General features: G+C 37.7%; 1 protein-coding gene across 2 annotated transcripts; it reads right to left on the bottom strand.

Moving 5' to 3' along the window:
- Positions 1-47,165: 47,165 nt before the first annotated feature.
- Positions 47,166-101,941, bottom strand: LOC120530671 (core histone macro-H2A.2). Of its 2 annotated transcripts, none has more exons than XM_039755099.1 (9): positions 101,712-101,941; positions 77,079-77,321; positions 73,516-73,622; positions 66,478-66,678; positions 61,874-61,984; positions 60,430-60,529; positions 60,257-60,346; positions 52,178-52,352; positions 47,166-47,840 (listed from the first exon to the last, which is right to left on the bottom strand). In XM_039755099.1, the coding sequence occupies exons 2-9, from the start codon at positions 77,248-77,250 to the stop codon at positions 47,675-47,677; spliced, it is 1,122 nt and encodes a 373-aa protein (XP_039611033.1). In that variant the 5' UTR covers positions 77,251-77,321; positions 101,712-101,941; the 3' UTR covers positions 47,166-47,674. The 2 variants fall into 2 exon arrangements, with proteins under 2 accessions (XP_039611033.1, XP_039611027.1); XM_039755093.1 differs by having other exon boundaries at positions 66,472-66,678; positions 101,712-101,940.
- Positions 101,942-144,179: the final 42,238 nt, after the last annotated feature.

Here is a 144,179-nt window from a genome sequence, read left to right as displayed (position 1 = left end):
ACAAACTATTGAAGAATAAATGTTTAACTGACTGAAAAAAAGACACTATAAAATCCTTACACCAGGAATCTGTTTCATTAGTTTATGAATTTATTCTGGGACTAGGTTTCTTTAACTGGAGTAACACGGGACAATGGGATGTATATGTGAACCAATTACTAAAAATTAGATTTCTTTCATTAGTACAAGTGAGATGAGGACATTCAGTCTGTCAAGCTTGTTTGGTCAGTTAGTAAATTCAGTTTTCCCAATATCTCATCCCATAAAGTGCTAAACAATTATGTCCTAAGTTGCCAGTAATTAAGTTTTAGTTGTGTAACACATTTGGCGCAATAAAACATGCAGCAGCCCTCAATCAAAGCAAGCATCACAAAAACACTGGCTTATTCTCTACAACCGAGAAGGTAAGCAAGGTGAATACAAACACCTTGTAAAGGGTCCTAACTCTCTACTTAGTAAATCAGCTGCACTGTTTAATAAAAGGTAGTTTTTACCTGCAGCTTGGAATATGTCCCACAATTAAAGCATGTGCCATGGAGTTGCAAAGCCTAATATCAGTCGTGTCATGTTGAATTATGACGCCCAGTCCTATTTAAGATTGCAGCACACTATACCTGACATCGAAACATCAAATCACTTTCTTAACTGCCTCAATCTAATCTACAGGCTCTAAAGAAGTGCTTTAAGAATAACTTAATTTCTTTATTTCTCTGACTTTGATGTTTGGTATTGTGTTTTGACTTTGATGATTGATTTAATGCTCTACAGAAATGTTGCGTATGCCGATTTCCCAGCTCACTTCGAGATGTATAAAAACTAAACTTGGCGTAAAGCCACGCACATTTTCACAAAGGTCTCAGACCATGCTTATGCACATTTCTGCTCAGTTTTGCAAATGGGCTCCACCCAGCGTCAAAGAAGTGCTACTGTTTCTCTTGTCGTTAACCTTTATTTTTTTTATTTGCATCCATGACGTGGGCTTTATCGAATAAACTTAAATGAATTGCATATCATTTACAAATTGAAGGCACTTGATTATAATCAATCTGTAATAATATAATGGTGCAAAGAAAGGCCAAACTATTCCAACTGCCATAGCTGCTTTAGCGTTGTTAGAAGACATCGCAAATGGAAAACTTAGAGTGGAACCTGTATTTAGAGATAATACTAATTTTTTATCCCATAATGATAACTGGCTTCTAAGTCAATTTAGATTTCCAAGAGCTATCCCCGGAGGAGTGTGCTGTTAGAATAGTAGGATGTATGCTTGATATCATTTTTATGATGAAATGCATTAAAGTATGTATATTATATTTTACAGGTAAATTGTTAACTTCATTTAAATAATGTATACTGTTAATAATTAAACATGTATCTATCTATCTATCTATATGGGGGCATGGAGGTGCAGCAGAACTTCTACTGCCTCACAGTAATGGGGTCACATCCCAGGTGTTCCCTGCTTGGTGGGTTTCCTTTGCATGCTTCGGTTTCCTTCCAAAAGCATGCAGATTAGGGAATCTGGTAATGCTAAATTGATGCTGCTAGTGTAAGTGTGTGATCATATTCAACCTGCGATGAGCTGGCACCGTGTCTAGGTATTGTTCTTTCCTTGTGCTCAATGCTTGCTGGGACTGGTGCAACCCTGGATGGATAGAAGGAATAATTAAACATGCATAACAAAGATTTTTCAATGTTCTTTAAAAGGTTTGAAGAATCTGTGTTCTGAGTTTACAGCCCGATTTACATTTATTACAGACACCTATTGTGTGGTGACAGCAGTACTGTCTCTATGAAATATACTACCCCTCTGTCCTTCCGTTTTGTTTCTCCCTGTCATTAATCACTACACAAAAAATGTCTTTGTGATATTAAAACTAGCTATAAACAAGTTTTAAGGAAAAATCTTCTTTATACATGTTTAATTTTTCCATCCAGGGTCACACCCATCCCAGCAAACATTGTGCGACAGGTACGAACAATCCCTGGACAGGGCACTAGCTCATCACAAAGTGAATATGAGCAACACACATACACTAGTAGCATCAGTTTAGCATCATCAAATCCCCTAACCTGCATGAGCAAGGAAACCCACCAGGAAAGCATACAAACTTTAGACAGGGAATATCCAAGATTTGACCCCCTTAATATGAAGCAGCAGCGCTATTTCTGTGTTAGCCTTGCCCCCACGTTTAATACATGCTTTAATTCATTTCATCAGGAAAATGATATCAAGTATACATCTTAGTATTCTAAAATGTTCAAAGAGCTGTAATATCGTGATTGTAATTTATTCTGTGTGGCAATCACTGCCTGTGTGTTCCTGTTGGCATAAGAGAAAACCCGTTTAAGAAGCACATAGCGATTAACTACTGGGTATGGGAACACATAGAATACTGTAGTTAGTTATGATGGGGCTCCAGAAACCCTAATAAATTAACATAGATAAGATGGAGTTTACAATGTCCTTCTTTAATGATATAATAAATGACAAGATTAAAGTCAAAATTTCAAGATTGATGTTGACATTTCAAGATTAAAGTTGACATTTTGACCTTTTTTCCTTCACTGTCTTCCTATTTTATTTTTCTTCTATGTGACCCTAATACGCTTCCGTATGACATTCAGACAGTGAGGTGTGACTCGCCTTTTCACATTGACTTTTTTTTTATTTCAGGCAGTGTACGATTTTCTGAACTTGAACTTTTGAGTGCCTCTGCTACGCTATACCACTCCATCAATTTCCTTTTGTTATTTATACCACTGCTTAAGCCACCAAATATTATGTTCTTTCTTTGCCTCCACTTCACTGAGCAGGACCTCCATTTCACATTCACTGAAATTCTTCTTGTTTCCACGTGCTTTTGCTATTGTCTTTTAACAAAATTCTGAATGAAAGGGGCTATTTAAATTGATTTGCATATTGAAACAGGCAAAATTCTGGGAGGAGTTGGGTTGGGGCTGTAGGGTTGTGGATGTGCATTCAAATACACTTTGATTGGGATTTATAAAGGGAGAGTGCATAGAACTTTATGTACAGTTTTATGCATCTGAATTTTTTTGTCTGTACATACATTTTTACAGTTTTGTCTGTCTGCCATGTTTTAGTGTAAATTCTATGCAAGGCATTATATATGAGGCTCCTGGACCCTGCCAGCATTTTGATCACAATTCTGCCTGTCTTTGTTCAGTTTTTATATATCCTAATTATCAAGGACTAACTGGATGAGGATTAGTAAAAATCTGTCACATTACCTACAAAGTTAGCAGATACAGTAGTAGTCTGAAAGAAGTTTCATTTTTATATTAGTCTCTTTTATCTGGAGTACCTTTATCTAGTGGTCAAATTTATTCTGAAACTATCTTGAACTGAAGCTAAGGCAATGAGACAATCTTAGTAATTTTTATTTTTCCATGTTCTAGTCCTATGGGAGTAGAAATAATTACTCTCTGCCTTTGATATCATCTCTCCTTGATCAAATCACTTGGTTGACCATTTTAACTTGATCTTCATAGAGCATATAATCTCATCAGCTTCAAGGAGGTGATGCATGGAAAGCATCCTTTATGAATATTTAGTCATGCCATGTTGATTAGCTGATATCTGTGACACTCTGTGTAGTGAGAAGTTTGTTACTTGTCTACACTCTGGGTGTATTGTAGTTTGGGAAAGACCCGGATCAGACTTGAAAAATGTCAAAAACGGAGACACAGACACAAAAATGGTATTTCCAAAAACAATAGTAGATTTGTTTTCAGCACAAAAACACAAAAAGCAATTACCAGATCAAAAATAGTGAATACTATTTACAGTGGTTTTTGCCAGTCCCAAAATGAAAATAATCAAAGACAAAAATGTACGTATATACACAAAAACTATAGACTTCCCAAATAAGAAGAAACTATACAGAACAAAGTCCAATGAATCCCAAAATTATTTACAAAGAAAAAAAAAAAAGTATATAGAAAAAGAAAGACAAAAAGTGCACCACAAACCTAGACTATATAAATACCCCCATCAAAAATAAAGTATAACTAGGATATATCTATTTATATACATAAAGAAAACATATTTACAAATAAGGCACAAGCTACTTTGCTTGGTATACTTGAAGAATCAGCTACACCAGTGGTTCTCAACCTGTGGGGCGGGCCCCTAGAGGAAGCAATAAAAAGGGGGACGCGAAGATGTGAAAAAAAGAAAACAAGAATCAAAAATATGAAAAAAAAATATCTGTTGAAACCAAAACAAATTAACTTAAACTACACTCTGATACTAGAACAATAAATATAGAGTTAGATAAATGTCGATAAAAGTTAAGTAGGTATAATAAAATATGCATCTACATTTTAAAAAAATGTTAGGGGGGGCGCATTAAAACTGTTATGAAAACTCGGGTTGCAAATACTTAAAGGTTGAGAAACGCTGAGCTACACCAAACACACTCATCCTACAACTGAGTCAAAAAAGTTGACCCTTGGATGCAGGAAGTGCTTTTTATATCAGGAATGAATTGTGTATCACGTCTCTCTTCCTCTTATAGTGGCTGACGCAGGGGGATTATATGTACGTGCTATGCCCAGCTCCCTTGAGGCCCGTAATAAATAACCCAGTGTCCTCACATGCACACTTGCAAGTACAAGTGCACCCTTGATGTGCCCCTACTGGACAAGCCAATGCTTGGTTTTAATGTAACTTTATTCTTTCATGAGTTATTTACAAGTTTCTCTTTGTTTACAGTCATTGACATGTCGCAGAGGTTAACACGTGAGGAGCGGATAGAAATTGTGTTGATGTCTGGTGAACACAGTAACCGGGTCATTGCATCAGATTTCAATGCAAGACACCCTACGAGACCACCCATCTCCCATGCTACAGTTAGCAAACTGCTTGCTAAGCTTCGTGAAACTGGTTCAGTGTTGGATTTGCCAAAATGTGGATGCATGAAAACTGTCACTAATGAGGAAACATCAGTGGCTGTCCTAGCTTCATTCAGCAAGAGCCCACAGTGTAGCACTCGCCGCATGTCACTGGAGAGTAGCATTAGTCGAACATCCCTTCGGCGGATATTAGCTACTCATAAATGGCACCCTTACAAACTCCAGCTACTGCAGCATCTCAACAAGGATGACCCAGATCGGCGCACTGAATTTGCAGAATGGGCAAAACAAAAATTGGAACAGGACCCTCAGTTTACGCAGAAGATTTTGTTCAGTGATAAGGCAAACTTTATGTGAATGGTGAAGTTAACAAACAAAACCACCGCTATTGGTCTGACACTAACCCACATTGGATAGATCCCTCCAAGACTGTTGGAACAAAAAAATTGATGGTATGGTGTGGTATATGGGGTACAAAGATAGTGGGGCCATTCTTCATCAATGGAAACCTCAAGGCCACTGGATATGCGAAATTGCTACATGATGATCGTTTCCCTCTTTATGCACTGAAGCTGGCACGTTCCTGAGTTTTCCAGCAAGATAGTGCACCACCACATTATGGGTGTCAGGTCCGAGCATTCCTAGATGAACAGTTTCCTGGAAAGTGGATTGGTCGTCGTAGGCCAGTTGAATGACCCCCAAGGTCTCCCGATCTGACCCCCTTAGACTTTTATCTTTGGGGTCATCTGAAGGCAATTGTCTATGCTGTGAAGATACGAGATGTGCAGCACCTGAAACTACGGATACTGGAATCCTGTGCTAGCATTTCTCCTGCGGTGTTGCTATCAGTGTGTGAAGAGTGGGAGAAGAGGGTTGCATTGACAATCCAACACAATGGGCAGCACATTGAACACATTTTATAAGTGGTCAGAAACTTGTAAATAACTCATGAAAGAATAAAGTTACGTTAAAACCAAGCACACCATTGTTTTTGTGACATTCCCAATAAGTTTGATGTGTCACATGACCCTCTTCCTATTGAAAAAACAAAGTTGGATCCAAAATGGCTGACTTCAAAATGGCCACCATGGACACCACCCATCTTGAAAAGTTTTCCCCCTCGCATATACTAATGTGCCACAAACAGGAAGTTAATATCACCAACCATTCCCATTTTATTAAGGTGTATTCATATATATATATACCCCGCTCTACATACTGTCAAATAACGCCGTGGCACAACACAAGAGGCTTTGCCTCTAGCGCTGACGTCCGAGGTTCGATTCCCGAGAGGGGGTGCAGTGAGTGTGTACTCCTGACGAGCCCAGAATTAGGGTGAAACACATGCTTCGTACTCTTTGCATTATTTGACAGTAAAACTATTTCAATATATATATATATATATATATATATATATATATATATATATATATATATATATATATATATATATATACATACTCGTATATTATATATATATATACACACACACATACATATATATCAGTGCTTCCCGATTCATTTTACACTCGCACCCCCTGTGACGGACGATCCCGATTTTGCATCCCCTTGTTTTGAGAAGAAGTATGAAAAAATATGAGGTTAACGCAGAAAAACAGATCACCAATTGAAGCTTTATGAATAATGGATAATTTATTCGCCATCAGTAATTGTTTTGGTAAAGCCATACTCAGTGTAATCCTCCTTCCATTTTCAAATTTTTTCGTGACTAGCCATGATTAAATGAATGGTAAAAAAGTAAGAGCGAAGCGACGGTGACTTATTGAGGCAGGCAGGCGAGAGCACAATAGCACGCGGGCTCGATGTAGTGCATGACAAGTCGATCTAAAATGCGCGATCAGATTTAAAAAAATATATCTTTTCAAGTTCTATTTGGATATAAAAAGGTTCTAATTAGTTGAGAGAAAAAATTTTGGTAGGAATGTAAGTTGAATTTAGTCTTTAAATTTCTATGGTGAAGAAAAATTTATGCAATGATTACTAAATTTAACTTACACTCCTACCAAGCATATTTCTGTCGACTAAATAAAAATTACTTATATTTAAAATTTAAATAGAACATGAACAGATATGATAGTTCATAATACCCACGCAGGACTAAGTGCACGTAAGAGCGGGAGTCATCCATTTTAACAAGCAGCGTATTGCACTGATAGAAATAGCCTGCCCATTTAATTATTTAGGAATGTATAGATAAATTAAGATTTTGTACAAATACTGTTTTTCATTTTTCTTCCTCGATGGATTCTGGCACCCCCAGCAACAGCTGCTCGCACCCCAAAAGGTATATATATATATATATATATATATATATATATATATATATATATATATATATATATATATATATACTGCTCAAAAGAATTAAAGGAACACTTTTAATCAGAGTATAGCATAAAGTCAATGAAACTTATGGGATATTAATCTGGTCAGTTCAGTAGCAGAGGGGGTTGTTAATCAGTTTCAGCTGCTATGGTGTTAATGAAATTAACAACAGATTCACTAGAGGGCAAAAATGAGATGACCCCCAAAACAGGAATGGTTTAACAGGTGGAGGCCACTGACATTTTTCCCTCCTCATCTTTTCAGACTGTTTCTTCACTAGTTTTGCATTTGGCTACAGTCAGTGTCACTACTGGTAGCATGAGGCGATACCTGGACCCTACAGAGGTTGCACAGGTAGTCCAACTTCTCCAGGATGGCACATCAATATGTGTCATTGCCAGAAGGTTTGCTGTGTCTCCCTGCACAGTCTCAAGGGCATGGAGGAGATTCTAGGAGACAAGCAGTTACTCTAGGAGAGCTGGAGAGGGCCATAGAAGGTCCAAAACCCATCAGCAGGACCAGTATCTGCTCCTTTGGGCAAGGAGGAACAGGATGAGCACTGCCAGAGCCCTACAAAATGACCTCCAGCAGGCCACTGGTGTGAATGTCTCTGACCAAACAACCAGAAAGACTTCATGAGGGTGACCCAAAGGCCCCATGTCCTCTAATGGGCCCTGAGCTCACTGCCCAGCAGCATGCAGCTCGATTGGCATTCGCCATAGAATACCAGAATTGGCAGATGCACCACTGGTGTCCTGTGCTTTTTACAGATGAGAGCAGGTTCACCCTGAGCACGTGACAGAAGTGAAAGGGTCTGGAGAAGCCATGGAGAACATTATGCTGCCTGTAACATCATTCAGCATGAGCAGTTTGGTGGTGGGTTAATGATTGTCTGGGGAGGCATATCCATGGAGGGTCACACAGACCGCTACAGGCTTGACAAAGGCACCTTGGCTGCCATTAGGTATCAGGATGAAATCCTTGGACCCATTGTCAGACCCTATGCTGGTACAGTGGCTCCTGGTGCACGACAATTCCTGGCCTCATGTGGTGAGAGTATGCAGGCAGTTCCTGGAGGATGAAGGAATTGATACCATTGACTGGCCACCACACTTTCCTGACCTAAATCCAATAGAACACCTCTGGGACATTATGTTTTGGTCCATCCAATGCCACCAGGTTGCACCTCAGACTGTCCAGGAGCTCAGTGATGCCCTGGTCCAGATCTGGGAGGAGATCCCCCACAACACCATCTGTCATCTCATTAGAAGCATGCACCGATGTTGTCAGGCATACAAGAACACAGGGGCCATACAAAGTGCTGCGTACAATTTTGAGTTGCTGCAATTAAATTTTGGCAAAATGGACCTGCCTGTGACATAATTTTTTCACTCTGATTTTTGGGGTGTCTTTGAATTCAGGGCTCTGTAGGTTGATCATTTTCATTTCCATCAAACGATGTGGCATCCTTTCGTTCCTAACACATTACCCAGTCTATATCAGTATAGATATCCAGGAGGATTTCTTTTTCCCATTGAGATCTGATGTGTTTTAAAGGGTTCCTTTAATTTTTGAGCAGTTTATATATATATATATATATATATATATATATATATATATGTAGATTATATATATATATATAGATTATATATAGATTATATATATATATATATATGTGGATGTATGTGTGTGTGTATTGTGACAGAATTAGGGTTTTCTCGCACCCTTGTACCCTCGGACCACACGTCAGACACCAGATAAAAGTCCAAATAATTATTATAATAATTATGTGCACAATACTCTCCACAATACTCAATAACAATAATCAATAAACCAATCCTCCACTCCCAGACACTTAGCCACCCTGCCTCCCAACTCAGCTCGCCGTCTGGGAGTTCCCACAGTCCTTTTATATCCCCCGACCCGGAAGTGTTCCCAATCCAACAGTCCATAAGTCCTTATTCCTTCTGGGTCAGGGTAAACAATGCTTTTTCTCACCCCGGAAGCCCGTCGCTCTTCCTATGATGAACTTCCGGGTCAAAGGGCACAAAGAACTCTTCGGTCCTCCCTGCAGCTCCCTCTCGTGGCCCCCATGGCATCCAGCAGGGCGGTGCATAAAAACTCCATTGTCCATGATGCCCTGCTGGTCTTCTGGGGACCTCCATGCTGCAAGGAGGGCTCCACCTGGCGGCTTGGGGGTATTGGTCTGGGATAAACAGCTGGCCATTCTCCACAGTATATATATATATATACATGACCCGGCCGGGACGCCAGGAGGGACCGGAAGAGGGTCAGAGCCCTGCCTGGATCACGTGGGGTTTGCCTTCCGGGTTGCTTTGGGGGCCATGGGTCAAGGGCATGGAAGCCCTTCCCTGTAGGGGCCCGTGGTCACCGCCAGGAGGAGCCCCGTTGTCTTGGAGACTTGTTGCCCCAGCACTTCCGCCACACCAGGAAGTGCTGGGGGGAAGACCTTTGGTGTTACCCGGAGGGCTGTCAGGAGGACAGCCGGCACTTCCGCCACGCTGAGGCGTGTCCAACAGAGGAATGCCGGGAACACCTGCTGCTCATCCGGGCACTCTATAAAAGGGGCCGTCCTTCATACATTCTAGGCTGGAGTCGGGTGGAAGTAGGACAAGGCAGGAGCAGAGAGGATGAAGGCGGCCCGAAGCAAGGCATCGTGAGGCCAGGACTTTGGGAAGGGGTTTGTGCACTTGTGTGGGTCTGTGTGACCAAAGGACTGGGGTCTTTGTGACCAAACAATTGTATATAGTGTAAATAAACGTGTGGTGGTTTGTGCAAAACAAGATGTCTGCCTGTCTGTGCCCGGGTGCTGTTGACAATATATATATATATATATATATATAGTAGCAGTTGGGGGCAATATCGTTCCCTTGAACCCTCAGGTACCACGCCAGACACCAGGTAAAAGTGCTACAATAATTATTTTTATTATTATAATTATGTGCACCAAGCAGCCTCCACTCTACACTACTCATAAATAAACACAATACTCCAATAATAAATCACAACAATAACCAATCCTTCATGATGAGCAGTGCATGGTTGTCTCCACACACTGAGGAGAGGCAAGACACATGACAGCCCGCATGGAGTTTGCTAAAAGACACCTGAAGGACTCTGAGATGGTGAAAAATAAGATTCTCTGGTCTGATGAGACCAAGATAGAACTTTTTGGCCTTAATTCTAAGCGGTATGTGTGGAGACAACCAGGCACTGCTCATCACTTGTCCAATACAGTCCCCACAGTGAAGCATGGCGGTGGCAGCATCATGCTGTGGGGTATTTTCAGCTGCAGGGACAGGACGACTGGTTGCAATCGAGGGAAAGATGAATGTGGCCAAGTACAGGGATATCCTGGACAAAAGCCTTCTCCAGAGTGCTAAGGACCTCAGACTGGGCCGAAAATTTACCTTCCAACAAGACAATGACCCTAAGCACACAGCTAAAATAACGAAGGAGTGGCTTCATAACAACTCTGTGACTGTTCTCGAATGGCCCAGCCAGAGCCCTGACTTAAACCCAATTGAGCATCTCTGGAGAGACCTAAAATGGCTGTCCACCAACGCGTTTACCATCCAACCTGACAGAACTGGAAAGGATCTGCAAGGAGGAATGGCAGAGGATCCCCAAATCCAGGTGTGAAAAACTTGTTGCATCTTTCCCAAGAAGACTCATGGCTGTATTAGCTCAAATGGGTGCTTCTACTAAATACTGAGCAAAGGGTCTGAATACTTAGGACCATGTGATATTTCAGTTTTTCTTTTTTAATAAATCTGCAACAATTTTAAAAATTATTTTTTTTGTCTGTTAATATGGGATGCTGTGTGTACATTAATAAGGAAAAAAAATTAATTTAAATGATTTTAGCAAATGGCTGCAATATAAAAAAGAGTGAAAAATTGAAGGGGGTCTAATGCATGCATTGTAACTAAAATAAACGCGTCTCGATGCTAACTTTCTTAGTGACAGGTGGCTATGGAGGTACTTGACGTTTTGACCAGACAAACATGATGTCCAGCAGGCCCGTCCTAGATGTGTGTCACACAGTGCCATCCTCCTCAAGCCAAAGTTAAAATGTTTGTGGTAGTGCAAGCTTGAATTTCTACAGTTTAAAAAGGTAACTGCTTTAACTATGCTTCATATAAGATGTCTTTACGCTATTTCTAAGACGTTTTCCTTTACATTTGCATTGCATTTGTCAATTATATCTTTTGTATTTTATTATGACACTCTGTACTGATATTTTCATTTTTTTCACATTCTGGTTTTTCAAATGGACCTGGAGAAAATCTCTGCTATCCTTGGATAGAAACAATCTGATAAACAATCTATATATAAAAGTCAATGTGTGTATGTATGTATGTTCCAGCATCACTTCCGAATGGCTGGAGCGATTTTCATGACACTTGGTACACATGTTTCTCATTGGTCAACTAAAAATACTGTAGGGCAGGGGTGCCCAATGCGTCGATTGCGATCGACCAGCAAATCGCAAAGATAGTGCAGGTAGATCGCGTTGCATTCAAAAAAACATTTTTTTTAAATGTTATTCTATCAAATATATTCCTTCCTGTAGCATTTGCCACTTGATTGACATACAGGGCAGCCAGTCTGAGATCTGTGTGGAACTGGAAGAGGATTTTTTTTCTCACAATGTCACAATCAAAGTGTGTTTGTCTGATCTGTCAATCTATCATTGCTATTCCAAAGAAGGAAAATGTGGAAAGGCACTTTCGATCTGTTCATAAAAACTACGAAACTGACTTCCTTTAGAAAAGCGATCTGAGAAAGAGAAAGGAGAGGGAACTAAAATCGCAGTTAATCGGACAGCCGTCATTTGTCACTTGGCTGAATTCAAAAGCTCCTTGACTGCATTATTTAGCTCTACTTATTTATGCAAGTAAGCTTTTTCCCACATGAACATTATTAAATCCAACAACAACAACAACAACAACAACAACAACAACATTTATTTATATAGCACATTTTCATACAAAAAGTAGCTCAAAGCGCTTTACTTAATGAAGAATAGAAAAATAAAAGACACAGTAAGAAAATAAAATAAGTCAACATTAATTAACATAGAATAAGAGTAAGGTCCAATGGCCAGGGTGGACAGAAAAAAAAACTCCAGACGGCTGGAGAAAAAAATAAAACCTGTAGGGATTCCAGACCATTAGACTGCCCAGTCCCCTGTGCTGTAGTGACCATAAATGCATTGAATTGTTATTGTGCCATAAAGGTTATTCAGTTATGCAAGTTATGCAAGTTATGACAACATATATTTTATGTATAAAGTATACTCAGTGTGTATATATATATACACTATATACACTATATATGTGTGTCGGTCAAAGTTTCATACAGACTTTCTGCCAGTACTATCCCATATGTAGCATGTGCACAGGCTAATGCTGCTCTTGTGGACTGTGTGAGCAATGCACAGCCTGCAGGTAAGTTTTCTGAAACTGTACAACTACTGGGATAAAAAGTGAAAACCACTCAAGTGTTTTAGTCACTGATGACACCATAAGGATGCGTTCATGGATTTATACAAACTAATGTCTTGATGACACTGCCTATAACATCCGCTTTATCCAAAAACTATCTGAGAAACTGCAGAAGTGAACCTTGCACTGCTGACCATTAACAATCAAAGTGCAAGAGCTTCAATGTTCAGCAATATACTGATGCCTTTGCCACAAACCACAACAATACAAGAGTTATAGAATACTAGCTGAAATACCGGCGTTGCCCAGGAGGAAAATAAAGTTGTTGTTTTTTAATTTTTTAAGAAAAATATAATTAAAAAAACACAACTTTAAAAATAAAAATAAATTAACAAACAATGAAGACTCACTAATGTGTTTGTCTTGCCATTTTGTATGTAAGTTATCATCTAGTTGACCTCAGAACCAGCCACCTCTATTTACAGTAATTTCAAAAGCACCAGGGGATTGGTGGTGCCTAAACATAAAGAATGCTGACAGTCACCTCCAGTTCGCCCTCTGCTGGTCATTCTGAGTGTCAACTGGATGATAACACGCATACATGGCCGTAAGATCACCCCCCACCCTACCCAGAAGGGGGTGGTTTAGGGTTGATTTCACCCTACAGTATTTTAAGTTGACCAATGAGAAACATGTGTACCAAGTGTCATGAAAATCAGTCCAGCCGTTCGGAAGTGATGCTGAAACATACATACATATACATACACACACACACACACATACATTAACTTAATGAAACAGGACAAACTTTAAAAATCAATTGACGTTTGCACTGTATCTGATCGTGTTCAACTCTGATGGGAAAGCGTTCCCCACGTGGGGAGAAAAGCACATGCCCGTGATGTCTCTGGCAAAGGCAGCTACCCTGTCAAACACACACAGCTCTGATCTCTCTCTCAAAAATGTCAAACATTACTCCTTAACAATCTGTAGATGATAATGTCTGTTGAACAAGCAGGTATCGCTAACTAAGCGGAGGCAGGGTGCACTGCAACACATGGTAAGACGTAGACTAACTCGAACAGGGGTTGGTGAGGGAATGAGGAAGGCCCTGACCCCAGGCTCTCGACCCACAGCCACTCTGTTGGATTTGCATAAATACATCGGTACTGCAAGCGAACTATGGTACTTAGCGCAATGAGAGAAGTCACAAAATTAACCGGAAAGTTCATGCAAATTATAGAAAACACAGAATCATTTCCATGGTGAAGAGAAATGCCTGCACAACAGCCAACCAAGTGAACAACACTCTTCAGGGGGTAGGCGTATTGATATCCAAGTCTACCATAAAGAGAAGACTGCATGAAAGTAAATACAGAGGGTGCACTGCAAGGTGCAAGCCACTCTACCAGAAAGATGGCAAGAAAAAAGTATGGAGAAGGCGTGGAACAGCTCATTATCCAAAGCATACCACATCATCTGTAAAACACGGTGGAGGCAGTGTGGTGGCTTGGGCGTGCATGGCTGCCAGTGGCACTGGGACACTAGTGTTTATTGATGATGTGACAGAGGACAGAAGTAGCCGAATGAATTCTGAGGTGTTCAGAGGCATACTGTCTGCTCAAATCCAGCTAAATTCAGTCAAATTGATTGGGCGGCATTTCATGATACAGATGGACAATGACCCAAAACATACAGCCAAAGCAACCCAGGAGTTTATTAAAGCAAAGAAGTAAAAAATTCTTCAATGGCCAAGTCAGTCACCTGATCTTAACCCAATTGAGCATGCATTTCACTTGCTGAAGACTAAACTTCGGACAGAAAGGCCCACAAACAACAACAACAACTGAAAGCCGCTGCAGTAAAGGCTGACAGAGCATTAAAAAGGAGGAAACCCAGCATCTGGTGATGTCCATGAGTTCAAGACTTCAGGCTGTCATTGCCAGCAAAGGGTTTTCAACCAAGTATTAGAAATTAACATTTTATTTCCAGTTATTTAATTTGTCCAATTACTTTTGAGCCCCTGAAAAAATGCTTTAGTTGCCTCACATTTTTATGCAATCTTTTTGTTCAACCCACTGAATTAAAGTTGAAAGTCTGCATTTCAAATGTATCTGAGTTGTTTCATTTCAAATTCATTGTGGTAATGTACAGAACCAAAATTAGAAAAAGAGTTTTCTCTGTCCAAATATTTATGGACCTAACTGTGTATATATATATATATATATATATATATATATATATATATATATATATATATATATATATATATATATATATATATATATATATATATATATATATATATATATATATATATATATATATATATATATATATATATATATATACATATACACTCACCTAAAGGATTATTAGGAACACCATACTAATACAGTGTTTGTCCCCTTTAGCCTTCAGAACTGCCTTAATTCTACGTGGCATTGATTCAACAAGGTGCTGAAAGCATTCTTTAGAAATGTTGGCCCATATTGATAGGATAGCATCTTGCAGTTGATGGAGTTTTGTGGGATGCACATCCAGGGCACGAAGCTCCCGTTCCACCACATCCCAAAGATGCTCTATTGGGTTGAGATCTGGTGACTGTGGGGGCCATTTTAGTACAGAGAACTCATTGTCATGATCAAGAAACCAATTTGAAATGATTCGAGCTTTGTGACATGGTGCATTATCCTGCTGGAAGTAGCCATCAGAGGATGGGTACATGGTGTTTATGAAGGGATGGACATGGTCAGAAACAATGCTCAGGTAGCCCGTGGCATTTAAACAATGCCCAATTGGCACTAAGGGGCCTAAAGTGTGCCAAGAAAACATCCCCCACACCATTACACCACCACCACCAGCCTGCACAGTGGTAACAAGGCATGATGGATCCATGTTCTCATTCTGTTTACGCCAAATTGTGACTCTACCATTTGAATGTCTCAACAGAAATTGAGACTCATCAGACAAGGCAGCATTTTTCCAGTCTTCAACTGTCCAATTTTGGTGAGCTCGTGCAAATTGTAGCCTCTTTTTCCTATTTGTAGTGGAGATGAGTGGTACCGGTGGGGTCTTCTGCTGTTGTAGCCCATCCGCCTCAAGGTTGTGCGTGTTGTGGCTTCACCAATGCTTTGCTGCATACCTCGGTTGTAACGAGTGGTTATTTCAGTCAAAGTTGCTCTTCTATCAGCTTGAATCAGTCGGCCCATTCTCCTCTGACCTCTAGCATCAGCAAGGCATTTTCGCCCACAGGACTGCCGCATACTGGATGTTTTTCCCTTTTCACACCATTCTTTGTAAACCTTAGAAATGGTTGTGCGTGAAAATCCCAGTAACTGAGCAGATTGTGAGATACTCAGACCGGCCTGTCTGGCACCAACAACCATGCCACGCTCAAAATTGCTTAAATCACCTTTCTTTCCCATTCTGACATTCAGTTTGGAGTTCAGGAGATTGTCTTGACCAGGATCACACCCCTAAATGCAACTGTCATGTGATTGGTTGATTAGATAATTGCATTAATGAGAAATTGAACAGGTGTTCCTAATAATCCTTTAGGTGAGTGTATATATATATATATATATATATATATATATATATATATATATATATATATATAATTTAATGTAGGTAGATCATTTTGACCTGGCCATTTTAAAAGTAGCTTGCAAGCCGAAAAAGTGTGGGCACCCCTGCTGTGAATTCAGGGTGGGGGGTGATCTTGCAGTCTTGTATGCGTGTTATCATCCTGTTGACACTCCAAATGACCACCAGAGGGCGAATTGCAGGTGACTGCCACCATTCTTTATGTTTGAGCACCACCGTGCCCCTGTTGCTTTTGAAATTAAATAGAGTTGGCCGGGTTGACATCCCAATTATTTTTGGGACTCATTCTGTCTTTGTGACTTGAACAGCCATATATATATTATATATAAACATCTACATGTGGAAGTGTGTGTTTTTGTCCGGCCCGGAAGTGAGTGGTAGAGTCAGGGTAAGAGTGCCAGCTCCGAGGATACGCAAGCAAGGCCAGCACACAGGCAAAACGAAACCTCCGAAGAAAGACAGTCGCTTAGCTGATAATACACAAACGATGCGAGGACGTCGGCAACACGAATCCTCCTAGGAGAGATAGATAGTTCTGACGATTTCAATACTTTCAAGGATCCCGTGCTGTTGTTAGTGTGTGTGTGTCTATCTATCTATCTATCTATCTATCTATCTATCTATCTATCTATCTATCTATCTATCTATCTATCTATCTATCTATCTATCAAAGCCAAATACCACTGACTCACTCATCACGAAATCTCCCAAACCATAAAGACTTGGGACTTGAAATTTGGAATGTATGTTACCCTTGGACCATATTTACTCGCTAAGAAATGGTTTTAAAATTTTGTGGCCCAAGCGCATTCTGTCTGTATGCCTGTCTGCTTTTCATGAGAGAATTACTTAATGGGTTTAAATCTGGTTGTTTCTATAATTTGCTTGAACTTTCCGGTTAATTTTTTGACTTCTCTCATCACGCTAAGTACCATAGTTCGCTTGCAGTACCGATCAGATCAGATCAGATACAGTGCAAACGTCAATTGATTTTTAAAGTTTGTCCTGTTTCATTAAGTTAATGTATGTGTGTGTGTGTGTGTGTATGTATATGTATGTATGTTTCAGCATCACTTCCGAACGGCTGGACTGATTTTCATGACACTTGGTACACATGTTTCTCATTGGTCGACTTAAAATACTGTAGGGTGAAATCAACCCTAAACCACCTCCTTCTGGGTAGGGTGGGGGGTGATCTTACGGCCATGTATGCGTGTTATCATCCAGTTGACACTCAGAATGACCAGCAGAGGGCGAACTGGAGGTGACTGCCAGCATTCTTTATGTTTAGGCACCACCAATCCCCTGGTGCTTTTGAAATTACTGTAAATAGAGGTGGCTGGTTCTGAGGTCAACTAGATGATAACTTACATACAAGACGGTAAGACAAACACATTAGTGAGTCTTCATTGTTTGTTAATTTATTTTTATTTTTAAAGTTGTGTTTTTTTAATTATGTTTTTCTTAAAAAATTAAAAAACAACAACTTTATTTTCCTCCTGGGCAACGCCGGTATTTCAGCTAGTATTCTATAACTCTTGTATTGTTGTGGTTTGTGGCAAAGGCATCAGTATATTGCTGAACATTGAAGCTCTTGCACTTTGATTGTTAATGGTCAGCAGTGCAAGGTTCACTTCTGCAGTTTCTCAGATAGTTTTTGGATAAAGCGGATGTTATAGGCAGTGTCATCAAGACATTAGTTTGTACAAATCCATGAACGCATTCTTATGGTGTCATCAGTGACTAAAACACTTGAGTGGCTTTCACTTTTTATCCCAGTAGTTGTACAGTTTCAGAAAACTTACCTGCAGGCTGTGCATTGCTCACACAGTCCACAAGAGCAGCATTAGCCTGTGCACATGCTACATATGGGATAGTACTGGCAGAAAGTCTGTATGAAACTTTGACCGACACACACATTTTTTTCAGTGCTGCAATGATAGAGTGTTACTTTAATAGTTGACAGAATAGAGTCTCCTTCCAAACAATGACATGGAGTAAAGTGTAAAAATTCCTCATCCATGACCCTATTGTGCAAGCAGTGCACAGCCACAGAAATTTGTTAAGATTTGCATAGTATTGGGAACAAGGTGTGGCTCACTAGTAGAGACATTCACCTGAGGGTACTGGACCATAAGCTTAATCTCTTATAACAATGCAAGATGCAGAGTAAATTAATTCAAAATTTTGGTTTTAGTTGACTACAATACTGTAATGCCCTTGTAACTATACTACCTAAGAAAGACATTAGTCAGTTGTAGCAAGTTCAGAATGCAATAGCAAGAATCCACCCAGAAAAAGAATATTTGGGCACATCTCATCAGGTTTAGCATCATTAAATTGATCACCTGTGTCCTTTAGAATTAATATATATATATATATATATTATATTTTAAGGGTTGTCTGTCTGTCATGCAAAAACGTACACAACCCTGACGTTTGCAGCTTAATCTTGGAGTCAATCTATAACTTCTTTCAAGACAAACTTGATTTGACAAGACTTGGACATCCAGCTCACAGCAAAATTTGGCCTCAACTCTTTCTCTCAGTCACAGAAGATGCGGTAGTGCATATCCCCTGCCAAGAAGTACACATAGCTCACACAAAACTGCAAGAATGTCACATGTCTGGTCACATACACAGAAAGGATGCATGCACATGCTAATGACTTCATGAAACACATTGCACAAGCCACTTTGGGAAACGTACAGTGACATGGGTCAAGTTCAAGATGAACTATACCCACGACTGCCTCTGACAGTGAAGCACATTTCACATGGTAATAACCTAAAGTGTCAACTTCAGGACACAATGCAAACACTGTCACTTACCTGCACAAATTTACTCTCACTAGAGCATGAAATACAACACAATACGCAATCCCGTCTAAGTGCCATCCACAACAACATAGTGACACTGATGCACATACCAAATTGAAAGTTCAACCTGAAGTTATACACAAAGTGCAAGGATAAGTGATTTACAACACATACCCAGTATCACCAGCTCCATATGTTTTAACTCCATGAGGTGCAGACGTGATCAAATAACTTGAGGAGAAAAAAAATCAAACACCACATACACAAGTCTATCAGCATCAATAACTTATCATGTAATACAGGCTCAAATGAAGAGCTTAACCAAACACTTTCATAGCCTGAAAATACACACATCTCTCATTATTTCCTTACAAAATACAGAATGTGATTTATGCAAATAGCCATTACGCCCAAGTCTTTACAAATACAAGGCAAGCTGAGGAATAAGAACAAATACACACACAGACAGATGTTATACAGCATCCAGAGGTTAAAACGTTCTTCCTCACTGCATGATTGAGCCTCCAAGTGGGAGAGTCCTCGACTGAATATCACAGCAAGAGCGTCTACATTTGGTTTAATGACCCAGTTATTAACAAAAACCCAGTTTCAAAAATGCCATGTATACCCTTATTCCTGTTAGACACACCAGGATATTGGTCTCTGACAATCTAGGTTTAACACACATAGAGGAACCTGGTTATCAGGACATGTTAACACTTAACCAGGTGATTCTTAAGGATTTCGTAGTTTGCACATGTCTATTGCACTCATTCAGCCTATGTGGACAACTGTATTCTGACTCTGTTTGAAATAATCTGTCCCTTTGTTTCAGAAATCACTAAATTTATGTTGATGAGCTGAACATACTCAGTTAAGCTCAGCAGCACAATCTTGAGAGCAAGCAGTGCTGTGAGTAATATATTAAAAGTAACAAATGTTACATATCCAATTACTTTTTAAATTTGTGGGTAAACTAATGCAATACTTATTTTATTGAAGTAAAAATACCTGTGTTATTATTACCCCAGAAGTACTGAGTCTAAAGTAAGAAGCAAATATACTAGTGCTTCGCTCCTTTGCAAGCTTCAATCACATAGCCAAGCACAAAAAACATGTGCTGCATACAATCCGGCAAAAGAAACCTAATAATAAAGTGTCAGTTTACTTTTAATCCAGTGATTTGCTATAAATATGTTGAAACACATGTGATCCAGTGATACTACAGGTAGTGTTCATACCATGCTTCTTCAGGGACTCAGGTCGGGGATGTAAAAAGGATGTTATTTATTTCACAGCCCTAGAAGGACTAGATGTATTTAAAATTTAAGAAAACTATCACCATCGGCAGTGTTTCTGATCAGTTTCACAAAGGTTCATATAGGAGCTTAGGATTTACTACACTGTCACTGCACTGGTTACCTGTGTCATTCAGTATTGACTTTAAAATTCTGCTTATGGTTTATAAAGCCTTAAATAATCTCGCCCCATCTTATATATCGGAATGTCTGACACCTTATATTCCAAATCGTAACCTCAGATCCTCAAATGAGTGTCTCCTTAGAATTCCAAGAACAAAACTTAAAAGAAGTGGTGAGGCGGCCTTCTGCTGCTATGCACCTAAAATCTGGAATAGCCTGCCAATAGGAATTTGCCAGGCTGATACAGTAGAGCACTTTAAAACACTGCTGAAAACACATTACTTTAACATGGCCTTTTTATAACTTCAATTTAACTTAATCCTGATACTCTGTATGTTCAATTCATCATAATAACTATTCATGGTGGCTCTAAAATCCATACTGACCCCTACTCTCTCTTCTGTTTCTTTTTCCGGTTTCTTTGTGGTGGTGGCCTGTGCCACCTCCACCTACACAAAGCTTCATGATGCTCCAACAATGATGGACGGATTAAAAGGCAGAAGTCTACGTAACCATCGTCATCAAGCCCTTCCGTGAGAACCCTAAATCCAAAGAGGACTGTTTCATTTATGTTAGGTAGAATGCCCAGAGGGGACTGGACGGTCTCGTGGTCTGGAATCCCTACAGATTTTATTTTTTCTCCAGCCATCTGGAGTTTTTTTATTTTTTCTGTCCCCCCTTGCCATTGAACCTTACTCTTATTCGATGTTAATTAATGTTGATTTATTTTGTTTTCTTATTGTGTCTTTTATTTTTCTATTCTTTAATATGTAAAGCACTTTGAGCTTCTGTTTGTATGAAAATGTGCTATATAAATAAATGTTGTTGTTGTTAAAAACAAATATATTCCAGTGAAATGTGTAGTTTTTCATACAAACGAAGAAAAACCAACACACTGTTTGTATCACCTTACATTTTATAATAGCATTTTAATATAACATGTTTAGTTACTTTTTTGTAAGAAATAAGGATAGTAATTAAGATACTTTTAAACCTAACAGATGTCACTGTACAGGGTGCCTAAGTGTTCAAAATTTATAATCCGGTTGACCATTATATTGGATTTCACTCCTTTCAGGTCCCTTTTATTTGAGTCTTTTGCTAGTAATACAGAAAATGGTAACACCAGTTAACAAAATTAATATTAAATAACTGTAAAAATAAATGATAATAGCATGCCTGAACATAACAGTAAGTGAATCAATACAATACTAATTAATGGTAAACCTGATTTCTACAACAAACATCTGACAGTGGCCATTTTTATGGTATGAGGAATATTGCCTGTATAAATGATGAATAATGAATATTACGAATGGGTGCTGCATTGTCTGGTAACTGAATTGTTCAGCAATTTAAGGTGACCCTGGGTCCAATGAAGAGGTAATAGAATCAGTGTTAACAATCAGTTAACTTGAACTCTATTCATTGTTCTGTGTAATCTAACCTTCTGTTAGCCTTCAAAATGTTGACAGTGACAAGTCCATTATGACTCAACTCCTTTTCATTATGGGTACTTTCAGGTTTCAGACCTCTCTTTGTGTTTTCCAATCTAACATTTCTACTTCTTATAAGTGAAACTTTACATTTATTTACATTATATTTCATCTGCAACAAATCTGCCCACGCCTTATGCTATCCAGGTCCCTGACAAAATTAAAACTGAATTTAGATGATCTGTAAACCTATCCACCTTTTTTTATAATCAGATCACTTGCCATTAAAACGTGTAGAAAGTAAAAAGCACTGACCAGAGAGGGACACCAATTTAATAATTACCTAATTTTGATACGGTTCCTCCCATCATAACCTTTCACTTCCTGTATTTTGGCCAATTTTGCAGCTATCTACACACCCTGAACTTGTACTTCTTTTACTTTCATGCCCAACCTTTCATGTGGTACCTAGTCAAATTCCTTCTGTGAGTCAAAATAAATAATATCATATGCACCTCTCTGTATCCTTCTGTTGCTTGCTCATAGACCTCCAGCATGTTAGTAAAACATGACCACCCTTCTCTGAACACATGCTGATTGTTCAGTAAAGCTCCTCTTCTTGCTATGTGCTGCTCGATCTTTTCCTTAACAATCACTTCCATTAAATTACCTGTGATGCACATTAGCTTTACTGGCTTATAGTTACTTGGATCTGCCTGGTTACCCTTTTTATATAACGAGATAATACAGTATTTGCCTTTTTCCAGTCCTTAGGAATATCCAAAAAATATGCATCAATGATTTATATACGCACTCAATAACCTCCTTAAATACTCGAGGATAAATATTATCTGGTCCTGGTGATTTGATTTCAGCCTATGCAATCTCAGCTGTACTTCTCCCTCTATAATTTCCAAATCACTCAGTACCTCCTTAGTAGTCCCTGTTACTGCTGGTTATCCACTTCTCCACATGTAAAAATTCAAGTTTAGAGCATCGTCTCTTTCACTGTCTGTGCATTTTAAATCCCCTTTATTATTCTTGATACTCTTCACCTTTTTCTTGACTGTTCTCTTACAATTAAAATGCTGAAAGAATTTAATCTTTTCTGCTGTATTTCTCTATAACTGCCCTTTAGGTTCCCCAATATTTTTTTTAACCATTACACTCATGCTGTCATGCACCCTACGGTTACCAGCAGATTTTCTAGTCTTGTATGCCTTACACCGATTTTTTTCTCCTTTGCAGCTTCTTTTTTTATCTCTTCATTTACCAACTGCAAAGTTTCCTTTAATTTCTTACTGCTTCCAGATTTTGGAATACATGTAAAACATTTATAAACTTGCTTCACTGCTCCATAAACGCAGTCTTCCTCTCTTGTTGGTATTTTAGTATATCGTGTTAAAAAATAGCCAGTGATTATGCCTAAAAACTGCTGCTCCTGTTCTCCAAAATGCACTTAACAAGAAAAGATAGGACTGAATTTAAAAGTATTATTGTACTTTGCACCTTCTATAATTGCGATAGTAATGTGTTGGAAAAGGCTTGTGTACTCCAACAATTCTAAGAGTTGTACTTATTTGAGACATTTCTTTTTGTAACAGTTACCTATGGCTATCTAGTTTAAGTGGAGGGGCCAAATAAAAATGAATTGAGTGTTTCTTCACAATTCTTATTGAACTTTACTCAAAACAGGGATCCATTCTAAAATCATGGCCAGGACTGAAGGTAGATTTCCTTGCAATTTTCTCATTGAATGAAAAGAAGCGACATGCTGTACCTTCTAGGCTCATGTATTACAAGGAAAGATTTGTGATTTGGGTAGGATACTAGTGTGGTGGCAAATTTATCAAATGTTCTAGACGGTGACAATAGAAATGAGATCATTGGTAGTGGAGATTAATGTCTCTGTCAGAGAAGGAGCCATAGCTTGTGAAGGTGTTTGAAAAATACTGTTCAGTTGCAGTTAAACTTACTTCTTTACATAGCATTGACTCTAAAATCCTGTTTCTTGATTAGGGCGGTTAATTTTCTTCCCTGGATTTTCTCCAAAGAAGAGGAACCCATCAATTGTTGAGGTATGGTAGCTGCAATGACTTTTGCGTTGTTTAAAAGATTTCAGACTGGGTCCTTTTTTTGGTATGTTTGTATTAAATGCTCAAATACCCACTGTTTTGTAGTTTAACTTGTATGGGTGTCTCTCTATCCACCTGTCTGTCAGCATAAAACAGCTCAACTTCCATTGGACTGATTTTGCTGAATTTTGAAACAGTTATTCTTCAAAGAAGGGTTTTGGAAACTTTTTGTAGAGATATCTCAAATGAAGTGTGCTTATACAAATTTTACATTTGAAAAAGCACCTACTTAAAAAGGGTTGGTGAATTTTCAAAAACAGGTGTTGTTGAGGCCTGCAGGACGCACTTACCCTGTGGTCTGTGTGTGGATCTCAATGCCCCAATGCAGTGATGGGGACACTGTGCTGTAAATATGGTGCTGTCCTTTGGATGAGACATAAAATTGAGGTTCTGTCTCTGTAGTCATAAAAGATCCCTGAGCATCCTTCATAAAGATTAAGGTGTATCCCAATGTCCCAGCTAAATTGCCCTCCATGTCCTACTCCCCTAATTATCCAGTGTCTCTAATTGGCTATCTCTCTCACCACTTCACTAACTAATAGATAATGTGTGACAGCGCAAAAATGTCTAAAGATATATCATCCAGGTGGGTGTTACACATTGATGCTGATTGAAGTGGTTATTTTGGAATATATATTTTGGAAAATATTTATTAAGCAAAAATGTGATTTTAAATACACAAATTAAAAATACCCCAAACTTAAAAGCTGTTATGTAAGTTCCCAAACACACCCGAACGTTAAATTGGGAAAGCTTCAAGTCACAGAAGTCTAGGCTGTTAGACTTCACAAAAAAAAGCATTACTTCAGGCAGCCAAAATGCAGTAGAATTCAATGGCATCTTTCTCAGAATCAAAGTTAGGGATTTCTAGCAGCTGGATTCCAATCCAAACTCTATATTCTGAAGGAGAAAAGCCACGATGAGCCCTCCTCATGAGTGCAACCAAAATGGGGCATCTCTTAAAAAATGTTGTTCCTTGTGAGACGTTGGAGGTCCAAAAATGACCAATTGTAACTTTTAGCGCTGTTAGGTTTTTGAGAGTGTTTACTGTCATGTGAAGATGGGAACTGCAGGGCCATGCTAGTAGAAGTTGCAGCTGCTTTAGCTGATGCTGCATTGTCAGAAGCATTTGGCTAGTTGGTGAGGAGCTGTGTTGCACTGCTCAACTTCTCTCCATGAACCAGATAAACTGTTCACACATTTCAGTAAATATAATTTCAAGTAGCAAAGGCTTACCTCTAAAGATATTTTCATGTATCTGGGGGAAGATTGTGGTCATACAGCCTAAATGTACCTTCTGCAAGACCTCAGCAGTTCAGTGAAATCCAAGAGCCATGTAAAAAAATAGATTTTTGCTTGTCATGCAATCCGCCCTATGACATTTCACAAATACCAGTGGTGGAAGAAATGCTGTCAAGTTACAAATAGAAAACTCCCATGTAATGTTAACAAGAGAATTTTAGCAGACCAATCAATATAGGACAGACTGATATTATCCATTCTGTTGCTAAGGCTAGAATACAGATCCTGACTTAAAAGCCAGTGCCAGACAGTCTTATAGCTACAACATCTCAGTCTCCATGGTGGGGCCCCTTGTTGGAATGCAGCTTTATGCATTATCTGATTGATGCCAGACTTTGTAACATCAGCAGGGATGTCTCCTGTAAGTATGAGCTGGGTGCCTAAGCTTTGAACAAAAGCCAATGGCAAGACAAACTGATTTTCTTACCAAGCTCAACCTGTCCAATTTGACTGTCTATAGCCAGGACCCATAGCTTTGGGTGCCTATAGCCAGAACCCATAGGGTGTGGCCACAACAGAGGTTGAAGGAATCCCTTTACTTCAAAGGGCTACCGTGTTGTCCTGGAAGGGTGAAATTCTTATCTGTACTGGAATTTGCACAAGGTTGCTATTAGTCCAGCATTGCTGAGGTACAGCAAGTGCATGAGCAAGAGAGAGAGGCCATATGTAAACCATGCATTCACATTGCTAACGACAGGGGCTGACTGATCACCAACTGATCCAGCAGGCATAATTTTGTTAGCTACTGAGGACACTATGACCTCAAAACCCTTGAAGAGAAACCGTAGTACTGCCCGCAACCAGAAGGTGCAACCAAAGATGAAGAAGGAGATGAGCTCCTACAAAAAGAAAGAATGCGCACTGAACACTCCTGCACATGTATGGAGAAAGCCAACCACCTCATCGCTCACCTCAACCATAAGTATTACTTTGATTCTTAGAACTATTCATTTATTTACTATTAATTCATTTTACTCTGGCTGTTGGCCTTCCTCTGCTTCACATGGGTGGAGGTTGAATCGAATTTAGTTTTGTTAAGTTTGACTTGATTGTATAGAATGTTACATGCTTTTAATAAATTCAATAAAACTTAAAAAAAGAATTATTAATTGAAATTTAATAGATTGGACAAAGGGGAGAGAAAAAGAGCAAGTTACTTCTTGTTTATTTTTACCCCATCAACTGTAAGCATCAACATAATAATAGGCACCTTAGCCATTATACCTGGAAATAATATAATAGCAAGGTTAAAGCTACTGTATGAAACAATGTACTAACTTTACTTAAGAGTACAAAATGTCCCCAAAAGTTCAGAAGCAGTGTCTCTCTGACCAAACAATGAGCTTTATGAGCTGAAACATTAAAGTTCTCAATCATGATCTAAAGAGAAAAAAATATTTTCTTACCTAACAGGCCTAAATGCCAAGATAATATTTTTATGGGAGACTCACTTAATAAGTAAGGACCAGTTTCAGTTGCAAAGAGATTGGATTGGTCAAATCTTTCACTCCAGCTGTACAAAGAAAACTAGAGGTGTGTGAATCTTAATACAAAAAACAATCTTATTTGTAGTATCAGATGTAATATCTGATCCTGAAGGGAGATATGTCATGGTGATAAGGAATTTATTTAAATGTAAAGTAATTTTGATAAATATGCTATGCACCTAATGTGGATGATAGAAATTTCATCCAAAATGTATTTGTATCTATTCCTAATATGAACACTCATAAGATTATAATGGCTGGAGACTTCAATTGTGTTTTAAATCCAGACCTGAAAAGGCCTTCAACTGCAGTGGCAATAGCATCTAATTCTGCAAAAATAAGCATATATTTTGCAAGAGATCATAACTTATTTGACCCATGGAGATTTTTAAATCCAAATTCAAGAGCATATTCTTTCTTCTCTACAGTACATCATAGTTACTCAAGAATTGATTTTTTTTTTTATAGATAATGATTTATTACCCAACATCAAATCTTGCAAGTACGATGCTATTGTTATGTCTGATCACTCTCCTCCGATCACAGAGCTTAAATCATTATGTCCTACACACTCATTTCATATTTGGTGTCTTAACCCCATGTCATTAGCTGATGAGAATGGTACAGAAATCATCTCTAAGCAAAATTATTATTTTTTTGAAACCAATACATCCTCAGAAGTATCTTCAGGAATACTCTAGGAAACTCTGAAGGATCTTTTAAGAGGACAGATTATTTTATATCTTTTCCACAAAAATAAATTGGAAACCAACAAGGCGTCAGAGATAATCAGCAACATAACCAGAATATATCAAGAATATGCCAGGTCTCCAAATGAGGCACTTTATAGGGAAAGACAAGCTTTGCAATTACAGTAGAGCGTGCTATAAGTCCTTATATTCTACTCAGTTTAAACAAGATAAGACACAATCGAATGAGTTTTTCGAAACATTACACATACTACATCTAGATTCTCTCAGTTCAGAGGAACTGAACAAACCTTAAACATGTTGAAAATTACTTGATGCTATAAACTAAATCCAAAGTAGGAAAGCAGCAGGCCCTGATGGCTACCCAGCTGAATTTTATAAAAAGTTTTCAAATAAGTTAGCTTCGTTGTTACTAGCAACATTTATAGAAACTATAAATGTTTCTCCAAGCATTAATTACTGTCTTTCCAAAGAAAAGAAAAGGAATTATTAGAATCTGCATCATACAGACCTATTTCACTTCTGAATAATGATATTAACATACTCTCCAAAGTGTTATCTAGAAGAATTGTGAAAGTGCTTCCTTCTGTACTGTAATATCAAAAGACCAAAATGGATTTATTAAAAGGCAAACACTTAGCTTCTAATCTTCAACATTTGTTTAATGTAATTTACTCACTAACACAACATAGATCTTATTATCTTTAGATGCAGAAAAAGCATTTGATATGGTTGAATGGGACTACCTATTTCACCATGTTGCACAAATGTGAGTTTGGCCCAAACATTTGTGCATGGATAAAACTACTTTAAACCAGTCCAGAAGCCCGTGTTTGATTTAACAACATTATTTCAAACTACTTCCAACTAAAACATGGTATTCTACAAAGATGCCCCCTATCACCATTGCTCTTTGTGATTGCCATTGAGCCACTGACCATTCACTTTCAAAATGCATCAGAGATAAAGTATATTACCAGAGAAGGACTTCAACAGAAAATATCACTTTATGTGGATGATATGGTACTGTATATATGTTTTCAAAAGATATTTTGACTCAACATTAATGTGAATAAAAGTATACTATTTCCAGTGAACTTCCTAGCACAATATATTAGACCCTACATTTACCCATTTATTTTACCAGATCAATTTAAATCCCTAGGTGTAAATATCACAAGTAAATATAAAGATGTTTTTCAACAAAATTTTGCCATCAGCATGGAAAACATTAATTGAAATGTGAATATATGGTCTACCCTCTATCTCACATTAGCAAGGAGAATCAATACTGTCGAGATGAATATCCTTCCCAAGCTCCTTTGTCTATTTCAGAGCATCTCCATAAACATTAACAAATCATTCTTTAAGAAGACTCAATTTTAACCTCATTAATTTGGAATTTGAAACATCCACACATCCAAAAGGAGACTCTAAAATGACCTAAAGAAGAAGGGGGCATGGCACTAAGTAACTTTCAATTTTATTACTGGACAGCAAATATACAAGCTATGAAGACCTGGAAATTGACACAAATTGATGAATATACTGTGGAGGATGGCCAGGGCCTTTGCCTGGTCGGAACGCCTCCACGCTCAAAGGACCAGGGGAGCAAGCGTGGCCAGAATATTACCTCACCCGGAACACTAGAAGGCAGCCCCCCTGGGTTGCAGCAGTGCCTCGGACTACCGCAGGGATTCATGGGAATGGAAGCTTGTTGCTGCCCTTTTGGGATCCGTGGGTGCCACCAGGGAGTGCTGCAGCTGAGATAGGCGGTGCTGAATCCTGGAGAGCAGCTCTTCCACCACACCTGAAAGTAGGTCAACAAGCACCTGGAGCACTTCTGGGGGACCTATATAAAGGGCCAGCAAGCAGTATTCCAAGAGCCAGAGACAGGAGGAAGAGGACGACCAAGCTTGCTGGAGAGACGTGGAGGAGGAAATAAATAAAGAGAGAGAGAGGAAAAGAAAATACAGGGCATTGTGTGTGCCTTGTAGTGTGCAAAAGAGAGGAAAGAATAAACCAATGTGTGGTTTTGGATACTTGTGTCCTTAGCGTTTGTTTGTGTCAGGTTAGTGCTTTTATAGTGCCCTCTATTGCCACAATACTCAAGCCTGATCTGTACTTCTTTAAAATGCCCTGCTTTCTGCCACAGTAAATACAAATTATTGTCAATATAATAATAATCCAATTGTACCTGTAAATTAATCACTCAGAATATGGAACCAATGCCAGAAGCACTTTAAGGCAGAGAAGCTTTATCTGTTGCACCTCTACAAGATAATCACCCTTTCCTACCGCTTACTCTTCAAATTTAACTTCCCATCAACACAATTTTTCCACTACTTTCAAGTCAGAAACTTTGCTAAAAGAATCCTGCCCAAATTTCCTCACCTCCCACCCATTTCTGTTCCAGAAGAAATACTGATCAGTCTTGACTTAGACAGCATCTCAATAATATCTAAAAATATTTTACAGTCTCTTCCTTTCAAAGATAACCAGTGTACAATGGGGAAAAGGATCGTTCACTTGACATCTCTGAAAAGAAGTGGAAGGAAATCATGCATAGAATACACCCTAGCTCTATATGCACAAAACATTTAATTATTCAACTTAAAATCTTTTATCGATCACATTTATCTCATTTAAAATTGTGAATGTTGCAATCGAGCTCCAGCCTCACTGGGCAACATGTTTTGGGCATGTACCAAATTGATGTCATTCTGGACAAAAATCTTTGAATGGCTATCAGACAGAGTTGGTGTTACAATCCCTCCTAATCCACTAACAGATGTGTTTGGTGTACTCCCGGATGAGCTTAAAGAGGAAAAGGACAAGCAAACTGTAATTGCTTATATCATAATACAAGCAAGTAGACTCATCTTGCTCAATTGGAAGAATCCCAGCCCGCCTGTTATAAGTCAGCAGGTATCTGATGTTTTATACTGTTTGAAACTGGAAAAAATCTAATTCTCACTTACAAGATATGTTCTACACTTTTAAAGGTATGGCAAGATCTAATTAAAAAAATTAGAATAAGCATTGCCATTGGGGAAATGGACATTCTCCTTTGTTTGTTGGTTTTTAAAGATTTTCTCTTGCTCCTTTCTTTCTCTTGGGTGAGGGTTGAATTTTGGTTTGTTAAGTCTGACTTTATAATGTTATTTTATTTATATTAGTTAGACTTGGCTGTATGGAATGTTATTTTCTTCAAATAAAATCAACAATAATAAAAAATGTACTCTTTCTCTGATTTATAAGCTTTGTTCATAAATTGTACCAATCTTTTCACATTTCCTGCTTCCTGGCCAAGAATTCTACTGTCTACCAAAAACAGAGATTCCTCACTCAATGTGAACTGGTATCCCTTGGAGGGGAGTCTTGTTGATTGTTTTAATTAATTACCAGCATTGTAATAATAATTAATTGCCTGAGTGATCACATATCCCACACTACATTATTTTGCTGTCTGGGGAGCATAACAGCAGCCAAAGCAAAAGCTTGCGTGCAGCCGGAGTTTGACAAGTCTATGGAGAATCACTTTGGGATCCCTCAAAGAAGTTCAAGTAAATCATTTAACAAGTTAAGAAGGGATGAAAGGACATTACCCAGACTGTTTTCAGCAAAGGAGGTAATTTTGGCCAAAAATGAAGATTTATCAAGAAGTGAAAGAAGCACATTTAAGAAGTTCCTGAGATTGCCCACTTCAGTAGAGACAATGCTGGAAGCATTGATTAGGACTGGCTCCATTTCTGTTGACATTGCAGTTTAATAAAGCTTTTCTTGTTTTGGATAATATTCTTCTTAATGTTGTGTGAACATTTGAAAAAGTGAATTTAAGTAAAAAAAGACAGATGTGAAGGTGTAATCCAATTATTGTGGGAACACACTCCTCAGCCTACCATCTGATGATTCAGCCTAAGATCCAGTAAGAACAACTTTTTGCCTTTGCATGGATATTTGAGAGTTTGCCAAAAATGTCTACTTGCATTTTGTAAATTTATACTGTATGTTTACTCCATGATGATATTCTTTTGGAAATGCAACAAAGCTAGCTTGTTCTTGAGTCAACCTAGCATGTCATGTAAAGTAAAACGTTTGTCAGATATTTGGTTTGAAGAAGAGCAAACTGTAATTGTGTATAGTACTCTGTCCAGGTGCGTCTTGTATACCCTCCTGTTTGTGACAGTATTAATGCTAGGGCAGCACAGTGAAGCAGTGGTTAGCATTGCTGCCTACAGCCCCTGAATCAAATTGCCAGCCTGGATGCAGCCTGTGTGCAGTGGGATGCATGCATTTGTTTTTGTGCCCACACACCAAAGACATATTTAGAGTTATTTAAATCTGTTCAATATAAATGAATGGTTGTGTGCTCTGTGATAAACTGATGGCCTGTCCAGAGCTGATTATCCATCCATCCATTCATCCATCCATCCATCCATCCATCCTCTTCCACTTATCCGAGGTCAGGTCACTGGGGCAGCAGCTTAAGCAGAGAGGCCCAGACTTCCCTGTCCCTGGCCACTTCTTCTAGGTCTTCCGGGAGAAGCCCGAGGCGTTCCTAGGCCAGCCGGGAGACATTGTCCCTCGAGTGTGTCCTGGGTCTTCCCTGGGGCCTCCTCCCGGAACACCTCACAAGGGAGGCATCCTGATCAGATGCCTGAGCTACCTCATCTGACTCCTCTCGATGCGGAGTAGCAGTGGCTCTACTCTGAGCTCCTCCCGGATGACTGAGCTTCTCACCTTATCTTAAAGGGAAAGCCCAGACACCATGTGGAGGAAACTCATTTCAGCTGCTTGTATTCGTGATCTCGTTCTTTCGGTCACTACCCATAGCTCATGACCATAGGTGAGAGTAGGAACGTAGATCGACTGGTAAATTGAGAGCTTTGCCTTACGGCTCAGCTACTTTTTCATCACTTCAGACGATGCAGAGCCCGCATCACTGCGGATGCAGCACCGATCCGCCTGTCGATCTCACGCTCCATTCTTCCCTCACTTGTGAACAAGACCCCGAGATACTTGAACTCCTCCACTTGGAAAAGGATCTCGCCTCCAACCATGAGAGAGGGCAATCAACCCTTTTCCAGCTGAGGACCATGGATTTGGAGATGCTGATTCCCATCCCAGCCGCTTCACACTCAGCTGCGAACCGATTCAGAAAGAGCTGAAGATCACGGCCTGATGAAGCAAACAGGACAACATCAACTGCAAAAAGCAGTGACACAATCCTGAGTCCACCAAACCGGACCCCCTCAACACCCTGGCTGCACCTAGAAATTCTGTCCATAAAAGTTATGAACATAATCAGTGACAAAGGGCAACCCTGGCGGAGTCCAACTTTCACTGGAAACGGGCTCGACTTACTGCTGGCAATGCGGACCAAGCTCTGACACCGGTTGTACAGGGACCGAACAGCTCTTATCAGGAGTACCCATACTGCCAGAGCACCCCTGACAGGATTCCCCAAGGGAAATGGTCAAACGCCTGTTCCAAGAACACAAAACACATGTAGACTGGTTGGGCAAATTCCCATGCACCCTCCAGGACCCTGCTAAGGGTGTAGAGCTGGTCCACTGTTCTGCGACCAGGACGAAAACCACACTGTTCCTCCTGAATCCGAGGTTCGACTATCCGACAGACCCTCCTTTCCAGTACCCCCAAATAGACTTTTCCAGGGAGGCTGAGGAATGTGATCTCTCTGCAGTTGGAACACACCCTCCGGTCCCCCTTTCTAAAGAGGGGGACCACCACCCCAGTCTGCCAATCCAGAGGCACTGTCCCCAATGTCCATGCGATGTTGCAGAGACGTGTAAACCAAGACAGTCCTACAACATCCAGAGCCTTGAGGAACTCTGGGCGTATCTCATCCACCCCTGGGGCCCTGCCACCAAGGAGTTTTTTGACCACCTCGGTGACCTCTGCCCCAGAGATGGTGGAGCTCACCTCTGAGTCCCCAGGCTCTGCTTCCTCATTGGAAGGCATGTTCGTGGGATTGAGGAGGTCTTCGAAGTACTCCCCCCACCGACCCACAATGTCCCGAGTTGAGGTCAGCAATGCACCATCCCAACCATATACAGCGTTGACACTGCACTGCTTCCCCCTCCTGAGATGCCGGACGGTGGACCAGAATCTCCTCGAAGCCGTCCGAAACTCATTCTCCATGGCCTCTCCAAACTCCTCCCATGCCCGAGTTTTTGCCTCAGCAACCACCGAAGCCATATTCTGCTTGGCCTGTCGGCACCTATTTGCTGCCTCCAGAGTCCCACAGGACAAAAGGGTCCGGTAGGACTCCTTCTTCAGCTTGACGGCATCCATCATTGCCGGTGTCCACCAACGGAATCGGGTATTGCTGCCACGACAGGCACCGACCACCTTACGGCCACAGCTCCGGTCAGCCGCCTCAACAATTGAGGCACGGAACATGGCCCATTTGGACTCAATGTCCCCCACCTCCCTCGGGATGTGGTCGAAGGTGGGAGTTGAAGCTACTTCTGACAGGGAACTCTGCCAGACATTCCCAACAGACCCTCACAACACATTTGGGCCTACCAGGCCTGACCGTCATCCTCCCCCACCATCGACGCTAACTCACCACCAGGTCGTGATCAGTTGACAGCTCTGCCCTTCTCTTCACCCGAGTGTCCAAGACATGTGGCTGCAAGTCCGACGACACGACCACAAAATCGATCATCGAACTGAGGCCTAGGGTGTCCTGGTGCCAAGTGCACATATGAACGCCCCTATGCTTGAACATGGTATTCGTTATGGACAATCTGTGATGAGCACAGAAGTCCAATAACAAAACACCACTCGGGTTTAGATCAGGGGGGCCATTCCTCCCAATCACGCCCTTCCAGGTCTCACTATCATTGCCCACGTGAGCATTGAAGTCTCCCAGCAGTATGAGGGAGTCCCCAGAAGGTATGCCCTCTAGCACCCCCTCCAGGGACTCCAAAAAGGGTGGGTACTCCAAACTGCTGTTCGGCACATATGTACAAACAACAATTAGGACCCGTCCCCCCACCCGAAGGCAGAGGGAGGCTTCCCTCTCGTCCACCGGAGTAAACCCCAATGTGCAGGCTCCAAGTTGGGGGGCAATAAGTATGCCCACACCCGCTCGGCGCCTCTCACCAGTGGCAACTCCAGAGTGGTAGAGAGTCCAGTCCCTCTCAAGTAGATTGGTTCAAGAGTCCAAGCTGTGCGTTGAGGTGAGCCTGACCTCGCACACTAGCTCAGGCTCCTTCCCCTTCAGAGAGGTGACATTCCAAGTCCCAAGAGCCAGCTTCTGTACTTGAGGTTCGGACCGCCAAGGTCCCCGCCTTCGACCACCACCCAACTCACACTGCACCCGACCTCCTTGGCCCCTCCCATGCAGGCCTGGCCACCAGGCGCTCGCCATCAAGCCCCACCTCCAGGCCTGGCTCCAGAGAGGGACCCCATTGACCCGCATCTGGGCGAGGGAAAACGGTGTCCAAATTTTGTATTCATCATAGAAGGTCTATTGAACCACTCTTTGTCTCATCCCTTACCTAGGACCAGTTTGCCTTGGGTGGCCCTACCAGGGGCATAAAGCCCCGAACAACAGAGCTCCTAGGATCATTGGGACACACAAACCCCTCCACCACGATAAGGTGGCGATTCGAAGAGGTCAGGTGGCGATTCGAGGAGGTGGAGTTGATTATCACCTCACATTTGCTGTGGCAGGGGCAGGAACCAGCTTTCCACAGCCTAGAACCGGATAACTGAGTTAGAAAATGGATTGATGGATAAATAGATATCAAGGCTTAGATGTGTTATGGGTATTACATTTTAAAAAATTATTAAAAGTGTAAAAAAAATGTTTTGCAAATGTTTTACGTGTATTTATTTATTTTTGATACCATGGAACAATCCTGTCTCAATGACGATCGCAAAGAGCAATGTTGATAGGGGGCATCATTGTTGAATACCATATTCTAGTTGGAAGTAGTTTGAAATAATGTTGTTATTGGCAGCTTCTGGAAACAAGCATATTTTATTTTGTTAATTTTTTTTTGCACTACCATGACATCACTTTGTTTTGTTTATGGGCACCATCACATTACGAGATTCATTGCCATTGCGCTGCTCCTAGTGGCTGGAGGGCGTAGTTTCACAGGTTTGGCATGAGTGATGGGAAGTTTATCACCTGTGTTAAAGGATAAAAAGAAAGAGCTTTGTGCACATTTGTGGTAAAGCGCATTTAAGGATCTATGGCAGTATGCACTTTAAAAAGTAAAACCATGTGCTCAGGCCCGGTGGGTGTAGGTGTGGGTACATGTGCAACAGTGCAGCTGTGTGCCCCAGGGGTGTTTAATATTAGGTCGTTTTTTCCATTTCACAATCCTCTAAATTTAACAGTGGAATGTCCAGCAGATGTCTACTAACATAGACTCACTTCACTTTCACTCCATAATGTCTCTCCATTTGTCCTGGTGGAATCTCTCCCCATGTTCATCACAGAAAGCTCCTGTGTTCTCCAGGAAAAAAAAAAATCCAAATTAGTGTATGGAAAATGGATTTTTGAAGACATGACACACCCACATGTTGAGACGGAGGAGAAGAGGCTCCTTAACTAGTTCCTTGTAGTTTTATGGCTTTGTACTCTCAAGAAAATTGTGGCACTTTTTTTTTATTTCAATAAAGAAAAGGTGTGTACTCTTTTATCAATTGCTGACTGTTACCTGGGCAAGAGAATGAATGGATCAACCTGACCTTGCATATTTCTGTAAAAACACAATTAAACAACAACTTTCTCTCTTTTGGACAATAAATAGACATCGTTCTAACCTACTGTAGTACTAGGTTTGAAGTGTACAACTGTAATCGGTGAAGTTTATTCTAAATTTGAAGCCACCCACACCAACGGACAGGGTAAACTGGCCAGGAAAATGGACAGAAACATGCGAAGGGCACACAGGCAGGCTCTTTTAGAACTACTGATGTCTGCTGATCTATATTTGGTCAAGGCCGTGGTATGTAGAAGATGTGAAAGATCAAGAACATTCTATGTTAGTCGGAAAAAGCACAGCTCAGGTGGCAGTCACCCATACTTGGCAAGGTTTATATAAAAGTTGACTAATTATGCAAAACGTGAGAGTATTTGTACTGGGAAGAAACCATTGAGAAATCTCTATGCTGCCAAACATTCTGCCAGATCTGGGTGTATAGAGGTCAGTATTCCTCGCTAAAGAACTGGCTGTGATGACTGTACTGTTCTGTTGCCTTCACTCCAGTTCAATATGCATATATAAAAAATTATGCATTGTACTTTTGGGAATGGAAGTTCAAGTTAAATACATATATCTCTTTCTATACCATATTGCTGTTGTCTGATTATTTCTGTCATGGTCACTAAAGCGATATGTATGGCTCAAGTCTACTCTGCATCAATAAAGAACACAATCCCAGGGAACAAGTGCTCCAGTAGGGTACACGTACTAAATATACATTTCTGGATATTTTAAAGGAATAAAATGACAGAAAAAAATAAAATGTAAAGTACCACTTCCAGTTAGCAGAAATAGCCCTAAAGTTGATAGAATTCTAATTTTTGAAGGATTCCAATACTTTTCCTATATTTTGTATACGAGAAAGTTAGGGAGGTCTAAAATGCTGAGATTCATCAAAATCTCAACATTGAATTTTTGGACAATTACAATACTTTCCCTATACTTCGTATACAAGAAAATAAAAATACTGATCAAGAGCAAAAACTGTGTTTTTTTCTACCTCAACTAATATTAAGAATGTGAACTTCAAACAATATTCTGAACATGAGAAATATTTAAGCCTTGAAACAAACATAAGTTATTTGTAAAATAGCATTTTCACTGAATGTGATATCTCATGGCAATGGGCACAGCACACCTAAATCTCTAAAGTATGCAAATATTGTTTTGTGGGATGATTTCGGAACGGACCAACGTTACAACATTAGCTTCAACTTTGGATACAGTGACTCCAGGGAGACATTTTATTTGAACTCAACACTCAGGAGAACATCAACAATATCTGTTCTGAAATGTCTGAAATGGTAACTTAGGTAAGATACTAACAATTCCATTTTTTACTTTTTGGATTCTGGTCTAACTGTGAGGCGAAAACGATGCTTTAGACTTTGATCTCTTACTGAACACATTGGAGGATATAAAGATGGAGGCTGAATCAAAGGCCTAGACAAAGCAAATGCATTCAATATTTAGCTTTTCTGATGTCATTTAGTGATCCTCCAATGTAGGGATGTCATGATTCCAGAATTTTTGCAATCAATACCAATACGAACAACATTTAATAAAACTCAATAGCCATTCACTTCTATGGCAATAACAGGAATCCATTTCAACATACTCTCAATCATTGAAAAAAAGCTATATATGAACAAATAAAAATTCAAACAATGGTTCAATGCTTGATTTTTATTTATGTAACTCCATTGTTCTAGTGAAACATGTTGCGCTTTTATTCTGTTACACAGTAAAAAACATATAAATACTAATAGTAACAACAGGTTTAAAATATGCTATAGCCTTTAAGTAGTTACCCAAATATTATTTAAGTAATCTAGTACTGACATTCAAAATTAATGGAAATACAATGAACTTTTTATTGCACAGCTTTGCATGCAGAGCCCTACAAGTTACATAAGAAAATGAAACACATTATGGATCAAAATAAGAACACCGACCAACTGATTATGTCATTAACTGTCACAGCAGCAACCATGTTGTGTGCTCGCAGTGCTTGTTTATTAATGTGTAAGAATGGAACACATCGGAATCTTTAAACTTGATTTTCTCACTTTTGGGATAATGCAGATTTTAGAATGAGATAACTTGGGTTCTGAGTAGTATGTATTAAAAACTATCCGTGACCCGTGGCTCTGCCCACGTAGTAGTGAAACAGGACAGTGAGGAGGGCCCCGCTTGGCTCCCCAGTCCTGACGTCACACTTGACCCGCTCCCCTCAGCCTGCAGCCTCTGTCTTGGATTAGTGCAAATATATCGCTCCTGCAAGTGAACTATGATACTTAACATGATGAGAGAAGTCACAAAATCAACCAGAATGTTCAAACAAATTATAGAAAAAAGCCTGATCTAAATCCGTTAAGTAGCTCTCTCCAATCCAACAGACGTTGGATTTTATATATATAGAGATGTGAAGAGCACTGATAGGAAGGCTAAAAAAGGAGAAAAAAAAATGAAATTTTCACTAAGTTGAGGCTTTGCACAGGCGACAACACTATACCTTACATAAACTGAGAGTGCAGACAGAAATCAGAATTTACTGACATGGGGACAAACTATTATTATATTGTGTTAATAATAATGCCTTACTTTTATATAGCGCTTTCCTCACTACTCAATGCACTGTGCATGCAGAGAGGACCCGGGAAGCGAACCCACTGCAGCATCTGTGTGTTGAAACTCAACTAAACAGTAAAGGGGCTTCAATAACATAAACAAGATTTGTAATTTAGCATTTAGCCATATTATATTTACAGTATGCATCAAAGGTGTATAAGTTCATTATTGTCAAATGCACATAAAGAAATAAATAGCAGTTATCTCAAGCAAAAATAATGGCAATATGCTTATCTCTGGATATGAATATTTTCACAATGCATTATGATGCCTGTTAATAATCTCATTCTTTCATGAATCCCACCTTCTTAATCCCCTTGATATAAAACAAAGTATTACCTGTAAAATAAAAGAAACTGCAAGGCACACAAATACAACTGCAATGGTGAGTGGCTTCAGCAGTGTTTGTGTGCACTTTAAAACATGTGAATGCTCAAAGCAACAAGCAGAGTTATAAAGACAGTAAATAATTGGTGGTCAAACTCTAGGTCCATTAGTATTAGAAAACTTGCAAATTTATATCATGGACAACAGTCTCAAAATAATAATAACAAAATATGCTAAACATGGTGTGACAGATTGGGACCATAGAGCTCCCTTGAACCCCTGTCCACGACTCCAGACACCAGGTAAAAGTCCACAAGTTGACTTTATTTAATTGCCACAGTGCACAAAGCACCTTCTCCTCCACTATACTCATACAAACACAAACAGAATTACAAATATAATAAATCAATCCTCCAACTCCCAGACGCATTGCCAACCCTTCCACCCAGCTCAGCTCGCCGTCTGGGAGCTCCTGTAGTCCTTTTATATATCCTTACCCGGAAGTGTTCCCAATCCCTAGACCATGTGACTCTCAATCACTTCCGGGTCAGGTACAAGTCCTTTTCTTCACCCCGGAAGCACGTCATTCCTCTTGTCCACGTGTGCTTCTGGGGCGTAGGGGAAATACCCGTTATTCCTTCCTGCAGCATCCCCTAGTGGCTCCCTTGGCATCCAGCAGGGCTGTGTATAAAAACTACAATGTCCATGATGCCCTGCTGGCCTTCTGGGGACCTCCATACTGCAAGGAGGGCTTCACCTGGCGGCTTGGGGTATTGGCCAGGATAAACGGCCGGCCATCCATCACAATGGACAAACTGTATCAGCGAAGAGAATCTGTGATTGTAAGTTGAAGCTCACTGAGACAGGAATAAAGGGACATTTCACGGGAGATTCGCTAAATGCCACAAAAGTATATCATCAAAGATTACCACAGAACTGAATAAGAACCTCTCTGAGGAAGTCTCCACAAAACCTATACATCAGGAGCTTCACAAACTTGGAATTTATTCTAGGGTTCAGAAAATTCTTGGATCTAAGTTTAATGCACAAGGACACGTGATCTAGTGTAAGGAGCACAGACCTCCTGAGCAACACAAAAAAGTTAATACGGTTTGTGGAGTCATCTTGCACCCCTTTTGGAGAAAACCATAGGATTTCCTCAATCCACAATGTCTGTTGGCAAATGTTAAACTTGGTGAAGGATCTGTAACAGTATGAACACAATGCTAGACTGATGCAAGAGTGGTTTTGTGAACATCTGGATTAATTGAAATGTCTTCCATGGGTTCCCTAATCATTAAATCTAAACATCAATGAACCTTTTTGGGAAGTTATAAAGTGCAGATAGTGGCACAGATTTCCAATCCCTTCATCTGTCAAAGAACTGGATGCCTTTCGTCCACTACTACACAGTTCAGAACTTGGTTGACAACATTTCAAGAAGCAGTCCTGAAGGCAAAGAGTCGTTCTGTTCCTGATTAGGTCCTTGATATTAATATACTGTATTGGTTCTGTTATTTTATTCATCCCCTGTAATACTTTTGCATATTTTTTTTGACTTCGACATGTTCAGATCTGTTTAGTGATCCTGCTTACCTTACGTTCCACATCACTAAGATTGAACCCTAACCCTAAGCCTAACCCTGTCTGCATAGGTTTTCCTGTCACCTTCCAAAGAGTGGCACATTAGGGTAATTGGCAACCCTAAATTGAGTGTGTATGGGTGTGTACAAGAGTGTGCCATGCGATGGACTGGAACCCATTCCTGATTTAATTCCTGCCCAGGACCTAACAGGTAAAAATGCTTATCTTTTGAATTCAATTTTGACTAACTAATGCAATATTGTGTTGAAAACAGCTGCATTAGAGGTGACAAAAAAACAGCTAGTGTAAATAAATGAAGAAATAAAATCTAAGCATTCATGCAGGATGCACATAATAAGCTGCTTCTTGAGAACAGAAGTAGTTGAAGAAGAGATTGCCATCTTTGAATGTGCTGTAAATGAGTAGCTGCGTGATACGTCGTTGAAAACACCCCTGCCTTTGCTATTAAAGAGTAAGTCACAAAAAAAGAACTCATGTAAGCAATGACTGTTAAATACATCAATTAACCAAGCATCTTGCTTTCTAGCAGCAGACTTGCATATCTGGAAGGCTTTAATTTAATATTTGTGTATTTTGTAACAAGCTGTTAAGAAACCAGATATTTTTTCTGAGCCAATCAAAACTGATAAAAAGCCTCTTTCTTCAATAAACTGACATAGGGATCAACTGTTAAGATTGCACCCATGAGGCACTTTTTATCACAGCAAAAGAAAGAAGATACGCTCTGTGTTTTATGTCTTTGTTCCTCAGACATCATTCAGCTATTAAGTAAAAGACGACTTGTAATTTTATAGCATTAATTGTGGTAACTGAGAAAGCATTGTTAGTATGAATTTGTGAAAAGCAAGATATGGCGGTATTGTAATAGTAAAGTGGTTTGGGCAAACATTGATTCTTCAGTGTAAAACTTAAATAAACAGGCTTGACAGGCCAGAGTTAAACACATTATAGACCAAAGGCAAATGTGCTTACGAACGTTCAATGGTGGGACATTGACTAGGTTACTTTTAAATTCATACTGTTAAAAATCAGATTAACAAGACCATTGCAAGAAAGCTGTGACAGACATCTGTTTGTTTGGAAGCGTCTTTCCATAAGCAACAATTATTTATTTTCCTTCTTTGCCTTAAAGTTGTAGTGATCCACAATGCTGTAACTCTGTCATAAATAGTCATCGGGTAGCTGCTCAAAGAATGTAATCTTTTACAAATTTCAAATTACAAGGGCCGATTGAAAAAGTAACAACACTGTCCCTGCTTCTCTTCCAGGGAGGTAGACGTGGGAACGCTGTGCAGGTGTTTGTGAACGTCATACATCGACGTGTGTGAACCTGCAGTTGGAATGCCATATTCTTCTGTGTTCTGTCACAGCGAACTGAAACACCTTGTGTGTGGTATCATGGTAGATGAAGAAGACATTCCTGTGAGAGTACAACAGAAGTGTGTGATTGAATTTCTCATTAAGCTTGGGAAGAATGGAAATGAAACTCCTGAAATGTTATGGCAAACATATGGTGATGAAATGATTGGCTATGGTGCTGTATTTTGGTGATGGAAGCAGTTTAAAGAAAGGCTAATGAATCGTTGCAAGAACAAATGTCGGAGGGGATTCCCGATTACTTAACCTCGATTGTGATGTCTGAGTTCTTGAAACAGTTTGTTAACCTTGGCAATGTTGACATCCATACCCATACAGGATGTCCTCCTGAAATACACTTCATCATTCACTTGTGTGTTTCCGACCTTAAACTGTTTCCATCACTGAAAAACAGCAGCACGGCTAATCGTTTTTATTACTGCATGGTTGCTGTAACATATCAAGAGTTTTATTACAACTCTTCCCAAGTTTAATGCAGAATTCAATAACAAACCTCTGGTGTATTCTCACAAGAATGTCTTCGTCATTCGCCATGATGACACATACGAGGTGCTTGCACATGCTGTGACAGGACACTGTAGAATACAGCAGGTCGACTACAGGTTCACAAACACCTACAGAGCATTCCCATGTCTGTCCTCCCTTAAAGAGGAAACAGGGCAGTTGTTACTTTTCAATCAGCCCTCATACTTCCTGGGAAAGGTAGTCATATTACTAATCATGTCACTTTCATATTACTCTCTAAAGCCATGAAAGTACAGTACACTGTAAATTTTTTTTTTTTATAAAATTACAGGAAATTACTACATTGCTTTTACAGTATTGTGTTACTGTATATTACAACAAAACTATGATACTATACAGGAACTTCACAGTAAAGTGAGCCACAAAATTAAGGGCAGTATGCTGCTGTTGAAATACAAGAATTTCCTGATTTTTTTTACGTTAACTGTAATAGTACTGTAATTTTGTAGCCAGTAATTTAGTGTAAAATGATTTTAGTTAAAACAAATCTAAAAAAAAAACAAAAAAAAACAGAATGACTAGCAATTAACCACATTAATTTACCATCCGACAGAAATACAGACCATTTTAATCCATTGATAAAATTTAATGTCTAGTCATTTATTTTTCCAAGTTAGCTGGTGAAAAAAAGGAATGGTTGCTTTTGTGATGCTGGGTATGCTGCAGGTTCATCACACACAGGCAATCAGTTTGCTAGCCATATTTTAAGCTTTTGTTTCTTGTGGTGCAAAGATGTGGAGGTCACCAGGAACAATTTATAGTGAGGCTAAATTGGAAGCAGACCTTATGCAAATATACTTAGTTTATGCAAATGTAGTTTTCTGTGCCAGTGTGACTTTACAGCAATACTGCAATTGTTGGTTATTGAAACAATTGATACTGACTGCTTAAATATACGTTTATGTGCATTTACCTATTTAAAACTCATTGTTTTACTCATTTATTGTATTACAGTTTTTTGACTGTGAAAATACAGTTAATGTAATATATTTTTACAGGATTTTTTTTTTTCACTTGTGACCTGTAGGGGGTATAGCAGCATCACAAAACCCCAGACACAAACACAGTGACACAAATCCCAGGTTCAAAAAGGCTTGCTAAACACAAATACCTCAGCAAGGCTTCTTTAGTAGTTCTTATACAGTAACACCAACAACTCTTCTTACATCTCTCTTTTTTTTCTTCACTTCTCCCAGGTATGCTCTGTCCATCCTCCACTCCTGATTCCAACACACCAGGGTAACACGGAGTGGCTCCTTTTATCTTCGACCCAGGAATACTTGTGGTGCTAGGACACAGCCTGGCGACTGCACTTCCAGGTCAGGTAGCGGTCTTCAAAAATAGAAATTAAAAATCCCTACAGCATCCCCTGGCTTCTCCCATGGAATGCAATAGGGCCTTCAATTTCCAGTATGCCCTGTGGGTACCTGGCTGGGTATTCAAGCCCATAGATGTCACCAGGAGAGAAGTACTCTGAAGCTGTCATCTACCTCAATCCTTCTCTTGCACTGACCACCCAACTGAGTAAAGGTCCCTGTTCTAACCCGTCTGGGGCCGGCCAATGTGTACCATCTGGTACAAAATGCGTTTGCTTATTTTCCCCAAAACTTGCATCAGGTTGAGTTTTGTAGGTGCCTAAATTCCTCTTCTGCTGTCCACCTCACTACTTGGTCACTTACACTTTGTCGCTGTGGTTGTCAGTGTGAATGAAACATTCTGATGTTTGTAGGATATCAAGCAAGTCTCCATTGATGTCTTTGGAGCCACCTTCAACTGTCATCTTACCATACACAAACAGAAAATGTCCCACAATGCAACACAGACCAGTCCACATATCATTTTACAGTATTGTAATTTGCTGTCTTATGACAGATGATGGCTTACTCTGCTGCGATTACACAAAACATTTTTCAATGCAGTATTTTATTGTGGGAGGAAAAAAAAAAACACCCAGTTGATTCCTGTAAATTGCTGGTGATTTTAACAGTGATGCCATTTGGAAAGTACAAATGATAACCAATCCTATCCTTTCAAAATTTCAATAAGACAGACATACTGTAACTAATAATACTGTGAGCTCAGCAGCCAAGTAAACTATATGATGTGCGTCAACACTGTGCCTTTTAAATACATGATTCAGCAAGTCGAAGCCTTTAGCTTGCAAGAGTTCTTAACAAAAAAAGAAATCTTCATAACTAACAATAAATCTGCTTTAACCACTCAAGACACTTGGAAACATGAAACCAGTTGTGGTCCATGGCCGGCGTTGTATCCCGGCCAATACCCCCAGAGGGAGCCCTCCAAGCGGCATGGAAGGTCTTCGAATTCCAGCAGAGCCTCATGGACATTGTAGTTTTTATGGACAGCCCTGCTGAATACCGTGGGGGCCACCAGGAGCCACTCTAGGGAGGCTTGGAGAGCCTTATTTGCACTTTAACCCCGAAGTTCGTCAGAGGAAGAGCGACAGGCTTCTGGGGTGGAAAAAAAGAAGTTTTTACCTGACCCAGAAGTGATACAGGATCACATGGACTGGGGATTGAGAACACTTCTGGGTCAGGGAATATAAAAGGACTGTGGGTGCTCCCAGACGGCGAGCTGAGCTGAGTGGTAGGAGGGCAACACGTCTGGGAGTTGGAGGATTGGTTATTATTGTTATTTATGAGTAGTGTAGAGTGGAGGGTGCTTGGTGCACTTAATTATTATAATAAAAATAACTATTGTAGCACTTTTACCTGGTGTTTGGCGTGGTACCTGAGGGTTCAAGGGAGCGATAGCGCCCCCTACTGCTACACAGTATACAGTAAAATCACTGCAAGTCCAGTGGCCAGAAGACAAGAGCACTGTAACAGTGCAGTGTTATGGCTCTCTTTGCAAGGGCCTCTTCTGCAGGACTCTGCTCCACATATTCATAACATGCAGTTCCCTTCTGAGTGTTTGGAAATGGCTTGTTGTGGACCTGCGCTGGCTGACTGCAGCCATTCTTGACTGGTGGAAAAGTGGTTTGCTGTTCCTATCTGTGAGCACCATATCTTCTTACCTCAGGTCTGATGACAATTAGTGGTTGACTGTGATGCACACCACAGGACGCTTTGATGCATCTGCAGAGTCAGCAACTTCCTGTACATGACGCCCTTTGGCACGTTTAAAAGCAGTAACCCTGTCACGTGACCCACTTTTACGCATAGTTTAGAGGTCATCTTGAAATAAGAATTGTCAATTTATAATTTTGCCATCTCGTGAAATACTGAAAATGCTCTGCTGTTGTGTCAACCTCACGTGCAATGGAAAAATGTGGTGCCATTTTTTTTTCCCAAAATTGAGTTGTTTTTTTTTTTTTTAGTTTTTGGAGTTACTAGCTCTTTCCTGATGTTATAAGGTAGTGATGATGGCCAAAAATGTCTTCATTCCAGTCATAGCACGATGGAAGAAGCTAGTATGTACACAGTACCAATGAAAGCATCAGATTATGATCACGTGATTTAAATGTTGCGACTATGTGATTTAAATAGCAGGTGTTGTTGATTCGTGAAAAAAAAAAAAAAAAATTGTGTAGGTGAAGCTCAGGAAAAAGATTAATTAATGGGGTTGACATTTTCTCAATTTGCTGAAAACTTGAAAGATGCAACATACTAGGTCTTTCCATAGTTGGTGAGCCTTCTGTTTCTTACTCTGACACACTTTGAGCATCACACAATTCAATTATTTCTAACATTTTCAAATCTTGCAATAAGCAATCTCTATATGCATCTTTATTATCTGAGCTTCTGAAAATAATCAGCCAAACACACATTTTCATTCTTTTCAGGATCTGAGAACTTAAAATAAATTTGTGTGCCAGCACAACTACTCATGTTACAATAAGCTTACAAAGAGAGACAGAAAATATATGTATGAGAAACGAATACTGTGAGCCACTGTGATGGCAGATATTGTATTCTGCCTTAAAAGAAAAAAATGCATTGGCTCACCAAGATGGAGCTTTTTATAATTTAAAGTACATTTGAGATGTGAACTATAGTGAAGCCTGACTGTTAAGAGAAAAAGGAAAGACTCTCAAATTAGCAAAATACAGTGTGTGATGGTCAGGTCCAGCTGACTGCCTTCTTTCTGCCCCCATGTTTCTTATAATTTCATTTAAATACCGTAGACATGCATAAAAATACTGATTCACACTAACTTTTATATCATCGTGATAATAATCAGGTGGAAGGGTGGCACAGTGGGTACTGGGAGTATTTAGGTTTTCCTCCAACATTCAAACAAATACAGTCACACACAATTTCATTGTTCTCACAATTAATCTTTAAACAAAACGCAAAACAAACTGGAGTGCCAAACATCTGTTTTTATTTCAGAGCAGAATGTAAGACACACTTTTTTTTAGTAAACTAATGGTATCAGAAACTACTAAGAATATTTTTGGGGATAAAACAGATAAAACAGACTTCTTTTAGACTTTTTCTTTGTACATGGAATGTAATAAATTGTAAAACCAAAATAAAATAAAAATTTCCAGGGTTTTCTTGTATTAGGTAACATATGCTTCCTTTGCTAAAATTCTTGCTGAAGGAAAAAAATACAATGTTGAATTTAAAATCCAAATGAACTCTGACTCTCTTTTCTCAGAGACTATAAAACAGTTCATAGTAATCAAAAGGCATACAAGTACATTCACACATCAAACATACCTTTCCTGACAAAAGCTACCAACTTTTAAAAAAAGCCACACATTATGGTGAATCTTCTACACAAATCAATCCTCTTCAATTGTGATCATTCAGTTAAATCTTGATGATTTTACTTTAAAAACAAAAACACACAAATTCATACTGAACTGCTTCACTTGGTGTCTAGCTTTGCCATTTCCTGTACATAGATTCCAATACTCTCGCTGTCAAACAAAACAAAGTAGATGTTCTTCAGGGAGGAAGATGTCGAGGACACAAAGTGACTAGAGATTGCTTTTAAGATCAGCTGTGCCGCTGTCTGCTTAGGGAAACCATTTCTGGAGAAAGAGAAAGAGTAGGAGGAGAAAGGTTAACAACGTTTCATTGTTTGGATCAAAGCAGTGAGTGAGCACAGGCTATGACTTAAATGTATCACCAATCAAAAAAAGTTTAACACAGAAAAAAAGCATTATATAAAACATATAAGCACTCTGGCTCTTTGATAGGAGAAAAATATTACAATGTTACAAAGTTTGTCTACTTGTATCAAAATTCACCATTTGAATAAATTTTAATTGTCTCATGACAATGTCTTTTTCCTTATATCTTTCTAAAGCAGTAAATTCACTTCAGAATTAGTTTGCAGTTTCCATTATCTTCATGTAGACACTGATGAAATTTTAAATGAAACATGGTGCGTTTTTAGAAGAGGAAGAGACAAGCTGGTTGCAATGTAAAAGAATATTAAAATATTTTAGCATTTTAATAAATTAATCTTGTGATCTTCAAACAGCCTCGTAAATGACTCTGAATTTTACAAATATTTTTTGATTGTACAACTACAGCAGTGGGATTGAGAGATAAAGATAGGAAACCTTCCATCAATTTTCAATCTCACGTTACACACACCTCAGATTTGAACCGAGACAATGTGGAGGCGGTAAACCTTGTGAAACTGGTTCTCAAACTCAACTGGACACATGCTCATTGGATAGCTGATAAATCTTACATTCAAGTTCAGTTAATATCATTAAAAAAAACTATTCTAAAAGGATTATAACAATGAGAATTTTATAAAATCAATACTGAACTAAAAAGAAATTTACTAAAAGTCAAACAGGATGAAGTTTACTATACAGTTGATTTCTGCCGTGGATCACAGCGTGTCTGCAGAGTAAGACAAAGTACCATTACTTTTGTATATCATTGGCAAGTGAACAATACCAACATTATGTACTTGATTATAGAAAAAATTGCCACAGAAAGGCCCAATAGCTACCTCTTAAACTGATATGACGACCCAATATTTTATCAGAACACAGAACAATAAACACAATACTATTGTACAAATTACATGAAATACTACTTGATTGTACGAATTCTGCCGTTCTTTACACGGTAATGTGAAGGAGCAGAATGTTGCTTTCCTAATAGTTGATGGGGCTGTTCCATAACATATATCCAGGAGAGGGGTAGCAATCCATGCATGATTTGTAAAGTGGTATTAATTCAAGAAGTGCTTGATAATCAGTGTTCAGGGAACTACATTCAAAAGCTTGGGAGCAAACACACTCAATCTACCAGCAGAACCAAAAAAGTAATAATCTAAACATGCAAACTCCAAATAACACCGCTCTCCACAGCTCCAAGACTAGTGTTTATCATGTTGCCTGGAGAGTAGGAATTTCACTGTACAATACGGTTGCATAGTATACCAATACTAGAAACCAGTTTTGAGTTTTTGGTACCGGAAGTAAACGTTAGCTTTCCATTTACACCTGGGCAAAAACATGCTTAGACGTGCTGGAGACTTATAAGAAACCACAGGCTTTATCAAACCTAATGATGAGATCCTGGACAACCCCCAGGCGCATCTTATTGCTTTGATGTGATAAAGACCTCGGAGGGGACAAAATGTTTTGACGTGATTAAGACTTCAAAAAAAAAAAAAAACACCCTTTTGCTGCTTCGATGCAATTGAGACTTCAAGAGGAACAGAATTGCTACCCTCCTAATTGCTTTGACACAAGACATTGTGCTACTGTCATACTGCTTGGACGCACCCTTTACGCTATCAAGGAGTAAGCAGTGCATTTGTATGGGAACCATTTTGGTACTGTTACTGAGTTGTGAAAGCGGTTATCAATACCAAAGTCAAAATTTCAGTACCAATTTAGGGATGTGATGGTATCAGAATTTTTGCATTCCAATACTAGTGGAATTTTACGTGCTCTGCCTTTCAATACTACAGGAAAAAAAAAATAATTCAATGGCTTTTTATTAAAGAACCCTCATTTATTGAAGGGCCTTTTTCAGTATGAAATATATAAATACTAGCACCTAAAAACACTTTTAAAATACTTATATATCTATTAAATAGTTAGCCAACTATCACTTAAGCAAACTGGCACTGGTATTCATAAATATCAAAATGCAATGCAAGGCTTGAATTTTAATGTGTGGCAGATAAGGATCCCTATAGTGTAACAGCAAATGGAGTATTTATTTTATACAGTTTGCTGGCTGTTGGATTAATTTGGTTATTGGGAGAAGCTGGGCGCATAAGAAATAACTTCTGTTATCTATGTAATTTGGGAATGAGTTACAGTGAGAGACTTGTGCTTCAGATATTACTCTATAACATGTACAGTACCTCTCTTCTTTACTTTCTGTATAGGGGTTTTAGGGCCTTTTTATACACTCAAAGTGAATAATGTTAAAAATAAATAAACATGGCTCTCTTACCTGCAAGCATATATGGCAATACCATATTCAATTTACTATCTAAAATGGTTTCATTAACTGGACAGGTAAGTATAATCTAAATTTTTTTTTCAAGATCTGAGGCTCCGAAAGTAAGGCTTCTACATGTTGAATTTGCATAAATGCAACTGTCTATTCACCAGGTTTCACATATTCATAGTTCAGTAGGCCTCACAGATCATTTGGATGTCCACAGACATTTACAGCAAGGATTTCTAAATCATCATCAATGATTATCAATGATTTTCAATAATGATAGCATATATTATACATTTCATGACTGTTATAGCCAATCTTAATCCATCAAAAAGACCTTAATCCTTAAAGGAGGCACATTATTCTGCGCAGTCTTGTGTCATCTTATACAATAAATAAAAATGAACTTTACTTGCGTTACTAATTGATTAGTACATAAAATAGAACACTTCTAATAGGAAACCTACATCTAACAAAAACCGTAAAACATTGGTAAGTTTATTAGGTATAACGTTCAAGCTAAAATAAAGTGAGTAAAATTAATTTTTAAATGATTTTAATTATAGTGGATGTATTTAATGTGACTATGAAGGTCATGGGTTAAATAGCATTGAGAACTATGAAAGTGACAGAATAAGCAAACAAAAAAAAAAAACCAAAAAATGAACATTAGGAAAAAAAAAAAAACACAGTAAAAAGCTTTTTAGCGGAAAGAAACTAGCTTTAAATGCTCAGTCAAAACTATAAGCATCTAGTACCATTATTTATTGCCAGAGAAATGTATTTAAAATTCTGTTCTTTTTGGGAAAATGCAAAATTTTTGTCACACTGCAAAAAGTAGTAAACATGTTTTTTTATTTGCAAAATATGTCCTCAAAACATGAAGCCTAAAATGCTTTGGAAACAATTCACTGCTTTACAAGAGGACAATAAGATACTACAGTACATCCGGAAAGTATTCACAGCGCATCACTTTTTCCACATTTTGTTATGTTACAGCCTTATTCCAAAATTGATTAAATTCATTTTTTTCCTCAGAATTCTACACACAACACCCCATAATGACAATGTGAAAAAAGTTTACTTGAGGTTTTTGCAAATTTAGGAAACCAGGCACCGCTCATCACCAGGCCAATACTATCCCTACAGTGAAGCATGGTGGTGGCAGCATCATGCTGTGGGGATGTTTTTCAGCATCAGGTACTGGGAGACTAGTCAGGATAAAGGGAAAGAAGACTGCAGCAATGTACTGAGACATCCTGGATGAAAACCTGCTCCAGAGCGCTCTTGACCTCAGACTGGGGCGACGGTTCATCTTTCAGCAGGACAACAACCCTAAGCACACACCCAAGATATCAAAAGGAGTGGCTTCAGGACAACTCTGTGAATGTCCTTGAGTGGCCCAGCCAGAGCCCAGACTTGAATCCGATTGAACATCTCTGGAGAGATCTTAAAATGGCTGTGCACCGACGCTTCCCATCCAACCTGATGGAGTTTGAGAGGTGCTGCAAAGAGGAATGGGCGCAACTGGCCAAGGATAGGTGTGCCAAGCTTGTGGCATCATATTCAAAAAGACTTGAGGCTGTAATTGCTGCCAAAAGTGCATCGACAAAGTATTGAGCAAAGGCCGTGAATACTTATGTACATGTGATTTCTCCGTTTTTTTTATTTTTAATAAATTTGCAAAAACCTCAAGTAAATGTTTTTCACGTTGTCATTATGGGGTGTTGTGTGTAGAATTCTGAGGAAAAAATTAATTTAATCCATTTTGGAATAAGGCTGTAACATAACAAAATGTGGAAAAAGTGATGCGCTGTGAATACTTTCCGGATGCACTGTACATGAACCGTACATCTATAATATCAGATTAGAAATGGAGTTAGAAAAATTATATTTTGCTGTTTTTTGTAATGTTATAGCATAGTTGTATACATACCTGCCACTAGGGAATGAGGGAAAAGCAATAGATTTGAGTTTCTTCTCCTCAGCAGCTGACAGACAGTTTTTGACCGTTTTTTCCAGTTGTTCTTCACATCTGTCTGAACCCCACTGAGGAATATTGCAGTGAATCACAAATTTTGCAGCCAGTCCATTTGCCTGACTTAAAGCAGCTTTAACAAAAAATATATACATGTATGTGTTAATGTATTTAAATATAAATTTCACATTAGTTACTTTAACCTGCAATCAGACAAATGGCATGCATACATGCATAGATCTACATGTTTGTTTTTAACTACACTGAAGAACAGGTATGGAAAATAAAGAGGTAAAACTAATTACACTTTATGTGGTCAAACTAAAAGTTGATTCTCTAACAGCTGGAAACATGTAACAGCCAACACAAAGGTCATTTACATTTAAGACTTACTTAATCCCATTCTCAAAAATTTACCAAAAACAAATGTAATAAATAACACTTGACTACAGATATCGCCCTATTAAAATATAAGCACAGAGATTTATCAAGAATACAATTAACCTGAAGTTAAATTTCATGGTAATGCATAAAAACATTGAGGCCCATAATTTACCCAAATGAATGCTTGCCTTTAAAATTGAATTATGTAAGAAACAAGGGTGTATCTGAGCTATCAACAATGGCTTTTCTCAGCTGCTGGCATGATGAACAGTTCAGAACTTCTGCATACATAAATCCATCTACATGTGTGCAGACTAAATGCAGTCAATGCGATCAACTGCATTTTATTTTTTGGAGTGTTGTCTGTGAACCTGCCTTTTATTACATGCTAGCTAAACATGTATGTGCTGGAAATGACACAAAATTAAATTTTTATGGAATATCAGAAATGTCGTGCAATAACTGCTCAGTAAGACTGGACAACCATCTGCTTTAATTGGCCATTATTAAAATATCTGCTTTACTCAAATGTGTGCGAGTGTGTCAAGTTAAATAGCTGGTTAATCTCAAATTTGTTTGTGTGCCTTTGTGGACCATATTCCAGCTAGCTTATTTACCTGTCTAATACTGCTATGACTTTACCAGTGTTGTGTTGAACTAATTGGCAAGTGCAAACACCACTGCCTGATTGTGTGCGAGATACACAAGCATATTAGAAGTTTTTTTTTAAGCAAATGCCACCAAATAAAAGCAACCAAATGATGAAGCTATCAGCTTGTGCTAAGATTTTGGAAGAGCTAAATGCTGTCTTCACAGCAATGCTATTTTGAATCAACAAGTTAAGGGGGACAGTCATGTTTTCTATCTTTCATTAGCAAAAAGTACTCTTTCATGTAGAAGCTTCAAGGCTGGTGGACACACAGGACGAAGTTTGATGTTCCACTCTTCTCTTATGAGGTCACTGGTCTAGTATTGAGTTGGTGAAGAACTCAAACCAGAAGAATCAACACAGTGGTTAGGGGATGAGCTGGCCATGCACAAAAATAGCCTATAGCAAATACAGATATTTGCTCTATTTTGTAAAGTAAACTGCAAAAGTCTATTACACATTAACTGGATTTATAGGACATGAAGAATGTGATGTATTTATTAAAAGTGGTAAGATAGATGGACGGTTAAAAATATTATTTATCTTTAAAGAAACTGCAAAGATTTATGACACAAAATATTTGACAGAAACAAAAATAGGACTTTCAACCAATATTTAAGATTAGAATACAATACAATATCTCAGTCAGTAACATGTCAAGAGAACAAAACTATCCATTTTGATAAGAATACAATCTTGCAGCTAAGCCGACTTTCCAGTATGGAACAGACTCTGAATTTTGTTCGTAAAATGAATACACCATCCAACTTTCAACGCAGCATCAATTCTTTATGCTTGGACCTTATAAATTTTATTATTCAAGATAAATTGGCACTTTTCACTATCTCTCTGAAAAGAAAACACCTATAAACATACATCTTAAGAAAGCCATTAAAGAATGTGTCTTAAAATTGAGTGAGAACAATTAGACAGTTCACTCAGATGGAAATTTCTAAACCAATACAATGTATCATGAATGCAGAACTCACAGAAAGTAGTAACAGTGAGCTTGTTAAACTGGTATGAAAGACAAGAAAAGGTCACAATGGATAAACCTATGGCTGAAAAATCTTAAAAAGACTAAAATCTAAAAAAAAAAAAAAAGACTTAAAATTAAACATTTAAATATGTTTTGTTTACAGAAATAATTTTACTTGTGTTAATAATTAAGGAAAAAAAAATAAAACTTTCTGTAAAACTCAATTATACTTTGGCATTCAACAACCTCAATGGGCTAGCGGTAAAGTTGAAGGATGCACCGCTACTGACTGTGCTGTATGTGGTAACCGGTTACTATGTCTCTGTCATTACAATACATAGCACTTCACAATCATTAACACTTTACAAATCTCACACCAAATGGTATACAATAGAAAGATATGCATTGCTTGGTGCACTGCAAACGTTATTACTGAGGTCTACATTGATTACGTAGATTTCAACCTGTCTTGGTAATAGCTGTACTGTCTAATTGGTGCTGGCAAACATGCCAAACCCGAATATAGTTGCAGAGTACTAAGATATACTGTGTGCGTGTGCACATATATATGACTAAGAAATTTGCCAATAAAAACGAGCTTACAATAGTTAAATTAAAAATAAGGAAATATCCAAAGTGTTTTTTTATACTTTATTATTATGGCAATAGTCAAAGCAAGAATAAACAAACTGCAAAAAAAGTGAGCCATAAAAGTAGCCATGAAAAGAAGCAGAAATCTATACCAGCTACCAGTACTAGCACCGCTCTTTGCTACATTTTATTTATTGATTTATTTTTTTAATTCATTCATCAGCAAATCATGAAGCACTTATGAAACTTGTTGTGTTGGGCCTGCTTGGAACAGTCTGCTGAAGTCGTGTAGTGCAAACATATTGTGACGTGTCTTGCTGCCAAACAGAGATAGGTAGAGCAGTTTTAGGAGGAATATTGGTTAGAGTAAGATAGCGACAGGGTGATGACAGCAAGCAAAGTTTAAAAAAAAAAAAAAAAAACCAAGGCAGAGGCAGGCAGATTGAAGGACGACTTGTCGTTCAGAAAAAAAACAAAAAAAAAAAACATAGCACCTGTGGACTCAACCAGAAAAACTGTATCATTACAGTATCAAGTCAGAGTCCACACAATTTGTCTACTTTTTTCTTCTTTACAGATGCAAAAACATTTTAATAAAGGCGGCCTGAATATTTTAAATTACAACTCACTGCTTTAAACATTATGTGTCAATCCAGCAGCCATGTAAGATGGAGAACAATTGTGGGACTACTATGTACGTTGAGCGACAAACATCTTTCAAGTTGGAGTTTTAAAGTGTTATAATAAAAGGAAAAAAACTTGAATTATGCCAGTTATTTTCCCATTTGCTTTAAACTGAAGGTCTTAGCCTTAAACTGCAGTCAGGGATCTCAGATTTATGAGTGAATGGGATAGAATCAAATGCAAAATGATACTTTCAGAGCACAAGAGGAATGAAAAACAGCTCAAAGTGTGGAGAAATGGGACAGGAAAAAAAAAAAACAAAAAAACAAAACACTGAATTCTGAAGGGGTCTGGCTGTACATTTTACAAATTAAGAGAAGTTTAACGATCCAAATTTATGAAATGTCTGACTGTTGAAGTGAGGTGCAAAAAGATCAGTAAAATAATGCAGCATTACATAGCGTATTTGGAAGAACAATGCGAAAATTAGGGCGGGTGAAGCAAGAGTGTTTGTTTTAACCTAATGTCCACTTCTGCCTTCAAATAAATATATACAATATAAATGATAGCTAGATATATAAATTAATCAGTAAACTTCAGGTATGGCATTCTAGAATTCATAATAGCAATTTTACCTTTGTTTTTTTCACTTAGTGTCAAGATTTTTGATAAATTTAATTTTCTTTCTCCCGATTTTTCCAGTTATTTTATGTATTTGCCTGATACATGAGGAGAAATGAGACACTGCAAGTCCAAATGTTAGGAATGCACGGACTAGAGAAAATTGGGGTAGGTTTTTACAAACCCTCCCTCCCCCGGTGACAGCCTTTTCAGCTGCGGATTTCACCGCTACTCCCAACAAACTTTTTATCAAGTTGTCCCCAGATCGTGTGTTCTCATTTAAGAATCATGTCTAGTCTCACAAGACATCTGCAAAAATTACCTTATGCCAGAAAAATTTAAATAAAGGAAAACCATGATACAGCCACAGCCTCGGATGTCACATGGAGTATATACTGTATAGAGAAAGTTGATCGACACATTCCTAAGAAACTTATTATAGAGTTAATTCTAGACGCATATGTCAGCAAATTAAGACTATAAAACACTGACAAGATGACAAGGTTGTGACTAATATGTTGTTTCTCCAAATAAATCAGAGAGAAACAAGGGCATGCTATAATGCATTTGTACACTCTGACAGAGAAAGCAAAGAGATTAATCCTTTATGGTCTTTTTATCTCTAATATACTTTATGTATGTTGTCCCAGACACTGTGGGTTGGCTGGCAACCCAGATGGGATCAATGATTCCTTACATGGTCAAGATGCTTTTATAATGGAAGGGCATGAAAGATTAGACATCCCAACCAGTTTGATTGCTGGCATCTTTCTTAGGCAGGAGGCCATGAGACTCACATACATTTCCCCAATACTTTGGGTACTCCTCTGGTGGAGCTCTCGGTTGTACACCTGTACGGCAACATGAAAGCTGTACTCCTGATACACAGCACTGCTGGGGTACTTGTGTGACTTATTTCTTAGCATCTTAGTACCCAATTAAGAAGCTTGAGCCAGACCCAGTAGTATTCCTGGTCACACATTAAAGGTGCCATTTTACCCCACCCAGGGGAGTCTGATTAAGGAGAGGAGCTGGACAATTCTCGGTGTGGAGAAGTGGAGGAGAAAAAGAAAAGAAAAGGAAGAATTGCATTGATGTTTTGAGTTTGTGGAAGAGAAGCTTGTAAAGGTACTTTGATTAATAAACATACTTTTATTTAACTTGGTACTTGTGTCTGTGGAGCTGTATCTTGGGTTTGGGGCGAGACAACAATGTATAGCACCTACAGAGATCCCCTGCTATATCGCTGTTCAGCTATCGCGGCCCCGCTACATTGTGGATTTATTATTATTACTACTACTACTAGTGGGCTCCGCCCCCTGCTCGCCCACCCCCGGGTTTGGTTTACCGGATAAACAATTTAAAAAGATTGTTATTTTCATGGGAATTGTAACATATGCATTATTTTCATTTTTACTTTAAAACTTTTGTAAAAACCATTATTTGTCCTTTATTTCTGGCCCCAGGCATGGTTAAATCTTTCTCGCGAGACTTAACACTGCTCGTGTTGTGACGGGTTTGGGGTTTAGTTAACGCACGCTCCCTGGCAGGGAGAAAATTTTGTTAGTTGTGGGAATTACAACTCAAAGACACAGGATATCCTATATGGTGTTCCACAAGGCTCTATCCTGGGTCCGCTGCTCTTCTCAATCTACATGCTTCTGTTAGGTCAGATTATCTCGGGGCATAATGCGAGTTACCACAGCTATGCTGATGACACACAGCTGTATTGATCAATAGCACCTGATGACCCCGATTCTCTTGATTCACTAACACAATGTCTTACTTGTATTTCTGAATGGATGAATAGTAACTTTCGCAAGCTCAATAAAGAGAAAACTGAAATCTTAGTGATTGGCAATAACAGATACAATGAGGCTATTGGAAATAAGATGGATACATTAGGATTAAAAGTCAAGACAGAGGTAAAAAGCTTAGGGGTAACTGTTGACTGTAATCTGAATTTTAAATCGCATATTAATCAGATTACTAGGACAGCATTTTTTCACTTAAACATAGCAAAAGTTAGACCTCTTATATCGCTGAAAGATGCTGAGAAATTAGTTCACGTGTTTGTTTTCAGTAGACTGGATTACTGTAACGCACTCCTCTCAGGAATACCTAAAAACGACATAAATCGTTTGCAACTAGTGTAGAATGCAGCTGCTAGAATCCTAACCAGGAAAAGAAAATCCCAGCACAATTCTCCAGTTTTTTATGTCACTACACTGGTTACCTGTGTCATTCAGGATTGACTTTAAAATTCTGCTTATGGTTTATAAAGCCTTAAATAATCTCGCCCTATCTTATATATCGGAATGTCTGACATCTTATATTCCAAATCGTAACCTCAGATCCTCAAATGATTGTCTCCTTAGAATTCCAAGAGCAAAACTTAAAAGAAGTGGTGAAGCGGCCTTCTGCTGTTATGCACCTAAAATCTGGAATAGCCTGCCAATAGGAATTCGCCAGGCTGACACAGTAGAGCACTTTAAAACACTGCTGAAAACACATTACTTTAACATGGCCTTCTCATAACTTCACTGTAATTTAATCCTGATACTCTGTATATCCAATTCATTATAATAACTATTCATGGCGGCTCTAAAATATGTACTAACACCTACTCTCTCTTCTGTTTCTCTTTTTCCGGTTGCTTGCACCACCACCATCTATTCAAAAGCACCGTGATGTTCCAACAGTGATGGATTAAAAGCCAGAAGCCTGCATGACCATCATCATCAAGTCCATCTGTGTGAACCCTAAATACAAAGGGGACTATTTCATTTATGTTAGGTAGAATGAATGCCCAGTGGAGACTGGGAGGTCTCGTGGCCTGGAACCCCTGAAGATTTTAATTTTTTTCTCCAGCCGTCTGGAGTGTTTTTTTTTTTTCTGTCCTCCCTGGCCATCAGACCTTACTCTTTTTCTATGTTAACTAATGTTTTATTTTAATTTCTTATTTTGTCTTTTATTTTTCTTCATTATGTAAAGCACTTTGAGGTACTTTTTTGTATGAAAATGCTCTATATACATAAATGTTGTTGTTGTAAAGAAATGCGATCGGTTCAGCTGCTGTCTTGCTGCTGGCCAGCTGTATGTTCTGCTTGTTGCGTTTTGCGTCAATCACTTCAGACTGTACAGCAGCTGTCCTTTTGCCACTTCTCGTCTCTGCCACTAGCGTTCTGAAGGATGGGGGGGTTGGGTGGTTGAGGGCTGAACACATGCTAAGAGGAAGCGCTCAGATCATCTGCTGGCTTACTGCAGTGTTGTGCTTGTAGTTGTTTTAAGAGCTGGGAGCACCTGAACTTTGTATGCCAAAAGCATTCCAACAACAGCTAGGTTAGATGTCAGTGAAATTGTTTGTAAGTAGGGCGTGATGTGCAAAAGTAACCGTATCACGGGTTTTGCTTCCTAAGGTTGTAATGTCTAGTCTTGCATGTCGTCAAAGTGTTTCTCCAAGATAATCTGGTCTCAATTGCTTCGCTCAACCCCTCTGGAGGCGCACTATGATCCTGCCACTTCGCGTCTCACCCGCTCATGTTGTGAAAGGGGGGAGCGGACGGATCAGCTACTGGCTTTGTGCTGCCTTTGCCAAGATGCCTGTTCTGCTTGTCGCACTGCGGGTCGATCATTTAAAAGCCTGTACAGCAGCTGTCTTTCTGTCTCACTGCCTTGTCTTGCGTGACATTAAAATGTCTCTTGCGGGATGTCAAATTGTCTTTCGAAAAGATCAAGCCTTGTCTCCCTGCGGAGATTTTTTTTTTATAATAAACAGATGTTACTCATATCCTTAGCCCGACATCCACATATGTGTTTACAAAAGTATGTTTTAGTAAGTTTACATGTGTTTAAAGCGTGTGGGAGGGGTATTTTAAGGCTTAAACTATATAAAAAAAAAATTTAATTTATATGGTCTTTCTATATTGCAGATTTTCACCTATCGCTGATTGGTCTGGAACGCAACTACCGCAATAGGCAGGGCATCATTGTACTATATAATTCTTGCTTGTGTAAATAAGCAGTTTAATACAGAATCCTAAAAAGTGCGTAAGATTCTGCTACTGTGATAAAAGCTGTTTAAACACCAGATTTTCTAATTCAGCATGTATATACAATCAAAAAATTCTTTCCAAAAAATAATGAACTGTATAAGCTTGAATTAAGTTACTAATGCCAAAATTATTACCCCCTGCAACCTCCAGAGGTCCATGAGACTTGCGCAAGTCTCTGATTGCTTCTAGAAATTCTTTGCCACCAGCTTTCTCCAGTGCATTTCCTAAAAGACACATATATATTCAGATTTAGACACAATTCAGAAAAATGAGTGACCTGTGAAGCACTCAAAAGGTCATAACTTACCGACATCCTCTTTGAGATCAATATCTGCATTTGTTGGGTTAATGATTCCTTCTACTTTAATGGAACCTATATTGCTAATTTCACTCTGTGTCAGAGACAGCTGTTGAAATAAAAGACAAGAAGCTTAATTGATTAGCACAGTATAATACAAAAGATTTTCACAGTGGAAGGCCTCAGGAAGGTCTTGACAAATAAATTGAATTTCAAAGGAATTAAACCATTTACAGTATGTACAGCCAAACTAAACAAGTTAAATTAATATAAGTGCCCAAGAGAACAGACAGACATCCAGACAGAAGGCCAGGATGGAAGGACAGACAAACTGGCCGGCTGAACGAGGAAATGACTTCATACCCAGCTGGAATAATTGTTAGAACAGCGAAAGCTGGAAGCAGTTCCATCTCCAGACAGCAGGTGGCAGTGGTCCTCTTGCGGCATTCCAGTTGGGGCAACCGCAAGGGGTGCTTGGATCCTGGAGTCTGGAAATGCTACCCTGTTGGGGTCCCTAGATGTCAATAGAGGGCACTGTTAGGGGGAGAAGGGTCCCTGCTTTCCATATGACCGGGAAGTGTTTCTGAGAGACATGCTGTAGGACAAGAAGCATTCCTGGGTCCAGCTCGAAAGGCGGGCCCACTGCTTTACGTTTAACAAAAAAAACTTTCATTTAAACCCAAAAGCGTATTGAGCATTACTGTGTCTGAGGTTTAGGGCTCAGTGGCTCCCCCTGGTTGTTACACTAGGCATAACATTCCTGTTACTGCTGCAAGGATTTTAAGAATTTAAAATCATTATTACAGTTAAGACTCAGAATCTTCAAGGAGAGCTCTTTGAATGAAATAAGCTGAACCCAGCAGCTTCTCAAACTTTTCATTTTGTGTCTCAGGAGAGAGGACACAAAACACTCCAAGCCATACAGAAGTTAGATATTTTAATATGCAACATTTAAGATAAGTTTGAAAAGCATAATTAGTGTTAAACTAGTGTATGCAATACTTAATTGATTTTTTTTTTTTTTACTAAACTGCTTTAATGTAAATCATGTTACATTTCTTTGTACAGTAAAACATTGTGTCACTAAAAGTGCTAACAACAGAAAATAAAAAAGAGCAATAAGATTTATACAGAGTCTGATGCAGCACATGGGTACCACAAATTGATTCTGTCAATTACTAATGCACGATTCAGAATAATAAAATTTCTATCTTTGTGGTAGTAGACAGTGCATTAAAGTTAAAATTGACTAAATCTGTTTTTTTTTTTTTTTTAATTTGAAAGTTATACTTCATTGTAATTTACTTCTTCGTTAACCATGCAACTCTAATTATCTCTTCTGAGTAAAGAACAGAGGAAGATTCAGAACTGACATAATACTGAACTAAAATAATTTCTGGATCAAAAGCATCTTATTCTTTCTATAAGAAGTTAAAAAGAATATGCATTTCACCTTTTGTCCAAGGAAAAGACTCTTTGAAGAAAGGATAGTGAAACCATCTCCAGGACCATCCTCCAAGTTGGAACTGGATGCACCATCTTTGCTGTTTTCTGCATGCTTGTCCTGTACAGAAATCAATTATCATTAAGTTACACAACTTCAGCTTTCATGGCAACTGCTATGCCACCTCCTAAAGTGTCCACTCTTGCAATATATGGTTTTTACGAAGTCACAATTATTTTAACGGTGTTCTTCTGCCTCTTGTCATATGGAAACACAAAACCCTTAACAACCCAACTAACTCCTCAAACCAATCATTAAACTATCTGAACCCACTTAAAAGACTGTGGCAGCAGTTTTAAAAACTGTGTCTGGAGTGGTAAAGCACAAGCTAACTCCAAATATGAAGGTCAGATTTACTGGCCAGTTTACAATCCTATCCTCACGTTTGATCATGAACTTTGAGAAGTGATAAATAAATGAAATCTTGAGTACAACTTCCTGAAATATCTACAAACATTGCTGGCTTCACTCTCCATGGTAGAAGCATTCCTTTACATTTACATCGCCAGGGTGAGAGAAGCCAGGTAAGGTAGTTTAAGCATTATGCCAGCATGCCCCCAGGGTCCTCTGAATGTTAGTGATACATTCGCAATATACTGGAGAAGAATTCTGGCAGAACTGGAACAAGCTATACAGAATATATACCTGAACTGGCCCAAAGGTTAATGGAAATTCCTACTGAAATACATGCATACTTCTGACAGGGACAAGGTTTTCTAGTCAGTTCAAAATTACTGCGTTGCCACTGCAAACCAAGTAGGCAATACATGAAGAATCAAAGTCAACTGCAACTTTAAAAGAAGAAGTGCTACAATATTTATGAGACCAAAATCAGATGACATAAAAATAGTGCAGAAAACCCACATCTGCAGAGATTCTTACTTGTTGATTTGTGAAAATTACATACAAATTGGAAAAGTCAACTTCGTGATTATGGTATTATCATTTCAAGGCAGCCGTTTCAACATTTGCAAATATTTTTTGTACGACTGTTAAGTCTAGCCTTAACAATAGAATTACCAGAGCCTACAAAAAAAACTCGTAGATCCGACCCACCTTAAAACGCTTCACATCTCTCCGTCATGTCTTTTGTCTTCTAAATTTGCGGCTAAGCAGCCTATTATTACATCCCCCACCGGTGCACAGTTTTCTCAGCTCAAGTCCGTTTACCTGCATGTCAGTTGCTTGGAGTTGTACAGAGTGAGGTGAAGCAAAAGGACACCTTTTATAAATACTGTTATTGTTATTTGGAATACTTGCATTTCATGTGTGTTCCATGTCTACATAGATCTATGTACACACATCGTTAAAAAAGAAACGTTTTTCATGTTTGAGTCATAATTGACAAAATGTAGACATGAAGTTTATAATGTATGAAGCCTGAAGTCCAAATATCAAAGAAACAGTTTCACAAAAAGTACAAATGTAATAGAACAAGTGCGCTTTTATTCAAAAATATAACTACAGAAAAACAACCCGTGTTAGAATGCGATATTGATACGCATTTGCTAAGAGCGCTGTGGTGGCACAACGGTATCAGTTCTTGACTGGTAGTCTGAACTTTATGGGTTCGATTCCAGATGAGTTCATTTTGAAAAGTGAGCTGCACATATTATTTTAAAATAAAAAAACATACATTTGATTCCAGTCTGTAACAGCCGGTGTAATTTATGATACTTGTGAAGGTTAGCATTTTTTTTTTATTATTCTGTTATTCTCTCAGCCGCGTTCACAATACCAATTTGAAACTGCTGTTTTCTCAGGCGAGCTATAACAGAGGCAAACTCAAATCATATGACGGTTTCTACATAGGATCAAGAATGCACTTTTACCATAGCTGTACTTCGTACATGTACATGGGAAGCACTGCTCTCGTGACTTTACGCTATAGAAAGTAAGTAAATAAATAAAGGTAATAACATTAGATCTGGCTCTTACATACAAAGGATGGTGCAAACATTAACATTGATATGTTACTTACATAAAAACCAGATCTAATGATATTTGCCTGATTATATAAAGTCAGCGTCGGAATATATAAAATCATTCCCGATTAGCAAAAGGTAAACTCCGACAAAAGCCACTCAGAGTCGATCAGGCTTGTGAGGTTCATCCAAAAATGAGCCCATACAAAAAGAATAAATAAATATAGTGTTCAAAATGCCGGGCACATACATCATTTTGAATGAATTAAATGAACAGTGGGTTTTTTAAAAATATTTTTCTGAAGAGGTTTTTGTTAACTTTATTCATTACGTTGTAGTAGGAACTCATTGAGTTTACTAAAAATGTGCCCGAGTCTTTTCAATCAATATCAATATAATCTGACTTTAAATTTATATATTCAGGAATGAGGTTATATATTCCGATGCTGACTTTATATATTCGGTAATGACTTTACATATTTGGGAGTGACTTTATATATTCTAACTCTGCCTTTATATATTCAGGAATTACTTTATATATTCAAGTTTTGACTTTATATATTCCAAAAATCATTGTAATTGCCTGTTTGGCACTCCATAGGGCACTGTATAATAGATATATAAAAAAACAGCTAAGGGGATAGATATATATAGATAGACAGGAAGGAAAGGCACTATATGATAGGCAGACAGGGAAGCTGCTATATAATAATAAAATTACTGTTATTACTATACAGATAGACAGGCAGAAGAGCGAAGGTATAAAAAAAAAAATAAATAAATAAAAAAAAATAAATTCTCCCTAGAGGGGATTCGAACTCGGGTCTCTGAAGTACGGCAAGTGTGCTGTGCTCTAAGTGACGAAAGTGTTTATTTGATCTTTGGGCTTCAGGCTTCACACATTTTATAGTTTATGCCTACATTTTGTAACATTTATTACTAAAATATGAAAAAGTTTCTGTTTTAGCAATGTGTTTACACAGATTACTTTAGAAACGGAACACCCATGAAATGAGTGTGTTCCAAATAACGATCTATTATTTCCACTCTAAAACTCCACTTCACTCCCAGATAATCAATCAAGGCATGAGCTGGGAGAAGATCGTACACGTTCTAAGTCGGTGGGGGGAAGGAATAGTGTTTATCAGCGCATTTAGATGAACAAAAGATGATGGCGGAGAGGTAAGAATGTTTTTAAGAAGCGATTTAAGGTCGGACGGATCTACGAGTTTTTTTGTAGGCTCTGGTAATTCTAGTGTTAACAGGAGAAAATATCTTCATGTATTCCTTACCTCAAGATGAAATGGATGAACTGGTACCAGTAAGAGAGGTCAATAAAATCAATCAGGATAGTTTCCATTAACTTTTGCAAAGGTTTACATTTTCAGCTTAAAAATGTAACAGGACTCCCCTCACAAAGCTAGATAATACTTAATTCACAGATGTCAGGAACAGTGTACCTAACAGACTGCAATTTTATTTATTTATTTTTTTCTTTTTTGACATTAAATTTGCTTTGGTAATCACTGCTGAATAAATAAGTTAATACATGGTTAATGTCTTAAAATTGATTAAATTGTGTATGATGATAGCATACCACATATTAAACTATGACAGAAACCTTTTTTGAGCCTACTTGTTCAGGTAAGTCTCAGTAATACAAGCAATGAAAGCATGCTGTATCCTAAAATAACCCAACTTCTTGTTAGCCTTCACAACTGTTTGTGGTCTACTATCTAAAAGGTAGTCATGAGTCCAATATGAATTGTAACATTTTAAAAAACTTCATACTGTTATTTTGTAATTAGACAATTATTTTAATTTGCTTTGTTTAAGGGTTAAGACAGGCCATAATGCCTAGCAAAACTGAATGATCACTGAAAACGTAATGTGCCTACTACTTAGTTGAGTTTGCATCTACTTCTCTCTCTCTGTATATACAATATCTATACAAGTGTCACCCATGAACTGGACTGGCGGGCCATCACAACCATGGAATTCGGCTTTGGTGCCTCCTCACACCAGGCAGTGATGCAATGTGCACTACCATGGATGTGCATCATGGCGGACAGGAAAAGCATCGTGGCACAACCATGAAAAACTTCATGAACCAAATTGCATAGGCTGTGCTAATTGTCAGTTTTGATACAGATCAAAGTGAAAGAACAATGGTGACGAACAACTCTAAATAGAAACGTGCAGTGACTGACAGTGCCAGGGCAGAATGAACAGTGGTGACGAACAACCGTGTAATAGAAAAAGTGCTCAATACAGTGATATGGAAAAAAAGTGGCACTGGAGTGAAGGTCTGTGTGCTTCCTAGTTATAAATAAATCTCATTATTAAGACATGAAATCAGGGAAGGAGCAGTAATAGAAACAGTCAGCATAAAAAAAATAGAACAGGAGACCAAAAAAAAAAAATGTTCTTGACATTGATCCATGCATTTTTGCACGAATACTTTTAAAACTTTAAAGTGCAAAAAAATTATTTTCAAGTAAGTTATTCACCACTATGTTAAAGCACTCACTCAAAAAAAAAAAGTATCAAAACAACAAAGAAAAGCAACATCACAAGTATCACTAAACAAAAGCTATCAGAAAAGCAGGTACTGTTACTCACCCTTACTTTTCTTAGAACTTTGCCCTTTCCCATCTTTTTGGCTGAAGGTTTCTTTGTAGATTTATTGGCTGGAGCTGTTTTCTTGGCTTTTTTCTCTGGTGGAGATTGGGCATCCGCCTTGCCTCGGGCTCCACGCTTCTTAGCCAGTAACTCAGGGTGAATTCTTGGAAGCACACCTCCACTTGCAATGGTGACACCTTTCAACAGCTGTGATGATGTGCAATAAAATTTGCACAAACAAAAACAAAACACTATTTACTGGCAGAAATGACTTTTTCACGTAGCATTCACTATCTGAAAACATTACACTTTATTTACTGCTAAGCCACATAAATAGAGTCACATTTCTTTTACCAGGCAATGACAGAAGACTGAAAAGCAATGCTTTCAGCAAGCACTAAAATTAGTAAAGGATTCTAAGAATGTTTACACTCTAAGGATGAAGAAAGATTGTTTTTAAAGTGCTTTGTACATGTCTGAAGACCATTCCTCACATGAACTTAACTGAAGCGCGCCAGGATTCTCATTGAATCTATGAAGGGAAATACCATGTCAGAATAAAGGCAGAACAAGGGAAGGAAGATAGGACTTTAATGTCATTATGTGTATGTGTTACAACTCCTTTCCTCCCAATATTTAAAAACTTGTCAGCTTTACCCTGATTTTTTTCTCACACACCTTAAAACAAGAAGCTGGTAGTGTTAATACACTGGTGATTGCGATACGACTTTAACAGGTTATTAAATCAAATGTGTTATATTAATCATAGAGCAGATCAATTCAAGTGACTGATGTGTTTCAATTCATAGTGTATAATGGACAATCATGTGTATTTACATTTCTTACTACAAACCCTTACCCTGCTACCCCTAAAGTAGAGTGTAACTGCTGCTGCATAAACTTATCACTAATATATATATATATATATATATACTATATATATATATATATATATATATATATATATATATATATATATATATATATATATATATATAAAGCATTAATAGCTTCAGGTACAAATGAAGAAAAACAAACGTGAATAAACTATATAGGTATACATTAATGTTTACTTTGGGAGTGACTCATGCTCTATGCACAATGGTACAGAACCCAAGGCACAAAAGGTAGTTGTGGGGAAGGGTGTTAGTCAAAACCAATCTTGCATATAAAGCTCAACGTGTGTGTGTGTGTATGTGTTTTTTCTTTGTGCAATTCTAATACCTTGGTTTAATCTCAAGATTTTGCACACATGTAACACTTCGGAAGAAACACAAAATTTTTACCCTGAAGGCACCATTTGGAGTTTTTCCCTACAGGGAGTTAAGGAAAGTGCTATCTGGTGGCTTACCTGTGTCATGGAGTTCCAGAGCAAGTGAAACCCCAGAACAGACTTAAGCTAGAGAAGGAGACAAAAGGACTAGGGCTTAAAATTATTACTGCTGCTAGTATATAAATACAGTCATGCATTGACTTACGGATCAATTTGGCCATACATTGGTCACAAAGTGTACAGGACCGGGTAAGTAAAGCTCTGTGTGTCTGGTGTGGTTCATTGGTACGTATACTTTAACCGCTGGTAGAGAGTAGCACAAACCATTCTTCAAGTCTCATGAGCCACACACCTTGTCCATTTAAAGGAAGGCGGTGTGGGTCAAATGCATAAGAATTAACCATGTAGAACAGCATTGATCAAAACAAACCTTACAAGACCTACAAAAAGTTAGAAACCACATGAAAACCTGGGAAATAATAATAATGACAGATCTGCTACTATTTACAAGGCTTTCCCATTTTCTTGATGAAAGAAAAAACAATACCAAAAAAAAAAATGTACAAGCTGCATGAAGTGCATCTTTCCAAAAAAAAAAAAAACCCCAGGCCAAACAGAGCACTGCTGACTATAATTGTGAGCACAATATTTTTGTTTTACTTCATGCCAGCCTGTAACCATTTGTGGTTGGAGCATCAATACAGGAAACTGGACAGCCGCGAGACTGTTACCTTTGTAGCTCCACCACCACTTCTCTCACTACTGATAAACAAAAGTCAAAGAGCTGCCATAAATCAGTGTATGATTGTATATGATAAAATGCACATGGTAAAGTACAAGAGAACTTTGTCTTGCTCCTTCTCACATCAACATATGCAAAACATACCAAGGGTATGTCTCACTTCATACACTGCTGTGGATGAGACAGAGGAAAGAATAAGGGCTCATTATTTTATGGATTTCATTCAGTTGAATAAACTGCAAATCAGTAAGTTAGAAAATAGTAGATCTTATAGCAATGAGATCAGATATCCCTACAAGGCGCTCAGAGAGTCAAGGCAGGCCAATCTACCAAAAATGTTTGTACTAATGCTTTGATGGCAGTTTACAAATTTAATTTGTGTAAGATAATTTGAAATCAAATGTGTCAATTATTCTTATTTCCAAATTCCTATAAAACAGCCTTTGACCTGTTCTTATCAAAAGTGTCTCACATAAAAGATCAGAGACTTTGTTGTTGCTTATGCATGTGCAGGAGCCCAGAATTATCAATTAAAATGGACTCGCAATAATTGAAGGACTTGCTCATAATGGAGGACTGCATCTAGTATGCTCCTGTACCATTGAAATATGTCTTATTGCTTTCACTCCGTTTGTCACATTTTAACAGTTATACTAATGAACATTACTATAGCAATTAAATAAACTGTTATCAGCAGTCCTGCTAACAGTGCATTTCAGCAGCTATGTTCTTCTACTGAAGCATTATCTATTGTATCACTAGAGATCATTGCCTTGTGCTTCAAAACATTATAAGAGGAGATACGCAAACATGTGGATAAAAATTTTTAAACAACTAAATGAATTTCACTTTGTAATGAATATATAGAGAACTTGTTTTACCACTTTGCAGACTAGCCTTCAAGTACAGAAGTAATCATTTTGTTTAAAACATGCTTCAATTCTTTCCAATTATAGTTGGTCCTACCTGGCTGGAAATTTTCACCCGATTCTACAAATTTTTTCCCACACCCAAAGAAATGGTTTGGTTATCTGAAGAATCGGAGTATGTGTGGATGCGTGTGAATATGGTGTACCATCCAAAGATGATTCTTGCCTTGCTCCCAGCAATTCTGAACAGTAACATATTTAGAATATAGATGGTTGGAGAGACAACTGTTGTCATACTCATTACTCTCAGAGGATGAATATGAAGCATCATTTTCTTTATAAGGGCTTTTTATGCTGCTACATTTAAAAGTGCTTAATCTCACCTGTTTAAACTCAGTTACTCATTTCACTGCTGACTGGTCATATCATCACACTCTTAACACTAGAATTACCAGAGCCTACGAAAAAACTTCTAAATCTGTCCCACCTTAAATCTCTTCTTAAAATCATTCACAGCTCTCCACCAGCGTCTTTTGTCATCTAAATGTTCTGATAAAATCAGGCTGCAAGCAGCCAGCTATTCCATCCCTCCACCGACTTAGAACGTGCACAAACTTCTCCCAGCTCATGCCTTGATTGATTTTCTGGGAGTGAAGTGGAGTTTTAGAGTTTGAAATAATAGATCGTTGTTTGGAACACACGCATTTCATGTCTGTTCCATTTCTATAGTAATTTGTGTAAACACATTGTTAAAACAGAAATGTTTTTTATATTCTAGTAGTAGATGACAAAATGTAGGCATAAACTATATAATGTATGAAGCCTGAAGTCCAAATAGCAAAGAAATACTTTCACAAGAGGTACAAATCTAACACAACAATTGCGCTTTTACTCAAACATATAACTGCAGAAACAAAAAGCCGCCTTAACATGCGACATTGACACCCGTTTATTATGACGGCCTCCGTGGCGCAATAGAATCAGCTGCTGACTGGGAATTCAAAGGTCGCAAGTTCAATCCTGCACCCCTCCGTTTTGAAAAGTAAACTGCTCTTAGTCTTACTATTTTAGAATAAAAACATACATTTGATTTCAGTCCGTAACAGCCGGTGTAATTTATGATACTTGTTAAAATTAGCTCTGGTAATTCTAGTGTTAAAGCATGAGCAAATCATTTATTTTTATTTTGTAAACTAGCTCCATAATGGGATAAAAGTAGAATTAACATAATTCAGTCATGGATAAAAGGAATGATCAGATATTGTGTATTGTTCAGATATACAGTATATAGTTCTTACTAAGAGTGAGTGGCATGGCTGGTATAACTGATAAAAGTGCATCTTCTTTATCATTCAGTAATATTATCACCAAGCAAACTCAAGGCAACACACTGCCTTTTCCTGTCTTCCCTCTTTTTTACAAAATTCCTGTTTTAAACACACCTTGGCTCTGAGGCTATGGATCTGTGCTGGTATCCAGAAGGCTGACGGTTCGAATCCCCGTCACTGCCAAAAGAGATCCTACTCTGCTGGGAACTTGAGCAAGAACCTTAACCTGTAATTGCTACAGGGGCGCTGTACAATGGCTGACCCTGTGCTCTGAGCCCAAGGGGTATGAGAAAACAAACAAATTCCTGGTACAAGAAATCGTATATGGCAAAATAAAGAACAAAAAAAAAATAAAATGCCAGTATCATCTCATGCAGGTTGAGCTGTACAGTACATAACTTTTGATAATATTTCTAAAGGAGAAGTATCACTTATTACAAAGTTTGCATATAAGTCATTAATGCAGCAACATAAAAATCATATTTCCCCATCTTCTTTTGCATGCAGAAATTTGCATCTATTGTGATAGAACCCGTTTTATGTTTAAATGTGTCTGCAGTTTTCCTAAACTTTTTAGCATATCAGTAAAATGCTTTTTTAAATCTTTCTACTACAAGATGAAATTTATGAATATGTATGTTAATACATCTGCCAGTGACTGTAGAAATGTATTGGTTGTAAAGGTGCAGTTATTAGAAACATCACAATTTTTAAAAAGTCAACTGTAAACAAAATAAGCAGACATGATTGTGCCAAGTACTACATGCAGGATATAAGTTGAAGCTATAAAAGAAGTGGATTCAGATTCTGGTTCTTGTAATTATTTTTATTTTCTCATTCATCTTATATTTACATACCATTAACACTTTTCCCTCAAAGTAAGCAGCCTCCAGTCACTTTTGTTCATATCTTCCTATTGTTGTATGTTTTATTTACTATTATTTACACACACAGCTTTAAATGTGGTAAATTCTAAATTGCAAGTATAATGACATTTTATTGATGTATTCAAAGGTCTGTTTGCCATTTGTGAGCAGGCTATACCTTCTGCCCACGTTTGATCATTTGTCTCTGGCTACTCCCATCTTCATACTACTATCCAAGAAAGAGTGCTAAAAACATTAAATGTATTTATTCACAAACATGGTATATATGCATTTGCCAGGCAAAATTGTGTTCTAAAGTTAAGTGTTTTCTATAGGTTTTTAAAAACTCTGTGCCGTCTTGACATTTTATGATGGAAGTCATAGGGCACAGAGCACCAACCGAAACAAAAGCTTAACTTGCTGAATAGATCAACTTTTCAAGCTAGAAAATTACAGAGCACTGATCCACACTTTGACATTACACACACATTGTAAAATAGCGTACAGTATACAAGTCATTTTCGTGCACACACACAAAAACCCCCACACAAACAGAATCAGCTATTTTGAAACAAGACCAGCTATGTGCTCATCTAACTTTAACAACAACCTTTCCCCTGCCATACCCCCTCGAGGATGGATGCCTCTCGAAAGACAAAAATCTGTTCCTGCCACATGCTTCGTATCATCATGATTTCCTTCTGTATTACAAAAGCAAACAGAAAATGTTTCATTACATCAGGAAAAACAGCACCAGGAATATGTGATAAAATGACAATTTCCAGATCTTTTTGTTATCATAAACATGCGTTGGAAACATGGAAGGAATGTTTTCTTATATTGAAACTTTTGAAAGACGACATTTGGCCAGTTTTAGGTTTTTAATTTCGGATGCCCAATAGCTTCCATTATGAAACACCAGGACAGGCAAGGCATTTTTTTTTAAATTTATAGAAAATGCTTAACTTTAGAACATAATTTTACACAGCAAATGCATATATTGTATACCATGTTTGTGAAGAATTAGCTTAGACTTGAAAAATACTTGTTATAATATTAAGAGTTGTGTCACTCACAGAGCTAACACTTCCCAGTTATCTTTTAAGTTTACCAGTTAAACTGTAAGAAAGATTTCCTTACCTAATTTCCCTACTATATCATTTAACAAAGCAAAATCATAGCAAGATTTACCAATTTTAAGAACAAGTACTAAACCAAAAATGTTGGTCATGATGTCTTTGTTTTCAAAGTAATCCAGAATGTCTTTTCTTTCTGAAGATGTTACAATCAAATATAAAAACAATATCTACAGATTTTTCCATTTACCGCTTTATTACTGCTTTATTTCCCCTTGGAATTAATAAAGTTTATCTAATCTAATCTAATTAGAGGCAACACTGAGAAGAAAAGTCATAGTAGCAGACCTAGGCTTCATAATATTTAATTTTCGGCTTACTTCACTATGGTTATTTGTATTTAGATTATTTTGAAAAATTAAATTTGCAATTGCAAAGGCATGCCACTCCTTGTTACATCATAGAATTTTCAGCTGTTTATACTGCATTGAGGAAATAGTTGAAAAACAAATTAGGGTTAGGGTTAAATAAAACGTACAACAGAAAGTCTTATATTGCATTACTAACACTAGGAACCCTTTAATCAGGATTTAAAAATTATGAACATCTAACATGTTCTCTTAATCAGAATCAAACCGTTGATTCACTGCATAAAGTTTGACTACAGATGATCAAGATTTGGATGTGCAAGCAAAAAAAGGAAACTGCTTTTAATTTTTATTTAATTTTTACCTTGACCTTCATTCCTTAATACCAGAATATTTTTCACTACATTATATTTGATTATTTTTCCAAAAACGCTACTGAATTGGAGCTCAGGCTAAAGTTTACAATACATTTTGAAATATATAAGCAAGTCCTGTTTTAAGTCTCACAAATGGCTTTCTCACCTGGTTTAGTTCCTCATCATTGGCAACAGCAAGCAGGATATGGCGTGGTGTGATTCTGCCTTTTTTATTATCTCTTGCTGCATTACCTGCCAACTCCAGTATTTCAGCTGTAACAATAACCAAGATAGTATATGAATAAACTTATCACGTGGATATGTTAAATGGAACATGAAATATAAAGGCCATCAACATCTGATATAAATTAAAACAGGATTAAAGTTAAGATAAGCAGTTATTCCTACCAAGTATGTAAAAATGCAGCCACATACTAACTCTGCATGTGGAACAACAATGTTAATTAATACTGGTTGAAGAAGTCACTGTATGAACGAAAAATATACAATATACTGTATATTTAATTCACTATCCATGCACTATATATTGGGACTCAAAACTAAACTTTAGACTGCATATTAACCATGTTATTAAAATCAAGTGTTTTTATTTCAGAGACACTGCAAGAGTTAGACTTCTTAAAACATCCCAAAAAATTGACGTTTTGGATTTAAGTTGTCTAAAATTACTGTAATGCACTCCTAATTGGTCTATAAAGTTTTTAACAATCTTGCGCCTTCTTATATTATGCAGTGCTTATTCCCTTACATTCTTAGTCATAATCTTAGATCCTCAAAAACTAGCTTGCTTATTAAGCATAAAGGGAGTGGTGAAGTAGCCTTTTGCTCTTATGCAGCAAAAATCTGTAATGCTTCACTGGTAGATACATGTCACACTAATACCATGGAATATCAAAAAAAAAAAACACACACAAAAAAAACCCTAACAATTCACCTTTTAGTTTGGCTTTTTCATAATTCATTTTTTGTGCCAGTTCTAACATATTGTAATAAGTATTACAATATCATATACTTAAAAAATTTGCAAATGTTACTGACCAATTCTATTTGGTTTTCTTTCATGGGTTTCTACAGTGGTATTTTGAACTACCATAATTTGATCAAAGTACTCTGCAACCACATGTGATATTTCTAAGTGTTACAACCATTACACATTTAAACTAATCAGTTTAGTTAATAAAAACACAAGCCATTCTTAAGGATTCTTCCATTTCTATTATTCGTTCATCATTCTAAGTTTCTATTTTTTTGTGTATTTAGGTATATATTTAACTTCTTATAAAGTTCTTAAGCTACACATTTTGCGTTATATATTTTAAACAAATGTTATGCAAAACAGTTAAGAAATTGCTAACTTATACTAAATGAAATTTCTACAGAACACAAAAACATGAAGCATCAATAATGAGATACAAATATATAAAACTTTATATTTAAAGTGTTGCAAATTCCAAGATTTCAATATGTGGCTCAAATGAAAAGCAAAAAAGCCTTTATTTAAACCACTAGTCGCTGCTATGTAGAATCAGGGCATTCCATAATAAAAATGTATCTGAAACTGCGCCTTCAAGTAAAGTATTTTTGGCAAAGATAAAATACACAAAGATGTTTTCTAATACATTCTTGGGAGTAGCAGTGTATTCAGACAAGAATGGGTCACTTTAATGGCAACACAATTATTATACTTTGACTTCATTTATATTCACAACACTGTTCTGCCATCTCAGTCCAACCTTGTGTTTTTGTATATACAAACTTCTTAAAATACATACTGTGGCCCAGCTGGGACGCCTGTAGAATGGAAGGACCGGGAGAGGGACAATACCTCCCGCATCGTGGTTTGCATTGGGGCCACAGGATCAGAGCTTAGAAGCTCAACCCTATTGGTGCCCGTGGCCACCGCCGGGGGGGTGCCCGGATGGTTATGGAGCCATGGACTGCAGCACTTCCGCCACACCTGGAAGCTGCTGCCGGAACAGAAACCAGGTACACCCAGAGTGCTTCTGGGTGCCCATGCAGCACTTCCGCCACACCAGGAAGTGCTGCAGGAAGGTCATCACAGAGCACCTGGAGCATATCTGGGAGTATTATAAAAGGGGCTGCCTCACTCCATTCAGTGAGCTGGAATCAGGGAAGAAGAAGCAAAAGAGAGTACTGTGAGCAATATTGTTGTTGGTTTGGCCACTGTGTGTTATGCGGAAGACTGTAAAAAATAAACGCGTGTGCTTTTGGACATTGGGTGCGCAGTGTCTGTCTGTAGTCGGGCTGTTTGTCCTCAATATATATTTTCTTTCCACATTTTGTCATATTCTCGCATTTTTCCTTTTATTAAACCATACATTGATCTTAGCCACATCTGAAACCAGATAAACAAAAATGTTATGAAAGGATTGCAGAAATAGACATGGAAAACGGTTATTGAGCTGCCACCTTCAGTGCAGCCCTTTGACACTTTATACTATAGCCCTAATGTCTTATGTCCTTTAAGTGGTATTTACGATTAATGTAGAACTTGCATTAACATGAAAACACTGATTTACTTGTATAAATATATATACACGGTCTAAGACATCTGCGTTTCTCAAGAGAACTTCTCATTTAAGGTACATCAGTAATAAATATTTTACAGAAGCACTTTCACTCTTTTCTCTGTAAAACGTGTAATCAAGAATTTAGTCATTTCAAGTTTAGGATGTGTCACTCATGCCTTTCAGTTTTGTCAATATTTTAAGGAATTAATTTTTCCTTTTTTCAAAATAAAGCTAAAAGTATTTTCTTTAAGGACTTTCTTTTATTCAATGTAAAGTAATCTCAACTCCTGTATCCAGAATTCAAATAGTGTTCTTGGCATAATCAGTTTTCAGTTTGGACGTACTCTCCTTGTTAATGGAACTTCCCTCCAGAGTACTTGAATTTCATTCTACATTACAAAATTATGCAGATTAGCATCTTTAAAATGACACAGCGAATGACACTGAAAGCAAACAATTATGTTCTGAGATCCACTGGTGCTCTACTGCAAACCAAGATTAGGTACTGACATGTGCCCAGTGCTGCCCTCTTATTAAGAAGCTCTTATTGAAGCAACACTTCATGTGGAGTTGTTCAATTAATGGTCCCGTTATATAAAATTAGGTACTGGTTTTAAAAATCTGTTACTTGTAATTTATGCAATATATACAGCGGAGCATGTTTTTGTCCAGTATGTAAATCCATTCTGTTGAACTCAGTCAAATTTGCACAGATTACCCATATGAATAGAGAAAGACCATACACTGCGTTTTATTAAAAAAAATATGTTCCCCTGTGCTTTATTAGCGATGTTCCCCTAACATTTATTTTTAGGACTTGGCATAGTTAGTGGGTTAAATCAGAAACAAAATATTTTGGGGCAAAAATATATTCCCCTGGGGAATATACTTAGGGATTGCACCTGTACTTTTTTGCACCCTGTGCAATACTGGGTACAACCACTATAACTGTACAAAATCCAGTTTCATATTTTTTATGTAGGAAGAAAATCAAACATTTCTATATAAACTACAATTAACTGTGTAAACATATTTTATTAGGAAATAGGAATGCTTTTTTATACTGTTATTTCCCATAATCACTATGCTAAATCAATGTTTCATTTGTCCTTTTCATTAATTATCCCTTTTTAGAGAGAAATCAACAATGGATTAAAAGAAGCCAATACAACATTACCTGCTAAATATTCTATGACAGCAGCAAGGTAGACGGGTGCTCCTGTGCCAATGCGGTATTTGTGTGTGTCCCGACGTAGGTACCTAAGCATTCTTCCTACAGGAAAGATCACCCCTGCCCTGGCAGATCGGGACTGTTTGGTGCTTTTCTTCTTTCCCCCTCTTGCCGACATTCTTTTTTACTTTCAGTCTTCTTTTCCAAAGAATGAAGAATATTTTTTTTCCTGTCACAGGCCAAAAATAGCTAGATGAAGAGGAAAAAAAAACCAAAAACAGACGCTCACTAATGGAAGAAATTAGAAATTAATAAAATGATTATACAGAATATAAAGCAAGTTTTTTAAAAAGGGTAAATTAATCAATACATTTATATAAATACAGGTATATGAATAAATCAGTAATTAGGAGATGTAACAAATCTTCCTCAGCTTTCATATATTTTGATTGGATATACACCTCTAATCAAACTTTCACATTATTTAATACAAAAAACAACCAACATTTGCAATCTTTTGCACTAAACTTACCAATCCCTCCCCTATTAATTATGAAATATCATTTTATCCACTTTTCTGTTTAATTTGATGTAACAAAAGACACTCTGATCACAATAGCCAGGACATTATTTAAATCTTTTAAATAATAGCCATTATAAAAAGATGGGTGTCTCTGTCCAGGTTTGATACATGTCTTTCATCAAATGCTGCCAGTTTTGTTGTCAGATATGACACCAGTTGTTTAAAGGAAATGCAAGGATAAAATATGTAAGAGGTACATGAAAACAACATAAAGGTATACTGAAATCAGTACAATTAAAATTTTACAACAGAAGATGGTTTCATAAAACCTGGAATTATTTATATACTGTAGTCACAGTGTGTATATCAAAAATGTTAGTATGGCCAACATACTGTTTGTGAAAGGCTGTAGAACAGCAGGAACTGAAATCAGAACACCCTTTAAGTAATTTAAAGTTTACGAAAATAGTAACCCATGCATTACGTTGAAGAGAAAGATCAATTTAATTAGCTAAATGGTCATTTGGCTATGAGGATTAATGTTCACCACACCTGATTGGTAGTTCTTTCCATTTGATTTTGGAGTATACAATTAGGAAAATTCTGTATGTATAAAGAACCATCCACTTCATTTTATAAAGCAAATGCTGCGTACCCACTGATGGAGGAGGTAATAAACATAGTGCTAATTTCATTTTATATTTACAATAATTAAAACTACTTATGTATTCTGAAAGTCACCAGCTCCTTTGTGCTACTTATAATCAAGTTAATGTTGGCTCCTTTCAACTCAACACACAGACACATAAACCCCTCTAAGTTTCCAAAACATCCTTGAACAGAAAACATTTTAATTCCATCACTTCTTTGCTCTACCATAGCCAATAATTATTACCTACCACACTATGTAGCAGTTCATCTGTAACAACAAAATGCAATGGACTGGCATTTCATAAAGACCTGGCTCCTGTCATGTGTGAGGTTAAAGACAATAACAATTTACAGATATATGCTGCTGTTGTAGTTAACTAAACAGATCTGTAAATAAAAGGTAACTAGACTAGGCCCCCCTATATATATATATCTCACACAGTGGAACCTCGAGATACGAACAGCTCTGTATACAAGAAATTCAAGATACAAGGAAAGTATGAGCGAAAAATTCGGATCTAAATACGAGCATTGGCTCGCATAACGAGCCAGGCTGTGGTTATGCGTGACGCATTTCCCGATCCGCCTCGACTCGGGGATTCACCCAAGCTGACACTGCCAGCTCGCCAGCTCACTCAGTGTTCCTTGTTCTCCCGTAGCATGAGGATCTACTCGTTTGTGATTTCATTGTTTCGCTGTAGCAGTTCGCCGTATAAGCGTATCCAAAAATATCGCGGACATGCAGACGGAGAATAGGAGACGATTGCCCTCAAGAGGAGTACTAGGGTGTTGTGCCGTTTTAGCCATTATGAATGTAGAGAAAAGCCAAGCAAAATGACACATTTTATTGGCTAACTAAAATGATTACAATATGCAAGCTTTGATTACATCTTGCCTGAAGAAGGGGCCCGAGTTGCCTCGAAAGCTTGCATATTGTAATCTTTAGTTAGCCAATAAAAGGTGTCATTTTGCTTAGCTTTTCTCTACCATCAAGAGGAGAGAGAGGTGCGAGCAAGCGAGATAAGGTGAGAGAGAGAGAGAGAGAGAAAGACGAGTGCGTGAGCGAGAGAGACGCGTGCACGATTGAGAGAGATAAGGAGAGAGAGACGCGCACGAGAGAAAAGAACCATCAGCTCAGTTATTATCACATGACGCTCAGCAGACAAAGTGTCAAAATTAATTAAAAAATTAAGCTCGTCTTGCAAAACACTCGTAAACCAAGTTACTCGCAAACCGAGGTTCCACTTGTATATATTTATCAGTGTTATTTGTTAACAAAATTGATTTTTATGTTGATATTTTTGGGGGTGCAGAACGGATTAACTGGATTTCCATTATTTTCAATGGGGAAGTTTGTTCTAGATACGAGAAATTCGCTATACAAGCTCAGTGCTGGAACGAATTAAACTCGTATCTCGAGGTTCCACTGTGTGTGTGTATATATATATATATATATATATATATATATATATATATATATATATATATATATATATATATATATATATATAGCATTTTCAAATTCTCTCATTTGTGCAGTTGGTTTGACATATCAATAGCTGTGGGTGGAATGTATAAATAGTATTTACTTTACACTGTAGGTTTTTGCATTTCAGTGCATAACACCGGTGTAAGCGCACACTCGACTACTGTTTCCTTACCTCAAAATCGCATATTGGTTGATCGGCGTGCAATGTGGCATTGCACCAGCTGCAGCAGACAATCAAAAGTGGAAACCGACATCCGACAGTAATTAAAAAAGTTGTGCGGAAATTTTCGCATTTCTTCATAACTTCCTTTAACCCGACGTTGTGCAGTCAGAGGATGAACCCAGTAGCGGCGATTTTTCTCTCCCTACGTCGCCGTATTACGAGTATTTTTAAAACAAGAAGATTAATATCTAACATAGCAAAACGGTCCATATTGAAAGGAGGCACCTCAAATAAAACGACAAGGGCTTTCATATCCAGTTCCCGACACTGCCTCCACAGGTTAAACACAAAAACTACAATTTGGGCTGCAGGCTGGCGTTAGACAGAGACAAACGAACGCCGGTGTAGAAGTCAATCGATCACCACCACAAAATGCAACATAAACGTCTAGGACGTTCAGAGCAAGTTCATTTATCCAAAAACGCCCGTGTGAACAAGACCTAAAAAAAATGCAACTGATGTTTTTATACTGTGTTACATTATAGGTTTTGTGCATACATTCATTCTATGGCTGCTGATCTAAATTGGCAGATTTTCACTACAAAAAGACTTAATTGGTGAATTGGCTGATTATAAAAAAAAAAAAAGATCTTTTCAGCCACTGCTTTTCTAAGATTTATGGTAAATGAGTTGCTGTACCCTGTACACAAGGTAATATGGTAGATGAGCCAGTGCTGGTCCTTTTTTTTTTTTTTTTGCAGTGAGCTTCCTGTACTGTAAACAAAGAGCAGCAACCCAAGGCTCATTTAAGCAGAGAGCTAGATGATTGTAATATTAGCCTTTATGTTAAAGGAAGTGGAGTAATAAACTGAGAAAATGGAATCAGAGATTTCCTCCTGTGCAATTAGAAAAGTAATGAGAAAAGCTATTTTAATGAATTCAGACCTTTTTATTATGTCCTTTAATTAAAATGGGACACAGATTGCCTTACCACCACGAGCTTGTGTTAAGTAAAGCAGTTTACAATTTTAATTGTTAGAAAAAAAGAAAAAAAAAAAAAAGATAAGAATTTGTAATTGCGGTTTAGTAAACAACAGGCTTGTTAGCATAACAGCAAAATATGTCCTTTACTTGTAAGCTTGACAAGCTTGTTAGTCTTGTGTCTTCTTAATAAATATCTTATGAACATTTAATACGGTTGCAGCTTTAGTACTAAGTTTATTATTTTTGTGTGTATTCATACAGTGTAAGATTCTGTAAGAAACAAATACAGCATTATTAAATGTATAATAACATCCCTATTAATTAAGATTGTCTAGCTGGTAAACTGAAGAGGAAAAAAAAAAAAAAAAATCAGCCGATCTAACAGAAAATTGGTGATTGGTATCTGCCTGAAAAAACCTGATTGAAGCATCAAGAGAGAGCAATTTGCTTTACCCGTTTCAGTTAAACAAAAGAGTAAACTTATGTATTTAAAAACCGGAAATGTTGATTTGGTTAATATCCCAACTTGCAGATATTCAAAGGATCAACAGGTTTACATTAACAACAACAAAAAAAAAAAAAAGACAAAAACTCTTATTTCCTTCCCCACCCCTGGCAGTCATTACAAAATTAATGCAAGGTGTTTTATTTTGGGTGTAAAAGCCAGAATTACATTTAGGGAACTATACAAAGCCGTTTTAATAAACTACTCCACGTACCAGCTGTGAAGGACGGAGATAATGTTGAGACCTCGCCAGTCTCGGTGTCTAAACAGCAGCAACTACAGTTTTTTTTTTTTGTTTTGATGACATGTTAGCACAAAATAACAGATTTCTAAGGAATGATTATGGAGAAAAAAAAAAAAAGTTCTGCAAGTTACCAGTTTTATTTTGTGTGCTGCATTTTAAGGGTTATTTCATCATTAATGTGTTATGAAAAATGCAATTCTTTTTTATAAAGAATTCTATACAGATAATGAATTTTTAGCAATATCTAGTGAAACACTACTGCTATTAATTGTCACAGGACCTTAACTCCTCCTACAAATATTACCCCCCACGAAAGTAGAGGTTTGATAGCAAAATGCTAGCAATAAAAACAAAAGCAAATGTATGAACAATGATACACCTTGGTAGGATAGGGAAATTAGTTTCACTGAAACAATTATACTAATCAAAACTCACTCACTCTTACTTTTCTTACAAAGGTTAGAAGTGCAACATGATTAGTTAGACAGATCATGAAAAAACAAAACAAAAAAAAAAAACAGGTGCCCTAAACTAAAGAGATGCGATTCCTTCTTCAATGACCATTCAACATATACATACTATATATATATATATATATATATATATATATATATATATATATATATATATATATATATATATATATATATATATATACTGCTCAAAAAATTAAAGGAACACTTTGAAAACACATCAGATCTCAATGGGAAAAAGAAATCCTCCTGGATATCTATACTGGGTAATGTGTTAGGAATGAAAGGATGCCACATCGTTTGATGGAAATGAATATGATCAACCTACAGAGCCCTGAATTCAAAGACGCCCCAAAAATCAGAGTAAAAATTATGTGGCAGGCTAGTCCATTTTGCCAAAATTTAATTGCAGCAACTCAAAATTGTACGCAGCACTTTGTATGGCCCCTGTGTTCTTGTATACATGCCTGACAACATCGGTGCATGCTTCTAATGAGATGACAGATGGTGTTGTGGGGATCTCCTCCCAGATCTGGACCAGGGCATCACTGAGCTCCTGGACAGTCTGAGGTGCAACCTGGTGGCATTGGATGGACCAAAACATAATGTCCCAGAGGTGTTCTATTGGATTTAGGTCAGGAAAGTGTGGTGGCTAGTCAATGGTATCAATTCCTTCATCCTCCAGGAACTGCCTGCATACTCTCACCACATGAGGCCAGGAATTGCCGTGCACCAGGAGCCACTGTACCAGCATAGGGTCTGACAATGGGTCCAAGGATTTCATCCTGATACCTAATGGCAGCCAAGGTGCCTTTGTCAAGCCTGTAGCGGTCTGTGTGACCCTCCATGGATATGCCTCCCCAGACAATCATTAACCCACCACCAAACTGCTCATGCTGAATGATGTTACAGGCAGCATAATGTTCTCCATGGCTTCTCCAGACCCTTTCACTTCTGTCACGTGCTCAGGGTGAACCTGCTCTCATCTGTAAAAAGCACAGGGCACCAGTGGTGCATCTGCCAATTCTGGTATTCTATGGTGAATGCCAATCGAGCTGCATGCTGCTGGGCAGTGAGCTCAGGGCCCATTAGAGGACATGGGGCCCTTGGGTCACCCTCATGAAGTCTTTCTGGTTGTTTGGTCAGAGACATTCACACCAGTGGCCTGCTGGAGGTCATTTTGTAGGGCTCTGGCAGTGCTCATCCTGTTCCTCCTTGCCCAAAGGAGCAGATACTGGTCCTGCTGATGGGTTATGGACCTTCTATGGCCCTCTCCAGCTCTCCTAGAGTAACTGCTTGTCTCCTAGAATCTCCTCCATGCCCTTGAGACTGTGCAGGGAGACACAGCAAACCTTCTGGCAATGACACGTATTGATGTGCCATCCTGGAGAAGTTGGACTACCTGTGCAACCTCTGTAGGGTCCAGGTATGCCTCATGCTACCAGTAGTGACACTGACTGTAGCCAAATGCAAAACTAGTGAAGAAACAGTCAGAAAAGATGAGGAGGGAAAAATGTCAGTGGCCTCCACCTGTTAAACCATTCTTGTTTTGGGGTCATCTCATTGTTGCCCCTCTAGTGCATCTGTTGTTAATTTCATTAACACCACAGCAGCTGAAACTGATTAACAACCCCCTCTGCTACTTAACTGACCAGATTAATATCCCATAAGTTTCATTGACTTTATGCTATACTCTGAAAAGTGGTCCTTTGATTCTTTTGAGCAGTATGTGTATATATATATATATATATATATATATATATATACTTAGTTTTATCATATATAGACAGATAGATAGATGGAGACCGGTGTTCCGGCTGATTTTGCTGTGCCTGTTACCACGTAGCACCAGCTACTGCATGCTGATACTCAAACAGTATTTCAATGGGGGGGGAAAAACCAACACACTCTTAACTGGTCTTTTGCAGGTTCAGCTGTGGCTCTGCCCTTTTACTATGCAACAGGTTTCTCCCACAATGGTTAGAATATCTAAAAGACCAAGCCCCGGCCAACCAATTGCTCACTCTTCTGTCCTCTCTTCCCAGACTGCGTCTGCCCCAGCTGGTGCTTGAGATATAGTTAACCTGCTCGACAAGGAACACTGTTTCTTTTAAGCGGAAGGGTGGAGCCAGAGCATGTCTTTTACCAGTTGCTACCTGTGTGCTTGTACACCAAAGATAAACTTCTGTTGAATAAATTCTTAATGCCTATTTCTGCCTGTTAAATAAAGTTGATACTTCTTGGAAACCCTGTCTCCTGTGCAACTCTACGATCTAAGCTTGACAATATATTGCACATTTTCAGATGTTACTTGGAATCACAGCACAATCTTTCCCAGTTTGGATTTACACTATGGTAACTGCTAATGGCCAGAAATGAACACATGTCTGCTTACAGAGGCCTTTATAAGCAACTCCTTTTTCAACTCCATTAGCAATAGGAGCTCTCCCACGCTTGTGCATTGCAAGTGGAGTGCTTCCTAGTAACATCAGGTATGCTCTCCGTCACTCAAAACCCACACCTTTTGTCCAGCACTTTTACTAAACTTCACCGGACTACAGTGTAAATCCTGCCAGCTACGTCAAGTTTTCTGAGTGGAATGAATTAATATGACAGAACTTTGTTCCCAATATTACAAAATTAAACATTTCATACTTTTGTTTTTTCATGGAATCACTCCATGATCCATTCCAGTTTGGACATTTACACTGTGAACTGCTAGTGACCAGCTGCGAACCCACAACTTCTGGATTACAAAGGCCCTCAGAATCAGCTCCTTTACAGTGTGAGCTAATGCAGCGATTGCTCATGGTGTACAAAATTGGTGCACATAATTTGGATTTTCAAACCACATAAGGTGCATAAAGTTAGTGCAAGAGTATATAGTTTCCAGGAAGCCAAGTGAAACTTTGTGACTAGAATGTTGGTGCATGCATGTGATTCTGTGAGATCAACTTAGTATATGCCTTTGCACAGAGAGATACATCAAAACATGTTGGTATCTGGTATGTCATAATATACACTGGATCACTGCGATTATCATGCAATACTTTCTTCTGCTAAAATAAATAAAATCACATTTAAAAATGACCATTAATAAACCATTAGCTTAAAAATTGTCTTAAAAGACAATGATGAAATGTAAGCAAACCAAAGGTGAAGAGGAAATATAAAGAATTAAATTATATTAATCCTGCAGCTTATGCCTTAACCACCTGCTCCTTTATACAGCAGTAAAATCACATCCCAGGCTACAAGGAATTAAATTCTTTTCGGCAAGAATGCAATTCTCCACTTCAGCCCACATGCACATACAGTCAAAACCAACAGAAATTCTAGTGGTTTAAATATCTATCCATTTTTTCGAAACAGTCATGAGGAGCAGGTACCTATTATGGCTGCACTGGGCATGAGGAAGCAAAAATTGATGCATGTTTAAAACAGAGTGTACTGTATTGCTCAGTACATGCAGCCAGTCCACAAAGTAATTCCAAAACAAAAATTCAGCTAGTGTTTCAAAATCTCTGTATTGGACAGATATTTGAGTGGTTTAGGTCATATTTGAAATTGGAGACAAATCTAATGGTACAAAATATACTTTAACGGAAGGAGGTATTTGCAGAGACACGCAGTTAGCTGGTCTGCCAAGAAATTTCACTTCATTGCTAAGAAACAGTAAGCAAATAGTAAATTTGTGTTGCTTCAAAAACCCAACTAACTAATGTTAATTAGTGTAACAAGTAAAATGTAACTAATGTAGTGAGAACTCATAAAGAATACTTTTTTCACTTCTCATGTGTTAATACTGTATATGGTCTTACAAACAAGTAACAGTATTAAAACAGGCATTCTGTTTAAAAAAATGTATATATAAAAAAATTGTTGGAACAATGAATTCCATTCATGCATTTTCCAACCTGCTACGTCCTGGAAAGGATCACGGAGAATGGTGGAGCCTGTCCCAGCCAGCCTAGATGCAAGGCTAGAACAAACAATGGACAGGGAGCTGGTCCATCACAGGGTAGTCCCACACAACTTTTAAAATTTAGCATCTCCAATCCACCTGACCTGCATGTCATTGGACTGTGGGAAGAAATCATGAGGACCTAGTACGTTAGCAATGCTTTCCTTAATGTGATATAGCACCGCTACTACTGCGCCACCAAGCCAACTTATAACAATGCATGTACATTACAAATGTACTTTATCTTGTATTATCTGGAGGGCTACCTTTCCATATGAACCTGAAGAATTCATAAATAAGACTGAAGCTTGCGTACTTTGCAAGTCATGGATCTACAACCCCCACTTGATTACTGTAATCCAAATCTCAATGGAGCATGCATCTGTTTAACTTTGGAAATCAACTTGCCCATACAGCAAAATTAAAAAAGCAGAAAGGGACACATTATACTGAATGTAACAAGAATACAATCAAGTTTTAAATCCCTCCTCCCCACACTGAGTTTACTGGTTACCAACTATCTTCTCCGGTCTAGGCTGGGTATGAACTTTGCAGCATATGGGTTTATACAGCACCACCTAACAATCTAACATCACACAATGGGGATGCAAAATACTTAGGGTACACCACAATGAGTATTAAAACCACTTATTCAAGTTTAAAAATACTTTTTCTTGATTATTCACAGATAATAGTCATTTGCATTTACTACCAAATTTTTGGACTAAACAGTTAGGGGTCTGCAATTACATTATCAAGGTACTGGAAGACCAAGGAAGAAAATGTAAAAATACACACACACACAAACAAAACACACTGTTCTTATTTAAAAAAAAAAAAACAGGTCACCAAAAATTCAGAATTTCATTTACCACAAGATTGATAGATTGATAAATGCATAAACAGCACTTAGAATGCTAATCCTGAAATAACCTACACCCTTTATTGTAAGCAGAACACTGAACAATTTTAAAGCTTTTAGTTTTATAACTTTTAACATTTCCAATATGAAAGCTATCATAAGCATATTTAAAACCAAATACAGTTTTACACATAATAATGGTAACTAACATAGACAACACCAAGGTAATCTAAGCATGGATGAGTAGACCAAAATATGACATGCTGAAGAACAATAAATTAATAACATTCTCGTAAGTTCTATGAAGAAGCATTTTGGAAAGTTTAACTTGGAAAGTTAAAACAGGGACAAGACTGTCCATAAACAAAACTACCTATAATAAAATAACAGGCAACTAAGTATTACGGTACACTCACCGAAATATATACAATGTAAATAGGGGAACTAATCAACAGCAGACAGGCAGATTATTTTCCTCAATTCTCTACAAATATGGCTTGATATTTTTCTGCATCATTCTGTGTATTCTGCACAGAGTTACATTACATTTACTCAATTGACTGATGCCTTTATCCAATTTGACTTACAACATTCATGATACAGTTGGTTACATTTCTTTTGGTTCTCCAATTGGAGCACAGGCAGGTTAAGTATCTTGCTCATGGTCACACAGTGTCAGAAGCATTATTTGAACACACAACCTCAGGCTTTGAATTTCAAAGCCTTAACCACTACATCACACTGCCTGACTGGTAATTACTGTAAACGTTAATGCATTAATGTGCTGCATGTATTTATTTGTTAAGCACTCTCTTACTTGTTGCTAAAATAATCAACATCATTTTTAAAATCACTATTTTATAATAAATTTTTTACTTTGGAATTTATTTTATTCATTGTTTTTGTTAAGGTCGAAGCACAGCATGTCACCTTCCTATGGTCACTGCTCTTGACTGGAATGCGCAGCTGTGGAACATGGCAACTGGCTGTTTAGCAGAGTTGTGCAAGTATGCAGCATGAGTCGAGGACTCATATAAAATATTAATTAAAAATATACTTATCTTTTGTAACTAATTCTACATTCTTTTGATTAACTACTCTACTGAAGCAATATTTTTCCAAAAATTATTTGAATGACTGATAAAAATGTATCTAATATTTAATACAGTAAACTACAGTACTATAAACATCACAAAAAAATAACCTGACATTAAAAAAAATGACTAAAATATTGAAATAAAAGTGCTTTTTAAAATGACAGGTTTTTGAACTACTCCCCCAACACACCTTCATTGCCCCTCCTGAGTCTGAGATCCACATTTGTTTGAGTGCGGTTGGGAGCATGCACTGATGTGTTATATTCAAAATTTTCAAAAATAAATAATCACTGCCAATTATTGCACGGTGAATGCCATTCATTTGTGCAACAAAGATAAAAGATTTTAAGCTGCATAAACATTAACTGTAAAACTGAGTACTTCTGAAAATGTTAAAAAGCTTCCTAAGCGCAAAGGCTCTTACTTGAAATTTTCGAGTTATTTATTCTAGTTGTGTTAACTGCCAAAGCACTTCTGGTGAATCAAAAGCGAAGGATGTTTTCCCGTAAAACAAAAAAGGTTTTGTTAGAAAGAATGCAGCATCAATCATTTTGAGTATAACCTGATAGATATTACAATACACTGGAAATCTGCATTGACAAATAAATTACTCAAAGTACATTAGCACAATGAAGAACATAATATTCTACTAATACAACAAGCAAAGAACACAATCATTTTGCATTTTCAAAGGTACAGTACCTGCTTACTTTACAATAATAATGGAAATCTCTCTCTACTTGATCATACCAAAAAAAAAAACACACACAAATGTATTTCAATAAAACAGATTACATATTGAAACTTGGATTTCATACGTTACATTAGTATTTGGATATTCATCCATGACATGGCTGTCATATCCATATCCAAAATTTGAATGCACTACAGTCAAATATGCATTACAGTTTGAATACAGTAATCCCTCGCTATATCGCGCTTCGACTTTCGCGGCTTCACTCTATCACGGATTTTATATGTAAGCATATCTAAATATAACAAGCAGATTTTTCGCTGCTTTGCTGGTTTCTGCGGACAGTGGGTCTTCTTACTTCTGGTACATGCTTCCTCAGTTGGTTTGCTCAGTTGATTTCATACAAGGGATGCTATTGACGGATGGCTGAGAAGCTACCCAAACAGAGGACACAGTTAAGTTCCTGTGTGCTGATTGGCTTAGTGATGGAGCACTGAATTCGGATCTATTCCGTTAACCAGGAAGTCTCGTCTTGCTTATTCAGAATCAACGTGTTTAGCTATGTAAAGAGTTTTGTGCCCTTTTGTGTTTATCTTTGTGCATAGTCGAGACCTTTGTTATGGCTCCAAAACGATCTGCTCCTGCTACTGCTTCAGGGGCCGTGCCCAAGCACCAACGGAAGATGCTAACGACTGCCGAAAAGGTAAAAGTTTTGGCTATGTTGAAGAAAGGAAACAGCTACACTACTGTAGGACACCTATTATGGCATCAATGAGTTCATGATTCTTTTTATTTAAAAAGGAAAAAAAGAATATAAGATCTACGTCCGCAGTGTCCTTTAACCAGGGCGCAAAATGAGTTGTAAGTGGACGTAATAAGGCGTTAGTCCAGATGGAAACTGCTTTAGGGATTTGGATTGAAGACTGCCAGAAGAAGAACAACGGCAGTGCTACACAGTCGCCTGAAGAGGCTCCTTTAGAAGACTGTAATGCTCTCCTTTGTTGTGCAGTAAAATTAAACTCATGGTTATCAAACAAGTCATCGTGTCATTGTTGGTAAGTAGCCATAATTAATTTTCTACATACAGTACTTAGTACATGTACATACGTTTAGTGTCACTACACACGTTTTACTGTATACAATTTTTCTTGCATTGTACGTATTTATTGCTGGTGGCCTGTCTATCGTAATGGCTGTAACATATGATATCGGAGACGCTCGATATCTTTAAAATATTCTGGTTTTACTGTATATAAACAGTGTATTTACATACATAATTTTAACGAATCTTATCTAATATCTAAGAGAATACAAAGGGTTTATGCTGTATAACTGTGCGGGAAATGTTTATGAGTGTGGGAAAGTTTATAAGGGCTTTACATATATAAAAATAACCATATAAACATATGGTTTTTAGTTTGCAGACTTTCACCTTCCGACGAGGGATTACTGTATTACAAAAAAAAAGTGAATTGAAAGTTTTCCATGTTTCCATGCATCATTAATGTGCATCTTAGGCGTAACACATCATCATTTTTTAGACTGCCATTTCATTAGTCACTTCCAGGAACAGTCTATTCATCTTTTTGGTTTGATGCCTACTGTTGTCATCATAAAATAGATACCCACCTGTTCAGATGTAAGTAGTGGAGCACTGTCCTAATACAATTTAGGTCCACTTTTTTCTTTTTTACCGGCTGTACCTGAAGTATAACTTCTGGAAATTTGGTGCAAAAGAAACAATAGCAATACCCCTTACAAAGGGTCAGATGTGTTACTTAGGATGTTCTCAGAAGTTAAAACTAGAAGTGCAACAAATATTCAACATACTCTAATTATTTTTAAAATTAATTTGCTATTGAATTATCATTAATGCACTCATGTGTTATGGGTCTGACGAGAAATACAGGTTTCCTAGATAAAAATTTCACAGGAATGCCATATGAAGTTCGACCTTTGAATTGGACAATTCCTGGAAAACAATACTGCCTGAATTCTCCAAGTTGACCTTCAATTCAGTCAAGAATACAAAATACAAAATATAACTTGGTCATCAAGAAATGGCATTTTTGTGGCTGAATTACATTTGGAATGACAGAATGCAGTTTAAACATTTAGCATAGTCTCTTTATTTTCACACACACAAAAAAAAAAAAAAAAAACACGAAAAAATTGGCTTATCTTAAATGAATATTTTTGCAGACCAAGTAACATCAACAGCATCCTTGTATTTCTTACAAACAATTCAAGTGGAAAATCATGTGAACCCATTGAACTGAGAAGGTGAAATGTCACTCAGTGTTTCCAGTTAAAGTAATAACGCTAAACCAAACGTAATTGGTTGATTAACTAATTACCAATGTAACTGATAGTGACAAGCTCTAGTTATAAACACATAATTCCACCACGAGTCCCTCTTTTACATAAAGTTAACAACTGACAGTTGTTGCATGTGTAACAAATGGACCACATCTATTCATTTAATTTTAATAGTACTAAAGATGCTTAGAAAATTAGTATTTTTTCATATGTTGGTTCTAAACGCCTTTGAATAATACCACTTTTCTTTCTTCTAAACCCCTTTGAATAATGCCACTTTTTTTGTTTGAAAGCAAGTAAAAAAAGTGCTGTCTGCTCAACTAAGTGAACAACTTATTCTCCTCTCTCTGCCCTTTTCAAGGCTCGAAAATTGCAGTGTTTAAAAAGAAAATACTTTGTGGTGGTTATTATATAAAAAGGATCAAATAGCAGATCAATTTTTATAATGTATAAGCAAATTCACTTGTTACACCTAGCAGTTCATGTTTTTTCAGTAGCCAAAAAAAAAAAAAAGCTTTGTGAGATGAAACTAAACATCATAGCTTATAGGAAAACACTCTAAAATTATTATTTTTACTTTATTCTTGGTGAATTGCCTATAACTTAAAGAGAAATTAAAAAGCAATTCTGAGCGCTTATGAGTAGGTGTTACAGTAATTCATAGAGTACTATGAATCTACTTAATGTGACCGAATTCAAAATCTCTGCATTACTGATAATAAAATGGCACTGGTGTTGCATTATCCTTAGCAATTATATTAAAAAAAAAAGGTATATTCAGCCACCTGTTTTGTTTCACAGGTTTGATTTAGTGTCAAGTTTTGGCAAATGGTCCACCTACTTTTGTGTATTTACCTTTTATATTATAGTGTTTTCATTTCAGTTTTAAAAAAGGAAATCTTGTATTTGGGGACTATGTATTATTTTTCCATGTGAATTAACCTTGGAGTGATAAATATTTGTAAGTGTACTCCTCACTTACACAGGTAACTCGCTACTGAGCATTTTCTGTAATGACAGGTGAGCACCACGATGTGTAAATGGGTCTAGTTTAATAAAGTATACCCAAGACTACTGTTAAAACTCCTTTTATTTTACTCCTTTTTTAAGATACAATGAGGATAAAGTGCTTAAACAAAACCAACTGACTGGCTCCAGTATCACACTTGAGAAGCCACACAATGCCAGTGCAGTTTTAGAACATAAAGTCAGAATAGTTTTAAGATAAGGTTAGAGTGTGCCAGAAGGCTGCAACACTTAATTTGTGTTTGATGTGTTGCAGCCTTCTGGCACAGAGCAAGCAATATATATATATATATATCAATCAAACACTGAGATAACCTCTACTATGAAATCATCTCAAATGATAGTGTATCAAACTGGCAGTGAACTTTCATTTGATGTAGCTTTTCCTAAAAACATATTTACTTTGATACAGGGTTGCATTACAATATGTGCAACCATGAAAATATACTTGAAAGCTTTGCAAGCCCATGCCTATATACAGCAGCACACTGCTACTGGAAAAGCTGCAGTGAAGCATACAGTACACATAGTGCTGTATTGACTTTTTCTATTCCAATTTTGTTTGAACAAACAGACAATGCACCGAGTAATTTAGTTTTGCAATAAATTTAAAATGGTGTGTTTTTGTAAGAACTTTAAGTATGTTATTTATTTTTGTGCAATGTAATCAATGTTTCTGCTACTGGTTTGTAAACTGCTTTTCACATCATCAAAACGACCTTCCAAAAGCAGCATGCAATTAGATCAACACAAAAACAGAAAGCTAGAAATCAAGTTAAAAAATGACACATTCTACTGACAAAAAAGAGCTTGATTTCACAAAGTTCTAACAATGCTCCCATTAACATGGATTAAGTTAGCACTGGGGTGTTAGGCCAATATTTGAGTGTCAAGAAGTACAGCAATCAGTCTCCAGCACAGCTTTACTGACTTACATTAGTTGCATGATCACATGGGACACAAATAGTTCAGTAAAGGGAGGGAAAGCTGTGTCTGGTGCACCTACAGAACATATCTGTAAAATATTTTAAAGGAAGGGTACATAAAACAAGAATGTAAGGGTATTTCTTGAATTATTCATGGACTCTACCAATGGCAAATGTATATAATCCTTTAGTGGACATAGAACAGAAGAAAATCAACCAGGCCTGATGCTTTAATATTTTTTCCACCAATTTGATAAAATAAAAAAGTAAAACTTACTCAGTTCCATTTCACTGGCAATTCATGCAGCAATAAAGGAAACCTCCTTGCTACACCTATAAACAGTGCATGGTGTGGCTAGTTGTGTAGAGGGTCTCCGCTAGATGAATTATAATGCTTAAAATGAGTATTCAGATAATGCCAGAGATGAAGTAATACCTCTACAGTGAATAGTTTACAATTAAATTGAATGCAAATCCTCAAAAGGCAAGTCTAAAAATGTTATGACTGTGCAAAATATTCTATGCGTAGGCTCATTTTTATTCTGGTGCTCCAAATAGAATAGGAATACCCAACTGTAGCCATGGGTTTAATTTGCTTACTATTTATTGTTTCAGTATAATCAATTTATTGTTAATTTATTTTAAGACACAAGTGCAAATCACACTGAATGCTATAGGGAAGCAACTACTTCAGTGTTACTCACTTGTGTATGAATTAACATGTTCCATCCATTCATTTTCCTAACTTGCTTATCCAGAGAAGGGTTACGGGGAAGCTGAAGCCTTTCCCAGCAAGCATAGGGCACAAAGCAGTAAAAAGCCCCTAGACAGGACTATACCCATTAAAGCTGAACACCCAACCCACATACACTAGGGTCAATTGAATAACACCAGTTCACCAAACCTACATGTCTTTGGATTGTGGAAGGAAACCCATCAGACACAGGAAGAACATGCAAACTCCATGCAGTTGTGCTGCCCTGTGTTAGGAAAGACTAGTGTAAATAACTTTAACTTAAAAAAAAACAAACTATTAAATGGAAAGACAGAATAATTTATCCTAATCTATACTAATAAAAGACAAAGCCCTCACTCACTCATCACTAATTCTCCAACTTCCCATGTGGGTGGAAGGCTGAAATTTGGCAGGCTCATTCCTTACAGCTTCCTTACAAAAGTTGTGCAGGTTTCATTTCAAAATTCTACGCGTAATGGTCATAACTGGAAGCTATTTTTCTCCATATACAGTACTGTAATGGAGTTGAGCTTGATGGCCGTGGGGGGCGGAGTTTCATGTGACATCACGCCTCCCACTTAATCACGTGAACTGACTGTCAACGCAGTACGTAGAAAACAAGGAAGAGCTCCAAAAAGCGCTGAACATGCACTATATAATTGAGAAGGCAGCGAAACAATAAGAAGCGAGCGAGTGACATATACAACCATATTCATGAGTGCTGCTACTTCAGAAACAAAGCACGGTGTAAACCTAAAGTTTAAATTAAGATCATAAACAGGCTGCCGCTGGCGTTTGTCATGCCCATGGCATGCGGGGTACAAGTTTAATGAGAGGACGCAGGATATAAACGAGAGTTTTGATCACTTTGTAATTGAGTTAACATTGATGGTGAGGGGCTGTGCTTATGCAAATTCCGAGAGACTGTCTTTGTGGGGGGGGGATTGACAGTTAAGGTGGGTGGAGGAGTCACGTCATCATCTCCCCTCCCATTCACCTCATTTCGCTCTGAGCTGAGCTACGCAGCTAACAGTGTCTTGCAGAACCAACTTTGTGATGCTGCCACCAAATACTCACAGAAAAATCCACAAAGTAATACACACGCTGTCTCTAGAGTTTCTCCACACTCTGAATCCTCCAGGCACTACTTACAAAAGGTTACATTGACAATCGTGTTACGTTATTTTTTAAATATTTCCTTTTCTTAGCACAAGCACAGCTGAGAAGCCTCGATGCATGTGCTCCATAACACATTAAAAAATAACACATTTAATCACACTTTGCATTTCAAGCAAAGGGGAACTTCTGTCAATGCATGATTTCCTGGTACACCGATTACATTGATGCACACATCAGAGCTACAAAAATGTAACAGTCGGAAGAAAGCACGTTGCTACGACTGATTGGAGGAAAATTTCATTTCAAGACTACCCGACGGAAGCCTTGATAAAAGCGTGGTTTTGTGCAAACTGTGGAAAAAGGAGTTTGCATAACACCGAGGCACTTCAACCTTACGGTACCATCTAAATGCAAAACATGTTACAGCGAACACAGAAACTGTGTATGCTGTTAGCACTAGCAGTACGAGTTTGAGTACCAACAAAAGGTGTCGGCAGCCCAAAACTGATGAAATGACTGGCTTCAGGACCAAAATTAGTAAGTCAACATCGGTCAAACTTACATATTCTCTCGCAAAATGGATTGCTTTGGACTGTAGACCACTAACAGTGGTGGAAGATAGGGGGTTAGAAAATGTGCTACAGTTAGCGCCAGGTGATCCAACTTTTCAACTGCCGTGCCAAGAGACTATTTCAAGTAAAACTTCAACGGTTTAATGACACTGAAAAGCAAGCAAAATTAGATGCATTACAGAAAGCGGACTTTGTGGCGCTTACTGGGGATCATTGGACTTCCGTGACCGTTAGTAATTTTAATTACATCCAATTACAAAATGTTCAATGATCACACTGTTTTAGCCTAATGTACAAAATAATTTTGGCTAAGGTTACTCAGAGTTTAAAGGTGAAGCTGGTCAAATTAACTTTTAGGTTTCTGCCTTATTTTTTTAAGATGAAAAACTGCACTTTGTTAAAATTTTTCTTATTATATAAAGACAATACCATTCTGAACATGTACTTAAAGTACTTAGAATACCACTTTATTTTTAAGTCTGCCCAATTTTAGCCACGGATGATGATTCTGATTTGAATTGAAATGCAGTTTAAATGCATTTTTTTTTCAGAAATTAAAAGAGCTTGACTTTACAATATTCATGTCCATGTCTATTTCATTCTGTCGCCCACTAAAACCCTTTGAAATTAAAAAAAACATTTACGCTTTGGGCTAAATTTACATGTGTGATTACATGCGATGAATCAAGATTAATTAATTACAAAGCCTCTAATTAATTAGAGTCCCACCCCTAATAAATATATATAAATAAATAAATAAAATAAATAAATAAAATAAAAAAATATATATATATATATATATATATATATATATATATATATATATATATATATATATATATAGTGGATGTATATGTATATATACTGTATATATGTGTGTGTGTGTGTATATATATATATCTGTATATATATACAGTATATAAAATATATATGACAGCAACACTCGTGACAATGACAATCATGTTACGTTATTATTAAAATGCTTCCTTTTCTTTTTCATTACTTCTCCGCAACGAAGCGCAGGTATTTTGCTAGTGTAACATAAATAAAGGCATGCTTCATCTAGTAATAATTTAGCAGACCTAGTCTGACACCTTTGGGTTGACAAAATAAATTAAAAAAAAAATTTTAACTTGAAGTTGGTTTGGACAAAAACCGAAAGAGAAAGGGAGACCCTAGGACTGAACTTGAAAACCCATGAATTAATCAATAACTTGCATAATGAAGTTAGTGAAACTTGAACCCTTCACCCATTAAACCTCCATAATTGTGTACAAGTTACACCACACCAAAACATTTTGATTCCTTTCTAGGGGGTACCTTTTTTATTTAATTCAATACTGTGAGCACTCGCATTAACAGCTGGAGGGTGCATTTGTGGGAAATTCCCCTTGAGTATAGATATCTCACAAATGCAAGTGAATTGTGGTTTTTTAACTGGCACAACGGACATTTTTTTTTTTTTAACTATTTTTATTAAAAAAAGCCACAAAAGGTGGAAGAGTACTTTTGAGGCATACTGGGAATACAAGGGAGTTGCCAAAGCATTAATCTGTATTGTGTAATAATTACTGAATTGTGAGGAGTTTCATAATTAAATGTGACATGTACTACTTAGAAATGATCTGCTATCTGTAGAGCCCTGTGAAATCTGAAATGGGCTCATGATGGCTGTCAAAGGAAGCATATCCTGCCCCTACTGCAATAGAACCCAACCACCATGGTTGTGGCTGTGTTTGTCAAGGGACATGGCAAAGACTGAATGAGTGCATCGTGGTGTTAGTTATGTTTAGAAAAGTTTCTTCACTTCTGTAAGAAAGGAAAAAAAAAAACCAACCAACAACAACATTTACTGACTTTTGTATAGAAATGCACCAAGCTGCAATGTTTTATTCATTGAAATAGGATGAATACATTTTATAGGAACTCTGTGCATAGTCAAATACTAGGGTAACACAACAATTTTTTGTTACGAGTAGGGATGTCAAAAGAACATGTTTTTCGGTACCAAGTCAATACTAAAATTCCACAAACACAATGGTACTAGGTTTTTGTATAGTATCGGAAGCACCAGACTGATGAGTGACTACAAGTAACACATCTCAAGAAGAAAAATGGCAAATGACTAGAAATTAAAATTCCTGTGCACAATTGCTAGAATCATGCTTATCATTAAATTAAAAAAAAAAAAATGTTGGTGCAAAAACACCCATTATGAAGTTCACTCAGAAACACACTTGTACTGTATGTGCTTTGAAAGCACACAACGTTACAGATTATATGTGAGTGGTAATGGTTTACCTTGAAGATGTCCCAATAAATTCATTCATTCTCCGATTGTTCGTCTCTGCATTCACCCATTTCCTATGTGGCATCCGGGTCATGCATACAGGACTGTGGGAGGATTACCAGTGCTAACAACTGCTGTAGCAAGTAAAAACTGTGGCAAGTTTCAAACTAAGCAGCTATTTGGCTTATCTCTAACAGCAATGAAATGAACTAAATCATTGGTTAATACCAAAATAAAACATATTGAATATTTCAATGCTTCAAAGCTTATCTATTACTATATTAACAGAAACACAAGAGAGACGCACAGTTATAGCAATAGGGGTAAAACAGGATGCTGAACACAAATCTACACACTCTAAACTTGTATCAGTTGTTTGGGTTTTGATGGCAAACTAATGTTCATTAATACAGATCCTAACATGTGACAAACGTATACGTCAAGAATCAAATATGTGAAAGGCACACTGGCGACTGTGATGCAGACTCTGAGAACTGACTGACTAAATAAATGTATTGCTAGTCCAGTAAATTGTCTAATTCTGGATTTACACAGAGGCTAATAAGCAATAACAATGCTCACTCATATAAGATGTTCTGAAAACAGAAGAAAGACACTTTTAAAAAAAAAAAAAAAAAAACCAATTTCTTAAAATAGTGAATGTTAAGTTGAAAAGTCTGCTTTCACACAGGAAGCCTTGAAGTTGGGACAAGGGTAAAAAAGGTACAGTTCAAAGCACAGGAGTTTATGACATTTGCAATTTGAATCAATTTGACTTAGCAGTTAAATATTACTCTTTAGTTAACAGCTAATGATGCAAATATAAATTATTTTACAGTAAAAAAAATGTTGGAAACCTAACAGAGGAATTCTGATAAACCAGACTTTAAAGCGGTTTTCATAACAGTATGCTTTTAAAGAGTTTGCTTAAATGGAATTATCCTGAATTATTTTGGAATTCACAAATTCAACAGTGCAGACATAACAATTTCTGCATTTTTGAGTATTGTTTGACAGCAGTGCTTTTTAGTTACAGTTGAGGAAATGTCAGAGAATAAAATTAGAAATGTACACATGGTAGGAAAAAATAGCCCATCATGAGATGATTTTTTTTATAAATTCTGCCAAAATTCTCCCAAGATTGTAACCCCCATGTTGTTACATTCAGAGAATTCCCATGCCTGGCACACATTAAATTTAAGTCTTCCATTGTAATTTGACATTTATAAATGCCAATACTAATTTACTTAAAAGATAGCTGGGCACCTAATTGACTGATATTCTACTATTTTAATGCTACTGTTACTTTTAGTATTTACAGTATATATTGCATATTCTGTTACACAAAATTCCACAATATTGTCCACTTGAATAATGGAGTTACTAAAACTAAGTACCAAATATCATGAATTTTCATTGCAATTGTTATTGACTACAAAAACTCTGCTATACGGATATACCTAGTTATAAGTTAGAATACTCATTCACCCGCCCCCTCCCCAATTAAAAATAATCATCCAATAACTGTAGTATGTGTTTATAACACTTTCAAAATCACTTCAGTTATTTTTGTTCTCACTGGTATGAGCAAACTCCCACATATGGTATGCAGTTCAACTCGTCTTGACATCTTGTGCATGCCACATCAACCAACTCCAGGGGTTCATCCCTTTAATGGGTCATGAGGAGTCAAAAGTTGCTAATTTTCATAAAACTTCAAAGATAAGTCAAGCAAAATGACACCTTTTATTGACTAACTAAACATATTACAATATGCAAGCTTTCAAGGCAGCTTAAACCCCCTTCTTCAGGCAAAGTGTCATTTTGCTTTACTTCTCATTGCATCCATTATGGCTAACATAGTACAACATCCTACTACTACAGACATAAATCTTCAAAAAAAGGGGATCGTAATAAGGCATGTGGAGTGTCACTTAATGTTTTTTGAGGCTGCTGATCACAAATATGATACTATTTTTAATATTTGGTTCTTAACCAGCAGTCCTGGTGCTCTAAAAGCCACTTCCAGAGGCATAAAAAAAAAAAAAAATCACAATTATCAAACAAAAGCATGTGGGGTATCATTTTTTAGACCATTTCAAAGTCAGTGATTACAAATAAGACATTATTTTTGATCCTCTACTAAGGATTTAGCCATCTATGGGCCTACATCAGATGATGAAAAATGACAAATACATTTTACAAAGGAGAATATTTAGACTTTGGGGAACACATTTTAATATTTCAAATATTTGACACAACTATTCTTGTTTGTTGCGTACCTCTACCTCATGAAGTAAATCATTACATTTTATATGAACACAATTATGGCAATTAATGCTAACATTTATACAACAGTATGCATTCACAATGAGTACCATTGCTAAGGTATTCAAATGACAATCTAAAAAGGAATTAACCATGCAATAAAGACTATTAGGGAGCAAATACTGGAAATACAGCAAAATCAACAGATTAAGCCAAATAAAAATCAGAGAACTTGATGTGCATGCTAAGCGAAAACGTGCCAAGGATAACCCTGTCAGAGATAAGCATGCGGAGTGATTTTTTTTTTAAATGTGGAACAGAATGGACCTTCCAAATCTAATCATTAAATACGAGACCTCCATAAATGGGCAAGCATTTGGGGAGTCAAAAATCGCCCCAGATTTTTGATTACCAGCATTTTGATTTTACATTTGATACACTGCAATAATCTGTAAACCACCAAAGTCCTGTAACTGTGCCACAAGAAATACAAATCTGAGTTTGGGAGTTTTAATAAAAAAAAAAATACAATTTACCCAAACAACGACATACAAAATTATGCAAACACCTAGTTTTGAGGTGTACTTTTGAATAAAAGGTCGTTAACAAAAACGTTTTTTTGGTCTTGACCATGCTTCCTGCTGTTCTTACCCTCAGCACAAAAGGCGCCTGTCGCTTTAAATCGGGCCTACTAGAAATGAAGACTGTCAGCACTCACTGAATTTAAAACAATCGATTTTAGCATGTATACTTTTTATTGCAGCGTCAATATTTAATTTTTAAGGTAACTACCGCCGCTTTAGAACAATAAAATCATGGGGATTGGTGAACTGGGGGAGGGGCAGATACCGAAGGTAGTTCATGTGAAAATGCTCGGTATTTTTTCTGTTAGTGGTTTTTCTTATAAATTAAATTACAGGAAGTTCCCAGTTCTACACACAGAAGGGGGGTAATTAAAACACACACTCATACACCTTACTTATTCTCAAAACACACCATAGTAAAATTGCTTGAAACAAAGAAACGATAAACGTTAAGCGCGCGCGCGCGCACACACACATACATACATATATACATACACACACCAATGGACCCTCGGGATTTTTTCGCAGGCCTTAAATGTTTCATGAGTGGCCCACGCCGTGAAATTTATTTTTGCATTATTAAGATAAAAAGACGGATATGGTGCCAGTCGAACAAACGAATCTCCACCGTTTTCCGATTTTTTTCTAATTTAGAAAAATGATGCACTTAACTTGTAACAGCATGAACTGTTCAATTGCTACAGCATGCCACCCTGGAGATTTGCTCGAAAATGTTATCTTTACAAGAATTTGTTTTAAAGCTAACGAATGCATATTTCACAATCGGACAGCCTCCAAGAGATAAAGGTATATACCCGGTTTAAAAAGTTATGTTGGTTGCAACTAAAAAAAATAAACACCTTGTTAAATTCCCGCTTGCTAATAATGCAATGCTTTTTTTCCCGGAGACAGGCTGCAATCGGCATTCAAAGCTCGATTCGCTTCAGGTCACATGGCATTATTTAATTGCAAAAACATAGTTTATTCACCAACAAAAGCTTAACAGATTTATTGTGACAAGCCACCTTCTCTCACCAACAGCAGTGCTGCTTCGCGATACCTCTTTTGTTTCCTGTTCAGCCAGATATGGAGAGTTGCCTTCTGTAAAGTGTGCCGTTTGCCATTTTCCCGATCGCATTCGCTTCCTTACCTTTCTTTTCTCTGCTAGTGGGTCATAGGCGATCACGGTGTTCTCCCTTGAAATCCTAATTTATAACGCGACTATCTTTCACTGGTGTACACCTCTTCCCTTAAAAATAAAAGGACCATTAACATATAATTCCTTTCCTAGCAAAGAACCGTCCTCCTATAGCTTGTAAGGAAAGGAGAAAACTAATAGTAGAAAAGATGACGCCCTCTAGGAGGGTGCAAGGAAACAAAGAAAGAATAATACATCCGGCCTTAAGAGAAGGGACCTACCAAAGAGTGGCGATTAATCGGCAGAAGTCACATCTTTCTAATAGTTTTATTGTGCTTAGTGCACATTTTAACACCTGGAGCAGTCCATTAAGTTGGTGAATAAGAATGTCGAGATATGATACATATTAAATAATAATAACGTCATTACAACACCTGCTTATTATACCTCTTCTCATAATTAATAGATTGGAACGGTGGCGCAGTGTCTAGCCTATATGTCTTATGCCTCCAATAGACCAGGTTTAAATCTTGGCTGGAACTTTGATTTTGTTTTGTCCCGGTGTCTCCATCAATTTCTTTCAGAGTCGTTACGTTTTTCTCCCTGAAGAGATCTGCAATAAATTTCTTGGAGCATCTAATTTGTATTTATTTGTGAGTGAGCGTACCTTGTGACAGCCTGTCAAGGTCTGGTTCATGCCTTGCAATCTTGCAAGAATCCAGTAACTAGATCAGGGAGGTTTAAAGATAGATGAGCATTTGTGTACACTTAGGAAAATATGATTGTAGTTTCCTTGTGTGCATATTTATTTTTTAGCAGCTAACAATTAGATAGATAGATAGATAGATAGATAGATACTTTATTAATCCCAAGGGGAAATTCACAATTATTTATGGTATTTATTAGTTACATATGATATCTACATGTTTTAAAAAGTTCTTGTAGCTGTGATAAAAGAAGGAAAATTGCTCATCATAGATTGATAGGCGAAGGATGTTTAACTGAGTTTTCTTTTACAGTAAATGTAAAATTTCACAGGTCACATGTTACAATTTAGTTCTTTGTAGAACTGTTACCATTTGCCTGTCGAATGATCCATTTCAGAATTTGAATGACTTAGAACAGGTGGAATCTGAACTTAAAGGGTTTAAGTTCAGCATTTTTCAAGTCAAAGTTATTTCTTCTGAAACATGGTATATATGCATTGTGTTCCAAAATCCAGCGTTTTTTATAAATTAAAAAAATATATATATCTTGCTTGAACTGGTGCTTTACAGTTGAGGCTATGGGACAAAAAACACCTCTGGAAAATAAGTCTACAACTTACTGAATACATTCTGTTTGAGTTTTGGTAAAGGAATACTTGCCTTTTGTGTTTCAGATGCATGTTTGTGACAACAAAAGGCATTTGGAAATATTCATTTTAGTGTGTATTCCTGGTACTGTTTTTCTTAAGATAAGAATGCTTTTTCTCTTTGCTTGTATGAGTTCTCACATAAATGCAGAAATACAAATCCAACAACAAAAAACCCAACCACCTGGCATGAACACTTTATTATGATTTTGTCGTTCAAGAGGGAACCACCCCTGGGGTGTGGGGGTGAAACGTTACTGGAGAAGACCACAAGTGCTGAGGCATTGAACATACTGTAGCTAGTTTTCATTTAGAATGTCAGAATCTATTATTATTGGGATTTTTTTTTTGTTTGTTTGTTTAAAAATTACTTTTTACTTAAGCTATTTTACAATGCGTGTTTAATCTCAACATGCAGATCAATACTTAACGGCCTTGGGCTTCATAAAGGATACATTTGGTAAGTTTTAGGGCTTTTGTTTTCTGGTGGTGCTTTGGGCCCATTTAATAACAATGTAAAGTGCCAATGTGAGCATGATATTTTTTAAAATTTATAGAAAACGCTGGACTTTGGAACACGATTTCACATGGCAAACGCAAATGCACTGTGTTTGTTAAGAAATAACTTCAACTTGAAAAACACCAGTCTTACCCATAAAGCTACTGTATACTACTTGGCTGGTCATAGATGAATTGTAGGCTATTGGCTTAGCATTGAAATTAATGTGCAAAGGGGTAAACTGAGTTTCATTTAATAGTAGCAAAACTGTTGTCACCAGGAAGCAAACTTTTTTTATAAATGCTAGACGGACAGAAATTAGCTTATATAGAGATGTATGTTTTTGTAAAGCTTTTCAGCTTTTTATCCACACATGTACGTACTGTAGTTTTGGCATGAAACATCATCCATCCATTCCTCCATTTCTTTAACTTGCTTGTTCAATTTCATGATTGTTGGGAGTCATAGTTTGTCCCAGCAAGCAAACAACCAATCATGAATCATATGGTATTCTCTCACATATACTTGAACAATTCAATTGCTTCATGTCTTTGGAATGCACATGACTTAGTATCCATAGGAATGCACAACCTGAAATAAGGATAACCAACAAATACGTCTCACAAAGACAGTGGCTGGGAAAGTGAACACAGATTCTGATGTTGAATCAAAATCAAAAAAATATTTATTGATAGATAACTGCCTAAGGGATGCAACATAATATCAAATATTTGCTTTTTTTAAAAAAAGGAGAGAAAAAGTAGACTGAATCCAATCATCCTTACCCCACCTGTGCTGGCTGTAGTGTTTTTTTCATTGCCTATATCCTGTGATTGACTATGTATTTTAATTTTTTATAAATTAGCTACTGGTCCTGTAAGCAAAATATAAAGGACCCATTGTCTAGTGTATTTCCTGCTCTGTTACCTTTGTATTCAACTCCTGATAATTTGTATATTACATCTGGTCAAAACATCTGATAAACAAATAAGCATTTCTCTGTACATTATACTATATGTGTTTTTGTGTTGATATTATCAAACACATTTGACAAGCTTTTGGGTCCTGTACGTTTAAGAGCTATATGTTATATGGGTCACTAATCTTTAATAAGAGTTATAAAGTTTTGGATTTGCATCTGTCAGCCATTTGCTAAGTGCAGCAGAGTCCAGTTACACTAAAATGAAAACAATCACTCTGATTATTTTATAGTAGTAGAGGGACAGATGGAAAGATCGATTTTGAGGACAGAAAAAATGTCTTGAAATACTTTTATATAGATTTAAATGGACTTTACCATTCTCTAACACAAAATGCTGTTCAATAAGACTACAAGAACAGAAAAAGAAATGTTAGTACTAATTGTTTGATAATTGGTCACTTTGTCATGCCATCTGAATGATGAGTATATGGACTCATTTAACTTTTCATCTATGTGTTGCTACAGATAGCGAGTAAAATAAGTTTAGGTGCACACTTAATCTTAAGCAGCACGCAATGACTGAAATTCATACATCAGCTTCTCAACTATTCTCTATCAGTAACATGTCAGAATGACTGGTCTGCTATTGCTAACTTTGTTGCATATTGCCTCCAACCAGACCTTTCAAGATGAGTGTATAAGACTGAGTAGAATTTAGTATTTGTTCCTTTAAATATGAAATATTTTTCCACCCCAATCCTTACTATTAACCCTACACTACTTCTTCTGCACTCGAGCTATAGCTGAACAATGTAGATGACCAGGTAATATAAGTAGTGTTTGCTGCTACAGGGCTTTAGCTGTTCCAGCCTAGATTGAAAGGTAAATATTCTTCTTTTCTCAGCAACTTACAATCTGGAAATTAAATTCAGTCATTTTGTATTTGGGTGCTAATCCCCTTGGCAAAATTAAAGTGTATGTAAACACAGATCATTTTATACAATTGAGTGTATTTAACCAGCCTGCAGAAACAAGATTTTCATGTAGGACTAGTAATTTTGGCAAATAGTCCAATGGGTTTAAATACTTTTTTATTGTAATGACATTCAGTGAATGTTCTGTGAAAACCCAGATGCTATTATTAGTATAGACCCTTTGTGGAATTTTGCTTAGTGGGTAGATTGGATTTGATAGTTGGCAAAACCGATGCACAGGACAAATGCATGAAAGAAAGTTGTATGGGAGCAAAAACACACAAAAACAGAGGATGAGGCTTTTGTAGTATGCTGATGCAGCTGTCTCAGTTTTAATCTAACAGTATAGGTCTAAATATTATTCATCTGAAGATACTTTGAACCTGCGGTGGGCTGGTGCCCTGCCCAGGGTTTGTTTCCTGCCTTGCACCCTGTGTTGGCTGGGTTTGGCTCCAGCAGACCCCCGTGACCCTGTAGTTAGGATATAGCAGGTTGGATAATGGATGGATGGAGGTACTTTTAACACCTTGACTGTTGTAACCAGTGGATCTCTGTTTACTTGTTGTGACTGCATGGTCATGTGTAAACCCTTAACCTTTGCCTTTATATGGATGCCTTAATGTTATCTAGGCACCTAGATACAGTGACACTGTAATCTTCAAGCCTTAACATGGCAAAGAAAAGTTAAGCAACACTCACCTGAGGGATATTCAAAAGTGTTTTTATTTGCATTGTTGTCCAAGACTTACAGTCACTTTGATCTTGGTTTTTAAATTGTAATTAATTTCATTGATTCAATTAAACTGTGATCGCTTTCCTTGTAAGCTGTGATCCCAAACTGCTTTTTCTTCTGTAGAAGTTTTTGTCTTAACTATTTCTGCCATCTGTTCAAGCATAAGAGAAACCCTTATATGCCAAGATTTTTTAATATTTAATGCCTTTTTTGACCAGTCATAATGAGAACCTGACTGGTCAAATTCCCTGGGAAAATTTCACTAACCAAAATATCTTTACACATCCCTCTAAGGGCACTTTTGCACTTGTTTCATTTGCTGTAATACCCATGCCAGTTTCACTTTCCCATTCTCACCATGATTTGATATCATGTGGTGTTGATCCAAATGCATGTACTTTTGTGTTGTATTTTACTCATCAATTTGCTGTGAAGCCACTCGCCTCTATCAGAAGGCGACAAGGTTTAGAAGAGAATGTGCCCTTATTTTTATCATGTCTGCTTAGCCAGCAGTCAAAAATCTTAGTCAAACACGGAGAATAATTTTTACTGTGCTTTTAAAGTAATATTTTGTTTATTTGGTGCCACTGCCAAATTGTCATAGTGTACATTGCATAGAAAATGACCTATCGGTATATATATATGTATACTGTATATAATTCATTCATTCATTCATTCATTCATTCACCAGAGGGAGAGGCTAAAAGCAGCTTGTGCAAGAAGGTTTTGGAAGAGACAGGCACTAATACGACACGCATGTGCTGCTTTGAACTTTTGAAGTGGTTATTGCCTGCCAAAATATATGCAAGTAACATCAAAGTCAACCAAAGTAACATAAGTAATAGTTGTGTAGGAATTTGTGTATGATTTGAGAAAAAGATTTGATTTGATTGACTGATTGATTGATATTAATCAATCAGTAAATTAGTGGTCAGTTTTACCTTTGGCAATGCCAGTAATTAATTTAGTAAGCCTCCAACTTTATTTCCCATACCTTTTTCTGTGGGATGGGTTTCTGGCCATTAGATTTGTATCAAGATAATGTAAGCACACTAGTTTAAAATAAAACAATAACACAATTATATCTTCATAAAACACAGGACACAAGACAGACAGACATATAACACACTAGAGGCTGGCAGTTTACTGGCTACTGTTTGTTCTTGTTTCTCTGGGCACAAATAAACAGTTTTATAATACCTAGGTTTTAAGGATGATGTATGATGTTGTGTTATGTTGCATGTCATTGCTTCAGGTTCAAATGGAGGACTCTTTTTGCATTATAGTGTACTGTTGGTGTTTGTTACATGGTATTTGTCCATGGTGTGGTGTGATGCTGATTCCTCAGTTTGCTGTTAGGCTCATTGCTGTGTCAAATGCAACTTTATAGGGAAAAGTGTTACTCTTTCTGGCATGAGTGTAGACACTGAAGTTCCCTTCTTGAAGTAATGCTAATTTTTAGTCTTCTCAGTCAGGGATTAGTCACTGACACAGAGCTTGGACTGGCAGAATGGATTTTACAGCTGGTTTCATGGTGTCCGGCTGAAAGGCTCCATAGAGAGTTACTTCTAGGCCAAAGAAAGTTTGTGAGTTTTATGTTCCACAGATGGTTGGTGACTGCTACCTCCTAAGAGAATGGATCATCAGCTTTCAGCCCCCTACAAAGAGACAGCAGAGATGAATGCAGATAATTTCGAAGCAAGGTGAAACCTCTGGTTAATTGATCACGGTCACTTCCAGTTACAGATTCAGTGCCTACTTATTAGTTCCCTAGTTTGTCCATCACGTCTAGTTAGAGTATTGTTTGCACTTACAAGCTTAAAATGAATGTTCATTTGGGTGTATTTTTGTCTGAAGAAGTCTCTGCAAAGGTGTCAGCTCAATTCTGATTTATACCTTTTTTATCAGATGAAATACAGAGCTAACCAAAATGTTGAACTACACACTTCAGCTGTTTACCTTAATGTTTGCTCAGAAATGCAGGTGGTAGGGTGCAGCTGAATTTCTACATCCTGGTTAAATCTGCTGTCATAACTGTCCAAGTATGCCATTAAATAGCCTAGCAAAATGGACAGTACCCACGTATTCCTAGTGTAATTCACTTTTACAAATTAGACTGCTTGCTTTCCGAGAATACTGTACTAGAATTGACATGAACCATGTTTCAGACCACTGTTTTAAGGTGGACCCAACTATAGTTCTCTTGTCTGGACCTCGATTACAAAGTAACTTTCACACCAATTATCCTTTATGGTCAAATGGATTAGGGTCTAGACCAAAAGCTCTAGTGTAAAAGCACTCTTACTAGAATATTGCACATATCTAAAAGAGAAATTATAGCAAATAAAATACAAATTGTCACTAGGCATTAAATGTTAAAATGGCTTGCCATATGTGAGTCTCTGGCTTCAGTAATTTTAATATGGTTCAAGAAAATCATCAATATATTTTGAAGAACTGCCTTGTTAGTTCTACATTTTCAATAACATGTGATGGCAAGCATAGAACAGAATTTTTGTTGATGTTGACATTTAATTGTTGTGCTTTAAAAGACAGACTTGTACACATTTGCTGAGACTAATATATTTGTCATCTGTCACAAACCTTGCACACAAACATTTTCTGTGAAATCCTAGCTCTACTAAAGATGAAGCCAATTTAAAGTTTATGCTTATGAAGCAAACACACCTCATCTAATTGAAACATATGACCAATCATCTATATATATCTATATATATAATTGACTCAGTCGCTTGACCATGGGATATGCACGACAGAGCCACGCCCACCAACTCTTAAGACCATTAGATACGCACGACAGAGCCCTGCCCGCCAACTCTAACCCTCCTCCCGCATCCACCCTTGCTCTCCAGGCATGCGCACTGCCCACGCATGTGCCCACCCCCAACACCTCACCAAACACATGTTTACACGCTGCATACAGCGATTGCCATCTGTGACAAATGTGCTTCTTCTTAGATGGTCCTGCAGGAACAGGGAAAACCTTTTTCTACAAAACCCTGATTCATACCATCAGAGCTAGGAATCTAGGACCATCGTCCTGCTTCCACCTCAAAACCAGTCCCGCCCACACGCAGCCAACACGGCATTTCTCTCCAAGCATCGGCAGTACGCTTACAAAATGAAGCAAACTCTACATGCAGTGAAAATTTACTTCTCCAGCTAGATTCCATGCTCAGAACCATCAAACTCTTCGCTAAATCATACAAACACATGCATGAAATCGCTCAGTCTAATCCAACAGCATCTGTACGAATGCTTTACGAGGAAAATCCTAGGCAGGATTTATGACGATACAATGCCCCGACGTGTCACACCAATGTTGCAGCTATTTTCGTCAGAGAAGATGGTGAACCACCAGCCGAAAGGGACATTTGCATCTGTCCCATAGGCAATTTCTGTACACAGATTTCCACGCTTAATATGAATTGCGATCCTATGGTTTACCCACTTTTATTCCCTTACGGAGACATTGGCTGGCACAAAGATTTACAACATGTTCCCGATAAAAGAACCGCCAAGCGAAGAAGGCTTACTCAATGCCAATTTTACACGTACAAATTAGCAATGAGGAATATATTTAGTATTTTGCACTCCAGCGGCGAACTATTCCAACAGTACTTCGTAGATGCGTGTGTTAAAACAGAGGGTGCACGTCTCAAATATCTCAGATTAGATCAAAAAGATTTACACGTGGAACAATACAAAGGACTGTCAGACGCACTGCAAGCAAATGCTGAAAAGAACAATGTACGTGTAGGCAAAATGATCATATTACCGTCCACATTTCCAGGAAGTCCAAGATACATGCAACAAAACTAGCAGGATGCTTGATGGCCATAGTACATAAATTCAGACAGCCTCATTTATTTATCACTTTCACATGTAATCCTGCTTGGCCGGAAATTCTGCACTGTCGGATACCCAAAGACTGGAGCACAGATCTGATAATGTAGTACGAGTCTTTTGGATTAAGCTGCAGGAATTACTTAGAGAGGGCAGCACGGTGGCACAGTGGCAGCACTGCTGCCTCGCAGTTAGGAGACCCAGGTTTGCTTCCCGGTCCTCCCTGCGTGGAGTTTGCATGTTCTCCCCGTGTCTGTGTGGGTTTCCTCCGGGTACTCCAGTTTCCTCCCACAGTCCAAAGACATGCAGGTTAGGTGGATTGGTGATTCTAAATTGTCCCTAGTGTGTGCTTGGTGTGTCGGTGTGTGTGTCCTGTGGTAGGTTGGCACCCTGCCCAGGATTGGTTCCTGCCTTGTGCCTTGTGTTGGCTGGGATTGGCTCCAGCAGACCCCTGTGACCCTGTGTTTGGATTCAATGGGTTGGAAAATGGATGGATGGATGGAATTACTTAGAGAGATTCTACAGCATCTTTTTCAGGTTGTTATTGATTATATTTACGTAATCGAATTTCAGAAGTGTGGCCTTCCTCGTACCCACATGCTGTTTAGTCTTCACAATAATTCTAACAACCAGTCTTCAGCCACTGTCAGTTGTATGTGGCTTTTTCTAGGGTTAGATCTTTCGACTCATTATCTGTCATCGCCACCAAAACACTTATTCACACCTGCGTCTTTCAAGAAGTATTTATTTCTTCTTGATTTCTGAATTCCTTTCTCACCATTTTCCGTTCCTATTCTTACACCGCCGTATGCTATGGTGGGCTTCGGCTAGTACCTAATCAAATGCACTATGCATTTACTTGCATTTAACTTACAAATACACCCCACTTTATACATGATTACATACTGTATATATGGTCAGTACCTCACTAAAGTGGCTTAGAAACAAAATACTAAATATATATATTTTTTTATATAATTCAATCAAATCCTAGTTTGAATCCAAACAGGAATATATTCCAGGATTTAGAAATTTGAGTTCATTAGCAATAAATGGGCAATGAATTGTTTTACAAAGATGACCACGCAAAGTTTATAAAAACGTCCTTGAAACAGTGCATGCCTATAGTATCTGCCAATGGTGCATCTAACAAATATGATGTCAATATTAAGGAAATGTGAAATTTTTGGAGTGTCATTTTGTCATAGGCAACCTTAGGGACTTGAGTGGTTTAGAGACAGGAATTACATCATCTATATAAATCCATGTTTTTCCTACAAAAACTACATGCTTCTCTTGATAAAATGCATAGTATTGCAGAACAGCACGAAGCTCATTTATTAAGTCACATTTCTATGAAAGATTAGCACTGAGCATATGTAAACGTTAACATTATACAAAGTTATTGTCTGTTATACCTGCATTTTTATCACTCTTTAATTTAATATTGTTCTTTATGTATGCTGCTGCTGGAGTATGTGAATTTCCCCTTGGGATTAATAAAGTATCTATCTGTCTGTCTGTCTCTATATGTTCACAAATGAGACTTCTCTATCAAGTGTTGTATTATTTGAATTTAGAAGACACATATTTGTAAATTACTTGATCTTGTACTGTCTGAGAGAGGAGACAAAAAAAAAGATAAAAAAGAAGGACCAAGAGACAGTGTCATACACCTATGCATAGGGGTTGCTCAGAAGGCTATAGATGAAAATATTTCCAACCCAGGACAAAAGGAGGCACTGTTGCTAACAACCAACTAGTTTCCCCTGCGGCACTGAGCAGCCAGACCAGGAAGATGCATAGTCAAGTCTTTATCCATCTCGCAAGACCTTTCCCCTCCTGGAAGAGCTCTATATAAGAGGTGGCAACGTCAGAGAAGGGCATCTTTTTGACCCAAGCTGAAGAAACACTGACGTGCTTAGAGTGTTCTCCAGTGTGTTTGAGTTGCCTTTTGCTAAAAAATTGTGATTGCTGATTGCTTTCAGTTATTTCTGAACTTGTTATCAAACCTAAAATAAGCACCAGTCAAAAGCAGGAAGGTAAGAAGCCAGGTTGCCCAAAATGTTTTTGAAAAATCTAAGCCAAAAATGCCTTACCTAAATTCAAAACCTTATAGAGCAACAAAGCCACAACATTACCTTGAAACATATTGTTTTAGTATTCAGAAAACTGGGTCATTGCTGTCAGTTTAATGGCAGCATAAATACAATGACAGCATTGTCGAGAATGAGCTCTGGTAACCTCCTTACTATCAATGCATCGTCACATGTCAACAACAACAATGCAAAATGGCATTGTGGAAGAACATAAAATAATAAAAAAATCAAAATTTACAAATTATAAAAATAATGTTATACAAAAATGAGACTGAAACTAGACATTCCCCCTGTAAAGAACACCGAAAAAAATAATCACTTCAGAAAAATTAAATAAAAAAAATAATCAACCCGTATTAAACTAACAATCCTTATATATATTTCATGATGGATCCTTGCACACAAACACCATAGTACTGCTTCCTTAGAAGTTTTAGGAAGTTTTAGAATTTTTATCCACAATCATGCTATTTGTTAATTTGTTACAGAAATTGTGGTCTTATGTGAAGTGTTTTTTAATCTTAAGTACAGTGCCTGTTGTTGATTTATTTCAATAGAGACTATGGGGCATGGGTGCAAACATCAAAGTCAAAGTGAACTTTATTGTAATCTCAACCATATACAAGTATACAGATAGACAAAATTGTGAAGCTCAGTGTCCACAGTGTAATGTGAATTAAAATTAAAATTTAAAAATAAAACACAAACAAGACAAGACATTGTGCAAAGACAAGACAAAGAAGTAGCAGAAATATGTAGTTAGCAATATGATTGATGTAATGTATGGTATTTGCAATCTAAATATATAAATATTGTCAATAGATATGTAATATAATAAATAAATAACAAATGACAGATATAAAAAATTCAGAAATTATCAGTGTATGATAATAGTTGTTTAAGACGTGCAAACAATGACAGGTCAAAATGGAAAATGTCTAAAAATGTACTGAATATGTCCACTTAATTTCAGAAAACATGCCTTATGCTTTTTTAGAACAACAACTTGGGCAGGCTTTATTACTAATTAATTCTTGGAACTATTTTCCCTATGTTTAGGACACATTTATCTTCAGTGTTCTGTTCAGTGCTGTTATTGTGGTTATTCATGTAAATAAGGAAGTGAAATAGCATGAATAGTCACACATGTCTGAAGCTGTTTAGTGTGTTGAAAAACAAAGCCACATAGTATTAGTGAGGAAAATATAATTTACTGATGCTTCACAGATCTAGAGTATCCTAAGTTTAAATGTTGTGTCTTGTCATTGTTCTTGTGGGGTGTCACCCTAATCCCCACATACAAAAACCCTATCACTCAATGGAAAATTGTAAAATAAACATAATCATACAAATTCAAGAATAAATCTTCAATACTTTAGCTTACACATTAGGTACTGCATACAGCTACTAAAATAACCTTATGGATGTACTGTCGGCTTAATACAGTATATAGTTAGCAAAGCACTTCACTGTAGATACAGTAAAATTGTACAATGACTGATTTATGGTTAAAACTGGTTGATTATTTTCATCTAAATCAAGCACTCCCTTCAGGGTTTGTCTGCATCTCTAAACCCTGTTCTTCGGGGAGGGGAGGCAGTCTCACAATAATTCACTGCAAAGACCTAAAATTAACACTTCCACCGTATCCATCCTTTGAACTGTTAGGTGGCAAACACTGTGGACCTTCACCTACTATAATTGATGTTTTATATAGACCTCCTAAACTATTAAGTGTTTTTATTGCAGAACTTTTAACTTTTTTTTTTAACAGCATTGTGCATGACTCCTAATGTTATCCTTATGGGTGATTTTAACATACACTTTGCCACGTCAACTGATGCACTGACAAATGATTTTAACAAAATTTTTGACTGTTTTAATTTGATTCAATATGTCAACTTTTCAACTCATAACAAGGGTCATATTTTAGACTTAGTTTGCTGCTCTGGAATCATACCTCACAATCTTAATCCTACTGAATTACCCATCTCAGATCACAAAATTATTACATTTTGATGTTAGCTTACCTCTCAGTAAAATAAAGGTTCAGCGTGTAATTTAATTTTGTAATGCCAAGCATGTTAACCCAGAGAGCCTTATAAATTTATTGCAGTTACAGCCTGTTTCTCCTTATGCTACCACACCATCAGAATTAGTAGACTATTATAATACTGCTCTGTCTTCTGCCTTTGATGCACTGGCTCCCTTAAAAACATGGACTGTTTCATTTATTCACACTGCTCCCTGGTTTACACTTAAACTCCATCAGCTCAAAACCATGGGCCAACAGTTGGAGCATCTAACTAAAAAGATGGGTCTTGTTGTACATAAGGAAATTTATTGAGATCATATGTTAAAATACAAACATGCTGTCTCTGCTGCCAAAATTGTATAGTATTCTAACATTATCAATACAGGAGGGAAAAATACTAGAGCTCTTTTTTCTACAATGAATAAGCTAATTACACCACCAGAAAATGTCGCTCACCATAACCTCTTTGTTCAATACTGTTGCACTTTTTTGGATTTCTTCAACTCAAAACTGAAACAAATCCACCAGCAACTTGCTTCCTCTATTTCTGCAGAAAATGACATACTTTCCACTATTGCCCATATTCCCTTACCAACCACCTTATTCTCAGATTTCAGTTTACCATCTGAAAATGATATCTCGGAGCTTATAACAAAATCTAATTTTTCTATGTGCCGATTAGGTCCAATACCTAATAGCTTTGTTAAGTCCTGTCTGTCACATACTGTATTTCCCCCATGATAATTATTATACAGGGTGGACCATTTATATGGATACACCTTAATAAAATGGGAATGGTTGGTGATATTAACTTCCTGTTTGTCACATTAGTATATGTGAGGGGGGAAACTTTTCAAGATGGGTGGTGACCATGGTGGCCATTTGGAAGTCGGCCATTTTGGATCCAACTTTTGTTTTTTCAATAGGAAGAGGGTCATGTGACACATCAAACTTTTCTTGGGAATTTCACAAGAAAAACAATGGTGTGCTTGGTTTTAACGTAACTTTATTCTTTCATGAGTTATTTACAAGTTTCTGACCACTTATAAAATGTGTTCAATGTGCTGCCCATTGTGTTGGATTGTCAATGCAACCCTCTTCTCCCACTCTTCACACACTGATAGCAACACTGCAGGAGAAATGCTAGCACAGGCTTCCAGTATCCGTAGTTTCAGGTGCTGCACATCTCGTATCTTCACAGCATAGACAATTGCCTTCAGATGACCCCAAAGATAAAAGTCTAAGGGGTCAGATCGGGAGACCTTGGGGCCATTCAACTGGCCCACAACGACCAATCCACTTTCCAGGAAACTGTTCATCTAGGAATGCTCGGACCTGACACCCATAATGTGGTGGTGCACCATCTTGCTGGAAAAACTCAGGGAACGTGCCAGCTTCAGTGCATAAAGAGGGAAACACATCATCATGTAGCAATTTTGCATATCCAGTGGCCTTGAGGTTTCCATTGATGAAGAATGGCCCCACTATCTTTGTACCCCATATACCACACCATACCATCAATTTTTTGTTCCAACAGTCTTGGAGGGATCTATCCAATGTGGGTTAGTGTCAGACCAATAGAGGTAGTTTTGTTTGTTAACTTCACCATTCACATAAAAGTTTGCCTCATCACTGAACAAAATCTTCTGCGTAAACTGAGGGTCCTGTTCCAATTTTGTTTTGCCCATTCTGCAAATTCAGTGCGCGATCTGGGTCATCCTCGTTGAGATGCTGCAGTAGCTGGAGTTTGTAAGGGTGCCATTTGTGAGTAGCTAATATCCGCCGAAGGGATGTTCGACTAATGCCACTCTCCAGTGACATGCGGCGAGTGCTACGCTGTGGGCTCTTGCTGAATGAAGCTAGGACAGCCACTGATGTTTCTTCATTAGTGACAGTTTTCATGCGTCCACATTTTGGCAAATCCAACACTGAACCAGTTTCACGAAACTTAGCAAGCAGTTTGCTAACTGTAGCATGGGAGATGGGTGGTCTCGTAGGGTGTCTTGCATTGAAATCTGCTGCAATGACCCGGTTACTGCGTTCACCAGACATCAACACAATTTCTATCCGCTCCTCACGTGTTAACCTCTGCGACATGTCAATGGCTGTAAACAAAGAGAAACTTGTAAATAACTCATGAAAGAATAAAGTTACGTTAAAACCAAGCACACCATTGTTTTTCTTGTGAAATTCCCAATAAGTTTGATGTGTCACATGACTCTCTTCCTATTGAAAAAACAAAAGTTGGATCCAAAATGGCCGACTTCCAAATGGCCACCATGGTCACCACCCATCTTGAAAAGTTTCCCCCCTCACATATACTAATGTGCCACAAACAGGAAGTTAATATCACCAACCATTCCCATTTTATTAAGGTGTATCCATATAAATGGCCCACCCTGTAGTTAATTCTTCCCTTACTACAGGCACTAAAAATGGCCTCAATTACTCCAATTCTGAAAAACCTGCTTTAGACCCTAATATCCTTAACAATTATCCGCCTATTTCAAATGTTCCATTCATATCTAAAGTTCTCCAAAAGATAGATGCCTCCCAACTTCAGTCCCATCTTTCAAAAAATAACCTTTTAGAACAGTTTAAATCTGGGTTTTGTCCTAAACACAATACAGAAACTGTCCTGGTCAAAATCACAAATGATCTTCTCCTGGCAGCTAACATGGGACTTGTATCAATTCTTGACCTCAGCTCCCACAAAAACTTATCCAACGCTTACAACTTATTCAAAATTCTGCTGCTAGGATAATAACCTGTTCCAAATCCACTGAACATATTACACCTATTCTCTGTCAACTTCACTGGCTCCCTGTTTACTAGCGAAAACAATACAAAATACCGCTCTGAACATTTAAAGCTCTCCAACACCTGGGGTTGCCCCGAGCGTCGTGGAGCCCAGGAGATCGACTTTTCTGCCACACCTGGGAAGGTGGAGGAAGGACCTTTCAGAGAAGCCCGGAGTGCTTCTGGGTGCAAGGGCAGCACTTCTGCCACACCAGGCAGTGCTGCCGGAAGAGCATCATCAGACACCTGGAGCACATCCGGGTGGGGATATAAGGGGCTGTCTCACTCCAATCATGGAGCTAGAGTCTGGAGCGGGAGCAGGAACAAAGCTCCCGGGATAGGAGGAAGAAAGGCAGCCCACAGACATTGTGAGGAAGGCCCGTATTAAGGGTGATTGGTGCAGGAGCACTGTGGGTTGTGTGGACTTTATTGGTGTTAATAAACGTGTGTTTCAGAAAGTGCCGGTGTTTGATGGTGTTTGGACCCAAGCTCACTATATATATATATATATATATGAGTTTTTTTTTTAACTCCTCTTTGCTCGATCAGCTGCTGGATTGCTGCTGGGTGTGGCCCTGGGTGTGGTTAAATCTCTTGGCACAAAGTCTTGTCTCTCGGGACATGAATTCTTGATATTTTTTAGTTTATAATTAAAAATTGAATAATCTGAAAATCTAACAACATCACATTAAAGTTCAAAAATTCTGAAAAGAATTATACCAAACATGTATAGGTAGGTTTTAAAATAAGCCTGATTTAAAGCATGACAAAAACATGACATAAAAACGTGACATAAAATCGTTGCACATTTAGGCTTACCTAATAATATATATATATATATATATATATATATATATATATATATCTATACTAATAAAAGGCAAAGCCCTCACTCACTCACTCACTCACTGACTCATCACTAATTCTCCAACTTCCCGTGTAGGTAGAAGGCTGAAATTTGGCAGGCTCATTCCTTACAGCTTACTTACAAAAGTTGGGCAGGTTTCATTTCGAAATTCTATGCCTAATGGTCATAACTGGAAGGTATTTTTCTCCATTAACTGTAATGGAGTTGAGCTGGAATGACGGGGCGGAGTTTCGTGTGACATCATCACGCCTCCCACGTAATCATGTGAACTGACTGTCAGCGCAGTGCGTAGAAAACCAGGAAGACCTCCAAAAAGCGCTTAAGAAAACATGCATTATATAATTGAGAAGGCAGCGAAACAATAAGAAGCGAGCAAGTGACATATACTACCATATTCATGAGTGATGCTACCTCGGAAAGAAAGCAAGGTGTAAACCTAAACTTTAAATTAAGTTCATAGACAGGCTACCGCTGGCGTTTCACATGCCCACAGGTAATGCGGGATACAAGTTTAATGAGAGGACACAGGATATAAACGAGTTTTGATCACTTTGTAACTAAGTTAAAATTGTAGGTGAAGGGTGTGCTTATGCAAATTCGAGACTGTGTTTGTGGGGATTGACAGTTAAGGCGGGTGGGGAGTCACGTCATCATATCCCTCCCATTCATCTAATTTCGCTCTGAGCTGAGCTCATAGCTAACGCCGTCTTCCGAAGCAACTTCGTCAGACTGCCACCAAATACTCACAGAAAAATCCACAAGTTAATACACACGCTGTCTCTAGAGTTTCTACACACTGAATCCTCCAGGCACTACTTACAAAAGGTCACATTGACAATCGTGTTACGTTATTTTTAAAATCTTTCCTTTTCTTAGCACAAGCACAGCTGAGAAGCTTGATGCATGTGCTCCATAACGTTAAAAATAATGCATTTAATCACACTTTGCATTACAAGCAGATTACATTGATCAGCGCATCCCGATTCATTTTACCCTCGCACCACCTTAGTTTGAGAAGAAGTATGAAAAAATATGAGGTTAACACAGAAAAACAGATCACCAATTCAAGCTTTATGAATAATCGATTCGCCATCAATAATTGTTTTGGTAAAGCCATCCTCCTTCCATTTTATAATTTTTCCGCCACTAGCCATGATTAAATGAACGGTAAAAAAGTAAGAGCAAAGCGAGGGTGACTTATTTAGGCAGGCATATATATGACAGCAACACTCATGACAATGTCAATCATGTACGTTATTATTAAAATGTTTCCTTTTCTTTTCATTACTTCTTTAACACACTACTTCTCCGCTAGCGGGTATTTTGATATATATATATATATAATATATGAATGACCTCCAAAGATCGCTGAGACTTTTGATATCATGAGCGTCTGCAAAACTGTGGTCTCCTGCCCAGCAAAAGTCGAGCAGCCAGCCGCGTGCATAGCTGTGCCGGCCTTTGAGACGCTGACTGCGCTTCTGCCTTAAGTCAAAGTGAGCACTTTTAATTTTTTCATCCTCCCCTGCGCTATAGCCCAGACAAGTGCAAACACGGGACCCCTTTTCTACACCACGGCAAAATAATATTAAGGCGATTCACACTTTCTTTTGCACGTATACGATTATGAGGTCCTCACCCCGGATTATGAAGACACGCACACGAGTGGAGGACTGACAGTGCCATCACAGCCGATTAATGGCAGGGACGTCTCACCAGTCTACACAAGACCCACACGACTGTCCCCAAAGGCGATCATAACGTCAGCGAACACATCTCTATACTATATAAAAGAAAAAGGCAACTTTCCTTTCTTTACACCTTTTTCCTTTTATCCCAAACCAAAGCCTTTCTCGCTTAACACTGCAGAGGACACAAAACTAATTTTCTTTAAATGCCGGTAAGGCACATTACCAGAGGCACAAATTTGAGCGTTCACATAGAAAATGTAATTTCTATACCACAGCCGTCGTGTAGCGCCTTTCAAAAGGGATCTACTACGAGAGATGATCCATATATATTTTAGCTGCTGTTAGTTACTTACCTGTTGTGTTACACAGTCTTTAAAATGTAGTTTACCCAACCACTCCAGTAGTGCTCAATGTACCTGTACTTCTTAAAACGTTAATGTTTTACTGTTTAATAACTTATAGACTATATTTTATTATTTCTCCCTTGCACTCAGTGACCAAAGCTATACACACACATATATAAAAGCTATACACACAAGTATATGTATGTGTATATATATGTATGTATGTGTATATATATATATATATATACACACACACACCCCTATCTACATTATATATATATATATATATATACACACACACACACATACATACATACACATACATACATACACAAATATATATAATTTGTGTGTGTGTATGTATGATGTAGATTGGTATGTATATATATATATGTGTGTATATGTACATATGTATATAGATATGTAGATATGAAGATATGTATGTGTATATATGTATATATATATATATGTATGTGTGTGTGTGTGTGTGTGTGTGTGTGTGTGTATATATATATGAGAGCAGCAATCAAGCTGTGAGAAAACAGTAAAAGGAGGCGTGTCAGGCGTCGTGGTACATTTTCTGATGCAGCTAGACGAAAATAACTTTGTGACGCTGCGCCAAATACACAAAACAATTACTTTGACAATCATGTTACATTATTTTTAAAATGTTTCCTTTTCTTTTCATAACTTCTTTAACACACTACTTCTCCGCTGCCAAGCGGGTATATATATATATATATATATATATATATATATATATATATAGATAGATAGATTATATATATATATATATATATATAGATAGATATGAGAACAACACTCATATCAATGACAAAACAATTACATTAACAATCATGTTACTTTATTTTTAAAATTTTTCCTTAACACACTACTTCTCCGCTGCGAAGCGTGGGTATTCTGCTAGTATATATATATATATATAGTATATATATATATATATATATATATATACAGTATATATATATACTGCTGAAAAAAATTAAAGGAGTTAAACTATAGCATCAACTCAATGAAACTTCTGGGATATTGATCTGGTAAGTAAAGTAGCAGAGGGGGTTGTTAATCAGTTTCAGCTGCTGTGGTGTTAATGAAATTAACAACAGATGCACTAGAGGGGCAACAATGAGACGACACCCAAAACAGGAATGGTTTAACAGGTGGAGGCCACTGACATTTTTCCCTTCTCATTTTTTCTGACTGTTTTTTCACAAGTTTTGCATTTGGCTATGGTCAGCGTCACTACTGGTAGTTTGAGGTAATACCTGGACCCTACAGAGGTTGCACAGGTAGTCCAGCTTCTCCAGGATGGCACATCAATACCAGAAGGTTTGCTGCGTCTCCCAGCACAGTCTCAAGGGCATGGAGGAGATTCCAGGAGACAGGCATTTACTCTAGGAGAGCTGGATAGGGCCATAGAAGGAGGAACCAGATGAACACTGCCAGAGCCATACAAAATGACTTCCAGCAGGCCACTGGTGTAAATGTCTCTGACCAAACAATCAGAAACAGACTTCTTGAGGGTGGCCTGAGGGCCCGACATCCTCTAGTGGGCCTTGTGCTCACTGCCTGGCACCATGGAGCTTGATTGGATTTTGTCATAGAATACAAGAATTGGCAGGTCCACCACTGGCTAGCTGTACTTTTCACAGATGACAGCAGGTTCACTCTGAGCACATGTGACAGATGTGAAAGGGTCTGGAGAAGCTGTGGAGAATGTTATGCTGCCTGTAATATCATTCAGCATGACCGGTTTGGTGGTGAGTCAGTGATGGTCTGGGGGGACATATCCATGGAGGAATGCGCAGACCTCTACAGGTTAGACAACTGCGCCTTGACTGCCATTACATATTGGGATGAAATCCTTGAACCCATTGTCAGACCCTATGCTGATGCAGTGGGTCCTGGGTTCCTCCTGGTGCACGACAATGCCTGGCCTCATGTGGCAAGAGTATGGAGGCAGTTGCTGGAGGATGAAGAAATAGATACTATTGACTGGCCCCCACGCTGGCCTGACTTAAATCCAATAGAACACCTCTGGGACATTATGTTTCAGTCCATCCGATGCCGCCAGGTTGCACCTTAGACTGTCCAGGAGCTCAGTGATGCCCTGGTCCAGATCTGGGAGGAGATCCCCCAGGACACCATCCGTCTTCACATAATGAGCATGCCCAGACGTTGACAGGCATGCATACAAGCACGTGGGGGCCATACAAACTACTGATTTTGAGTTGCTGCAGTGAAATTTCAGCAAAACGGACTAGCCTGCCACATCATTTATTCACTTTGATTTTTGTGGTGTCATTGAATTCAGCCCTCTGTACACTGATAATTTTCATTTCCATCAAGCGATGTGGCATCCTTTCATTCCTAACACATTACCCAGTCCATATCAGTATAGATATCCAGTATTATTTTTTTTCCACATTGAGATCTGATGAATTTTCAAAGTGTTCCCTTAATTTTTTTGAGCAGCATATATATATATATATATATATAGGTTGTCACACACATGCGCTTAGGAGGCAGTCAACAAGCCCTGAGGTGAGCAATATAATATCAGATGAGGGATTGATTTGGGGTTCTGATGTCTCTCTCCCTGTCTTTACAGAACAAAAGAAGAAAAATAATAATAACACCCATTCACCAACAGCACTTCTGATACCTGAAAATTTCTCCACACAAACCACTCCTTCTGTGATGACGCCACTTCCGGCCCCTCAGTGATGATGTCACTTCCGTCACATGGTAATGACGGAACTTTCCGATCCATCACTGAAGACGTCACTTCACACCATTCAAGATGACGTCACTACAAGTCCCTTGATGATGATGTCACTTCCAGATTTATCATCATTTCCTGCCAACTCATATCCTGTAGCCATTTTGTATTTAAATGATCAAACCACTACTGTAAACTGTCAACTATTTGGTATTTTCAACATGTTTTTGACCGTAATTAGCAGATATTATACAGGGCAATTCCCCAACTCTTATTTGCAGTTTTGATTCCATTATTTTTATCACAAGGTATATATATATATATTTATATATATAGTGTGAACGCTGGCCCGGCACAGACAGACGGACATCATATTGTCACCACACACCATTTATTTACAGTATTATTTACAAAGTTTGTGCTCACGTGCACCCCAGTGCCTTCTGCACCGATCTCCCAAGTCCAGGCCCACAGTCTTTGTGCCTTCCTGGCCGCATCCGTCCTCTCTCCAGTTCCGTCTGCTTCCTCCCGACTTCCACCACTGACTGGAGGGAGGCGGTCTTAAATAAGGCTCCCGGATGAGCCCCAGGTGTTTCCGCACCTGTTCCTTGGCCACGCCCCAGCGTGGCGGAAGTGCTGGGTGCCTTCCTGGCAGCTCTCCGGGCGCCACATAAAGTCTTCCCCGGCACTTCCTGGTGTGGCGGAAGTGCCGGGCTCCCGGGATAATTAGGCACAGGGGCGCCGCCTGGCGGTGGCCACGGGTCCCTACAGGGCTGGGCTTCCATGCCCTGTACCAGGCCCCTGCGTAACCAGGACGGACGCCCACTCTGTCTGGAGGAGGCACTCGCCTCCTCTTGTCCTCCAAGCCCCGCCGGGCTCCAGCCCCAGCCGGACCGCAGGGACAAACCGGCATCGGAGCGCCGCCTGGCGGTGACCACGGGCCCCTACAGGGAAGGGCTTCCATGCCCTCAACCCGTGGCCCCAACAGAACCAGGACGGACGCCTCGCGGTGGTGGAGGCACAAGCCCTCCTCTCCTCCTCAAGCGCGTCCGCCGGGCTCCAGCCCGCCGGCGACTGCATGGGATCAACCGGCATCGGGCGCGCTGGCGGCAACCACGGGCCCCTACAGGGTAGGGCTTCCATGCCCTCGACCCGTGGCTCCCAATAGAACCAGGACGGACGCCTCGCGGTCTGGAGGAGGCACAAGTCCTCCTCATGTCCTCCAAGGCCGGCCACAATAGGTATATAGTTACAATTGAGGAATCAGACATGATTAATCTGTTCTGCAGTCTCGATCAAAATCATAGTCCATTGATGTCTAGGAGAATTGTCACATTTTACATTTTTTGCTAAACAGCATTTCTTATACAGTTCATTTTTGTGAATGATTATTATTTAAACACATGTATTAAAAACATATACATGCATAAAAAATTGTGTTGTTGGTTATATATGTCTGAATAGGCACAAGCAATTGCGTCACTGAGGAAATGAACCCCACATCCCCTTTGGTGAATTATTGCCAAAAGGGATTTATATTTAAACAAGATTGATACACTGTTTTACAATTGCCATGCAATTCCAAGACATGAATCAATACTTGAGAATATTCTTGGATTTAAAATAGATGTATCTGGTATGGTTTTAAGGCTTTTTTACCCTTCGACTTTTCCCTGAATTTTCAACTGCAAGAACAGGGGCATTGTTTTTGTTTAATTAATAAGAAATGCTTCACTTTAGAATACAGTTTTCAATATCAAATTAATGTATGTGAAGATTTTGAAAAAACAGTTTCAACCAAACATATTCTTTAAACAGCATTGTAGCACTGATGGATCCACCTGGCATAGGGCTTTGAGAAATACAACAAAAGCAACATTTATTTATATAGCACATTTTCATACAAATAATTTAGCTCAAAGTGCTTTACATGATGAAGAAAGAGAAAAATAAGACAAAGTAAGAATTAAAATAACAGAACACTAGTTAACATAGAATAAAAGTCCGATGGCCAGGGAGGACAGAAAAAACTAAACAAACTCCAGACGGCTGGAGAAAAAATGAAATCTACAGGGGTTCCAGGCCATGAGACTGCCCAACCCCCTCTAGGCATTCTACCTAACATAAATTACCTCAATCAGACCTCATTGTATTCAGGGTTCTCAGGGAAGTACTTGGTGATGACGGTTACATAGACTTCTGGCCTTTAATCCATCAATGTAGGGACATCACGGTGCTTTGATTAGGTGGTGGAGGCGCAGGTCGCCACCACAGAAAACCGGAAAAAGAACAGAAGAAAGAGTAGGGGTTGGTACAGATTTTGGAGCCACCATGAATAGTAATGATAATTAATTGAATATACAGAGCATCAGGGTTAAACTAAAATGAAGTTATGAGAAAGCCATGTTAAAGTAATGTTTTTTCAGCAGTGTTTTAAAGTGCTCTACTATATCAGCCTGGCGAATTTCTATTGGTAAGCTATTCCAGATTTTAGGTGCATAACAGCAGAAGGCCGCCTCACCACTTCTTTTAAGTTTAGCTCTTGGAATTCTAAGCAGACACTCATTTGAAGATCTAAGGTTACGATTTGGAATGTAAGGTGTCAGACATTCCGAATTATAAGATACAGCGAGATTATTTAAGGCTTTGTAAACCATAAGCAGTATTTTAAAGTCAATTCTAAATGACACAGGTAACCAGTGTAGTGACATCAAAACTGGAGAAGTGTGATTTTCTTTTCCTAGTTAGGATTCTAGCAGCTGCATTCTACACTCATTGCAATCAATTTATATCTTTTTTGGGTAGTCCTGAGAGGAGTGCGTTACAGTAATCTAGTTGACTGAAAACAAAAGCGTAAACTAATTTCTCAGCATCTTTCAATGATATAAGAGGTCTAACTTTTGCTATATTTCTTAAGTGAAAAAATGCTGTCCTAGTGATCTGATTAATATGCAATTTAAAATTTAAAGAGTCAATAGTTACCCCTAAATTCTTTTCCTTCGTCTTGACTTTTAATCCTAATGCATCAAGTTTATTTCTAATAACCTCATTATATCCATTATTGCCAATCACTAAAATTTCAGTTTTCTCTTTATTTAGTTTGAGAAAATTACTACTCATCCATTCAGAAACACAAGTAAGACATTGTTTCAGTGAATCAACAGAGTCGGGGTCATCAGGTGCTATTGATAAGTACAGCTGCGTTGCCATAAGCATAGCTGTGGTAGCTCACGTTATTCCCCGAGATAATCTGACCTAATGGAAGCAGGTAAATCGAAAAGATCTGCAGACCCAGGATAGAGCCTTGTGGAACACCATAATGAATATCATATGTCTTTGACGTATAATTACCACTAACAAAGAATTTTCTACCTGCCAGGTAGGATTCAAACCAATTTAAGACACTGCCAGAGAACCCCACCCACTGACTAAGGCGATCCCATAGAATATTGTGATCAATGGCATCAAATGCGGCACTCGAATCTAAGAGGATGAGAACAGATAAATGGCCTCTGTCTGCATTTACCCACAAGTCATTTACTACTTTGACGAGTTCAGTTTCTGTACTGTGATTTGTTCTGAAACTTATCAAGAATAGCATGTTTATTGAGGTGGTCATTTAGCTGCATAATGACTGCCTTCCCTAGAATTTTATTTAAGAAAGGCAAGTTAGAAATAGGAAATGGTTTGATTTTAATGCTTCACCCACCAAGTCTCCAGTCTCTCGTTGGCCTCTTGCATACCTTAGATCGAGATGGTGTTACTGAACTTTAATTTGAGTCATATGTGACTAGACTAGACAAGTCAACAAAATACCACTAATGACACAGTGATCCTTTTGAAGACAAATGATCCAAGATACAGATACCTTTCTCATCCTACTAGATTTAGACTGATGTGTAAAGTTTGAGTCATGGTGTCAAGCAGACAGTCCTAGTTATTCACATAGAATTTCTCTCATTATAAATAATTTCCTTTGTCTTTGTATTCTTTACCCAGTATTCTATAGTCTTGAGTCATTGCCACCTGACCAAAATACCCTGGAGTTGCATTTGATGTTGGAATGGATTAATGGTGCCACCACTATGATGATGTCTTCAACATGAAATCTTCTAGGACTTTTCATTATGTTCATAATGCTGAATTACTGTATCATATTTAAGTATTGAAGAATTCCTGTGGGAGGCTGGGTAGTCTTTTAGCCTTTGGACCTAATTGAGGTTTATTGTTTCCATAATAATAATAATAATAATAATAATAATAATAATAATAATAATTCCTTACATTTATATAAAACTTTTCTGAGTACTTAAAGCTCCCTCCATGCTGGGAGGACCCGGGATGTGGACCCATGATCTCCTTTCACCGACACAGCAGCGCTTTCACTTTCATGTCGTTAGAGATTTGTTTTTCTCTCTCCTTGAGCATCTGACTATAACATATTTATTTTTCAAATCAGAAAATGACGTTTGCCATTATAATCATAAGAGGCTTGCAAAGTATTTGAATTCAGTTATAATTTAATTTACATTCACCTACATTAAGGATTTTTCTATTTCTGCATTTTTATTTAGTTTTGTAACTTTTATTTGTATATTTATTTGTAGTATTTCTGTTACCATTTGGAACACATATTGAGATGATACTCTTATATGAAAATTTGCAATATAAGTAAATAAATAAATGTTGGTTGTTGCAATAAAGGGAGCATAGACAAAAGAAAGATCTGTGCGCCTGGAGGCTTGATGTGCATAGTAACCTAACAACTAGATACAGAGCATCTACCACCCTTCTTGATACCAAGCAACAGGACAACACTTTCAATTGGGAAAGACAAAAGAGAAGAATAAGGTTTTCTGTCCCTGTTGTGATAAAACAGAACATTGCATAAGTGAGTATCTTTCCTTTCTACAGTTAAGTAATGATTAAGTAAGCCAGTTTCTTAAAGATAACAGTCATTGCAGGCAGTGTGTGAAGTCTCAAGTGTCATTCCAGTTCACTTCTACTTATTGGGGCCGACTTTCCTCACTCATTCACTTTTATTGAACCAGTGCAACTTGAAATTACAGGGGTCCTACAGCTCTTAAAAAGAGACTATATTGAATCCATTTAGTCTCAGTTAAGATTTTTCAGGAGCAGCAATCACCACATTGGCGGCTCCATGTTTCAGTCTACTCCCCTACAGTATAGCTGAGCTATTAAAGACTTCTGAGAGGCTTGACAGGCAGATATCATGTTCTGTAAGACGATATGGATTGCGGTATACTCCAGATAAGATCAAGAAGCCTAGAAATAGGTTTGGGGCAAAACAATCAAAGTAATTGTGTACTGAGAAAACAAATATGCAAACCCACTCCTCATAAAATGTGAATGTGCTTCACCCACAATGCTCCTGCAGCTGCTTGTGTGCCTAACCTGAAAAGAACAGAGGTGCATTTTCAAAATTCTTCACAGGAAGCTGCTTACAAAGAGGAAATGAGGATGTTTTGATCTGCTGTCTATTGAGTTAAAAAACACCATAAAACTAATTTAAGTACAGTAACCTGTTTTATATTACATTATATTATCCAGCATAATGGAACAATATATGTTATTTTCAGATTGGCATGCAACTTGTAGTGAAGGTTGCTTTTTGAAAAGGCAGATCAAGGAATGAAAAAGAGAATTTGAATAGATTTTCTTCTAAAGGAAGTGAAACAGACATCCAAAGATATAGAATGTTTTTTTAGCAAATTAACAAGAGGCCAAAACAAAATTTTAGGTCAAAATTCTGTGCAAAAGACAAAAGCAAAACTATTCAAAAAACCTCTAAGCAAATTAAATTAAAAGCACAACTTCTAACTTCTTTTGTTTTGAAGTTATCCCAAAAATGGATACAGGATTCACTGTGCTGCTATCATACAGTTGCAAAGCAATAACATTGTGCTTCATGGCGGTATCTGTCACATCGTAGGAACTCAATCATATGCCCATAGCATAAGAAAACATAGTGAAATGGCAGGGAAACATTAACAAAATGGTGGGGCAATGATATCACCAAGATACAATACATTTTACATTTGGTATAGTGCTCTTCACTAAGTGCTGGTGCAGAGCACTGTGAACAATTCTCAGATAAAATATAAGTGCGGATTATAGAAATTACTAAATATAAAACTGGTGCAAATATAAATGTAGAATTGACAAAACACAGAAAGAACAAGGTAGAAACTGATTAAATATAATTGGAAACCAACAATACAGAATCTGCCTATTATTTTATTAATGAACTATATAGCAATAAAGGAGATTAAAATTATAAAAGAAAAAGTCAAAAACAAAGTCACAGTCCTAGAGACCCCAGCCAAGTTGCCATCTACCCCCTTCTGGGTTTTCTATAATGGAGTCTGTTCTGGCCATCCAATCTGATGAAAGGATATTTCCATCCAATGATTCCAACACTTCTTTATTCCATATGATTTTTGCATATGCAGGAGAGAAGACTGAGAGCAGCGCAGTGACAATAAGTGCCGCATTCAGATACCAAGAAGAGAGACAGAAAAGAGGAGAGTTAGAAAAATGGTATTATTTACATTTCTGTACAAATGATTAGCACACAGAGATACAGTGTTCACAGGTAATCAGCAGCTTTAGTCAGGGTATCCTAAACTAAAGTAGAGAGCCTTCAGCCAGGATTAAAAACCTGAGATTGAAGGGGCATTTCCTAAATAATCAGGCAGATCATTCCACAGCTTTGGGCCCTGTAACTAAAAACTTGACCTCCCACTGTTATTTTATTATCCTTGGAACCCTTAAGTAGGCATCTTGAGATCTAATTGTGCTCTGTGGTTTGTAAGTAACAATAAGTTCAGATAAGTAAGCAGGGTCTTGGCCTTTTAAGGCTTTATAAACTAAAAGGAGTGAGCCAGTTATGGACTTGAGGACTGGAGTTACATGTTCCTATTTTCTGGTTTGTGTAATAATTCTTACAGCTGCATTTTGAATTAACTGAAAGCTGCATAAAGACACATTTGAACAGCCAGTAAAAATATATTGCAGTAATGAAACCTTCTAGAAATAAATGCATTCATTTCTGAAATCATTTCTTGGTATTGTGTATATTTAGGCAATTTTTTAATTTTCCAACATTTTTAGGATGGAAGGAAACATGTTTTGGATAGTTTTGTGTGTTTTAAATGACATGCTAGTGTCAAAAATAACACCTAAATTAGATGCTGATTCAGTAAAACTAATGATAATTCCAACTGTGTTAAAGAGCAACAGAATGTTGTAACTAAAATTTCAGTTTTTTTCTGTATTTTGAAATTCCTATACATTCCCTTCTTTAACTCACTGATACAACTAATTAAGGACAGCATCAGAAAAATGTTATCTTTATTCTAAAAGAAACATATAACTGGATGTCTTCTGCATATGAGTGAGAATTATTATTATGTTTTCAAATGATAGTTCCCAATGGAAGCATGTAAAATTAAAACAGTAAAGGTCCCAGTACTGAACGCTATGGTGCATAATATTTAACGTCTTGTATAATGATGGAGTACTATCAGCACATTTCTGTATGTACTGGTAACAATTTGATAAATAAGAATTAAACCAGGCAAGCATGGTGCCTGTGAACCCAATGTCACTTTCCAGCCTCTATTATAAAAAAGAATGGTTAATGGTGTCAAATGCTGTGCTTAAATCTAACAACATAATTGCTGTAGAATTTACTTCATTAGAAGATATCATATATGTTGTTTACAATACAGATTAGTGCTGTTTCTGTACTATGACCAGTGTGGACGCCAGACTGGAAGTTCTCAAATAAATTGTGATGTGTAAAGTGAGAATGAAGCTGTGTGGCAACTACTTTTTCAAGTATTTTAGACAGAAAGGTTAAATTTGAAATGGGTCTATAATTATTAAGTGTGTGTGGGTCTAAGTCTGACTTTTTAAGTAATGGTTTGATAACTGAAACTTTTAGTGCATCAGGAACTGCACTATTCAGTAATGAACTTCTGATAAGGCTAAAAATGGACGCTGCTAAAACATCTTTTGAGCTTTTTTCTGGTTTGCTTTGTACTGGAACAAGCACTAGTTTTCATTTTAGAAATTAAAGTAATGTCTTCCTGTTCTGTTACCAAATTAAAATTACTAAAGTGGTTCATGCCAGACAACACAGGGTTTGCTAATCTAGTATTATGTTTGCAATGTGTCACTACAATCTTGGATCTTTTATTGTCGATGTGCTCATTAAAGAAGTTAATAAAGTCTGCAATGCTAATATCTGTAGGTGTTTTGCATTGTAGTTTAGAATTTCCATTTGTTAGATTAGCCACTGTTTAAACCGTCCATGAAGATTATTCATGTTGTTATATATTAGTCTGAAATACTAGTCTAAGCAGGCTATAAAGAGAGCTTTATTGTACTTTTTAAGACTTTCTGTCCATGCAGTTCAGAAGATCTTCAGCTTTATTTATGCTCCAGTTTTTGACATTCTAATTTAAGACCTTGAGTACTCTCATTAAACCATGGTGAGTTTTTATGTGCTGTAATCATTTTTGTTTCGATGGGAGCTACTTCATCCAAAGCCTCATAGACTCATTCTAATTTGTTATTAGTTGATCCAAATTATTTTCATTACTTATGCTTAACTTTCTCAAAATATCTCCAAATTTTGATGCCAAGATATAATCTAAATCTCATACTTTTCTTGTTCTAATCTGCGAGTATACTGGTAAGGGCAGAACTAAGTAGAACATAATTAAGTAGTGATCAGAAATAATTTCATTTAAATTCTGAGTCTCAACTCATTAAGCAATAATTAGATCTAATGTATGGTATGAGTCAGGCCATTGACAATCTGGAAAAACCCTACTGAATTTAACAAATAAGTAAAACATTTGCTGAAAGTGTCAATTTCCACCCCAATGTGTATATTAAAATCCCCCATCAACAATATATGATCTTACTATAACTAAATCGGATAAAAGGCTTCCAAATTCAGGCATGAATATTGAACATGGCCCCGGTGGTCTATACACTAGTACCATAATTGTATTGGAATCTGTTTTAATATTTAATATGGATGCCTCAAATGATGTCAGTTTGCCCATCTTTTTAGAGGCGGTTCGCAGTTTGTAATTATGGTGGTCCATGTTGGCTTCATGTCATTTGACAGGTTGAATTTAGAACTATCAATAATATAACTGAGGATGGAACCAGACAAATGTGGACATTTGTCCAAGAGGAGGTGAAAGTGCTTGTGGTGCTTGATTTTCAAGTAACAACAGTCATGGGTTGACAATCCCAGAGTGCAAATAGTCCATGATTAAAAACTGCTAATAAGGTGGAAGTTAAAATGTTCAAATAAATCTATACTAATTAAAGGCAAAGTCCTCACTGACTCACTCATCACTAATTCTCCAACTTCCTGTGTAGGTAGAAGGCTGAAATTTGGCAGGCTCATTCCTTACAGCTTACTTACAAAAGTTAAGCCGGTTTCATTTTGAAATTCTTCGCGTAACGGTCATAACGGTTGACAACGTCCGCCATTTTAAACTTTCTTATTTATGGCCCCATCTTCACGAAATTTGGTAGGCAGCTTCCCTGCACTAACTGAAACCGATGTACGTACTTATTCCGGTGGTATAAAGACACTGTCAGCCACCATATTGAACTTTCCAACGGTCTTTGTTACTTATGGGCCCATCTTCAAGAAATTTGGTACGCGGGTTTCCAAAGCTAACTGAATCCTACTTACGTACATATATACATCCATAGCCTGCAGCTCAGTCGTCATGTGAGGTGGCGTTGGGTCCCCCATCCCCATGCCTCCCACGTAGTTGGCTGCCTGCCTATATAAGGCCGTCCATTGCTCCGGTCTCTTCATTCCCTTCCTTGCTTCGCCACGGTATTCACGTCTCCCTGCTGATAACTGCAGCCTTTTTGTTTAATCCACGGCTTCTCTGCTTTTTTATTGTTCGTTTATTACGATTATAATTATTGTGTAGGTATTTTAGACTTAGTTTACATTGTTCAGGTACCAATTTCCTTTATCGTTCCAACCGTACCCCCATTAACATATATATCAAGGTGATCACCATTGATCAAAGAACTGTCACTTACCGAGTGGTTTCCATGCCTGGAGATGGCGCCTGCCTTCTCCATTCTCTGTGTTACATATTGCACGACCATATCAGGCTCACTCTTGATATCCGGAGGAACATTGTGTCTTATGTATTGAATGACTGGGACAGGTTCAAGGTGTGGATTGATGATGGTGCAGGAGATAATTATACTACATAGAAGCACACCCACCGAAACTTTGTAACGGCACGAGACTTCAGGTCACGTGTCTGCAAAAGAACCTAATTGAGGCAACTATTTTTAATGCAGTGGCTCAGGGGAGAGAGTTTTTATTCCCCGCATCCCCGGTATACCCTCTGATCTCCCATTTCAATTCAAACGCCTCTAATTTCCAGTAAGGCTCTGCTTTGCAATGACAATTAATAAGTCTCAGGGACAGACCCTAAAAAAGGTTGGCTTTGATTTGAGGCAAGATTACTGTTCACATGGCCAACTGTATGTTGCATGCTCAAGAGTAAGCTCAGCGCACAGCTTGGTCATATTACAACCGGAGGGCCAAACTGACAATGTGGTATACAAAGAGATCCTTAACAAATAATTATTGGTATATTTTCCCTCAGTTTAAAAAGGTTTACTTTTCTTCTTAATAAAAATTTTAAGGCAGTACTTTGCTGCTGCGAAGCGCGGGTATTTTGCTAGTAAACTATAAATGTATACATAACAGATCATGGGCAGATTCCTTCCATTAAATACTACAAGCCTTGGTGAATCTCTGTAGCTCACTTGAACAAGTATTCAAAGCCAGCAGAGATGCCCACTGATGAGCGCAGTCAACCATCACCTGGGCTAGCACCCCAACCACCTCAGCTTGTCACTACTGGGGTGAGCCAAGCCTGACTCATGTCCCTTGCTGTCTTCCTTCGAGTAACATCACAGGCCAGCTCTCATTTTCTAACATCATGCTTTGGCCTCCAGCTGAGTCTGGAGCATTAGGTCACTCCTGCTTCTGTTACACCTAATCCCAGTATACCACAGTCACATAGATATATCCCAAGGCCACTTCCTCAACCAGTATATGTTGATTTATGAAGGAATGTATTACCTTTTGGTGATGCCTTGGCTAAGGGAACAGTGTCATATTTACTAAACCAGATTTCAGTGAGAAAACACAAAACTGATTTTATACTTAATATAATATAATTTACCAAAACAGTTTATGTCCAACACAGCAAATATTTAGTAAGCATTATTTTAACCTGCAAGGATGTTTCTATACTGGTGTTATATTTATCGTTTTAATCAGAATTAAATTCCTAATAATAGGTATCCCCAGTGGATGATCTAATTTTAACTCTTTGTCTAATTATAATTTTTATCCTTTGGTTATCAAATAATTTAGATTTTTATAATGATAAAATTAAACAACTAATATAAAAGGGAAATATTCACACAAAATGATGCTTGCAGCCTGCTTAAGTGTTCAAAACAATAAGATTCACAAAGCATGTTCAACTGCTGGACCCTGAACAACTACAGTTGTGCTTGAAAGTTTGTGAATCCTTTAGAATTTTCTATATTTCTGCATAACATCATCAGATTTTCACTCAAGTCCTAAAAGTAAATTAAGAGAAACCAGTTAAACAAATAAGACAACAATATTATACTTGGTCATTTATTTATTGAGGAAAATGATCGAATATTACATATTTGTGAGTGGCAAAAGTATGTGAACCTTTAGGATTAGCAGTTAGTTTTAAGGTGAAATTAGAGTCAGGTGTTTTTAATCAATGGGATGACAATCAGGTGTGAGTGGGCACCCTGTGTTATTTAAACAACAGGGATCTATCAGTCTGCTCTTTACAACACATGTTTGTGAAAGTGTATCATGGCACGAACAAAGGAGATTTCTGAGGACCTCAGAAAAAGAGTTGTTGATGCTGGAAAAGGTTACAAAACCATCTTTAAAGAGTTTGGACTCCACCAATCCACAATCAGACAGATTGTGTACAAATGGAGGAAATTCAAGACCATTTTTACCCTCCCCAGGAGTAGTTGACCAATCAAAGATCACTCCAAGAGCAAGGTCGTGTAATAGTCAGCGAGGTCACAAAGGACCCCTGTGTAACTTCTAAGTAACTGAAGGCCTCTCTCACATTGGCTAATGTTCATGTTCATGAGTCCACCATCAGGAGGACACTGAGCAACAATGGTGTGCATAGCAAGGTTGAAAGGAGAAAGCCACTGTTGTCCAAAAAAAAACATTGCTGCTTGTCTGCAGTTTGCTAAAGATCATGTGGACAAACCAGAAGGCTATTGGAAGAATGTTTTGTGGACAGATGAGTCCAAAATAGAACTTTTTAGTTTAAATGAAAAGCGTTATGTTTGGAGAAAGGAAAACACTGCATTCCAGCATAAGAATCTTATCCCATCTGTGAAACATGGTGGTGGTAGAATCATGGTTTGGGCCTGTTTTGCTGCATCTGGGCCAGGATGGCTTGCCTTCATTGATGGAACAATGAATTCTGAATTACAGTATATCAGAGAATTCTAAAGGAAAATGTCAGTTCATCTTTCCATGAACTGAATCTCAAGAGAAGGTGGGTCATGCAGCAAGACAACAACCCTAAGTACACAAGTCGTTCTACCAAAGAATGGTTAAAGAAGAATAAAGTTAATGTTTTGGAATGACCAAGTCAAAGTACTGAACTTAATCCAATTGAAGTGTTGTGGAAGGACCTGAAGCAAGCAGTTAGTTTGAGGAAACCCACCAACATCCCAGAGTTGAAGCTGTTCTGTACAGAGGAATGGGCTAAAATTCCTCCAAGCTGGTGTGCAGGAATGATCAAAAGTTACCGGAAACGTTTAGCTGTAGTTATTGCTGCAAAGGGGGGTCACACCAGATACTGAAAGCAAAGGTTCACATACTTCTGCCACTCACAAATATGTAATATTCAATCATTTTCCTTAATAAATAAATGACCAAGTGTAATATTTTTGTCTCATTTGTTTAACTGGTTTCTCTGTATCTACTTTTAGGACTTGAGTGAAAATCTGATGATGTTTTAGGCCATATTTATGCAGAAATATCGAAAATTCTAAAGGGTTCACAAACATTCAAGCACAACTGTACCTCCTTCCCTCCTAGAAATTTTCTGCAGTTCTGTAAACATATAGTGGCCATCCACAGTGATAAAAGGCTATGTTTCCTCAGGTCTGCTTACTTCCAGAAGATAAACTCTTACTCCTCTTTGTCTGGTGTTACCTTGATCTTTGCCCAACCTACCACTGTATATACTGTACATGGAGGTCAGGTAGATAATTGATTAGGTCATAGAACTCCTTCAGTTTCATCAGTGGATCAGAAACATATAGATATAATTGCATACAAGTCAGAAGAGGAATGTTAATGCAGTTTAACTGAAGAATCAATCATAGAACAGTGGGATAGTATTGTGGACACCTTGGGCTATAAACACTTTTAAATTGTGCCTGAAACTCCAAATATGAGCGAAATCTTCAGAGTCTTTGCAAGTTGGTGGAATCAATGATTTGTCCTTCCTTTTACTAGGCAAATACAAGTATTGGTGTAGAAGCTATAAAATGAACTGTCAGAACAGTATGATTCTATGCTGTTAGAAGACCTCATGAAAGTTTAGAGTGCCTGGCAAAAGAAACCCCTTGCTCCTGAATGCATCACTTTGCCTTGATACTGTGTGATTATGGATCTAGATCAGCCAGATATCAAACCTTCAGTCATAGCTTGAATCACTGGCAGTATTTTTATGCACAGAAGACACTAAAGGCAAGACCTTGCTGCAATTGATATGGATACAGTAGATAGATAGATACTTTATTAATCCCAAGGGGAAATTCACATACTCCAGCATCAGCATACTTATAAAAACAATATTAGATTAAAGAGTGACAAAAATGCAGGTATAACAGACAATAACTTTGTATAATGTTAACGTTTACCCCCCCTGGGTGGAACTGAAGAGTCGCATAGTGTGCGGGAGGAACGATCTCCTCAGTCTGTCAGTGGAGCAGGACAGTGACAGCAGTCTGTTGCTGAAGCTGCTCATCTGTTTGGAGATGATCCTGTTCAGTGGATGCAGTGGATTCTCCATGATTGGCAGGAGCCTTCTCAGTGCCCGTCGCTATGCCATGGATGTCAAACTGTCCAGCTCCTTGCCTACAATAGAGCCTGCCTTCCTCATCAGTTTGTCAAGGCGTGAGGCGTCACTCTTCTTTATGCTGCCTCCCTAGCACACCACCGTGTAGAAGAGGGTACTCGCCACAACCATCTGGTAGAACATCTGCAGCATCTTATTGCAGATGTTAAAAGACGCTAGCCTTCTAAGGAAGTATAGTCGGCTCTGTCCTTTCTTACACAGAGCATCAGTGTTGGCAGTCCAGTCCAATGTATCATACAGCTGCACTCCCAGATATTTATAGGTCTGCACCCTCTGCACACAGTCACCTCTGATGATCACGGGGTCCATGAGGGGCCTGGGCCTCCTAAAATCCACCACCAGCTCCTTGGTTTTGCTGGTGTTCAGTTGTAGGTGGTTTGAGGTCACTCCATTTAACAAAGTCCTTGATTAGGTTCCTAGATCCAGAGCTGCATACCAATGCCCTGAATTCAACTCTGTTCTCAATTCTAAATTGATCTGAAATATCCAAGTAATTGGGAGCGAACTTTTCCTAAAGGCCAGCCAAGCTGTCAAGTGCATAAACTTCATACCTCTCTTGTCTTGCTTGTTGACACTGTTCTTCTTCTTTTATTTTACAAAAAGATTGGCCAAGATATAAAACTTGACAAATCATCATGCGTTGCAATATAGAGCACCCAGGCAACCCAGTAGATGATATTATGAAGTGGTAACAATTTAGTTGAGCTAAATAAACTAAAGGTAGCACCATCTTCCCTTCTCTAATTATGGACAACCTAGACTGTCACCTGAACAAAAAACCTCCTATGCCCAACTTAGCCTTACAAAGAATGAAGGTGAATACAGATACAGTACAGTATGTATTCTTCTGATCTATTACCACCACTATGACCATTTTGCCTTTTTGTAACACTAAGGATTTTTTTTAGCTGGCGGGATTTAGATGAAACCACAGTTCAGAGTAAGCAATACAATGTATGAAACAGCAGCCTCATTGCTACAGACTACCAAGCGGGTGAATTTCACATATATTAAAGAATTAAAGAGGTACAAGCTCCTAAACAACGAAAGCCCTGTGTTTTCTTTCTTAATTTGTTTACTTTAGCATAATGAATCCTGCCAACTCATTACACTAGTAGATTACTTATTTGAAATTGAATATCTTAACCTACCTTTAATCCACCCCCATTGTTTTAAGACCTTGCCATCCAATTTCACACCTGTCAATAAAAGACCTTGATGAGAAATTGTATCATCCAGGCCCCAAGCACGTATTTGTTGTGTGACTTTTATGAGGCTACAAAGCAATTCTTGAGCATCAGCACTCCAATTCAGAATGCCGTAAGTGGCTCAGCAGAACTCTTGCTGCTGAAATGGCAGATTTATCGCTCTCTCACATACACCTCCTCCAACCTACATTTTTCATTTGTAGAATGGAATGTTTTGAGCTCTTTCAGGTGAAAATAGACTAGCACAAAGGGAAATAGTTGAGAATAATTTTAAAGTGCCTAACACCATGCCATGTACATTTTTATAAGCATTAACACTGATTTCTAAGGGCTGCAGACCTTAGTCTTAGTTTGCTTTCTAGGAAAGCAGTGGGGATTGGCTATGAAAAAATTGCAGACAGAGAAGCATATTTGAAACAAAATATACAGACTAAAGGCTTGGCAGCTGTAAAAGGGTCAGCGTTAATGATTGTCAGCTGTAGCCTTACCCCTAACCCTATGGACAAAGCAATCATTTCATTAGAAGCTGATGTTTACGCTCACGTAGCACTATTCCAGTCAAGAAAATCTGTTTTTGTGATACGTATTTGAAAACATACTATAGGTTGGGCTCCAAACCTCTTCATGAGAGCAAGCAACAATATACAAATAGTAATTTTCAAGATATGATGTTCAAGCTGTAATAAAGAAATGTAAAATTCAAGACAGAAATTACAGTGGAAGACCCTAATAGATATCCTTTATCTGCTGAGTAGGACATAAAGGTCGTATCTTTAAAAGATAAAAGGAGATACAGTGAAGTGCTTGATCAGCATCTGACAGAGTCATCTAGAAACACATTATATGTCTCATACAGTGTTTTGCACCTAAGCAATCATTCTGGCAGAAAAGCAACAAACAAGAGATTTCAGCATGTGAAAGACCCTAAAACATGGAATGATAGCCAGTAGCAGAAGGTCTTATGGAGCAAAGAATTTCACATTTGAAATTTTTGCTTCATAATGATGCCAGTATGACATAAGAAATGTTTAGAAGGCTACCGACTGTGTGTATCATATGGTCCACATCAACTTGGTTCTATGAAGAGTGTGAGTCTTTACCCATGAGGTTGTGGATGGGGGAAAGCACATCAGGACTGACTGCAGATTCAGAGTCCCTTTCTGGTGGATAATCTTGAACTTGTAAGTTAGCAGGTTCAAGGACTATATGATAATTTATTGATTTAGATTAGCTTAGTTTAGATAAACTTTTTTAAATCCAATGGGGAAATTCAGATGCATACCACAGCAGAAACATAAAAACAAGGATACAGTCTCACAGGACAAATAATACAAGATAATCAATCATTCATTCGATAAATAACATAAATAAAACCTGACCTGACTGTTTGGTATTGATGAAGCTTAGTTTGGTCTTGTGGTAATGACCTATATTTTTTTTGGTTTGTTTTTTAAATAAGCTCTTCATCTCCTGATCCACTGTGGTCTTCAACTAACTGACAAATTCCATTTACTGACATTACGGTGGGTCCCCAAAATAATAAATTGCATTAATATTCCTCTATCACTATAAGTAATAGGAATACTACTACCCTCTTGATAGTGAGTGCTTCCGTCTCTGCTAATGAACACTTTCTTTCCTGATGCAATAGTTTCTAGATGGAGTGTTCAGCATGATCTGACCAGACACAGGGCTGAAGAATGTCTCAGAAATATCAGTGTTGAGTAGGGAAGGTTGCAAAATGTTAGGAGTAATCGGCTTAGGAACATACATGACAGCTTTGTACAGATCACAAAATGCACATTCTGTAGTTGAGCTCAATGCAACAATTTAGACCGTTGTTCATTTTGGGTCTTTTAAAGGCATAGGCTCCTCAGAATTAAAGGTACAAATCAGCTGTAGTACCCCACCAAAACCCAGGAAAGCCTGCTTTTGCCTTTTATACCTTGACTGGGAACAATTTTGTATGGATGTTACTTTGGTCACCTGTGGCTTAAACCTGCCTTTATTTCAGTATGTGGCCTAGGTATTTAATTTTAGAACAAAGAACATTAATTGGGAATAAAATGAAGACTTCTGTTTTTGAAAATTTTGACTATGGCCAGTAGATGGCATAGATGTTCCTCCCAGGTGCAAGAATAGACTAGCAAGTCATCTATGTAAGTAGCACTATAGGCATGGTAAGGCTGTAGACCCCTCTCCAACAGAGATTGAAAAGTTGTAGCTAGGGGATCTGAACATATTATCCTTTTCCCCCTCAAGTCAAACTAATTTTCTATTAGCACATTTCAGTGAACATATATAAGATAACACGTTGTTATTTTCAGTTTGTTTCTGAGAACCTTGACATCTCTTATGGTTAACTGGTCTATGTTTTTGACAATCTATGTTTCGTAGGAACATAGATATTTGTTAGTGTTTTACTTTTATGTTTTGTGTTTTTGTCACAATGTTGTATTTTGTCTTCATTTCATTGAACTCTTGAAAATTTCACGTCAAACCTTGCTGCTGGGGATATTTATAACTACTTAGGAAATAAAGAACATTTCCCTTCCCATCTGTCCTCATTCATCATCCTAAAAGATGCAGCAGTTCAGGGTCCCAGTGAATTAATATGCCATACAGCGGACACACGAGAACTGGTATGTAGGTCTCTACTTGATGTAATGGCTCAAAACTGTTTTATTTCTTTTACTCTAATAAAGAAAAGAACATTTTACTGATGCTAACAAACAATTCTTTATTCTGCTTCAATATGGTTGGCCTAGTCTTTCCAGAACTGACTTACAGCTAACATTTATAACTGTCATAAACATACCTCCGTTACTGACATCTAGTAGTCATTACACACTAATTATCACTACACCCCCTTCCTTTATGTACTTTGTATAAATGACACAGAATATCAGTAAGAACCTTAAAAATATATTAGTGTAACAATTATCAGAATATGTGATATGAATTTACGTTGGTTGGCGACCTGCCCAAGGTTTGTTTCCTGCCTTGCACCCTGTGTTGGCTGGGATTGGCTCCAGCAGACCCCCATGACCCTGTAGTTTGGATATAGCGGGTTGCATAATGGATGGATGGAATTTACTTAAACAAATTAACAGTCAGCTTGAAACTTTTTTTTTATAAACTAAAACAAAGTAATTATTTCACAAACTTAGTCTGTCAGGGTTTTTTATAGCTCTTGTGAATCTTCTTAACACGAGTGAGTTTGACATGCATGTTTGTGTCTTACAGTTAGAATCAGATGCAGATTCAGATTCAAAAGTGTCTGCCCTGATCCCTGGGATAGTTTCATTTGTTTTCAGAAGACTGTTCTTAAAGAACAATGACCATCAGTTCAAGCCCATCATTCCTTGATAACAGTTGGAGATATTTTGCTGATCTATCATAAAATGATTTCTGTATCACTTTAAGCTGTTTGAGTTTTTGCTTTGACTTAGTGCACTGCTTTTGTTACAAACAGAAATACAGTGTAATAGGAAGTTTTCAGCTCATTAACAGATCAGCAGTTGATAGGCTACTTTCTAGAGGTGAGGTTCTATAAATGAGTAAAGCAATATAGAGATTGGAATTACTACCAACAGCCTTTTTAAGGAGCTTCTTGTGAATGTGGACTCCTTTTTCTGCCTTTTCAATAGAATGAGATTACAAAGGACAATATGTGAGATGTTGGAAGTCCAAGTGTATTGAAAACTCTTGCCATTCTTTACAGTTAAAACATGGATCATTGTCCCTCACAACAGTACCATGCCTTACAAACATTGATTTTACATGTGTAATACAGCTTCCTGATGTACTTGATAGTTTGCCATCTCAGGAAAGTCTGAGTAATTGTCAATTGCTACTAATCAGTCTTTGCCTTTAAAATGAAAAAGATCCACTACTACATTTTGCCAAAGTTCAATAGGTGAATCTGACAGCAAAAAGGTTTATTTGGTGTGCCTGTTTCTGTATTTTAGACATGTTTCACATTTGCTTACCATCCTTTCAATATCCTGATTTATCACAAAGTCAGAAGACAGTGTCTCTTGCTCTTATTTTACATGTCTCTCTAAAATGAAGGCTTGCAGGAATTCTTTGAAGCATATCTTGTCTCAGACTATGTGGTACCACAGTTCTGCTTTGTTTTAATAACAGCCCATTTGCAACAATTATATAATCTCTGACATGATTGTAAAGTGGACAAGAATTTGTAGGCCATCTATTGTGAACGTTTTCACCAACAGCTTGTAGCTGTTTGTCCTTAGCAGTTTCTTCTGTTCTTAGCTTTAGTTTGCTATCTGACACAGGAAGTGTACTAGAAATCATATCAATGGGAACTTCAACATCCTGTTCAGTTGAGCTGACATTACTTGCAGTCGGTGCTCATGAGAGAGCATCTGCTAACATAAGGCATTTCCCTGCAGTGTAGATTAGATTGAAATCATAACTCAGCAGCTTCATCATCTGATGTTGAGCTCTTAGTGACATTTATTTTTCTTTCTTTTTGATGTTTGCAATAAGTGGATGATGATCTGTTTAGCAAGAAAAGTAGGGAGACCAAAAATATAGCCATGGAACTTCTTGAAACCATACAGTAACCCTAGACATTCTTTTTCTATTTGAGCATATCGACATTCACTTTCCGTCATGGACCTTGATGAATACCTTCCTTAGATGCATCAATATATCCTTTTGTTTGGATCAAAAAATGTAAACTCAAGTAGAGTGGGCAGTGCTGTTTTGAGGTTTTGTCACTCTTGCTCATGTTTGGTTGTTCATATAAATTTGTTTTCTTTTGTGTAGGAACTCATGCAGGTGTGATGTTTTTGCTGACAGGCAGGGAATACATTTCCTTATAAAGTTGATCATCCCAATAATGTGCAAAACTCCTCTTTTATCTATTGGTTTTCCGATAGTCTGAATGGGCTAGATTTTTTTTATCTGGTTGGATGCCTTCAGCTTAGAGTTTGTCTTTCAAGAATATAATTTCCTGAATACCAAAATAGCATTTACTCTCATTAAGGTTAACTCCATTTTGTTTATTGCTCTGTAGCACTTTATTCAGCCTCTCATTATGTTCCTGGAGTGAGAAACCCCAAATGATTATATCATCTATGTACACTCGTATTCTTCATGCCCTTCAAGGATCTGTTCTATTGCTCTGTGGAATATTTCTGATGCAGATACAATTCCATATGGTAATCTTAGAAAACAGTACCTGCCAAATGGTGGATTAAAAGTCATCTAGTTTTGTTTGCCGGAAACCTTGTGAAACATCAGGCTTTGTAAAATACTTGGCACTTGCCATTTCACTAGTGATTTCTTCACGTTTAGGGATTTGATTGTGTTCGCGTTTTATGTTTTCATTTAAACCTTTAGGCTCCATGCATATTTTTAAATCACCATTCTTTTTCTTAGCATACACCGTGGAGATGTCCCAGTCTGTGGGTTCTTCCATTTTCTTCATCACCTCTAGAGTAGTCACTCTGTCTAGTTCTTTCTTTAGACAGTCTTTTAATGGTACAGGAATCTGTTGTGCAACATAGACTTTTGGATGTGCGTCTTCGTTAAATTGTATTTTGTTTATGAATGTTAGTGTACCAAAGCCTTTAAAATATCTTTAAATTGTTCTGCATTGTTAACACAGTAAATTGTTTATACAAAATTCAGATCTTCACAGTCTTTATCACCGAACAGTGAATCAGGACCTTTAGGTGCAACAGAGAAGAACAGGTCATATGATTTATCTTTTACTGCTACTTTCAGTCTGCATGTGCCCAAAAACATCAAATGTCTGTCCAATTCTAATCTTTCAGCAGTAATGATGATGTATGTATTTTAGGTTTTTCTTTCACTACTTTGATATCAGACATACTGATCAAGTTTGCTTTGGCACCATTATCTATTTTAAATGAGACAACAGTTCCATTTACTTGAAGCTGTGTTCTCCATTTGTCTTCATTAACATTAATTTGACTGTGCATATTATTAACAGCAGATTGTTGTACACCATTTTTGCTTTTAATCTTGGGTGCATTTTCACAGGTTATCATGCCAAAAACAAAATGAATCACTTAAATCAA

This window comes from Polypterus senegalus, chromosome 1, assembly GCF_016835505.1.
Source record: "Polypterus senegalus isolate Bchr_013 chromosome 1, ASM1683550v1, whole genome shotgun sequence".
NCBI lineage: Eukaryota > Metazoa > Chordata > Cladistia > Polypteriformes > Polypteridae > Polypterus > Polypterus senegalus.
Note: the sequence above shows the minus strand (reverse complement) of the source record. Positions and strands in the feature narration are given on the sequence as shown.

What these genes read in the sequence shown, in the direction of transcription:
- LOC120530671 (XM_039755093.1), bottom strand. Translation starts at nt 77,250, where the DNA reads ATGTCGGCAAGAGGGGGAAAGAAGAAAAGCACCAAACAGTCCCGATCT. An exon ending in TGATCTCAAAGAGGATGTCG is followed by an intron (nt 60,347 to 60,429) that starts GTAAGTTATGAC and finishes TGTGTCTTTTAG; the next exon opens with GAAATGCACTGGAGAAAGCT. An exon ending in CCCTCATTCCCTAGTGGCAG is followed by an intron (nt 47,841 to 52,177) that starts GTATGTATACAA and finishes CTCTTTCTCCAG; the next exon opens with AAATGGTTTCCCTAAGCAGA.